General features: G+C 45.6%; 2 protein-coding genes and 2 pseudogenes across 4 annotated transcripts; all 4 read right to left on the bottom strand.

The window, feature by feature from the left end:
• Nucleotides 1–27,543: 27,543 nt before the first annotated feature.
• On the bottom strand, nt 27,544–33,109 carry LOC146634366 (programmed cell death 1 ligand 1-like). The gene is made up of 4 exons (XM_085377140.1): nt 33,040–33,109; nt 31,026–31,367; nt 28,041–28,097; nt 27,544–27,813 (listed from the first exon to the last, which is right to left on the bottom strand). The coding sequence occupies exons 1-4, from the start codon at nt 33,107–33,109 to the stop codon at nt 27,728–27,730; spliced, it is 555 nt and encodes a 184-aa protein (XP_085233266.1). The 3' UTR covers nt 27,544–27,727.
• Nucleotides 33,110–48,307: 15,198 nt separating this feature from the next.
• On the bottom strand, nt 48,308–67,370 carry LOC146634365 (kinesin-like protein KIF1C; annotated as a pseudogene). The gene is made up of 27 exons (XR_014907044.1): nt 67,203–67,370; nt 66,147–66,223; nt 65,960–66,038; nt 65,497–65,597; nt 65,324–65,389; nt 65,079–65,257; nt 64,606–64,726; nt 64,438–64,515; nt 64,265–64,330; nt 64,080–64,158; nt 61,385–61,463; nt 61,106–61,254; nt 60,192–60,308; nt 57,268–57,395; nt 56,819–56,898; nt 56,169–56,244; nt 55,048–55,127; nt 54,419–54,513; nt 52,319–52,402; nt 51,907–52,087; nt 51,701–51,777; nt 51,532–51,632; nt 51,203–51,364; nt 49,817–50,111; nt 49,648–49,737; nt 49,300–49,573; nt 48,308–49,147 (listed from the first exon to the last, which is right to left on the bottom strand). The product of XR_014907044.1 is annotated as a kinesin-like protein KIF1C (transcript).
• A 10,624-nt stretch (nt 67,371–77,994) lies between these two features.
• LOC146634364 (rab3 GTPase-activating protein catalytic subunit-like) lies at nt 77,995–94,148 on the bottom strand (annotated as a pseudogene). Its single transcript, XR_014907045.1, has 14 exons — nt 94,001–94,148; nt 93,221–93,312; nt 92,914–93,086; nt 92,223–92,345; nt 91,880–92,045; nt 87,027–87,081; nt 86,389–86,717; nt 85,718–85,724; nt 85,461–85,598; nt 83,634–83,861; nt 82,408–82,504; nt 79,515–79,618; nt 78,570–78,685; nt 77,995–78,272 (listed from the first exon to the last, which is right to left on the bottom strand). The product of XR_014907045.1 is annotated as a rab3 GTPase-activating protein catalytic subunit-like (transcript).
• Nucleotides 94,149–95,163: 1,015 nt separating this feature from the next.
• LOC146634363 (uncharacterized) lies at nt 95,164–96,948 on the bottom strand. The gene is made up of 4 exons (XM_085350433.1): nt 96,926–96,948; nt 96,070–96,197; nt 95,703–95,767; nt 95,164–95,283 (listed from the first exon to the last, which is right to left on the bottom strand). The coding sequence occupies exons 1-4, from the start codon at nt 96,946–96,948 to the stop codon at nt 95,194–95,196; spliced, it is 306 nt and encodes a 101-aa protein (XP_085206559.1). The 3' UTR covers nt 95,164–95,193.
• Nucleotides 96,949–143,241: the final 46,293 nt, after the last annotated feature.

Genomic DNA, 143,241 nt, shown 5'->3' with positions numbered 1-143,241 from the left:
GCAGAATGGTGAAGACACCCTGGAGACATTTGCAATATTAGATGATGGATCAGAGAGGATGATTCTTCGGTAACAGACAGTTAAGGTGGGCAGCCAAACATCAAAGACCATCTTAGTGAGCACAGGCTCTCCTCAGGGGTGTGTCCTGAGCCAGCTGCTGTTTAGCCTGCTCACACATGACTGTACGGCCAGATTCAGCACTAACCACATTGTGAAGTTTGCAGACGACACAACTGTGGTTGGTCTCATCACTGACAATGACGAGTCTGCCTATAGAATGGACGTGGAGCAGCTTGGAGTGTGGTGCAGATCCCACAATCTCACCATCAATGTGGACAAAACAAAAGAGATGGTGATCGATTTCAGGAAGGCTGGTAGAGATCACCACACAGACCTCACCATAGATGGTGCTGCTGTGGAGAGGGTCAGCAGTGTTAAGTTTCTTGGTGTGCACCTTGCTGATGACCTGTGATTCTCCATTAACACCACAGCAGTTATCAAAAAAGCACAAAAGCGTCTCCACTCCCTCAGGAGTCTCAGGAAAGCAGGACTCTCCACACTTCATCTCACAACTTTCTACAGAAGCACAACTGAAAACATCCTGACGCAAAGTTTTACAGCTTGGTTTGGCAGCTGCAAGTCTTACGAGAATCGTCGACTTAATAGGATTGTTAAGACTGCCAACAGGTTTGTTGGTGCCCCTCTCTCATCAATGGAGGAGATCTACAAACAGCGCTGCACACGCAGAGCTATCTCCATCACCAGAGACTCCCACCACCCCTCTTATGGCCTGTTCTCACTCCTGCCGTCTGGCAAGAGGTACAGGAGCATCAGCTGCAGAACCACCAGGAGGGTGGAAGGGTTCTTTGCACAAGCTGTGAGACTGATAAATGGACTGTGCCCCCTCCCCACCCACACAGCCACACAGCCATCCACACAGCTACACTCTAAGATCAACAAGCAGACGGTGTTGCCCCTATCTACACACACACTCACACACACATACAATGCACTCCCCAGATACACACACTACCTAATTTTTCCATCCCCTTCTGTGAAAGGACCGCTGCTATGTACCTGAACGAATGTGACTGGAGTTTGTTTTAGAACTTAGATTTTATGCTATCTATGCCTTTTTCAAACTCAATCGTTTAAACTGTTATTAAGTGTGCCTATGCGAAGGCACACTTATTACTATTGCTCGGATTTATTGTTATTATTATTAAGTGTGCCTATGCGAAGGCACACTTATTACTATTGCTCGGATTTATTATTATTATTATTATTATTATTATTCTTTTTCCGCCTGAAATTTTGGACCTTAACTCGCCCCACAGTTTTGAGACAAGGTTCACATATGATATATCATTGTGTGCGGCTGGAGCTGGAATGAGTTGCTATGACTTTTGGTGTTTATTACTTCTATAGTTTTTTAAATATGAATATTTTAATGCAAGTTTTTTCCCATTGAAATGAATGGAGAACAAGAAAACTTCATTTGTGGTGTGCTGGCTCACTCTAGTGGTATGTCGGGAGTAATGTGAGGCGGCCGCTGTGTCCCTGTGGACGCTTTTATTTTGTATAACTACCGGAAGTAGTTCCTGTGTACTGACGCTAGCTGGGTAGCTAGCGCCGCGTCGCTTAAAAAGCAGCCGGGCTTGTCTTAAACTTAAGAGGCTGACACTCGCTAAACCACCCGGTCGCTCGCCAAGCGACTGTTTCACACTGGACTTATTTTTCGTTTATATGGGCCGATGATGCTGGTCGATGAGGAAAAACTAACTGAGTTGTTTGGTGGTGGCTAACGCGGAGCTAGCTAGCCACCGGTATGTGTCTCTTTCCCCTCATATGTGGGGAAAGAAACATGTGAGGCGGCCGCCGATCGACCGGTTTTCAGGTGAGAATGTAGGTGTGTAAACGTCAAATATCTGCTCGTTTTGTCAAAACATCCCATATTAGCAACAGATTTCTCACGATGTTACTGCTAGCCGGCTAGCTAGTTTGGCCGGCCGGCTAGCCGGCTAGCTAGCTCGGCTAGCTAGCGCCGCTTCGCTCAAAAGCACCCAGGCTTGGCTTTCAGTGAGGCGTCTCTAACTCCTTTCACCCCCGATCGCTCCGCAAACAGTCTTTGTCTTAGCTGGACTTATTTTTCGTTTATATGGGCCGATGATGCTGGTCGATGTGGAAAAAATAACTGAGTTGTTCATATACCGGTGGCTAGCTAGCTCCGCGTTAGCCACCGGTATATGTCTCTTCCCCTCGTATGCGGGGAAAGAAACACCGATCGACCGGTGGTGGCTAACGCGGCGCTCAATCGTGGATAAGGGAAACCCAATGCAGGAGAAGCAGGCGGCTGGTGAACTGAATTTCAGGTAAGACGTTATTAACTGCACTCTATTTGGGTCAGATATAAATCGAGTTTAGGTGTAGTTTATTTTCGTTGTGCTGACAGTTACAATAACTGTACTGCGTGCTAGCTAGCACGACGGAGTTTCTATACAGCTGTGCGCGCTAAGTTACTGATTTTGAACTTTATGACAGCCTCCCCTATTTTCAGGCGAGAATGTAGGGGTGTAAACTTCAAATATCTGCTCGTTTTATCAAGAAGTCCCATATTTTATCAAGAAGTCCCATATCTCTCACGATGTTACTGCTAGCGCCGCATGGCAGCTAGCTGGCTAGGGCGGCTTGGCTGACACCTAGGCCGGGCTGACTGATACCCAGGCCGGCTCACGCTCTCGTTTCACCGCCGCATGGCGGCTAGCTGGCTAGCGCGGCTTGGCTGCCACCCAGGTCGGGCTGGCTGCCACCCAGGTCGGGCTGGCTGCCACCCAGGCTGGGCTGGCTGACACCCAGGCCCGCTCACGCTGTCGTGTCACCCCTAGTCTTTCGTGATGACTCTTGGTTGGCTGCTGGACTTATTTTTCATTTATATGGGCTGGTGATTCAGTATGAGTGTCCGGTGAACTGAATGTCAGGTAAGACGTTATGTATATGTAAGGTAGTGACTGGAATAAGTCACAAGGTGTCGCTGTTGAGCTGCATATATGTTGTAAATTTTAGCAATTTTGACCATTTGTCCTCTGCAGGACACCGTAGTTCAGATTTCTCGTTCGCGTGGGCGCCATCTTGGTTCAGTGTTTACTGTGATGTGCAAAGGTAAGCACTGTCAGTGGCGAACTGCATTGGTTTTGTTTAAAAATAAGTGTTCCACTGTGTAAAATAGCGGTTTGTCATTTAAGCCGAGCAAATATTTTGTTTATTGAGAGGTTCATGTATTGTCTGATGAGAGTATGAGACAAAGATATACTTTTCTTTCTTACTCTCATATAAAATATTTAGCTTTTATTAAATAGTTATCTGAATCTTACAACCAAAGTTTGTATAATAATACACAAGATTGGCTGTAGACCATTGTTAATCATTCAGAACACTGTGTAAAAATAACAAAAAACAAAAAGTGAATGAAAAGTGCATAAATATTTATTTTACGTGTTTGATGTGTGTGGCAGGGCGTGGTCTGCAGTGCCGCTGCAGGGGAGGTGGACCCACCTCAGCGGCATCTGCAATCACGCCTCTCAGGTGTAAAGTCTGTGCTCTCTCTGCTTTTTTTTTTTTTTTTTTTTTTGTGTATGTGTCGGGCTATGAGATGAAAAGCTACAGCCGGCTGTGTGGGTACAGCAACTATGTGTGAAAAGTGGTCCATAACGTAATGCTTCAAAGTGTGTTCATGCAAACATTGTCGGGTCTGCTTATGAACCTCCGCGCACAGCGTCTACAAATTGGGGCTGTACGAAGTCACCTCATCTTTACACAAAACTGTAAGCTGTCATCTGTGAGGCGCGAGCGGTGTTTGGTTTTACCATAGTTCATGGTGGAGAATGGCTGCTCCGGTGAGTTTTGCTCTCTGTAGCCGTTTGAATGGCAAACTATACTGATTAGCGGCGGCATAGGCACACTTAAAATTTCTTCAGAAATTTTCGCTTTCTAGTTATTATTATTCTTTTTCCGCCTGAAATTTTGGACCTTAACTCGCCCCACAGTTTTGAGACAAGGTTCACATATGATATATCATTGTGTGCGGCTGGAGCTGGAATGAGTTGCTATGACTTTTGGTGTTTATTACTTCTATAGTTTTTTAAATATGAATATTTTAATGCAAGTTTTTTCCCATTGAAATGAATGGAGAACAAGAAAACTTCATTTGTGGTGTGCTGGCTCACTCTAGTGGTATGTCGGGAGTAATGCGAGGCGGCCGCTGTGTCCCTGTGATTGGCCTACTTGTCAGATATCGACAAATCCTACACTACAGACCAGTTGACAGCGTGCAATAACCCAGCCGATTCATTCGTCTTTACACTACCTCACAATCGACTCAACGGTGAGTTATTTGTTTGTTTTGTTTTCTCACAATTAATGTAAAGCCAAGGTATATATCAACGGCGCGCACAGCGGAAGTATGGCGTCCCGCTTGCCCTTCACAATAAGAGCATTATAGCGGATTATAATGGGGGACGCTTTTATTTTGTATAACTACCGGAAGTAGTTCCTGTGTACTGACGCTAGCTGGGTAGCTAGCGCCGCGTCGCTTAAAAAGCTTAAACTTAAGAGGCTGACACTCGCTAAACCACCCGATCGCTCGCCAAGCGACTGTTTCACACTGGACTTATATTTCGTTTATATGGGCCGATGATGCTGGTCGATGAGGAAAAACTAACTGAGTTGTTTGGTGGTGGCTAACGCGGAGCTAGCTAGCCACCGGTATGTGTCTCTTTCCCCTCATATGTGGGGAAAGAAACATGTGAGGCGGCCGCCGATCGACCGGTTTTCAGGTGAGAATGTAGGTGTGTAAACGTCAAATATCTGCTCGTTTTGTCAAAACATCCCATATTAGCAACAGATTTCTCACGATGTTGCTGCTAGCCGGCTAGCTAGCTCGGCTAGCTAGCGCCGCTTCGCTCAAAAGCACCCAGGCTTGGCTTTCAGTGAGGCGTCTCTAACTCCTTTCACCCCCGATCGCTCCGCAAACAGTCTTTGTCTTAGCTGGACTTATTTTTCGTTTATATGGGCCGATGATGCTGGTCGATGTGGAAAAAATAACTGAGTTGTTCATATACCGGTGGCTAGCTAGCTCCGCGTTAGCCACCGGTATATGTCTCTTCCCCTCGTATGCGGGGAAAGAAACACCGATCGACCGGTGGTGGCTAACGCGGAGCTCAATCGTGGATAAGGGAAACCCAATGCAGGAGAAGCAGGCGGCTGGTGAACTGAATTTCAGGTAAGACGTTATTAACTGCACTCTATTTGGGTCAGATATAAACCGAGTTTAGGTGTAGTTTATTTTCGTTGTGCTGACAGTTACAATAACTGTACTGCGTGCTAGCTAGCACGACGGAGTTTCTATACAGCTGTGCGCGCTAAGTTACTGATTTTGAACTTTATGACAGCCTCCCCTATTTTCAGGCGAGAATGTAGGGGTGTAAACTTCAAATATCTGCTCGTTTTATCAAGAAGTCCCATATTTTATCAAGAAGTCCCATATCTCTCACGATGTTACTGCTAGCGCCGCATGGCAGCTAGCTGGCTAGGGCGGCTTGGCTGACACCTAGGCCGGGCTGACTGATACCCAGGCCGGCTCACGCTCTCGTTTCACCGCCGCATGGCGGCTAGCTGGCTAGCGCGGCTTGGCTGCCACCCAGGTCGGGCTGGCTGACACCCAGGCCCGCTCACGCTGTCGTGTCACCCCTAGTCTTTCGTGATGACTCTTGGTTGGCTGCTGGACTTATTTTTCATTTATATGGGCTGGTGATTCAGTATGAGTGTCCGGTGAACTGAATGTCAGGTAAGACGTTATGTATATGTAAGGTAGTGACTGGAATAAGTCACAAGGTGTCGCTGTTGAGCTGCATATATGTTGTAAATTTTAGCAATTTTGACCATTTGTCCTCTGCAGGACACCGTAGTTCAGATTTCTCGTTCGCGTGGGCGCCATCTTGGTTCAGTGTTTACTGTGATGTGCAAAGGTAAGCACTGTCAGTGGCGAACTGCATTGGTTTTGTTTAAAAATAAGTGTTCCACTGTGTAAAATAGCGGTTTGTCATTTAAGCCGAGCAAATATTTTGTTTATTGAGAGGTTCATGTATTGTCTGATGAGAGTATGAGACAAAGATATACTTTTCTTTCTTACTCTCATATAAAATATTTAGCTTTTATTAAATAGTTATCTGAATCTTACAACCAAAGTTTGTATAATAATACACAAGATTGGCTGTAGACCATTGTTAATCATTCAGAACACTGTGTAAAAATAACAAAAAACAAAAAGTGAATGAAAAGTGCATAAATATTTATTTTACGTGTTTGATGTGTGTGGCAGGGCGTGGTCTGCAGTGCCGCTGCAGGGGAGGTGGACCCACCTCAGCGGCATCTGCAATCACGCCTCTCAGGTGTAAAGTCTGTGCTCTCTCTGCTTTTTTTTTTTTTTTTTTTTTTGTGTATGTGTCGGGCTATGAGATGAAAAGCTACAGCCGGCTGTGTGGGTACAGCAACTATGTGTGAAAAGTGGTCCATAACGTAATGCTTCAAAGTGTGTTCATGCAAACATTGTCGGGTCTGCTTATGAACCTCTGCGCACAGCGTCTACAAATTGGGGCTGTACGAAGTCACCTCATCTTTACACAAAACTGTAAGCTGTCATCTGTGAGGCGCGAGCGGTGTTTGGTTTTACCATAGTTCATGGTGGAGAATGGCTGCTCTGCTGAGTTTTGCTCTCTGTAGCCGTTTGAATGGCAAACTATATTGATTAGCGGCGGCATAGGCACACTTAAAATTTCTTCAGAAATTTTCGCTTTCTAGTTCTATTTAAACTGTATTTATTCTTTTTAAACTGCATTGTTTATTGTACTGTAGAGGCTGGTGAGAAACAATATTTCATTTCAGGCTGGGTACGAAATGACAATAAACTTCTTGAGTTTTGATTCTTCTCCCTTAGGCCACTCAAAAACTGCAGCTACAGGACACCGGAGAGAGTCTTTCTTTATGTATGGTGAGACAAGGACTGAGAACATTGCCTGGTGCCTCAGTGACAGTCAAAGTCTCCCCTGCCAGCCAACCATCCAGAGCATTCACCATTGAGAGAGACTTCACCGCTGATGATCAAGGTTTGGCTGAACATTCATACCCTGCGAACGCACTTCAGCAGAAATACAGACACTTAAGAACGCTTCCCTTACAGCCCTTCAAAAATGCCCAGCCACTCCTGATCGGCTCTGACTGTCCTCACCTAGTAACGCCCATCAAACGTTTGCACTTAGGCCTACCTGGAGGACCAGCTGCAGTCAAGACTAGACTTGGTTGGGCACAACAAGGATCAGTCCACTCCCTTAAGCTCTCTGCTAAACCGCAACAATGCCTCTTCCTTTCAACTGCCTCTCCTCAATCAGAGCTTCATAGTCAAGTAGAAAGGCTTTGGCAACTCAACACTGCCATATCTAAGTGAGAAACTAGTGACACGGTCTCGGAGGGAAGAGAAAGCTATGGGACAACAAGACTGCATATCGAAGGAGTAAACAGAAATTCAACCCCCCTTCTGCGCATCAGTGATATACCTACACTCAGGGTGCTGCCTGAAGCAGTGCTCCCCACCTGGTGACACACAACAGAAAGAACCATGTAATGTTTAATTGCTCATTCACCTACAGGGATCAGAACCTCAATGAGCTGCTGTTACCAGGCCCAAACCTGGGGACCTCTCTTCTTGGTGTGCTCCTAGGCTTCAGAGAATGATCCATCGCAGTTAGCAGTGACATCAAGGAGATGTTCCACCTGGTGAGACTACTGCCCTAAGACTGGCCACTACTTTTTTTTTCTTTTGCCTGTCCTGTTTGGGTTTTTTTTAGCCACCAGAATTGATGTCTGAAAGCCAACAAAGATACCCAACGGATTTACTTTGCCAAGTGGATCAGCACAGCCTTGCCGTTTTGGTCCATTTGATCAACCTTTGTTGTTACTATTTATTTCATTTCATTTGTTTCGAACAAGACAGACATGGCTGGGGGATAGGACAGGAAGGAAGAAAGAGGAAGGAACAGAAAAAACAGAGGGGAAGAGGGACAGTGAAAAAGGACACTTTTAAAAGTAAAAATCTCCTGGATCGCCTGTTGAGAGAAAAGGAAAAAGAGAAAACAAGCAAAAAAAAAAAAAGAGAGAGAGCAACATAATAAACACAGCACCATTGCATTAATCTAGCTAACTGTAAGTTATGGGACAAAAGCTGTGAGTGGGATGATCCACTGTTACCGAGTGACCTGCTCCCTCATAGAACGAATGGGAAGGTGAGCTGCAGCATCTGGACAACATCAGTCTACAACGTTGTCATGTAAGCCCAGAGCTGGACAAATCCGACAGCAGGCACATCTTTTGCGATGCATCTCAACAGGAATATGGGAGTGTTGCATACCCAAGGACAGAAAATGCTCCTGGAATGGTGGAAGTTGCTTTCCTGACTGCCTGCTCTAGGGTGGCTCTGAAACAAAAGTTGTCCATGTCACATCTGGAACTATGTGCGGCCTTGACTGGAGCTCAACTTACTAGCCTCCTGACCAAAGAGCTCACCTTGCCACTATGTAGAGTGGTGTTATGGACAGACTCTGCCACTGTCCTAACATGGATTCAGTCAGATTCCTTTCATTTCAAGGTGTTCGTGGGAACTTGGATAGCTGAGAACCAGGAACTAACGAACAACCAGCCTTGGCGTTATTTGACAAAATCTGAAAATCCAGCAGATGATCTAACTAGGGGTAAAAGGCTACAAGACCTCACGGTCCAGTCCCAGTGGGCATGTGGACCCCTGTTTTTGCAGCTACATCAAGACCAGTGGCTCTATTGGTCACACAATATGCAGACTTTGCTGAGGAGCAGCTTTCACATCTCCCTCTCTGCCTGGGCAGAGCTCCGACTGAGCTCCCGTAGGCTCCCTTGGCCTACGCACCTGTTGGCGTTTTGCTGCTAATCATGGGACCTCCTTAAGGCTAAGATGCTAACTTACTCGCTGCTGGAATATTGAGTAACTCATTCATACATTCATTTATTTTGTCTTGAGTGACCCCACATTATATTTTCATTCTTTCAGATGAATTACCTAAATACTGCACATACTGAAACCTATTGTCAGAGATATATTCCTCAAACTGCAGGATAAACAGACACTCACTCAAGAACGAGATCGCACAGCGCTCTTTGCTGCACTTGCCGCAAGAGAAGTAGCTGCCTCTGAACATCTTCAACTAGCTTCCCTCTGCAAGCTGCTTTTATTGGTTACACTAATGAATATGCATTTTACAACTACACAGGACATTCTTAAGCAGGCATATCTAAACAACATCAGTGTCTGTTTTCTGTGTTTGTGTGTGTGTGTGGGGGGGGGGGGGTGCACACGTGAGTGTGGGTGTTTCTGCGTGACTTCCTGCTCCACAAGGGTCAACTCCCCTCACCCAGTTTATGGCTTAATTCCTGTAGCGGTCCACTATACACAAGCACAGTCGAGGTCATAAAGGGCAGGAAGTTAAACATCCTCACTATACCATTCGACGAGCTGGGGAGGGGAACAGAAACAAAGGAATGTCTCTGATAGTGCTGTTTAGGACAAGGCTTACAACTTGAAGCACAACTATGACAACATTTAATGAAATCACTCTAACACCTATTATCTAAGTAACTGCTTAACCAGTTCAAGATGGAAATCTTGAAAGTCAAGACTGAACATTGCAGTGTCAAAAGCTTTTTTTTTTTAAAAAATCAATGAATACCCCATAGCACATTTATTGTTATGTGCTGCTAATGAAATGTCTTCAGTAGTACTCATTAATGCTATAGCTTTTGACCTGTTTCGTCGAAATCCATACTGACTGTTAAGTCTAATTGTTGAATGTTGTCATTGTGGTTCTTAAATTTGTAAAGTCTTAGTTCAAACTGTTGGATCAAGACATTCCTTTGTCCCCCTCTCCAGCCTCTCGGGGTTCTGGGGGGAGGCTGAAGTGTTTTATCACAGACACATCCCTTGTGAAGATTCTGTTTGATGTTTGGTAACCTCCCTGCCCTTTTTATGGCTCTACTGTGTTGTGTATGGTGAACCAATATAGGAATTGAACTATATATTGGGTGTGGGGGAGATTACCCCCTTTATGACCAAGGATGTTGTGATCAGAGACACACACACACACACGTTCTTGCACATTGTCATGAAATCAATATCCTTAGTATCCTTATTTTCCTATTATATTGTTTTATGTACTTTAATAATGAAGATTTGTAGAGCAAGGCCACTTATGACTCACAAACTAAGTGCTCAGCCAGACTGAAAAACAGGAAGTTTTAGTGCACAGGCATATTAATAGATAAGACACAGAAAAATTGAGCAGTTTTGTAGGAATGGGGTCTAAAAGACACGTTGATGGTTTGGAGGAAGTAATTATTGAAGTTAACTCAAAAAGATCAATTGGAGAAAAAGAGTCTAACTTAACATCAATGGTACTAAAAGTAGCTGTAGATGATATTACATCTGTGGGATGATTATTGGTAATTTTTTCTCTAATGATAAAAATTGTATTTTTGAAGAAGTTCATGAAGTCATTACTAGTTAACGTTAAAGGGATTGTTGGCTCAGTAGAGCTCTGACTGTTTGTCAGCCTGGCTACAGTGCTGAAGAGAAACCTGGGGTTGTTCTTATTTTCTTCAATCAGTGATGAATAGTAAGATGTTCTGGCTTTCCGGAGGGCTTTCTTATAAAGCAGCAAACTATTTCTCCAGGCTAAATGATGATCCTCTAAATTTGTGACACGCCATTTCCTCTCCAGCTTTCGAGTCATCTGCTTTAGGGTACGTGTTTGAGAATTATACCACGGAGTCAGGTACTTCTGATTAGAGACCTTAGTTTTCACAGGAGCTACAGTATCCAGAGTCGTACGTAGTGAGGAGGTGAAATTATTAACAAGATAATCGACCTCTGGTGGTGGGTGGGTTCTTTTACATTTTGAGAGAAGCCAATTGAGTCTAATAACAGATTAAATGCCATGTTGAGGCTGTCATTTTTAGCATCTACATGGATGTTAAAATCACCCACAATAATTATTTTATCTGAGCTGAGCACTAAATCAGATAAAAAGTCTGAGAAATCAGAGAGAAACTCTGTGTAAGGCCCAGGTGGACGATAGATAATAACAAGTACGACTGGTTTCTGAGTTTTACAGCTGGGGTGGACAAGGCAAAGCATCAGGCTATCAAATGAATTAAAAGTCTGTCTTAGTCTTTCGTTAATTAATAGGCTGGTGTGAAAAATTGCTGCCACACCGCACCCTCGGCCTGTGCTTCGAGGTTTCTGGTAGTTAGTTTCTGGTAGACTCGGGGGTGTTGATTCATTTAAACTAACATACTCATCCTGCTGCAACCAGGTTTCTGTAAGGCAGAGTAAATCAATTTGTTGATCAATTATTAAGTCATGTACTAACAGAGACTTGGAGGAGAGAGACCTAATATTTAATAATCCACATTTCACTGTTTTACTCTTTGGTTCAGATGTGGATACTGTATTGTTCTTTCTTTGTGATTTATGTTTAAGTTGTTTAAGTTGCTGGTTTTTAGCTTGTTTTTTGTCTGTTTGGAAGCTGACACAGTCTCTATGGAGATGGGTTTTTGGGGGGGTAGCAGGAGGAGAGAAGCTGCAGAGAGGCGTGTAAGACTGCAACTCTGCTTCCTGGTCCCAACTCTGGATAGTCATATTTTGGGGGTTTTTGGCTTATTCGCTTTAATGCTGATTTTAACTGTTGTCAAGCTCACATCTGCAGGAGCTTTCCTCTCTTCAGGGACTCTCTCTGCAGGAGGGGGAGATACAGGAGAGGTGGAGGAAGATCTCAGCCTGGGCGTTTACTGTCTTATGTAGTCTGGAAGATGAGTGGATGGTGGGGTGGGTGCAGTTTTCTCTGTGGTGGGGTTGGGTCAACTGTCCCGGGCTCTGTGGGGCCGGGAGGCGCTGCTGCACTGGGCCCCGGTCTGGATGGGCCTGGGCCCCCTTTCCCTGGTGGGTCGCGGAGTGTGGGAGTGCCTACTGGGGTCAGCGGGGGAGCTGGCCCCAGGGAGGGGTTACCTGCCCCTCCCTTCCTTCCCTCCCCATCTCCAGCTGCCTCCCTCTTCCCGCTCCACCACAACCACCCACACATGCAGGGCCTTGGAGTAGGGGTATGTCACCAGGGTGCAGAGGAGGCTACACCCCCCCCCCCCCCCCCCCCCCTCTGTCCCCTTCCAGCTGCCTCTGCCTCAATTTTATCCCACAACTTAGACATTCACATTACTCACACTCTCATTACACATACATATAGGATCTTGGGGGTGGGCACAATCACGGAGTCCAAATTACCATCAGGGTGTACACCTCACCCCTGGCGTCGTTGCCCACCTCTCAATTTTAAATACACTTAGACATTGAGGGCTATCAGGAGGGACCATGCGCTTACCTGCTGCTCTCTGGCAGGTAGCTCCATGCCCTCCTGGGTTTTAATTGCACCTTAGAACACACATGCATCAACACTACAATGAGCGGGTGGAGGGAGGTTTGGAGTCTTCTCTCACCCCCATTCTCTGCGGCCTGCTGGAGCGGGGGGGCTAGGAGGAGGAGTTGGCCGTCCGACTGCGGTCTGGAGTGTGGGGCCTCCCTGCTGCTACGAAGTCGGGGTGGTCTGCCTCTCCCCACCGCAGGGAAAAGGGTAACACCACCTGGGTCTGGGTGCAGTTCCCCCCTCCAGGGGCAAGGGCACCTAGACCCGGTTTGTAGAGTACGCTTGGGGAGTGTGATCGTGTGTACAGCGTCTCTTTATGTCTGTCTCCACGTTGGTTGAGTGTGGAGTGAGTGCATATGAGAGCATGAGGGTGGGAATGGATGTTTGTGTCTGTGTGTGCCTGTATGTCTGTGTCTATATGTCAGGTTGGGTATCAGACACCACCTCTCTGGGGACATCTCAGGCCCTCCAAGGTTTGGAGGCCTATCTCCACCCACCACCACTTCCCCTGCCAGTGGCGGACTCCCTCAGGTGTCGGTGCGTTGGTGGTTCTTTGTGTCCGGGGATGGGCGTCCAGGCACACACCGGCTCACTCCTTGGCGGCCGCTTGTCGGGGCCTGGAACCTGGGGCTCGCTCGGGCCACTTCGGAGGTGGGGTGCCCCCGGCCTCTCGGCCTGGGGCTCGGTCACTCAGGCACAGCTGGCTGCCGGCGGAGCTCACGGGCGCGTCACTGCAACTCCCCCTGGCTTCTGCTCCGCGGCTGCTGGGTGAACCCTCATCTGGGACTCTCCTCAGCTCTTACTGGGACAGTGGCGCGGCTGCCCCTCTGTTGGTCTTCCTTGGTCTCTTGTGTTCTGGGGGCCTCCGGATGTCTGGAGTTTTGATCTCCTCCATACCTGCTTCATACCCTGGAGGACGGGGCTGTGGCCCCCCCACACCCTCTAGCAGATCATTACATGGAGAAACCTTTGGAATACAAGCACGCTGATCCACACAGGTATGCACACGGGTGTTCACTGCTCGTAGACCCAAATTACACCTTTCTTGGCTACTACTTCGAAGCACATCTGTCCTGCGTGCTGCACAACAACATTGAATATTTAGTATTTACTGCTGTTTACACTTAGCTAGATTAATGCGATGGTGTTGTGTTTAGTATGTTGCTTTGTTTTTTTTGTTTTTTTGCTTGTTTTCTATTCTTCTCTCAACAGGTGATCCAGGAGATTTTTATTTTTTTTCTCCCCCCCTTTCTCACTGTCCCTCTCCCCTTCTGTTTTTCCTTTCCTTCCTCTTTCTTTCTCCCTTTCCTACCCCTCACTCATGTCTGTCCCGTCTGTAACATCTGAAAATAAAATATAATAAATAATAAAAACAAAGATCGACCAAATGGACCAATACGGCAATGCCACGATGATCCATTTGGCTAAGTAAATCCATTGGGTATCCTTGTTGGTCTTCAGACAACAATTCTGATGGCTAAAGAACCAAATGGGACAGGCAAAAATAAAAAAAATAAAAAAAAATAAAAAATAACTGTTGTCAAGCTCTGTTTTGTAATTTTAACTTATTTTATGTATTTTATGACTACAGTTCCTTTTATTAATTGTGTTTTTTGTAAGGTGACCTTGGGTTTCTGAAAGGCGCCCTCAAATAAAATGTATTATTATTATTAATATTATTATTATTATTATTATTATTATTGTTAATAAAATTGTCCATATTTCTAGAAATGAGAGCTGCTCCATCCAAAGTGGGATGGATGCCGTCTCTCCTAACAAGACCAGGTTTCCTCCAGAAGGTTTGCCAATTATCTATGAAGCCCACATCGTTTCTGGGACACCACTCAGACAGCCAGCAATTTAAGGAGAACATGCGGCTGAACATGTCACTCCTGGTCTAAGTCCAGGACCCTGGGCCTAAGCAAACGGCCCGAACAACTGAACCTGGGAGGGAGAGAACAGGCAGAGGAAGCTCCATCCTGTGAACGAGGCTGGTGAAGGCAAGCAGGAAGGCAGGAGGAAGCTCAAACGGCAGTGGTCGGGGGGTAGTCCTGGGGGGAAAACCAGAGTCTGTTAAACCCATCGAAAGAGGGCGGCCATGGCGAGGGGCCTAGGCTGGCACTACATGACTGTCCGGAAGAACATGTGCAGGTTTAAATCTGTCAACCTACACAGTCTCCCTACGACCCCCAAAATCCAAAAAAAAAAATGTTTCTGGCCCGGTTCAATAACCCTAAATGGGCCGTCATACAGCGGCCGCAGCGGTGTCCTGTGGGCATCGTGTCTGACAAAAACAAACTTATCAGTCTCTAAAGTCTTTGGAACAAAAGTGTCAGGCAGGCAATGGTGCACCGGACCAGGAACCCAAAGCGAGTGCAATAGCGGGTTGAGGGATAGCACCGATGGATCGAAGCAGGGGGGAGGGTTCTCGGGCATGAATTCTCCAGGCATGCGGAGGGGTCAACCAAACACTAGTTCCAATAAAAGTCACGGTCATGAAAGCAAACAGTCGCTAACCTTTCACCGAAGGTTTTGATGGGGGAGCCATTAGCCGCAGTTAGCAGTGACCCACAGCCCTCAGCTAGCCTGTCCGAGCCAGCCAGGGGAAGAAGGCTCTTCTGTGAGCCAGAGTCCACCAGGAAACGCCTCCCTGAGCATGAGACCTTTATGAAAAGCAGCCTTTCCTTTTCACCAGCGGTCGCGGCTTCTACAGAGCACTGGTGGGCCTGTTTCCGTGGGTCTGGAAACTGCAAGGCGGCAGAAAGCGCCGTGCCTTCGCTCCAAAATGCTGGTGATAAAAACAAAGCCCTTTTCCGCGGTGCCACGGTGCAGCGATTCCAGCCACCGTGGACGAGTCGGAGGGCCCCTGGAGCATCGGTGAGGGGGCGGGGGAAAACGCTGGTGAGTCCGGGACAATCGCCTGGATGCCGAAACTCCTGGTAGCCAGGAGGATGCGATCCGGCTCTTCCGCAAGGGAGCGGTAATCCTTCGTGGCCAATAGCGGGGAGTTGGCAAGTCCAACCCGCACCGGAGCTGGCAGCTGTTGGAGGAAGAGGTGGGTGAAGAGGAATCCTCCATCATCCGCGGCCATTAAGGACAGCATGCTCTCCATGACCTCGAAAGGAGTTGCTCAGCCCGCTCAGCATCAGAGAGGGAGTAACGCTGCAGCAACAGCGCCTTGAGGGCGGTGTATTTGCCTTGGGCTGGGGGGTCCTGGAGGAGAGTCATCAAGCGGTGGGTGGACAGAGGATCAAGTGAAGCCACCACATGGTGGTATTTGGTATCATCGGCTGAAACTCCATGAAGAGCAAACTAAGCTTCTACGTGCATGAACCATGAAGGAGGGTCATGAAGCCAAAAATCCAGCAATTTAAGTGCCACAGCAAACGCAGCCATTGGCAGAGGTGGAAGTCCGGCAGCAGCCGATGCTTCCAATCCGGAGCTGGCTTTGTCTTCGAACCTTAGCATGTTCGCCACAGGGGTCTATGTAAAAACGACAGGAGAGGTCTCAGTGTCTCACTCCAACTTTATTAACTGAACCAGCAGAACTTCACATACAGAAAGCACCAAAATCTCCACCCCAGCACTTCCCTTCAACTTGGGTGTGAGTGGAGCCACCTGGTGGTCCACCAAAATATGAAATATTCCTTTATTGGGTGAGTGTCAATGGAAAATTGTACTTAGTAGTCAGTATAAGCTTTTAATGATATAAGTTTGCATATGATAGAATACTGTATGTTGACCTTTTGATGACTTAGACTGCTGTCCACTACAAGACTGTGTTATAAATTCTTTTCTACAGCTGAACAAGCTGTTATTATTTCACTCCTGCCAGGAAGAGGAGAGCTGGACACTCTTATCTTCACTCCCTACGCACTAACATTCCTCTGCCTATGAATAGGCGTATTCACTGCTGTATGGGCACCAGTGACTATAAATGCACAAATAAAGAAGTACACCGTGTGATTCTCATTTGAGACTTCACCCATGTACATGTGTTTAAGTATTTTGTCTCACTGTGTTTCTGTTTACAATTGGCAGATTTCTGTTTGGGATTTTTCCCTTAACAGTGAGAAAATCAGACCATGTCATAACTGCTTTAAGTCATACAGAATAGATATCAGAGCCTTAAACAGGCTGACTTCTGCTAAATGGGCAGAAAGTATACAAGAAGAAGAATCCTGCTTCTGCCGTGATATTCAGGACTGCAAACCGAACAGCATCACTGACTTTCAGCTTGTTGTGTTTGTGGATATATGACTGACTTTAATTATCCATAAAATCATCACATTCTCTGTAAGATTAATGTCAACTATTGAACTGCTATTGAACTAGCCAGAGTCAACCCACAGACCAGCACCAAAGACATACAGCATCATCTTGCAGCAGATTGAGTCACTGTGCATCGTTCAACCATTCGGTTCACTTTACACAAGGAGATGCTGTATGCGAGAGTGATGCAGAGGAAGCCTTTTCTCCGCCCACAGCACAAACAGAGCTTGAGGTTTGCTAAAGCACATTTGGACAAGCCAGCTTCATTCTGGAATAAGGTGCTGTGGACTGATGAAACTAAAATTAAGTTATTTGGGCATAACAAGGGGCGTTATGCATGGAGGAAAAAGAACACAGCATTCCAAGAAAAACAGCTGCTACCTACAGTAAAATATGGTGGTGGTTCCATCATGCTGTGGGGCTGTGTGGCCAGTGCAGGGACTGGGAATCTTGTCGAGGGACACATGGATTCCACTCAGTATCAGCAGATTCTGGAGACCAATGTCCAGGAATCAGTGACAAAGCTGAAGCTGCGCCTGGGCTGGATCTTTCACCAAGACAATGACCTGAAACACTGCTCAAAATCCACTAAGGCATTCATGCAGAGGAACAAGTACAATGTTCTGGAATGGTCATCTCAGTCCCCAGACCTGAATATTGTTGAAAATCTGTGGTGTGAGTTAAAGAGAGCTATCCATGCTCGGAAGCCATCAAACCTGAATGAACTAGAGATGTTTTGTAAAGAGGAATGGTCCAAAATACCTTCAACCACAATCCAGACTCTCATTGGAACCTACAGGAAGTGTTTAGAGGCTATAATTAAACGGTGGATCTACTAAATACACAAACACACACACACACACACACACACACACACACACACACACACATACATACATACATATCTATTAGGGCTGTCAGTCGATTAAAAATATTTAGTCGCGATTAATCGCATATTTATCAATAGTTAACTCAAGATTAATCACAAATTAATCACAGATTTTCTTAAGATCTGTTCGAAAGAAACTAACAGGATACTCTTCGTGTTTCTAATACCCTTAACAGTATGGGAGTGAACAAATACACTTGCTTTATGCAAATATGTTTATTTTTATTGAAACAATTCAAAACAATGAAAAATCACGATGTAACTATTTAATTTACCATTAGACACTTAAGGCTTACAAAACATATTCTCATCTAAGTGGGATGAAAACAGGGAGACGCGATACACATTAAAAATAAAAATACAATAAATAAAATGCATATGTAACTGTGGGGAATGTAATACATAACCCTATAAAGTGCAGTTAGGCTATACCTTAATACTTCCAGTGTCTTTGAAAAAAAGAGTTTGGCTATACAGTGGGGCAAAAAAGTATTTAGTCAGCCACCGATTGTGCAAGTTCCCCCACTTAAAATGATGACAGAGGTCAGTAATTTGCACCAGAGGTACACTTCAACTGTGAGAGACAGAATGTGAAAAAAAAATCCATGAATTCACATGGTAGGATTTGTAAAGAATTTATCCGTAAATCAGGGTGGCAAATAAGTATTTGGTCACCTCAAACATGGAAGATCTCTGGCTCTCACAGACCTGTAACGTCTTCTGTAAGACGCTTTTCTGTCCCCCACTCGTTACCTGTATGAATGGCACCTGTTTGAACTCATCATCTGTATAAAAGACACCTGTCCACAGCCTCAAACAGTCAGACTCCAAACTCCGCCATGGCCAAGACCAAAGAGCTCTCGAAGGACACCAGGAAAAGTATTGTAGACCTGCACCAGACTGGGAAGAGTGAATCTACAATAGGCAAGCAGCTTGGTGTGAAAAAATCAACTGTGGGAGCAATCATCAGAAAATGGAAGAAATACAAGACCACTGATAATCTCCCACGATCTGGGGCTCCACGCAAGATCTCATCCCGTGGGGTCAAAATGATCATGAGAACGGTGAGCAAAGATCCCAGAACCACACGGGGGGACCTGGTGAATGACCTGCAGAGAGCTGGGACCAAAGTAACAAAGGTCACCATCAGTAACACACTACAACGGCAGGGAATCAAATCCCGCAGTGCCAGACGTGTTCCGCTGCTGAAGCCAGTGCATGTCCAGGCCCGTCTGAAGTTTGCCAGAGAGCACATGGATGATACAGCAGAGGATTGGGAGAATGTCATGTGGTCAGATGAAACCAAAGTAGAACTTTTTGGTATAAACTCAACTCGTCGTGTTTGGAGGAAGAAGAATACTGAGTTGCATCCCAAGAACACCATACCTACTGTGAAGCATGGGGGTGGAAACATCATGCTATGGGACTGTTTTTCTGCCAAGGGGACAGGACGACTGATCCGTGTTAAGGACAGAATGAATGGGGCCATGTATCGTGAGATTTTGAGCCAAAACCTCCTTCCATCAGTGAGAACTTTGAAGATGAAACGAGGCTGGGTCTTCCAACATGACAATGATCCAAAACACACCGCCCGGGCAACAAAGGAGTGGCTCCGTAAGAAGCATTTGAAAGTCCTGGAGTGGCCTAGCCAGTCTCCAGACCTCAACCCCATAGAAAATCTGTGGCGGGAGTTGAAAGTCCGTGTTGCTCGGCGACAGCCCCAAAACATCACTGCTCTCGAGAAGATCTGCATGGAGGAATGGGCCAAAATACCAGCTACTGTGTGTGCAAACCTGGTAAAGACCTATAGTAACGTTTGACCTCTGTTATTGCCAACAAAGGTTATGTTACAAAGTATTCTTTACAAATCCTACCATGTGAATTCATGGATTTTTTTTTCACATTCTGTCTCTCACATTTGACGTGTACCTCTGGTGCAAATTACTGACCTCTGTCATCATTTTAGGTGTGGGCACTTGCACAATCGGTGGCTGACTAAATACTTTTTTGCCCCACTGTACTTCTTGTTGCTCTCCAGTTGTATTTAGCAGAGGCTGAGCAACGCAACCTCCTTCCTTTGTCTGTTTTCTTAACAAAACATGAACATGGAAACACCACAAAGGAGAAAGGGGGAAAAAAAGAACTAAAAACATACAGAGCATGGGTTGTCCCTATTACTTTTGTTTCTTTGCACTGAACCAGTTGCTCAAACAGACAAGCATTTTGACATTTTCAGATTACAGGGCAGCTCGCTCCTTCTGAACAACATGCCCAGAAAGTGAAAATAACCTCTCACATGGTATGGATGTGTCAGGTGCTGCCAAGTACTTGCATGCAAGGTAGGCCATCTCAGTTTGTGCCTCTTATTGCTAGGACCACCATTTCTGGGGACAGTCCTCAATGTCAATAGTCGGCTCTGCCCTGTATCGTTCCACACATTTCTCATTACAGTCCTCCTCTTCATCAGATGACGAGTCTGAGGCAAGCATGAGAGCTGATCTTTTCTTAGATGGCTCATATGTTGCTAGTTGTTCAGGCTGTGAAGGCCTCTCCCTCAGCAACGCACTGATCAAGCGCCACACCTCAGCCCTGTCAGGTCTGCTCAGACACTTAAGATCCTTAAACCTAGGATCCAGTGCTGTTGCAACCCTGAGCCACACGATTTTAGTTTTTTCCTTTTGCTTCTCCATTTCTGCTTTCAAGGTCTCCTTGAACTTAACCATGTAAGCTGGGTCATCCTCGGAGACCTCCATCACTCGCGACTGGTGACACAAAGCTGGCAGCACCACTGAGCAGGAAACAAACTTCTCCCCTCAGAGAAATACACTTTATTAAGAATTTGTTACATTCACTCACATAAGGTTGAAATCCAGGGTACTGTTCCATCTTGTTGATACGTCCTGCATAAGTGACTCTTTCCTATGAAAATGTGCAATTTGCTGTTGTTCGCGCTCCAGTGCGTTTGGTGAGCTATGCTTGAAATGGCCTATGACCTTTCTGCATTTTGCCAATGCGCTGTTAAATGGACTGTTCTGTACAGAAACAGTGATGGCTCGATGGAGGCTGTATGGAGGCTGCAAGGCATGTGCTAAAATGGCAGCTGCCTGGCTGCTGCAACCATGTTGCGTGCACTGTCAGTGGTCAGCGTGCTGACTTTATGTTCAATTCCCCACTGTCTTACCTGCATAAAGTGCTCGGCGCACATGTCAGCGATCTGCCTCTCCTCCGTCTTCATAACTGTCAAAGCATGCGACTGAAGTTCCCACTCTGGTGAAAAATAATGCGCTTGTAACAGTCACAATGGTGTGGTGTCTCTTTAAGACAACTCAAGTCGAGGGTTAATGTTGTCATCAGTATGCGCCACTGCCCTCTCTCTGCTAAGCACTTCTGGATGGATGCAAACTGCATTTCGTTGCCCTGTACCTGTGCATGTGCAATGACAATAAAGTTGAATTCTAATTCTAATTCTGATTGTGTGGACATGTGCTTGCACGCTAGAGCATGAGGAGGGACGGATTTTATGTTTTACCTCCCCAGACACCTTTCTTTTGCAACGTTATGGGTTGTACAAACACTCTGCGCTATGTTTGTTAAGCTGCAGTCGTTCAACCGGGCTTATATGGTTGACAAAGAGAACGTGTATTAAAGAACACACTGTGGAATTTCCGATGCCAGCGTGAGTGTGTATTCTTTTGACTAGCCTGCTAAGTGTTTTTCCGCCTCCTCTCAACCACTAAACGCAACCCGACGTTACATGCTGTTACCCCAAGGTAACTGTGATTACTTAGAGAAGTCCAATAGTCTCCGGTGAGTGCAACTGTGTTGGTCTGCTCCAAAGCCTCGACTTTGGATTTCTCATATTCATACAAGTTGTGTATGTTGGTTACAGTGGTGACTCTCGAAGGCAATTCATATGTGCAGTTATTGGATGCTATGCGAATTATTTCAAGTAGCCCCTCATCCTCCACAATGTTAATTGCCATGCAAGCTGCAGCCACCCATTTTGCTATGGCTGTTGAAAGTTTGTTGGTTGTAGAATTGTCCAGACGTCTCTGTCACTACCCGATCCGTACCGGAAACCCGATCGGTACCCCACATGCGCGAACGGTGTCTACTTCCGGTCGAAGCGTTTTACGATAGTTACGGGTCAGAGTATCTGTTAAGATGTTAAGAATAATAAGTGTCTCTTAAAACGTTTCCGATAATGAAACATTTAATATAATGTAGAGAAAAATAAAAAAAATAAAAAGATAGTTACGGATCAGGACTCCCCGATCCTTACTGCGCATGTGCAAAGTCAGACCGTACAAATCGGGTCTACCCGATCCGTACCGCGCATGTGCAAGGGTTTTCTTCTTCTTCTGTTCGTTTAATGGCAGTTTACTCCCCAGTGTACGAGGATACCGCCCCCTGCTGACCGAGCGAACGAACCGTATTGTAAACTGAATTAGCATCATTACAAACGTGTGTTAATTTTGATTTAGTGGTAGTCGAGTGTCTTTATGCTTGTCTGTGTGGAGAGGATTGATTGGAATAGTGATGATCAGAATCAGAATCAGAATCAGAATACTTTATTGATCCCTGGGGGAAATTATTTTTTGTTACAGTGCTCCATTTTAAACCAACATTAAGACAAGACAGACAATACGCTAACTAAGAATAGTACAATAATATACATATATATACATACATACATACATAAGTCACTTATAAATAAATATTTGGAAAAGAAACATGTGTAGTTGTAGCAGCAAACAGTGTGTTAAGTGGATGCGTTGTACAGGGAGATGGCCACAGGCAGGAATGATTTCCTGTGTCGTTCAGTGGTGCTTTTCGGTAATCTCAGTCTCTCACTGAACGTGCTCCTGTGACTGACCAGCATGTCATGGAGTGGGTGGGAGGTGTTATCCAACATTGTCTTTATCTTGGACAGCATCCGCCTCTCCGACACCACCTTGAGGGAGTCCAGCTCCATCCCCACAACATTGCTGGCCTTACGGATCAGTTTATTAAGTCTGTTGGCATCTGCGACCCTCAGCCTGCTCCCCCAGCATGCAACAGCATAGAGGATCGCACTGGCCACAACAGACTCATAGAAAATCCTCAGCATTTTCTGGCAGATGTTGAAGGACCTCAGTCGCCTCAAAAAATAGAGACGACTCTGGCCCTTCCTGTAAAGTGCTGTGGTGTTTTTAGCCCAGTCCAGTTTATTGTCAATGTGTACTCCAAGGTATTTATAGTCCTCCACAATGTCAACACTGACCCCCTGGATTGAAACAGGGGTCAAGTGTTTCCTGGTCTTCCTGAAGTCCACGATCAGTTCCTTGGTCTTTGCCACGTTGAGCTGCAGATGATTCTGCTCACACCACGTGACAAAGGAGTCGACCACAGCCCGGTACTCTGTCTCATCATCCCTGCTGATGCATCCAACCACCGCAGAGTCATCAGAAAACTTCTGAAGATGGCAGGTCTCTGTGCAGTGGCTGAAGTCTGTGGTGTAGAGGGTGAAGAGGAAGGGGGAGAGGACAGTCCCCTGTGGTGCCCCTGTGTTGCTAATCACCTTGTCAGACACACACTGTGGGAGACGTACATATTGTGGTCTTCCTGTCAGGTAATCAACAATCCAGGACACCAGAGAAGCATCCACCTGCATCGCTGCTAACTTATCACCCAGGAGGGTCGGCCTGATGGTGTTGAAAGCACTGGAAAAGTCAAAAAACATGACCCTCACAGTGCTCGCCGGCTGGTCCAGATGGGTGTAGACACGATTGAGCAGGTAGATGATGGCGTCCTCTGTTCCGAGACGAGGCTGATAAGCGAACTGAAGGGGATCCAGATGTGGTCTTACTATGGGTCGCAGCTGGTCCAGGATGAGCCTTTCCAGGGTCTTCATGATGTGGGAGGTCAGTGCCACGGGCCTGTAATCCTGGGGGCCACTGGGACGAGGCGTCTTTGGTACAGGGACGAGGCATGATGTCTTCCACATCACCGGGACCCTCTGCAGACTCAGACTCAGCATAAACAGTTTATGAAAGACTCCACACAGCTGGGGGGCACAGGCCTTGAGGACAAGGGGACTCACTCCGTCTGGTCCAGCAGACTTGCCTGAGTGAAGTCTCCTCATTTGCATCTCAACCTGGTATTGAGTGAAGGTGATGGGTGGGGGAGGGGTGTCAGGAATCTCACAGGAGGCAACATGTGAAGAGAGAGGCTGGCACAGTGGTGTGGCTCTGGATTCCAGGCTGACTGCAGGTGAGGTTGTGGGGGTAGGAGCAGACACTGTGGTGTCGAATCTATTGAAAAACAGATTCAACTCGTCGGCTCTATTCTCACCTCCCTCAGCTCCCCTGCTGTTGGTTGGCCTGAATCCAGTGATGGTCTTCATGCCCCTCCACACCTCTCTCATGCTGTTCTGCTGGAGTTTCCACTCCAGCTTCCTCCTGTAATTGTCCTTAGCCTCTCTGATCTTGTCCTTTAGTAACACCTGGACCTTCCTCACCTCCTCTTTGTTGCCCCCTCTGAAAGCCCTCTTCTTGTTGTTGAGGAGGGCTTTGATGTCCTTAGTCACCCACGGCTTGTTATTTGGGTAACAATGAACAGTCTGAGCTGGAACAATGGAGTCGGTGCAGAAAGTTATGTAGTCTGTGATACACTCAGTAAGCCCATTGATGTCCTCGGCGTGAGGCTCACAGAGTGTTTCCCAGTCGGTCACCTCGAAACAGCCCTGTAGTTCCGCTATTGCCTCCTCTGACCACCTCCTAACAGTCCTGGTGGTCACAGGTTCCCTCCTCACAATTGGCACATAGCGGGGGGTGAGGTGAATCAGGTTATGATCTGACCTACCAAGTGGGGGGAGGGAGGAGGAGCTGTATGCATCCTTGACGTTAGCATACAGTAAGTCTAAAGTTTTCTCTCCCCTGGTGGGACAGTCCACATATTGTTTGAATGTTGGTAGTGTATTGTCCAGTGATACATGGTTGAAGTCACCCGAGATCACAATAAAGGCACTCGGGTGCTGAGTCTGTAGCCGAGCTATGGCAGAGTGGATAGTGTCACATGCAGCTGTGGGGTTAGCAGAGGGGGGAACATAAACAGCCACCAAGATGACGTGAGAGAATTCTCTGGGTAAATGATGTCCACTATCACTGTCAATTGTCAGTAAACACTTAATCTGGCTGATGAATCTTCACTTGACACATTGCTAAGTCAATATTATTAAGTCTGTAATTAGGCGCCATTCTTATTATTTTACGGAGCTTTTGTTCAATCGGGGGACGCTCTCTGTTGAGGAGAAAAGCATGAATTTGTTTGTATACGGATTATCCATTGTTTAAATGTCCCGGGCAGTCGAAAAGGAGGCAGAGCTGTTGAGAAATGCTAGGAGCTAACTGGGCGCTAACCGTATCATTCAAATATATTGAATGTCGCAATGTTGGCAAAGAGAGGAAGTGACGTAAGATTTGCGCATGCGGGGTACCTATCGAGTTTCCGGTACGGATCGGGTAGTGACAGTCTCCTTTGAAAACTATCCAGCGTGAACTCCCTTTAGCGAGAGGGATGAGGGCTCTCTGCGTTAGCTGTGTGCTTGGCTAGCAAGTGGTATTTGAGACTGGACGTACTACAGTGATAACTCAGTTCACATTGACAGTAAATACAAATTACTTTGGCCTTGTCAAGAGAACCATCTGGCATTGCTTGGAACTTAAAACTTGCCGTTCAAAAGAACCTTTTTTTATCCATTTCTGCTCACATCTATAACTGCCGCGTTGCTTCCTATTTTCTGAAAAAACGGTGCGGGCCTAAGGTCACAGGCCGGTGTGTGTGAGTGCGTTAATTCTGTGTTAAAATATTTTTGTTGCATTAACGCATTATTGCGTTAACTTTGACAGCCCTAATATATATATGTACTACGGGTGCAACAATACACAAAATTCACCGTTCGGTTCGGTTCGATAGTTTGGTGTCACGGTTCAATATTTTTTCGATGCAAAAAAATGTTCGTGCCTTCTTAATTTGTCATTTATTAAGATTATAAATATATACAGTATTTTAACTCAAAAGTACAGTTTTTAAATTTAATGTTGCTGAAACAAGAAAATAATTTAAAAAAAAAAAATCTATCTGATCGAGAAATCACTCATCTTTGGAAAAGAGAGTTTATTACAGAGAAATGTCTCTTTCCAAAATAAAAGCTATACTATACGCTTCTTCTGGGCTGACTCAGGTAAGGAGAATCATGTGCTAACAGCTGTCTACATGACTCGGGTAAAGTTTGCAGCATGCGTGCTTGTTGTTTTTGTCTGCTTCCACTTGTCTTTGCACTAGGATGATGTCGGCGTAAATGTGCAGTCATAATCGTTGTGTTCCCACTAGTGCTGTCAGCATTAATCTCGTTAAAATTACGTTAACGCCATAATGCGGTAAATCTCCCTTAACAAGTTATCGCGGATCGCCCCGTGCGTGGGGCTGGACGGCATCAACACGTTAACAAGCTAACTGCGCTAACGCACTAGTTCCCACAAATTGAGCATTGCGTGGCACATCCGACATACTGTTTTACTTTTGTCCATGATGCGCTTAATATCAGGGTCATGCTTCACATGAAAACCAAGATAGTTCCAAACGCCAGATCTGAATGAGGGTGGGGGAGGTTAAATTTCGTGTCACGTTGAGGCAGTTGCCATGTTGCAACGAGCTTAGCTTCTGTCTCGCTAGCCCCCCCCCCCCCCCCCCACACACACACACACACACCCCACACACACACACACACACACACACACACACACACACACACACACACACACACAAGAGACAGCATCGTCAGAAGAAAAGTTGATAAAATCAATTAAAAATTTTGTAATGTTCGATACATATGCGTACCGAACCGAAAGCACTGTATCGAACGGTTCAATATCGATACGAATATTGTTGCACCCCTAATATATACATATACATACATACACACACACACACACACACGTATGTATGTATGTATGTATGTAGGGTGAGGGAGGGCCTTCTCTCATCCCAACTGGCCAAAGAAGGAAAAACAAAAAGAACAAAAGACATGCTGTTGAAGAAAGCCAGAGATTAACAATAGCTAATGATTTTAAATGCAGAGAGCTGTATAAACACATAGACGAATACGATGACCTAGAAATAGTTTAGTTTTCCACATGACACTGATGAGAGAAACAAACTGAAAATATAAAAAGAGGTTTAAACTGATTACATATTTAGAAGTTTCTAATTGATGATAAGTTTGTAACAAAATAATAAACAGAAATTAAATCAAAACCTTCAAATGACAGAAACACTGGAAAACCTTGAGCAGGTATAAATGTAAATCTTTATTAACATAGATGAAGAAATTTGGATTTACAAAGATTCACTGGAGGAAATGTTAAATGAAAGGGGTTAGAAAGGTTCAGGATCAGAGAAGAAATATGAGTCTGTAACTACACAAATTTTTACTTTTACACAATTTTGCTCCGTAAGCTGTAAAATTCAACATTTTATACAAAAAGAGAATAATAAGTAATGTCAACCAAAGTGGTTGTAGCTGAACAATGAGCCAGATTATTAATAGTCTATAATTCACAGAACAACAATTATACTGTAACAGCTGATCTTTAGTTTTTCTTACAACCAGCCGCTGAACATGAAGCTAAAAAACAAAACGTGCATATATTCTGAGATAATATCATATAAATTCATTTATGTTTGTAACACAGTTTGACTTTGTGTCAGTAAATCTCATGAACAACATGAAGATGAATAAACTGTAGTTCAGGTTCACTGACAGACAGCACAGACACACACTGTTGGTCTGAGTCTGAACATGATGATCATCAGAGAAATGAGAAAGAAATCCAAACTCTGAGTGTTTGACGTCTATGATGTTTATTGGTTGATGATCTTAAGTCTGAAGAGGTTGTCCGCTCTGTTGTTCAGCAGAACGCTCATTTGAACCTTGAGACTGTTTTCTTCTTGTTGCTGCTGTTGTTGGTGTTTCTTTTCAAAAACCAACAACAGTAGCAGCAACAAGAAGCACAGCAGGAACTACCAGACCAGCTTTCAGTCCACCAGATCCTCCTTTCTGAGCTGCAGGTGAGAAACAGGTGTGAGGTGTCAGGTAGGTGATGAGTGAAGAACAGAACAGAATCCATTTCCTCTTCAAACTGCTGTCAGACATTATCTACTGCACTCTGATCACATCACTCAGACCAGCTGCTTTCTACAAAGTCTCATCAACAACATCTTTAGAAACAAACATCAACAACCAGGAAGCAGCTTCACCTCTGATCACACACTCAACTCTACTCACTCACCTGGAGGAACAACACGTGGAGGGTCAATTTTAACAGGTTTATTGTCTTTGTGTGCTCCTGATGAGAAAAAGGCATGAAAAAAAATTATTTTCAATGATCCCAAGTAAGCCATCACAAGATTGGTTCAGATCTCTAGACTCGTATATTTCTAAATTCCTTTGGAAAGATAAACCCCCGCATATCAGCTTAAAAACCAAAAGGACCAAGGATAAAGGAGGACTAGATCGGACTAACTTTAATCACTACTTTTTAGCCAACAGGCTTCAGTTCATCTCTAGATGGTTAAAACACACCTACTTAGATGAACCCCGGATAGATGTACACGGTGGGCCATTTATATGGATACACCGTAATAACATGGGAATGGTTGGTGATATTAAAGTCCTGTTTGTGGCACATTAGTATATGTAAGGGGGCAAACTCCTCAAGATGGGTGGTGACCATGGTAGCCATTACGGTGTTTCCATATAAATAGCCCAGCCTGTAGAACAGGCACTATGTAATAATCTAGAAATTTCAGACCTAACATTTATCAGCTCAAACATCAAACGACATGAATGCTTTAAAAGCATCAACATCAGCTCTTCTCTAACAGCATGGTGGGAGTTTTTAAAAATAACAGTCTTGGCCCTTGCCCTGGTGGGTTCCAGAGTGTGGGGATGCCTACTGGGGTCAGCTGAGTCCCTCTTCCTGCTCCACCACACCCACACATACGCAGGGCTTGGGGTGCAGGTGTGTCACCAGGGTGCAGGGGAGGCACTCCCCCTCTGTCCCCTTCTGGCTGCCTGTGCCTCAATTTTATTCCGTAACCTAGACATCCACATTACTCATACTCTCATAACACATACAAATAGGGCCTTGGGGCATGGGTACGTTACACAGTGTCCAGAGGATGGTCTGTGTATTCAAACCCACCTCTGGTGCTGGTGCCCTACCCTCAATTTTAAATGCATATAGACACTGATGGAGGAGCCGTGCTGCTCTCTGGCAAGAAGCACCATGCCCTCCTGTGTTTTAAATGCACTTTAGAACAGCACGCAGCAACACTACATATGAACGGGCGGAGGAAGGTTTGGGGTCTTCACTCACCCCCGTTTTGTTCACCGTTGGGGCTGGGAGGAGGTGCTGGCCGTCAGATTGGGGTCTGGGATGCGGGGCCTCCCTGCTACTGCTGATAAGGAGGCGGTCTGCTTTCCTCCACCCCAGACAGAAGGGTTACATCTCCTGGGTCCGGGTACAGTTTGCCCCAGGGGGGCAAACTGTACCCGGACCTGGGATATAGGGTATGTTTGCGGAGTGTGAATGTGTGTAAAGTGTCTATTTGTGTCTGTCTCCATTGGGTGAGTGCCGAGTATTTGGTTTTGTATATTCGGGTGGGAATGCATGTTTGTGTCTCCGTGCACCTGTTCGTCTATGTCAGCTTGGGTCTTAGACTTCACTGGGAACATCTCAGGCTCTCCGAGGTATGGAGGCCTATCTTCCCTCACCACACTCCCTGCCAGTGGCTGATGCCCTCAGACGTTGGTGTGTTGGTGGTTCTTGGTGTCTGGGGCTGGGCACTCATGTATGTACCGACTCACTCCAGGTGACCGATTGGCTGTCCCTGGCGCCTGTGGCCCGTCTGAGCCCCTTCAGGGGGGTGGGGTGCCCTCAGGCCTCTGGGCCTGAGGCCCGGTCCTCTGGTAGAGCTGGCTGCTGGCAGAGCCCGCGGACACGTCACTGCAACCCCCTCTCGCCTCCTCTCCTTTGCATGCTGGGTGACGTCTCGTTTGGGGCTCTCCGCAGCTCTTCCCAGGAGGGTGGCATGGTTGCCACCCTGGTGGTCCTCCTTGGGTCCTCGTATTCTGGGGTCTCTGGATGTCCATGGCCTGGATCTCCTCCATAAGTGCTTCATGCCCTCAGGGGATGGGGCTATGGCTCCCCACACTCCCTAGCAGATCGGGGTGGCTGTAGCTCAGGTGGCAGAGCCACTAACCAGAGGGTCAGTGGTTCAATCCCAGGCTGCTCTAGTCTGCATGCCAAGATACTAACCCCATGTTGCTCTCCGATGCATCCATTGGAGTGTGAATGTGTATGGATGGTAGACTACTTAGCACTTAAAAACTCAGAAAAAAGTGCTTGTGTGATTGGGTGAATGAATTAGATGTATAAAGTGCTTTGAGTGCTCAGACAGAGTAGAAAAGCACTATTTAAGAGCCAGTCATGGACATGGAGAAACCTTTTGAATACAAGCGTGCTGATCCACACAGGTGTGCACACGGGTGTTCACAGACACAAGCTACACCGTTTTTGGCTGCTACCTCAAAGCACATTGTGCGCTGTCGACCTCTGTCTATTGTGTACTGCATAATAACATGTAATATTTAGTATCTACTGTTATCTACTGTTAGGTAGTATATTGTGATGGTGTTGTATTTATTATCTTGCTCTTTTCTCTTCTTTTTTTTCTTATCCCCATACAGGTGATCTAAGTGTTTTGGGGGTTTTCTTTTTCTTTCTCTCCCTCTCTTTCTTTCATTCTTTCTCCCTGTTCTATCCCCCAGTCATGTCTGTCCCGTCTGTAACAACCGAAAATAAAATAAAATAAATACATAATTATAATAAAGGTCAATCAAATGGACCAATATGGCAAGGCCATGATGATCCACTTGGCAAAGTAAATCCGCTTGGCATCTTTCTTGGCCTTCAGACAACAATTCTGATGGCTATAGATCCAAACGGGACAAGCAAAAAAAAAACAAAACCCAAAAATCCAACAACAACAACAGGTGTGAGGTGTCAGCTGTCAGGTAGGTGATGAGTGAAGAACAGAACAGAATCCATTTCCTCTTCAAACTGCTGTCAGACATTATCTACTGCACTCTGATCACATCACTCAGACCAGCTGCTTTCTACAAAGTCTCATCAACAACATCTTTAGAAACAAACATCAACAACCAGGAAGCAGCTTCACCTCTGATCACACACTCAACTCTACTCACTCACCTGGAGGATCAACATGGAGGTAGAAGACACTGACGGGTTTAGCGTCCTTGCGGTTTTTTCCTTCCATGTTGACACGACACTCGTATGTTCCAGTGTCACCAATTGTCACATCCTTCAGAATCAAAGACGCGTCTCCATCCATCATCTGTCTGTTCTGCAGATCCACCCGGTTCCTAACAGATGGATGCTGGTGATCTGGTTCGAATTGGCCATTCTGGTACAAATAGACATTCTTATCTCCCAGGTCAGGTTTGCTCCATTCTAAAGTATTGATGTTGTTGTCTGGAGCTCGACATGTCAGAGTGACGTCCTGTCCAGATTCAGCTGTGATCAATTTCAGGTCTGAAAGAGGAAACAACACAGAGCAGAGAGGTTAAAGGTTAAAGGTCAAAGTGTCGCGGTCAGTGGGGGCAGACTGTGTGGAGGGTGTTTGAAGTACCCAGGTGCGGACACAGACGAAGGAGGCAAAACTTTAACTAAACTCAAAGTGAGCCAAACATAAACTAAGGCAATGACCTAAACAAAGAGCCTAAACTGGGAAACAACTAAAGACTAAGACAAACTAAGACTCGGACTATAACTGTAACTATGAGCTATGAACATGACATGAAAAAGCTATGAAAACATGAAAGGATCAGATTATTATGAACATGACCAGTAAAAGAATCTGAAATCATGACTTGTAGCTAGAGTGACAGGAATGGTAACAGATGATGCAACACAGACTGAATGAAACACAGAGACTAAATACCCACAGGGATGAGCAGGGGAAGTGGAAACACATGAGCAAGAACAGCTGACACACATGAACCTAATGACAGGACAGGGGCAGTGAAACTAAATACAATGAACAAAGAACACCAGACTCTTTCGAAATAAAACAGGAAACATGGAGACATAGACATGACACAAACTTGACAATAAGGACCACACAGACATAGACGCATGGACCAGGGAGACAGTACAGGGGGAGATGACAGAAACAACTAAGAAAAAAAGGACTAAACTGCAACCTAGAAATTAACTAGATGAGCTAAACTAGAACACAAATGAATACAAAAGATACATAAAAACTCAAACACTGGGTCGCACGACCCAGTACCGTGACACAAAGTACAATTATGATCAGAATGATTTAGTTTAAATATTTTGTTTATTTCCTTTAACATTTGAGTTTTTAGTCATGTTGGATTTAATGAACCTCTGAACATCCACCAAGTTACCTGTGACCGACTGAGGGGGAATTTTAGCCTCATGATAAACATGCAAAGTGTCAGAAACTACAAGATGTTAGCTTCCACACAACAAAAACATGTGCTGATAATAAGTGAACATAATGTGTGAGAGAAAGAAGCCTCACGTCATGTTTACACACACTGAAACAATGTACAAGAAATTAATAATAATATTAATAATAATATTTTGGTTAGTAACATGTAAACCACCTTTTGTTTATTCGTCTTTATCTCAGAGACAGACAGATTTGTGCCTTACAATTAAAGCTTACAGCAAACACGAAGATGCTGACAAACATCAAAGTGGAGCAGAGTGACGCAGTTAGCAGAGATGCTGCTGATCTGACTCTTAAGCTATAGAAACCTCTTTTTTTTCCATTTAAACTCGACTCAATTCATGGTTTAACTTGAGGTTTAAATAAAGGTGAAAATCACAGATTACGGTAACAGATATATCAACTGGCTCTGATCCCCCGACTTTGTCCTAAGGGACAGCAGGCTGATTAAAAAAAAGGGCGCAGCACCATAAAGAGACGATTAAAAGTGTTTCTACACGCTGCTGTTCTTTAACCAGCTGCACAGAATAAAATCACGTTCTGACAACTGAATGTAATATTCAGAAAATACAAGAGAAAGTCTCATTAGACTCTTAATGACTCCACCCAGTCTCTGCACACACGGACAAACTGAACCAGTATGAAAATAACTCTACTGAACACTGTTTATCTCACAGGAAAATATCGTTTAATTTTATAACAATTTAAATTATAAAACCTCACCTGCAGATACAAACACAAAGACGCTGAAACACAGCAGAGTCCCGCAGAGTGTCGCAGTTACAGGAGACATGTCTGTGTTCTCGAGTTCTGCTGATCTGACTCTTTGTTTTTTCTAGATGTCTGAGTCTTCTGGAATTTTCACTGTATAAACGTGCTCATAAAAAAATTAAGTGAAAAATGATACTGATCTGAGAACCGTCATAAAGGCGGTCTCAACTACACTTTGAGCAGTGTTTCAAAATCACTGCACTTTAGAAGTGTTGAAACATCCTAACCCAGATCGCAAAATCACATTAAATTAATGTTGATTCTTTAACAGGATTATCATTATGGTCAAGATTTAAATCTCAGTCTTCAAATAAATGTTGATTCATTGTTAAAATACTTATTAAAGCTGACAGTGTAATGGTAATGACATTGTTAACATTAATTTAAAGTTATCCTGTTGTGAGTGAAGTAGCGGTTTTTGATACGGACGACGCGGACGGGGGCGGCATCACGGGCATCAGCAAAAGATTTTTTATTTTTTTTTTTTACTGGTACTCATGCTGCCCCGACGTCAAGCCAGCGCATATTGGGAATGGCACAGGCGCCGATCGGTTTTCTATCGCCCAATTGCTGGGAGTAAGGGCGCCCTCCGTTTGCGAGGTGCGCAAGGGCTGGGCAGCGGAGGATTCACTGGCTGGCTGAAGCGGCATCTAATAACCAACTCGCTAAATTAAAAAACTTAAAACAAACCAACAAACACGAAAACAACAGACATTATGATACGGACTTATAATTTGCACCGATGCAAGGGCGTAGATTTGGTTTTGGCATTGGTGGGGACGGATGATTCAACCACTGAACCCTGCCCTGTTTCTTTTTTTTTCCCTTTTTGTCTTTGCTTCTTGATAAAAAAAAAAAAAAAGGGGGGAGAAATATACTTGCTTACATAGCTGGACTGGCATACCGGGCTTTTTCCCGGTATGCCCGATACCGGCCCGATGGGCCGCTCGTGATTTTTCGTTTTTATGGGCCGATGGGGTTTTATTTCTTTTATTTTTTCAACGGTAAATGTCATTTGGCATTTTGTACAAATGTAGGCTGATAATAAATACATGATATCATTTCATTCATTTCAAAGGTTTATTTGCATGACGCACAAACAGACACAATTGAAAGGTACAAATGTGCATGACACGAATTCAAACGTGGTGCAGATGTGTCACAGGTTGATCTGGCTGTAGGCTGTGGCACTTGGCCAGAGGTGGCGCTGGTTGACTCGACTCCATGTTAGTGCACAAAGTAAACAGCACGCTGTAGTTGTGAAGCAAAAACGCTGAATTCGGAGAAATAAACCGTGCGAGGGGAACGATGACGACGACAAGAGTCTCCCGATCGTTTACTCTTGCTGTCCTGTGAACAACATCGGCGTGGTGTTACTTGTTTGCTGTTTTCGCGATCGCGTCGCGCATGAGGATATCACCAGGTAAACTCGCCACATTTGTAAACATTTTGTTGTTCAACAGCATCAAGACTGACGGAGTGTGTTTGAGACAACCTCACAAGTGTCACAGATGACACATTTGGCATTTTTTTGCTGGTTTGTCGGTAGCAGCTACTGAAACGCAAGACTGCCACACATCTGTTCGACCAACGCCAGTTGATCTAAACGCCAGTAGATCTGGAACACCGGCTCAGATATTTGAAGTTTACACAGCTACATTCTCGCCTGAAAATATGTTAAACGTCTATTTTGCGACCCAGAAACAGTAATGAGAGTAATATTAAAACTAAGTAGCTGCAGTAGTAGCAGCTATTGTTGGAAACTGGAATTGGCTGCGCCAATCTGAGATATGGGTTTTCAATTTTGTTGTCCGGGTGGAAAAACGGGGGAAATTGGGGAGAATGGTGGCTCCGGGAGATTTTCGGGAGCGGCACTGAAATTCGGGATTCTCCTGGAAAAATCGGGAGGGTTAGCATGTACGGCCTAGCATAGCCTGTAACGTTATTATGACGGACACATTTTATGAGTGAACTTGGCTTTAAGTGACTTACAGGTTTCTTTGAAAAATACTTTGTTATATCCAGGTTCTTCCTTTGTGCTGCCATCCTCCTCTCCTCCTCGCAGCGCAGGCTTGCCGCTGCTACAACTAAACAGAGCTCCCTGATAGGCACAGCCAATCACATTGGCCATATAGAGAACGTCCAGTAGAGAACGTAATTTAACTCTTTCTGCACCGCTGGGCGAATGAGACGTTGACAGATAGATTTTTTTCTTTCTATCGGTTTTGTTTTTCTTTACTCGAAGAGATCAAATTATTGGTGGGGACATGTGCCTTCCGTCCATGCCAAATCTACGCCCTTGGCCAGCAGTTTATCTCAGCTAACGAGAGGAGAAGGCATGTGTTTGGCTCCTTCACATAGTGGACATTGAGTTGTTGTGTGGGGCACCAGTAGTCCATGTCTGTTGCTGTAACAGTAGTTCATGTTTAGAATAAAAAATCCCAGCTCACTGATTTGATCGGGGCTATAGTGCCTAAAATGTTGCATAGTTTTGCTGAGAGATCTTTTACTTTGTGGTGATCTTAGATGAGTAGTTTTATGGAAAAAAACCAGCAGGTCATTCAGTGTTCCCTTAGTGCTAATGTATCAGATATGTTGGTGTACTATAACTGAAGTAATGTTGTTAAGTCCTTAAAGTCATATTCTTTTATTCTCATGACTGTATTTGAAGCGGTTTTTATTTTTGTATGATACCTGATTTATATGGAATATGGCTGAAGTAAACTAAAGCCTAAAATACTTCGTCATTTGTTTAATAGTAATTTAACATTATATAATTCACATATAAAACTATGAATTGTAATTTTAAATGGTTTAAAAGCATGTAGAATAACATATGTAAGCAAGTATATTTCTCCCTTTTTTTTTTATCAAGAAGCAAAGACAAAAAGGGGAAAAAAAGAAACAGGGCAGGGTTCAGTGGTTGAATCATCTGTCCCCACCAATGCCAAAACCAAATCTACGCCCTTGCGCACACACACACACACACACACACACAAAATGCATAAATGAACAGCTCTTTTTGCTTGTGATCTTTGCAACGAAAAATACTTTCTGTTTTGTCCTTTCTATTCTATCTCAGTTATCATTATTCTATTCTTCTATTCTAGGACTCATTTAAAGCAACTCTTATATGGGGAAACTTGTTTGCACCCTGGAAAAACACATTGTTTTTAAATTAGACTTCTGGGTTATTACTTCACAATTTTCCGTTACTACCACAAACTAATACGAAAAGTTATTTTCTCAAACAGGCAGTGGATCTGGACCAGTAAACAGCAGGCTCATTTTAGTCATGGAAATCATTTAACAACCAGGAGATGCCCCCTGCTGGCCACTAGAAATTATGCAGTTTTAAGACAATGTTTGAGTGCCCTGACACCTCTCAGCTTCCATAGCCATCCTTTGTGGATGAAGACCCAATAAAAACACAAGAAGTGAGCCTTATTTTGAATCTTGGAGACAGTTTATTGCCATCATGTTGTCTGCAGGTAGAGCCTGAGATTGGTTCCTGATACAAACAAAACAACAACAAAAGACAACCCAACACATACAGAGAGAAAAAACAACAATAACAAAAAAGCAACTGAGGGGGTCTGGGCCAACAGGAAGAGGGCTACACTATGATGTCATCATATCCATATCCGTGTTTCGAGTTCTGAAGCGACACTGCGCCGTAATGTCACAGATTCTGAGGTCATGATTAGAGCAGAGGTGCAGGGAATGGGCACAGCCTGTCAGTGAGGGGAGTTCTAGAATGTTCTGGAATTCTGCCGAGTCATGGCTGCCATGGCAACACCCCACCCCCTCTAAGTCCCTCCCCCATTCCACCTCAAAAAACAACAAAACTAACCAAAGAAAAAGAATAATGACTAAAATCAGCTTTATGAAGTAAAACAAACTTTACTGTTTGATTCTAAATTAACCCACAAACACACACAAACAGACGCTCAACACACACACACACACTAACTCAACGGTTTGTGTGAGGGCAAAGAAACTCCCTTTAGCAGCATCCACAATAACCAAATATTAATGACACGTATAACTTTAGGATAATTATATTAATAAGTGAAGATGACTGATGACATCATAAACCAAAGGTCAAACATGGAGGTTGGTTAAAATACGCAGTACATGATGATAGGTTTGTAGCTTGAACCCATCCGCTGGAACGTTGAAGACAATATAATTACACTGCAAAGCAAGACACAAGTAGGCAAGCTTCTTCATGTTTCTCGTGCACGGGAGAGAACCGGACAACCGCTTGACTCCAGTTGGTCTCGTCCGTTCTCCCATATCACTGTCCTTTTATTGAGGTTACATGAATATGCATAAGTTCATTAACATATGACGTCTACATACACAAAGAGTACCTTGCCTGTGTGTGTGTGTGTGTGTGTGTGTGTGTGTGTGTGTGGACTGCTGATCAAAGGGTCAAACATCCTTGGTCAGGAAGAGGGTAGCCTCCCCCTCACCCTAGATGGTTCATCCTAAATAACACGGTGAGGAAGTCCTGCAGTTCATCTAAACAAAGAGCACTTAGACTAGAACAGACGCAACTACGTTAATCCTACCATAAAACAATAAGACACGGTATGACCTCTCATGCTCCCAAAGTGCTGTCTAATACACACAAAGTTTGCAGACTATCAAGGATCAAAACCTCTACCAATCTACAACTAATTACAAAACTCTAAGCATATATAAGTAAATATTTCTAAGCATAAATGACAATCAACAATACAAATCTAACATTTCCCCCCTTTTTGACCTTTATGCCTGAAAAGTTCCCAGGTATGAATACCTCATGTCTGACAGTTTCAATGCAAACATTTTTATACTCAGCATATGTCAAATCACCCTAAATTACTGTAAAGATACACAGTTCAACAAATGTATTAGCAGTTATCCCATTCATTGAGCTCATCTCATGGCAAACTGCATCTTACGAGCAAACAAAGAAATTGTTAATTTAATAGTGAAAATAAAAAAGTAACATTTTCAAAAACATCTCAGCTTGGTAATGCTTCCTCCAGGTGTGCACATCACATGTCTCTCTGCAGAGTTGTTTGAGTTCTGCAGGGCGTCATGAATGTCTCTTCCAGTTGTTTCCATCATTGTCCATAGGACCAGAGTCCAAATGTATGTAGAATAAACATTCAAACATACCAGTTGGTTTTGTTGTTTGTCAACATGGTTCTCAGCTATTTCCAAAGCTGCAGACCTCTCAGCACTCTAGTTTTATGGCCTCCCATTACCTCACTTCAGGCCTTCGTCCTGTGAGGGGGATATTTATGACTCCTTCATTGTCCATACTCTGCAGAAAACACCTCTGTGGAAAGGGTGCAGGGTTGTCTTACTGCTATTATGATCCCAGCAGCCTTCAGAGTGTCATCGTATGCACAGTACAGTGGCACAGCGTTAGGTGATGTTCATAGGAAACTGCTGTTATCACCACCATAGCTTCTGGTTCCTGTGCTTTTCACAGAATCATGATGTCATCCTCGAACTCCTTCTACGCTGTCGATGGAGCTTGGCACGCTCCTCATCCCCTGAGTGTTTATGTTCCAACGCTGCTGAAGGTTTAAGGCAGAGCACGTCGTACACCTTAGTCGTCTTCCTCAGCGTCAATATTGAATCTTTCATTGTATTTAAAATCTTGCTGTGGGAAGTCTCCTCTTGATTCCCTGGAAGCTTAGTAGCACAGCTCTCTGTGTGATGTCTGCTGTGCTGAAGATTATCTCTGATCCTCCTGAAGCCTCTCTCCCATCTTGTGGACGATCCTCTCCTCTATTTTGCAGGCAGTTTCATGGTCCTTGCTGTGGCTCCAAGGTCTGATTTCATGATGGGCCCCAACCAGCTTGATCTTTGACCTCAACCACTGCCTGGTCCTGTCAGCTATGCGCTTCTCACTGGGCCTCTGAAGATTTCTCAGGAGATTACTGCTGCACCTGTATTTCCTTGCTAGGAAGACAAACTATTTGGAGAGTATGTCAACAATCATCAAACCACATTCTTTAGTTCAGTGAACTTCACTTATAGGCCATCAAAGCCTCATCTGAACATGGGTGCACCACTTGCATAGGTTTAATATTTGTAAATAAAACGGCTAATCACACAAATCACTGCAACAATAATAAAAAACATTGTTTAATGTTAATCCTTGGACCCCTCCTCTTGACGCACGGACACACCCATGCGTCAACTCACCAAACCTGGATTCCTGTCTTAAAGAAAAAGATTAGCTAGATCATATCCCAGGCAACATCAGGGCATCTCCTCCCCTGGAGCAGCACCACCCTGGACCTATAATCCTGCAATGAAAATGTTAGTGTGCTTTGCATATTAAGTTTGCTTAACACCTGGCTCTCCCAGGAGCCTGCATACACACCATCATGGCCTGGAAAACAAAATCTGGAAGTAAAATCAAACTCCATACCTGTAAACAATTGTATCATAAGGACAAGAAGCATTCAACATCAGCAAGACAAGTGTCATGTGCAGGTTTTCTCAAATCAGTAAACTACAATTATTTTCATAAGTCGCCTCAGACATGGATCATCCCATGTACTCAGGCAACATTAATGTAATCGGTGACTGCTCTTAAGCAAAGTCACTCCACTTATATATTACTATGGGCTCAAAAGTGGCCAGCTAATGAGCCCATATCAAACTATCCCAGAAACACTGTATCTCTTATTTGTTTTACTCATGTCACTTGTCCGTTTCAGCTGAATCTTCCACAGCATTCTCAAAGAAACTAACATTAGCAATACACATTGACTGTAGTCAGACAGAGGTCAGACACAGGTCAACAGGTTCCAGAGGTGCCATAAAAACACCATAAAGTCAACCCTAGCTGTGGAAAGAAGTAACACCAGTTCTCAACACAGGAAATTTCACACATGTTATTCACATTATCAAAGTAACCTTCACATTTTCCCATCAACACAATGCAACAGCATCACCACTCATAACCTGTAAACACAGTTTTCCTCACACATAAACCCAGAAATCCTGTAGTAGGAAAAAACATCAACCAGTTGTCCTGGTATAAATCGCATCATCAATTCACATGAAGAACTGGCATGCTGTAAGAAAAGAAAATGCAAATATTAGCGCTTGCGCAGGCGTATGCATACTTTGTCACAGTTATCTCTGTGAGCAACACAAGCCTATGAATAACACACCTGATAAATGCACAGACACAGAAAATGGCATTTAAAAGGTTAAATCATCATGCAACCTCGAGTGTTGCTGTCATCTTTCTGCTCCTGTAAAAGGAAACACATGGGTTCATCTGCACCTTTGTCAGGTGGGGGTTAGCTTCACACAATCATGTTCAGTCAGTCAGTTATTTTAAAATTCTTACTCATTCACTCAGTGGTTCCTTCTTTTGCTAATTGTGGAAATTATCATCGCATTCGTTTCCACGCTCAGCAAAACGACGTTATTTCAAAAAGAAAAATAATTTAGACTGGATTTCCTCGTTGAATCCTTTTTGGGGGGGGACTCTCATTTCCTAATTGTCCCAAATAAGTGGCTTCCTCCTGAACCCATTTTAAATGTGGAGAAACTCACTTGCAACAATTTTCTTGACGACGTGTAACGCTTTTAATTCCCGACTTGCAGATCTGCTCAAAGAAAAGAAATTCACAAGCAAAAATCAGTGCTTGTTCAAAAATGAAAAATAAAAAATAACAGAGATTATCAAACCAAACTCTCAGTGCACTGTGAAAGTATCAAAATAAAAAGGCCTTGTTAAGTCATGACACAAACTCCTCATCAACTTCACAACAGGAGAAGAATCATCAGCTAGATTCACTCCAAACCAACCATCAACTGCACAACACACAACATAACCCTAATGTCATATTAGCTATGAGTTTAATCACCCGGTCTGTGCTCTTCACTCATTTAAGCCACAGATCTATTTTATTCAATTTTTCCTTTTTCCCTTCATCATAAAACATGTGACATGCTGTCATGCACTTCACAAAAGACGTTTGTTCTGATGTATTCAGAGTTGTGTATCTAAATACAGGATTCACTCGCACATCAAAACAGGAAACTCAGTGTTTTAGAGTCTCCACTCAACACACAACAACTCCAACACATCTCATTCACTCATACTAGAATTCAGTCACCTTTCATTAATCTAAAACCGATCAACTAATTTGCATATCAGCTATTAACCCACTAAGTTGACAGGACGACAGAAAAGCATGTTCAAAATAGTATCACAAAAGACAATTTCCCTCATACAGTAAATTACATGTGCTGCCTCAATCAAGCAGGAAGCTTCTCCCAATTTACCATTTTAACAACTAAATTTATTGTCTGATCACTGGTTGGTCAAACCAGGATCTTTTTTTCCCACAAAAGTTAAACTGTTGTCCTGCAACCTGGAGAGTCAATTTTTTGCATTGGATAAATTCAGTATTTAATAACAAGTGTCTGCTAAATTGACACTATTTTAACACTGATGAAAGATAACAAGCTAATTTTCATTGCATGGGTTTGTGTTATTAGGCAGGTCTAATGCATGTCTGTGGAGCTGCATCTCCAGCAGAGCATGTTCTTAAAGCTGCCTTTCCTACACACTTCTCTACTATTGTTTAATCATTTCTTAACTAATGTGCTATGAGTCTTCATGAGTCATTTTGTGTTTGGAATTGTTAGTAGGGTTAATGCATGTTCTGCTTGTGTGTGTGTGATTTTGTATATGTTTCTATTTTCGCAATGTTTCAGACTCCGTCTCAATTTTCCAACTTAAGCAGTCAGTTTTCTTTTCCCCAGGTTTGCTAACCCAAATTTTGATTTCCCACATTAAATAATTCCTATGTGTTCTCACCTAGTCTTCTCACTCTGTTGTCCTCTCACTCTTTTGTCCTCTCCCACTTCAACAGTCCCGGCAGTTCTCCTTCAGCTTTGTCCTGTCTAGTAGCTGAAGTGCTGCTGCTGCCTTCTTGGGCGACTTCTTAGCAGCTGCTGCCGGTTTCTTGGCTTTGGCCGCGGCGGGCTTCTTGGCTTTGCTCTCAGTAGCCTTGTTCATCTTGAAGGATCCGGAGGTCCTGGTGCCCTTGGTCTGCACCAGAGTGCCCTTCGCCACCAGGCTCTTGATGGCGGTCTTGACACGGGCCTTGTTCTTGTCCACATCGTAGCCTCCGGCAGCCAGAGCCTTCTTGAGAGCGGCCACAGACAGGCCGTTGCGCTCCTTGGAAGCGACCACGGCTTTCACAATCAGCTCGCCCACGCTGAGGCCGACCTTCTTGGGCTTGGAAGTCATCGTCTTCTTCTTCTTGGCCTGAACCTCGGCGCAGGGCGCAGGGCGTGTTTATGATGGAGCCTTTCCCACCACAGCGCTGGCACGTTGAACGCATCATGAAGGGTCCATTTCTTTCATGTCGCTAGCCGCATGTGGCTTGCCCGAGTCACTCAGTCCTTTTTGAGCATTTCAACATGCTGCCGCCGCAGACCCTGGCCTCAGATCCAGCAAGTTTAGCGCGCTGATCTCCAAAAAAGTCCCGAAGGCCAGAAAGACGTCAAATAAGTGTCTCGTGCTGAGAACTCAAACAAAAACTCCTCTTCACGCTGCCATCTTGCTCGCCCCTCCGTGAAATTCAACCAATCAGACAGGAAGATGGGTTTGCTTTCTTCTTCTGCTGCTGTTTATCCACATTGCTGCTGCTTTGCTGGGACTTTTTGTGCTCAGGACTTGCTGCTGTCTCTTTATCATGTTATTGCTTTGGAGCCGCATTCCTTATCTTCAGGGAGGAGTGAGCTCGCTTGTGAGGTTGAGAAACACATGGCACTGTAAATAAGTCAGCCAGAAACTTGGCCTGCATGTTTCCAATGATGTTAAACTATAACTTTCTTCCGACTGTTGCATGTGGAAAATTGATACAGGTCTGCTTTTCACCTGAAAGTGACAAACTAAAACATGTTCATTATTATCATCACTGCTTAATCAACACACATCTCTCTCTCTCTCTCTCTCTGTGTTTGTGTGAACAATCCTTTCTTAAAAGCAGAAAATGACATTGTAGTTGTTTTTCGGCTGATCAACACAAAACCTTTTTCCTATGATTATTTCTCTTCGTCTACAATGTAGTAATTTGTCTCTTTTTCACTCTTTTTTTTTCTTCACAATAGCTGGTGGTCTGCAAAATCACCGCTCTCACTCACAATCAGAGGCAATCACTTTTGCACAGTGCACAAAAACACTGTGATGTCAGACACATTCACACTCACTTTTTCATCTGCATAAATAAACCATATGGCTGGAGATATGTGCCATGGTGATCCATAAGCATGATCACCAGTTTATTTAATTATTTTTAATCCAACAAAACAAATAAACAAAAACATGATGCTGATGCTACACACACACACGAGTCAAAGTGCAGAAAAACTGCTCATGGAAACGCTGCACACTCTCTGTTTCCCTCTCTTTGAGTAGTTCTCAGACAGCTCTTGATCTGATAATGTGTAGCTTGCTCATCAGCTCAAAAAACAAAAACAAAACTGCAACGCGACATCACACAGTAGTTGCATGCTCTGCCCACAGTGGCAAAGTCTTACACTTACATATTCAACACAGCTTCTCCATCATGTATTTTTAGATGTTTCATACAGGGTTGAGCATATTAGTTGTTTTCACAGATGTGCTCTATATCTCAACAATGGCTCATAACAAGACGACAGTCTTTCACACAGGTCAAGTGCCTCTATGCACTTCATGAGTTTAAATATTTACCTATATCACTTCACCTCACATGTCATTGTACTGAATTTAAGCAACCACAAGCTTAATGTAGATTACTTTTAACAACTATCCACCTCAATTAAATCTATGGTCTGGCACACAGGCTGCTGTCGATCAGGGCAAGCTAAAGAATAAACATTGTGTCAGCAAGGGGTGGGGGGAAAGCCATTCACCAGAGCATATCTTAAGTGCTGCTGATGTGGGCTGGCCTTCTCCACAGCTCTCCAAGGCTGGTGTGTTTTCTGAAAACTTCTAACATTTTAATCTCTTCCATTTTTAAGCCTGCGATTAACCGCACGGCTCAGGTCCGCGCGAAACCCGCGTGACCGCGCTCGCGTGAACCCGCGCAGCTGTGGAGCCGTCGCTCCCTCTCTTTTTTACATAAATACTTTGTGCTGCCAGGAGCAAAGTCCAGCACAAACGTCTGTCTCCCTCCGACTCACTCTTGGTTGCTTAGAAACCCATGATAACAACAACAGTCGGTGTCACAGACCACATGTTCTGCTCCGCACACACAACAACAACAACAACAACGACGACAATGACAACAACACAAAATAGGCCTACTGTCCAGCACAATCTGGACCCCGCGGAACTTCTCAACACCCCACTGAGCGGTGGAGAACTCACTACAGTACCCCACACAGCGGTCTGTATTTCGCCCCACTAAGACGGCGAACCAAAAAAAGTTCGAACTGCGCAACTCTGCGACTTAATGCTTCTGTACAAAAAACCCCACTGAGCGGCCTTGTACATCGCCCCACTTAGACGGCGAATTTTAGCCCCACTGAGCGGCCACGGACAACGCCCCACTGAGCGGCGAAGACGTACAGTTATAGAGTTGGACTCTAAACTTACTCGGTGTTGCTTAGCGTGTAATATCAGCCTCGAATCCCGCCAATCGCCATTCATCGAGGAGAAAAGACATACAGCGAATCCACAGGAACTTCCTGGCTGACGTCAGACTTTCAGCGTGCCTCTCCTCCCCTCGGTGAATGCGATTCCAGGGCTCCGGCATCGAAGGACCAATTAATGATAGGTTTGTAGCTTGAACCCATCCGCTGGAACGTTGAAGACAATATAATTACACTGCAAAGCAAGACACAAGTAGGCAAGCTTCTTCATGTTTCTCGTGCACGGGAGAGAACCGGACAACCGCTTGACTCCAGTTGGTCTCGTCCGTTCTCCCATATCACTGTCCTTTTATTGAGGTTACATGAATATGCATAAGTTCATTAACATATGACGTCTACATACACAAAGAGTACCTTGCCTGTGTGTGTGTGTGTGTGTGTGTGTGTGTGTGTGTGTGTGTGTGTGTGTGTGTGTGTGTGTGTGTGGACTGCTGATCAAAGGGTCAAACATCCTTGGTCAGGAAGAGGGTAGCCTCCCCCTCACCCTAGATGGTTCATCCTAGATAACACGGTGAGGAAGTCCTGCAGTTCATCTAAACAAAGAGCACTTAGACTAGAACAGACGCAACTACGTTAATCCTACCATAAAACAATAAGACACGGTATGACCTCTCATGCTCCCAAAGTGCTGTCTAATACACACAAAGTTTGCAGACTATCAAGGATCAAAACCTCTACCAATCTACAACTAATTACAAAACTCTAAGCATATATAAGTAAATATTTCTAAGCATAAATGACAATCAACAATACAAATCTAACACATGATGTAATACACAAAGGAAAAACAAACAGCCAATCAGAGGCCCAAGCTGGAAATGAAAAAAACAAATCTAAAAAATAAAAATAAAAAAAACATATTTTCCCATCAGGCCCGGCAGTGGCAGCAGGATTAGCGATTGTCCTGTGATTGACCAATTCCAGAGATTCTGCTGACATCATGCTTCTCAGGCCAATTGCAATCACTTCTTTTGTTTTCATCACAATTATTGTCATCGTCATGGCGCTGACTCCCTCCTGCAGCGGGAAGGAGCACTGCCATTGGTTGGATCTAACCTTTTTATGAAAAAGCCTTAAAAGTCACAGAGCTCATAGTTGCTCCACTTGTTAACTCCCACAATCCTCTGCTTTGAGTGGGTGGAGTGTGCGCAGTATCGCCAACTCTCCCAGCTCCTCCTGGCAGTAAACTTGTCTTCATTAATTCAGTGCGAATAAAACGCACATAGGGTGCTGCGTTCGCTGGGACGCAGGAAGCTGGAAATTTGTTTCCTGTCTTACACATGTGAAGTGAACACAACACCAGCAAAAGTATGTGTGTGCAAATGTCATGTTTGAAAAACAAGAAGAAATTAAAAGCAACCTGAAACAGGTGGAGGCCACAATTTCCAGGATCCTGACGTGCCAGGAAGGCAGCAGTGAATTTTCCCATCCTTTTTGAATTGGACATAAAGTAAAAAGTGTCGCGTCCTTACAGCACGAATCTCGTATCACACCCGACATGCTGTAGTGTCTGTTACTTCTTCAAAAAAAAAAAAAAAAGCTTACTGTATATCAGCTTCTTCTTCTCTTCCTCAAAACCTTCTGCTTCTCAATACATCTCCCAGAATTCCTTCCTTATCCAGCCCTACATAAACTAATCCATCCCTTCAGGATTCTGTCTCAAAGCTCCCACATTTCCCACCTTGGGGCATCATCATGTGTTACGCATCACTTGCATTTCCCACGATTGCCAGAGACGGTGAACTTACCGTCAGCACGTTTCATGTGTTTAAAATCAGATTTAACACTTCAAATATACACACACAGCTCTTAAAAACAAACATCTGACAGATAAGACAAGCGCACCACCTACTCCTCTTCCTCTCTGCACCTCCGCTTCCTCAGGGGGGCATCTGCACTCGCCTTTCTCGCCTGCTTCTCCATTTTTGGAACTCTGCGTGTTTTAGCGTTTTTACAAAAGCCACATTGGCACTTATTGTTCCTGCACTGATGCTTTTACCCTGACTAGGAGGCGCCACACAGCCGCTTTCTTTGGTTTGTAGCACTCAGCGATGCTGCATTCAAATCACATGGGAGAAGATGTAAATACAAGTTTCAAGCTTCAATCAAAAACAGATCACAGGTGGTAAATATGACAGGAAAAAAAGGCAACATTATCAGTGTGTTTTTCAAAGAATTAAATATTGAGAAAATGTACTCACATGTAATATATATATGTTTCTGCATATTTTTTTCTCAAATTTAAATCAATATTTAAGTTGTTGAACTGTATACATTTTTTTTTGGTTTGCAGCAGATGCTAAATACAAGCACAGTGGGCTCTATTGTATTTATGATTAAATAAACGAGTAAAAATAAACTTCATTTTAATATTAATCACCATTTGGGAACTGCTCCAGATTAAACTCTTAATCATCAGTTTGAGGGTTGAAGTGAGTTAAACAAGCTGTACAATCTGTAATTCCCATGGAACTTGAATGCAGCGTAGGCTAGGCTAAGCTCACAATTTCACCTACTCTTCACTTGCTAACACTAAAAAAAAAAAAAAAACTCTTCTAACCCAGAAACACCACCCTACTAACAAACATACTTGATCTTTAAAAAGAAAATTAGCTTCACCAGCAGACACGTTGGCTTTAAGGCACCTTGTTAACACGATGATCGACACCCGAACACCAGCCATCGGTGAAATTTAAAAAATAAAAAAAGGCTAAATTACTACGTGATCAAAGTCTGACAGAACAACATAACAGATAAAATAAAATAAAACAAATTCAAAATCACTTTTTGCACGTCAGTGTCGCTAACAGCTCACCTTTGCTAATTCAAGCTTCACACACACACACACAAGCACAAACACACGCAGCAGGACAGAGGATACAGGGTGTGTAAAAGTGCTCAATTGCACACACGCGCGCACACTCTCAGCCGATTCTCTACAGCAGGGGTGCTCACACTTTTTCCGCATGTGAGCTACTTATAAAATGACCAAGTCAAAATGATCTACCCACTACAAAAATCCAAAACATATACTTATTTATAAATATATTGAGGATTCTTTATATCTACAATGTATATACATGCATAACCGCAATATCCAATATTTCACAACACAATTAACTATGTAAATTTTTTGTCATTACCTGAGTTTACTCTGATGACTTGCACTGAATTGAATCAGCCAGGGATGCATAGTCCGGACAGTAGCTGCTAACGGCCAGGTTTAAGAGAAAAAACCGAGAGCTAAAAATTGGAGTTAACTCGCTGACTAGCTTGTCAGTTTTACTACACTTCGCGCCGCTGTTTGCGCATGCGCAGCGACCTAAGCGTCAGAAAAAATCTGATGTCATCTGACTGGCTTCCCTGTATCAATCAAGTGACGGGATGGATGATAGGCTGGCATCTATTTTTTTAATGCCATGCGATCTACCAATACTACCTTTGCGATCGACTGGTCGATCGCGATCGACGTATTGAGCACCCCTGCTCTACAGCATCAGGATCGCCCTGTGTCCCGCAGCCAATCAGGAGTCTCCGTATTCAGGAGGTCAGAGGTCAGATCGGCGTCTCCTTGTTGTTGTTTTTGAGGTCCGGTGCGCTGAACTGCCGCCTCATCCTGGGCGGAGTGTTGAAGCTCCACGCCCCCGGCGGTGGCATAATGCCAAGTAGCATGTCAGCAGGAAGGGGTGGAGCCCCTGAGCGCGGCAGGCTGTGGTAATGGGGGTGAGGGTGAGGTCCAGGCTGGAATGGTGCATTGTGGGGGTTGTAGTAGGGATGGTGGTGGTGGAACTGATGGTGCTGGCGTTGATTATAATGGAAGCCTCCATCTCTGTCTCTGTCCCTGTCTCTGCTTCCTCCTCTGCCTCCTCCTCCTCTCTCCCCACCTGGCCCAGGTCAAAATCCCCTCCTCTGTCTTGGTCACCCCTGGTGGCCACCATTGCCACCACTGCTGAAGTGCTGGTCATTGTCGTAGCTCCCGTTCCCCTGTGGCGAGCTGTCCAGGGAGTTGCGGCGGTAACGACGCTGCTGGTTTTGGTTGGCCTGGTTGTTGTAGTGATAGCCACCCTGGTTGCCCTGGTTACGCTGCTGCCAGGCGCGATGAGGACTTGGGGTGCGCATGCGAGGGGGCTGAGCTGGGAAGGGGAGGGGCAAGAGACCAGGCAGTTGACCTTGTGGGGGAGGTGGAGGTGAGGGAGAACCTTTAGCTTCTCCTCCTCCATTCTCCTTCTGCTCAACACCATCACCTCCTCCTCCCTCCCCCAGACCGAGAGCTTGCAGAGCGGCACTGGCGGGTCCCCATGACAGCCGATGGGCAGGGTTACTCTTAAAGGGAAACTTGAGCTTGCATTCCTGCGGAGGGATGAAGCGTTCTGACCTGGAGCTGGGGGAGGAGTAAAGTTAGGGACAGAGCACAGACTGTAAATTAAAGATGGTCACAGCATAAGCAACCGACTCGACTAAGTACAGATAAACAATCATTTGAAGGGTTTATTGATGACGATCGTTTGCAGTGACTTCTATTGGAACCCTCGCCATCACGGTATGGCCACACCCCCGAGCTCACCTTGGCTTTGGTTCTGTCCTCGCAGCTTCTTGGTGATGTTCTGCTGCTGCAGGTTCAGGAGGCGCTGCTGCTCCTTTTTCATCCAGCGGAGGCGTCCTCTCCTGAACGCCGGGTCCTCCTCCATCAGCCGCTGAACTCTGACCTCTGGGTGGCTAGGGCATTCATCATCCCCGTCCCTATCTCCATCTCTCTCTCTCTCTGAGGGGACTCGCCTCCCTCGCCGTTCAAGTCGTCGTCCTGGAAACAAGTCAAACAACGGTTAACTCTGGTGGTGATGGGTTGAAGGGGCGGGACAGGAGGTGCGAACATACCTGAAGAGGTATGACGCTCTCCATCTTGATCATTCTGTCTCTCAGAGCTTTGATCTCCTCGTCCTTCATGTTGTTCTGCAGCTTCACCTCCTGCAGGAGTCGCACACATTTAGCTCTGCTCCTCTAGCGCCTCTCAGGTCGTGAAGAAAACAAGATTAGCATAACTCACCTCCAAAATATCTGTCAGCTTATCGATGTGAGCCTTCAAGTCGTACACGCCTGCCTTTTCTCCACCTTCCCCTGTCTCTCCTCCTCCACTACCACCACTTCCTCCTCCTCCTCCCCCCTCTTCAGCGGGAGGGCTCCTCTCCTCTCCGATGCCCACAGTGTCGCAGACGTCCTGGGCCACAGCCCTCCCTCTCGTTGGTGTCCTTCTTGGCGTACATGCGGCACAGCTCCTTCATCTTGACAATGGAGAGCGCCTCGATCTCCTGACGGGAGTGACGGAAGTCTCCCAGAGCCACCTGAGGGGGGCGCCACATACAGAGGAACAGGTTTAAAAAAAGAAAAAAAAGCTCCTCCTCTAATGTCCTCTGGACTGTTTGTGCTGGTTAATTTTACTGTTCTCCAAATCTCTCCACAGACTGCTAAACAATCAGGAGTGGAGCAACCAAACTTGGCACGCAGGTACATATTAGGGTCCCGAGGTTCTTATCTACATCAGACACTATGACATAATCATGTGGCCTAGGAACCTCATATCGACTGGTTACAATAACCCATTTTTAGCATCTATGCACCTGTCCACTGTAAGGTTGCGTGACCACAACCTAGCAATGGACTTCAGTGGCATCTACACCGTAGAGCAGGGCCTGAGTGCACAGAACCCACAAAAATGGGCAAATCTGAACCCACTCAGGTTTATAATTTGCCTCTGTATGTTCTGGTGCGATATCTTAAGACGATCACATATTTTACCTCACACAGGCTGAACAGACCAATCAACACTGTGCCATGGGTACTAGCTCTACTACCAACCCTCCGAGAACTCTGTGCTCCAGTTTTAGTGAGTGGACTTATTTCTTTACACTTAATCGCAGGCACCAGTGTCAGTGTGACACTCCCGTACAGTCCACGGATGCATGTTTTTAACTCTTAAATGCTACAGTCCAGGCTTCAAAATTTGGAAAGGAAAAGGTAATGTGGCTTTACTATGACTACCTTTTTTAAAGAGTTTATGGTTACACAGCAAGGTCTGTAACAATCTAGTGATCCTGGTTTTATTGGAAAATGCATCATGTATGATTTTCACAATTTACCACTTATTTGTTGCGTTTGACTGGAGCTATGGAGTCTAACTAACAGAGTCTGTCTGACTTAGTCATGGACCAAATTGGTCCAACACTACAGACCAGTGTAAAGTGTCCACCTGGAGCCATCTCCAGGAGGGTTTGGGTTTTGAAAGGTCCAGTGTATTTTTCGAGGTAAAGTTTTAACCCTTTGCCCCTGAATGTAGAGATATAAGAGTATTTATGAGAATAACTTCTAAAATGTTTATCTGTCCCTCTGAAACCAGTCAGAGAACACTCTGATATCACGTGTGTGTTTGTGAGACCTCGTAGCAGATCTCTTTGACGGCCTGCATGCGGAGGTCCTCCATGGTCACCCGTTTGGGGTCTTTGCTGATCCTCCTCCTCTGAGGGATCTGATACACTCGCAGAGGCTCCCTCCTCTTCCCGCTGCTGGGCAGACCACAGCGTTTCACTATGGACTGCACCTGGACACAGACATACAGGTGAGACAGGTCAGCTCACAGGTACATTAATCTGCTCCAATGACTGTCCCTGTCAGCAGAAAAGCTTGCTTCACGATCCTATCAGGTCTCTATGGGATGTCACAGCTACATGAGGAGCTATGAACGAGGAGATTATGAGGAGCTGATACCTTGTTGGCTGGCAGCTTCTCTCTCAGGGAGGAGATGAGCCTCCAGCTCTCCTCACAGGATCGTTTGTCCGAGTCGTCCCCGCTGTCGCTGTCTGCGTAGGCTACTGCACACACAGAGAAGGTAAAACACCTGAAGCAGTCACCACACGAGCTCACCTGAAGGAGAAACTCACCAGTCTGTGCTGCTCCAGCAGCAGGTCAGCCTCCTCCTTCTCTTTACGGTACTGAGTCTCCACGTCCTGCAGTCTGCAGCACCAACCAACCAATCAGACGATCAATAATCAGGAAACAGCTCTGATATCTGACGTGGTTTACAGTGTGTCTACAGATGCTATCTGAAAACCACACTTCAGGGTCTAGTAAAGGTGCATCTACCTCTTCTCCATCTCCAGCTTGATGTCGATGCCTTGTTTCTCCAGCAGCTCTTTCTGCGCGTAGTTCCAGTCCTCCGGCTCCCCCTGCTGCTCCATCGTGGCGCTGCGCTCCCTGTCCAGCCTCGCCTGCTCCGGGTGGTTGAACCGAAACACGTGGTTCTTCCCCATCACAATGCGGTTACCTAGAGACGGAAACAGACAGGAAACGGAGTCTGAGGTCTCCTGCAGGTTTTGGGTGGTGTGTTTACTCCATCGATCAAACCTGCTTTGTTTTTCATGTTCGTGTGTAATAAGCTGTAAACTAAAGTGAAACCTGATGTAACAGCTGCAGGAGCAGTGTAATGGCAGGTGCTTCCTGTTTGTTTAAAGCCGCAGTGAACTCGTAAGAAAAGCTGCCGGGTGTGTTTCTGTACCTTGTTTTAATACGACAGCATCGGCGATCTGCTTCCCGTTAACGTAGGTCTCTGCTCCAACTAACGGCTCCAGAGTGACCACCACTGCAGAGGGAGACACAGACAGTCCAAGCAAAGCAAGAAAAACTCATCAGGAGAACTGAAACACAGCTCTGTGAAACACAAGGAGACCGGCTCTGTCTGATATGACACATGAGCATGAAACAGTCTGATGGGAGGACTCGCAGCAGTGACGGAGGCTTTATCATGGACCTTAATATCTGGGCTTGTATCCTGTAACATTACTAGAAAGGTTGATCCACAATCCAGAGACAGAGACCTGGATCTGAAAGGGGTATGTCCACAACTACAGAGGCCTCTCGGTCTCACATACAGACATGCACTGAAACCAGGGATCGTGCTACAGCGCACAGGGTAACAGCAGCAGACACACACACACAGATATACAGACAGAGGGTGAGGAAGGGGTGTCTGGGACAGGAGGAGGGAGGCGGGGAAGGCACAGGAAACATGGGTGTGAACATGAGGATGATGTCACCATGACGAGTAGCAATGACTAATACCTGACAGATTTCCTGGCAGCTTTCACAGAAAGAGAAGAAGAAAGAGTCACTCACTGAGCGCGCGCGCACACACACACACACACGCACACGCACGCACACGCACACACACACACACACCTGTTTATAACTTTTAATGAAAACAGGAAGAGAGCTGCAGCTTCAGACTCTACACACAGTCCGAGAACAAAGAACTACAGCCTGGACACAGACCAGACCTCTAAGGTGAGACGCTCATGGAAAAAAACAAAAAAAACAAAACAGGAATTTTTTGCCCCATAATCTAGTGTACATTTATGCAAATTAGCACAGGTTTCATGACATATGTATATATAATACCACATTTGTATATTTAAAATGAAATTGCAATAGCAATCAAAACAATATTTTTAGTGTTAGTAACTAATTGAATCTATATATACATATATAAGTGCTCAAACTTTTCTTATCAGCATGTTCTGGCTGCAAAGTTTCGAATCCACACATCATGCGGAGCCATCATGTGGTACATAAAAGCACTGCAGGACCTTCTTTGTCCTTCTGGTCTCAAACTCTTCAGAAACCTTCTCAGAGAGGCTCGAGTGTGCTTTCAATATTTAAAGATGATTATAAGCCAGTGGAATCAGGAGGTGTAATGTGACAGAAGTCAAGAGCACATTTGTCTGCCACTGTGACTCATTCCAGACTTACACATGTTAATGATCAACTCAGCTGCCTGCAGGTCTGACTTTAACCCCGGCTGCTGCTGAAACATGTCAGAAACGTTACTTTGAGGAGTGATGCAAATCAAATCTGATTAAAAATGCATTTCCAGAACCATGTTTTTATTTCTGTTAGTCTCACACTGCCACAGCAGCTCAGCATGACTCACAGTTTAAAATCATTTTTATTTATGTCACACTGGCCCCTCTGTCTGAAACAAGCTGCTGTAGCTCCTTTCTTTGACGGCAGACTCCCCCAAACAGACCGCAGGTGTGCTCACAGGTATACTATTGATATGACCTCTTTATGACATCATATAGATCCTATAATAGAAACAAAAAGTGTGCGCTGTGCTTTGTGTGTAGGGCAGACTGCTCACAAGGATTACTGACAGCTATGCTCACTACATCATTAGAAACTCACACCACATTTAATAAAAAGAAAAACTTCCAGCACTGGAACAGGAGATCTATGGCAGCAGATTGTAGAAGAGGCCAACTATGATGCAGCAGGTAGTAACGATGATAAGTAAGTAATTTGTACAAATGTAGTTTGTATTTTTATTCTTTTATAACTTCAGATGTTAAACAGCTTCAGGTAACGTGTAGAACATGTTTCTCTGGTGTGTATAAAGTACTGAAGGACCCATGGTTCATAATGAGGTTATTGCACAGTGAACTACAGGAGCTGATCAAACCACAGGACTGAGGCTGCTTAAACTCCGCACAATGAAGCTGTGTGACCACAAAACAGCAGTGCAGCAGAGCAGAGACAGCCAATCAGGCATCAGAGTGTCAGACATGTGAGCAAAGGTTTATGCAAGGAGTAAACATCTCACCTTCTCCCTGCTCGTTGGTCTCACTGACAAAAACGCAGTGAATCTCCTTTATGAACTGACCCGACAGTTTAATGTCCACGTCCTGCTGCCCGACCCTGGCGCGCGCACACACACACACACAGACAGATGAAAAAACTAATGTAAACACCTGCCAAGCTAGTTATACAACTCCACCAGGAATAAAGATGAAGGTGCAACTTCTCCTGCAATAAAACTAACGGAGGAGCTTCTGATGTCCAAGATCATAAAGTAGTTGTTAGATAACAGCGAGTGTCGTGTCTGATAAGATACGTAATGAAACTCATTGTTCTCCACGATGACTCTGTGGATCATTATCGGTGTGGTAACCTCTGCACGAGCAGATTTCTGCATGCACTACATGTAAACAGTGTCATTACTTTTTCTACTAATGAAGTAAAGCAGCTAAACTAGTGATGGACTTGTGTCTGTGTGTAATTTGTTGCTTTCACATGGAGATGAGCTGAGGCGTCTCTGACGTTTGGTCTCTGCACAGGATGGCTAAAACGTTTCACACTTTAGACTCAATTTATCAGATTTTCTGAGCAAAGACCAACAAAATGATCAAATAACTGATGAACTAAATGACCGATGATGAAATCACTGCTGACCTGGTCACTCCCTCCTTGATGTAATAGAGGAGGCACTCGGACATCAGAGGGTCTTCATTCAGGTTGACCAGGTGAGGCGTCTGTAACACACACAGACATTACATTAACTTTAGTTTTACATGATGGGGTCATCTTTTTCCCCCTTTAAAAGTGAGGCGGATCCACACAGTGAGAGTGGAAGATAGAAAACACTAAACACGATTGGATGCTGTTAACTTTTAACTAGTACTAAACATGTGACTGGAGCCAGGACTGCATTCAGTCAGATCCTTTTATAAGCACTTTTATAAACAGCATCATTTACCAAAGTGAACAACACACCATGAATGAAGACAACACTACTAAAGTGAATGTTGACACTGAGTCGAAGTTCACCTGAAGTCATTAAAGGTTGTCAGATGTCGTCTTTATGAGGGAAAGAGTTAAAGATGTTCGGTGTTGGTGAGGTGGTGGTACGGAGAGAAAAGCTGCTGCACGATTTATCGTCTCTGAGTTTTAATCTGGATTTCAAACATCTGCTCAGCAGACTGCAGCGATTTTACTGCAAAGACCAGAGAGACTTAAAATCAAACAGTGACATCATCACTTCTAAAGCTGAGTGCGCGTCGACACAGGTGCTTATGAGCAGCAGACACTCGGCTCTGACTGGACGAACACTCCCAGGCATGAAGTAAATTACATCTGGCTCTGTATTTAGATTATGTAATCATCTTATATTTTATATATTTGTAATTTATATTTTATTGTGATTTTACTGGAAAGCACTTTGGTGTACTTCGGTCTTAAAAATGTGCTATATGATTGATTGATTGTAAAATCAATTTATCGGCTGTTCTAACAAAACACACCAACTCAAAGAGTAGCTTTAACCTGACATAAAGGTGAATCCAAAAATTAAATACACTGTTTTAAAATACCAGCAGGAGTTACAGCTCCTAACAAATACCTGCATATCGTGTGTCAGCAGCCAGGGATCACACAATCCTAAAGTTAAAGTATTACTAAACCAGTCCCACAGACTGTCAGAGCTTACATAATAACATTTTCTGCAAAGATGTCTGCAGACACAGAACAGACTGACAACAGTATATATAGAGAGAAAGGGTTAAATATACACTCACTCCTTTAGGAGAGAAGACGCCCAGCGTTCCTCCATCTTCCTTTATGGACACGCCCATCTCTGCCAGCAGGGGCTCTCTGAGGGAGCGAGCGAGAGACAGAGACATCAATCATCATCCATTTTTGTTCTCCCTCTGTGTTCGTGTTTCCAAATGTTTTCATCTGTGAGTTAGTGAACAAACACACTCAGCTTTTCCACCTGTGCTGTAAACACTACAGTTCCCATGAGCCTCGTCTGCCACAGTGGATAAAGGGTCGTTAAACCTTTTTTTGCCTTCATGAACAGTGGGAAATGCCAAAAGATGTGTCACTCTGCTGACACAAAACTTCGCATGGTAGCTGTTGCCGGGTCACAGACATGAGTTGTTGTTTTTTATCAGTGTCAGTGCAGAAGCGCCAAGATTTCAAGCTAATACAGAGGACGATCCAGCAGCTTGAAAAGATGAGACTTTTTCCACTTCTACACCTGCCCTGAGGTTTTGTCTGAGTGGCTCAGGAGAAAAAGAGCTGCCCTCAGCAGCGGTATAAATGCTGATGTTCATGATATCGTCGTTACGTTTAAGAAAGTAACAGGTGACACCAAAACATGTTCACTATATTAACTACGGACAGAGGCAAACATGTAAAAAGCTCAGATTCAAATAAAACTAACCTCTCCAAACGAATAGATTCTGTTTTTCTCAGTTTCTCCTCCCACGTCTCGTTCAGCTCAGCGATGATTTTCTCTGTTTCCTACATGCAAAAACACACACATGTATTGTAAACATATACCAATAAAACTTCTTCATTCTCATTCAAAGAAGGTGAAATAGTGCTCAGCAACTCCTGTTTGCAGTGTAATCACAGATGTACAGAAAACTTTTGCTGAATTTCTCTTAAACTGAGAAAAACTAAAAATATGAGGATTCCCAGACACGTTCTGAAGTTTTAAGTCTGTTTTTTCTCATTCTTTTCAATCGATTTCCAGAAAACTATCAAAGAAGTAATAGATTTCTCTGACAGTGGAAGTCACACTGGATCTAAGAGTATATGTTTCTCAAATTTAGATATGATGGAATTATGACCCGGAAAAGTGCGAGGTGATAAAACGTCTCGCCCTACCATCAGTCTCTCAGCTGCTTCCTCTTTGCTGATGTTCTCTGTGGACTCTCCCTCCACCCTTTCCTCTCCATCCTCAATCAGCTGATCACGGTCAGCAGGCGTGTCACCTTCAGATACCGGCTCAGCGCCTGCACAGGAAATAAAACATTTCAGTTCAGTTCAGTTCATTTTTATTTCAAACATTTCAAACATGTGCCTTCACAATCATTACAAAATATCATTCCATTATTTGTTTGAAAAGGAGTAGGCTGAAGTATTTACTTATTTGTCCCTACCCCCTCAAGTTTTACCTCTCATTCATTTAATTTTTTTTTTTGTCTTAAATTAAACAAACAACATATGAAACATATAAACATATGAAGTAAAACAAAACATAACATACATAAATCAAAAACAAGAAATTAGCAAGCCCCACCACAGTATAGTTTCTTTCATATGAAAAATACAGAATGTGTATATTTGCAGATACACAAGTTATGGAAAAACAACAAACCAAAACAAAACAAAAAAACAAAAAAACAACCAAAAAAGAACCGCAACACCATTACCAGCAACATTACCATCCTGGGTTAACCCCGTCTTCTTCATTCTTATACTTATTTAAAATTAGGTTTTTATATTTTACTTTAAACTGTTTTATGTTTTGACTGTCTTTTATTTCTTCTGTTAGACTGTTCCATAATTTAACTCCTGCAATTGAGATTGACATAGTTCTTAAAGTTGTTCTAGCACTTTGTATTTTTAAATTCCATTTCCCTCTTAAGTTATACCCACCTTCTCTTTCTATGAACAATTTACAGATTTCTTTGGGAAGCAATTTATTTCTGACTTTATACATTATTTGCGCTGTTTTAAGCTTCACCAAGTCTTGGAATTTAATAGCTTGCATTTTGACAAAGAGTGCATTTGTATGGTCCCTGTACCCTACATTATTTATTAATCTAATGGCCCTTTTCTGTATTATAGTTATTGTTTGTGTGTTACTTTTGTATGTGTTTCCCCAGACCTCTACACAGTAGCTCATATATGGCAGTAGTAAAGCACAGTATAAAATGTGCAGTGCTTTCTGATCCAACATATGCTTTGCTTTTCCCAGGACGGCAATGCCCCGTGCCAATTTCCCCCGAACATAAGTAATGTGTGGCTTCCAACAGAGCTTGTGGTCAATGATCACCCCAAGAAATTTTATTTCATTTACTCTTTCTAAATATACATTGTCAACACATATTTCTACTTCGATGTTTTTCTTTTGGTTTCCAAACAACATAAATTTGGTTTTATCGAGATTCAATGATAATTTATTTATATCAAACCACTTCTTTAATATCGTTAATTCCTGTGTGATCATTTCCAAAACCTGTGGCAATTCCCCACCTGAACACAGTATATTTGTGTCATCTGCAAATATTACAAACTTTAAAATCTCCGATACTCTGCAGATATCATTTAAGTACATAATAAACATTTTTGGACCCAGTACTGAACCTTGAGGTACTCCACAAGCTATATCCATCAAATTAGATTTATATTCATTTATTTGTACATATTGTTGCCTATTCCCTACATAGCTTTTTAACCATTCCAAAACCACTCCCCTAAACCCGTACTTTTCCAGTTTTTTTAATAGAATTTCATGATTAACAGTATCAAACGCCTTCTTTAGATCTAAGAAAACTCCGAGCGCATACCTCTTATTATCCATACATTCCGTTATCTTTTCCATTAAATCTATCAGTGCCAAAGCTGTTGATCTGTTGTTTCTGAACCCATACTGACTATCTGTCATTAATTCATATTTTTCCACAAAACTGTCAAATCTTTTTATGAAGAGTTTTTCCAGTATCTTAGAGAACTGGGAGAGTATTGACACTGGTCTATAGTTTGTAAAATGATGTCTTTCACCGGTTTTGTAAATGGGAATAACTTTAGCAACTTTCATTTTTTGTGGAAAAACTCCTTTTTGAAACGACAAGTTGAATATATATTTTAATGGTTTTACGATACCATCAATAACTGTCTTTACCGTTACCATATCAATATCATTCCAGTCTGTACTGGTTTTGTTCTTAAGTCCTCTAACCATGTCATAAATCTCTTTCTCTTCCACTGCTCTTAAAAACATTGAGCTACTATTCCTTTCAATATTTTCACCAGTGTCCCTTTCTATTCCATCAACCTTTATTTCTTCTGCCAGTTTTGGCCCTATGTTTACGAAGAATTCATTAAAGCCATTTACTATCTCCTCCATGTTATTAATACTTCTTGTCCCTTCTATAAAGTACCCAGGGTAATCATTATTCCTTGATTCATTTTTGATTATTCTGTTTAATACATTCCATATATCTCTTGTGTTATCTTTATTGTGTTCTAACCTTTTAATGTAATACTCTCTTTTACAGGATCTCATTATATTAGTTAATTTATTTTTGTAAGTTTTATACTTCATTTCAGTTTCTATTGTTCTCTTTTTTATGAATTCTCGATATAGGGTATTCTTTTTTTTGCTGGCATTTTGTAGTCCTTTTGTCATCCATGGTCTTCCTGCATAGTTGTGTTTCCTATTGATTTCAATTACTGGGCAGTTTTTATCAAGTAATGTGTTAAATGTTCTTAAAAATCCTTCGTAAGCTTTATTAACTTCTGTTTGTTCATATACAATATTCCAATCTTGCTTTAAAAGTTCATTTCTAAGACAATTTAAGGTCTTCTCTGTTCTTATTCGTTTGTAAATAATCTTATGTCCATCGTTGTTCACTTTATAATGGCAATTATACGATGCAAAGACTGGTAAATGGTCACTTATATCGTTAATTTAATTATGAAAACATGATGAACCACTTCTGTATTTTTTAAATTTAAACTAGTAAAGACAAAGGCACAGTCTTTTTGGATTCCCAATAATCCACATAAACATATAGAGTGACCTGGAGGGGCGGAGCCATTCTCAGGCGTGATCCCATTGGATGTGAGAGCCAGCTGGAGAGGGGAGGGGGACGCACCTGCGACACCACCGGGGCCGTTGATGTTGTTGTTGTTGTTGACTTTAAGAGACACAGAAAGAGAGCAGAGAAGAAGAAGTGAAGAGGAGGAGATTTAATTTCTAACATGCTGGAATCTCAGCAATCCTGGTTATGTAACGACAGCTTGTAAATATCTTCTCACACACACACAGTTGCTGTTGTCTGTAAATAACCGTCTCTACAGCATACTGCACATAGACGTGCTGTTCATACCAGGTCCAAATGAAAGAACAACAGCATGTGATGTGTACAGTTTATTAGGCCGTAAACAGACTGCATTCCATGTTTATATGAAGCACAGTCTGAGTATCACATCCACAGCGTTTGCGTGTTTAGCAATGCATAAGGTTCACAATAGAAATGAACTCTGCTGTCTGAGAGGAGCTTCTCTGCTTCTCCAGCTTTTTATGAGCAGTGTTGATGCGCAGCACATTTCTAAGCTTTTTCTTATAAATAATCATGATGGATTCACAGCATCGCAGACACCAGATATTTAAATGCTTCAGAAAAGAATCAATGTGCATGTGACACTTAGGAACGGGACTTTTTCATACCAAGAAATCAAAACCACACAGCAGCAAGTTAATGATTAACCTCATGTTGTGGATGTATTTAGAGTATTTAGAAATACTTCAGTCAGAGCATCATCTCATTAATGGTTTTTTCATTTTTGTTTTGACGTTAAACTTTATTGTAAGACCTGCAAGAACAGACGCACTGATCCTGTTTTTGAAGCTGAAAGAATCTGAAAGAGAATTTGAACCCGAACGTCAGACTGAACAAGCAGATAAGGTTCATTATTCTGTATGTGTGCATACCGGCATTGTCCAGCAGCTCCTGCAGGCCCTGAGAGAACAGCAGGTTTCTCAGTCGCTCCACTTCGGCCTTCAGCTCTCTGATCAGTTTGGCATTTGGATCTTCATTGATCACAGCGTTACAGCGAATCTGTTTGGCACGGTCAGCATATCTGGAACCGAACCGGACCGAATTAGATTATATTAATCTGACTATGCCAGCTTTGCAACATACCCGCTGCCTGAAAACACATTAACTGATCCATAAAAAGCCTCATAGACAGATTACACCAAGTAACTGACCTCAGAGTGCTCAGTGTTTCTTCGTAGTTGATGTCAGCAGGACTTAGCGCAGCAATCATTGCTGTGCGAGAGTTTCCTCCTGAAAGAAGCACACATCAAACCTTTAAGGTACTTAAACTTTGCCTGATATTAACTCTGCAACTCTATACATGTCTGTGGGGTTAAAGTGTACTATTAGTCCTGACAGGTTAAAGTGTACTATTGGTCCTGACAGGTTAAGGTGTAGTTTTAGTCCTGACAGGTTAAAGTGTAGTTTTAGTCCTGACAGGTTAAAGTGTACTATTGGTCCTGACAGGTTAAGGTGTAGTTTTAGTCCTGACAGGTTAAAGTGTAGTTTTAGTCCTGACAGGTTAAAGTGTACTATTGGTCCTGACAGGTTAAAGTGTAGTTTTAGTCCTGACAGGTTAAAGTGTACTATTGGTCCTGACAGGTTAAAGTGTACTATTGGTCCTGACAGGTTAAAGTGTAGTTTTAGTCCTGACAGGTTAAAGTGTACTATTGGTCCTGACAGGTTAAAGTGTAGTTTTAGTCCTGACAGGTTAAAGTGTAGTTTTAGTTCTGACAGGTTAAAGTGTAGTTTTAGTTCTGACAGGTTAAAGTGTACTATTAGTCCTGACAGGTTAAAGTGTACTATTGGTCCTGACAGGTTAAAGTGTACTATTAGTCCTGACAGGTTAAAGTGTACTATTGGTCCTGACAGGTTAAAGTGTAGTTTTAGTCCTGACAGGTTAAAGTGTAGTTTTAGTTCTGACAGGTTAAAGTGTAGTTTTAGTTCTGACAGGTTAAAGTGTACTATTAGTCCTGACAGGTTAAAGTGTACTATTGGTCCTGACAGGTTAAAGTGTAGTTTTAGTCCTGACAGGTTAAAGTGTAGTTTTAGTCCTGACAGGTTAAAGTGTACTATTGGTCCTGACAGGTTAAGGTGTAGTTTTAGTTCTGACAGGTTAAAGTGTACTATTAGTCCTGACAGGTTAAAGTGTAGTTTTAGTCCTGACAGGTTAAAGTGTACTATTGGTCCTGACAGGTTAAAGTGTACTATTGGTCCTGACAGGTTAAAGTGTAGTTTTAGTCCTGACAGGTTAAAGTGTACTATTAGTCCTGACAGGTTAAAGTGTACTATTGGTCCTGACAGGTTAAAGTGTACTATTGGTCCTGACAGGTTAAAGTGTAGTTTTAGTTCTGACAGGTTAAAGTGTACTATTGGTCCTGACAGGTTAAAGTGTACTATTGGTCCTGACAGGTTAAAGTGTAGTTTTAGTCCTGACAGGTTAAAGTGTAGTTTTAGTTCTGACAGGTTAAAGTGTAGTTTTAGTCCTGACAGGTTAAAGTGTAGTTTTAGTTCTGACAGGTTAAGGTGTAGTTTTAGTTCTGACAGGTTAAAGTGTACTATTGGTCCTGACAGGTTAAAGTGTAGTTTTAGTTCTGACAGGTTAAAGTGTAGTTTTAGTTCTGACAGGTTAAAGTGTACTATTAGTCCTGACAGGTTAAAGTGTAGTTTTAGTTCTGACAGGTTAAAGTGTAGTTTTAGTCCTGACAGGTTAAAGTGTACTATTAGTCCTGACAGGTTAAAGTGTAGTTTTAGTCCTGACAGGTTAAAGTGTAGTTTTAGTCCTGACAGGTTAAAGTGTACTATTGGTCCTGACAGGTTAAAGTGTAGTTTTAGTCCTGACAGGTTAAAGTGTAGTTTTAGTCCTGACAGGTTAAAGTGTACTATTGGTCCTGACAGGTTAAAGTGTACTATTAGTCCTGACAGGTTAAAGTGTAGTTTTAGTCCTGACAGGTTAAAGTGTAGTTTTAGTCCTGACAGGTTAAAGTGTACTATTGGTCCTGACAGGTTAAAGTGTAGTTTTAGTCCTGACAGGTTAAAGTGTAGTTTTAGTTCTGACAGGTTAAAGTGTACTATTAGTCCTGACAGGTTAAAGTGTACTATTGGTCCTGACAGGTTAAAGTGTAGTTTTAGTTCTGACAGGTTAAAGTGTAGTTTTAGTCCTGACAGGTTAAAGTGTACTATTGGTCCTGACAGGTTAAAGTGTAGTTTTAGTTCTGACAGGTTAAAGTGTAGTTTTAGTCCTGACAGGTTAAAGTGTACTATTGGTCCTGACAGGTTAAAGTGTACTATTAGTCCTGACAGGTTAAAGTGTAGTTTTAGTCCTGACAGGTTAAAGTGTAGTTTTAGTCCTGACAGGTTAAAGTGTACTATTGGTCCTGACAGGTTAAAGTGTAGTTTTAGTCCTGACAGGTTAAAGTGTACTATTGGTCCTGACAGGTTAAAGTGTAGTTTTAGTCCTGACAGGTTAAAGTGTACTATTGGTCCTGACAGGTTAAAGTGTAGTTTTAGTTCTGACAGGTTAAAGTGTAGTTTTAGTCCTGACAGGTTAAAGTGTAGTTTTAGTTCTGACAGGTTAAAGTGTAGTTTTAGTCCTGACAGGTTAAAGTGTACTATTGGTCCTGACAGGTTAAAGTGTAGTTTTAGTTCTGACAGGTTAAGGTGTACTATTAGTCCTGACAGGTTAAGGTGTATTGTAAGTGCAGACACAACAAGTCTTGTTAATTGTTTGATCAAAGAAACATGCTGTTAGTCCTAGTATTGACGTTATTATTAATAGCTGTTAGCCTTTAATGACTCCTTGTACTGTTTATTTATGCTCAATCTGACATTGTGAATACTCCTTTAACCTACCAATGCTCTACTTACCCAGGTTCTCCTTCAGTAGCCAGGTGAGAACAGAGTCTCTGTAGGGAATAAAATCACTTTTCCTCTTTTTACTGCTCTGCTGCAGATCAGAGACAAGAAGCAGTCAGTTTTCCCATGTACCAGAACCATCTCCCACATTGCACATGACTGTATTTGACTTGTAAATATGAAGAGTGTAGAATTACCATTTCAGCCAAAGCTGAAATCACTTTTCCTAATGTGGTCAGAGATTTGTTGATGTTTGCTCCTTCCTGCATGCAAACATACAATGAATACATGATGAATGTGGCAGTGGATGCATGACAATGAGCAGCACATGAGTAGATACATAATCTGATTGCGCCACATTATCTCTGACCTTGAGCCGTGTGCCCTTTGCCCCAGAGGAGTCTGATTGTTCACTTCCAGCCAGGTCGACCAGACTGATCTTACTGACCTGAAGAGAAAAGTGCGAGAATCAAAATAAAAACCTGACATTTGGGGAGAAAAAAAAGTCCTTTGGGACAAAACAGAGAAGCAGACACACTTTCTGGTTTCTGCTTTTGTCCAGGCTGGTCATCTGATCTCGTCGTTTTTGGGTGAAGACGATGGTGAAGACAGCGTGGGACCTGGACGACGTCTCATTCATGTTTGTAGCTGCGACCGTCCTGCAATCAGAAATAAACTTGATTAGTTTAATGTTACTGCAATTCATTCTTTACAATAATACAGATGTTACACATTTATAGCACAAGTGTAGAATAAGTAACATTGGCTAATGGGCGATTAATGAACTGATTGGGTATCAATCTGATCATGGCTCAAAAGATAGACAAGTCCATCTACTGTGCCGATCTACATAATTCTGCTGTATTATATGATGGATTGGTTACCAGTAGAATAAGATTTATGTTTTTCAAAAATTTAGATCATTTGCCTTCCAAACTTCCTCAGACAGCTGCAGCCTTTTACACTTTGTTTTAAACTTCAACCTCTGAAATTATCCGGAAGAAAACTGACCGAGCTTTGTTGCCGGCGTCCATCAGGTCCCGGATGTCCGTGAATCCAGTCACAGCCAGTTTGGACAGATCCTCCACGTAGGGCCCCAGGATGGGATGCTCCCGGACCCGCAGCGTGCCCTGGGATTTTGGGTTCAACAGGTCCCGAACCCGCTCACAGTAGATCTCCATGTAGGACACCTGTGATGGATGTTTAATCGGGTAAATCAGTTTAAATAAAACTGATCAGGTTAGATGAGGGCTCACCTCTACGGAGTAGGTCAGGTCAGGATCTGTGTTTTCTCCTGTTCTCTGAAACAAGTCCTCACATAGCTGAACACACAGACAGACAGACATTTATATAATTCTTCATCAGTTATGCCTTTGAATCAGTAAACATTAATGCAACAGCAGTAATGACGTGACATGACTGCGTTTACCTGTGGTATGATCCCTTCCTGTCCAGGCTCCTGTTTGCCCATCATAGTGTAGCTCTTTCCTGCACCCGTCTGTCCATACGCAAAAATACACACATTGTATCCTGGAAAACAACAACAACAACAATATTACAAGTTATTCTAAAATTATAAATAAAGTCCTCTTTAGCTTATTCCTGTATTAGACATTAAGACTATCAGCCTGCCTATGTAGAATATAATTGTGCTGTCATGATCAGCATCATCATCACCATCAACAGTCTCATTTTACACATCAGTATCACTATAGTAACAAGTATCAGCATTGTTACCGGTCACCATTAGTCTCATTAGCTACATAGTCGGAGTTGGACTATGGAGGACCGATACTGCCAAATTTAATTAGAGTTAAAAAAAATTTAAAATTGTATTTTAGCAGACAGAGGTCGGGCTATTCTTTGACATCTGAGAGGACGTTCAGACGCACCTTCGAAGGCGTGCAGCAGCATCTCCTCTCTGATGTCCTTATACACCTGTGTCTGAGAGGTGAAGCCGGGGTCATCGGGCTGCAGGGACACAAACACATGGCACTGTTATCACTGATTCTGGGTTATAATATTGATGTTTTCTGTGTGTGTGTGTGTGAGAGTGAGAGAGAGAGAGAGTGTTTTCACCGTTGTGTGTGACCAGTAGGAGTAGTCAAAGGTGAAGTTCTTGGCTCCATCTTTGGGCTGTTTGGGATTGGAGATGCCTGGAAAGAATCATAAAGAAACAACCTTCAGTGCATGACCAGAAGTGTGTGGACACACTCCAGTTTTATTTCTTTTCTCCTCACTTTCAAATATGGAGGCAACAAAATGTGACTGTTGAAGTGGGGACATCTGCATGTGACCACTCCCAGCATTCACAGCATATATGACGGGCTCTGCATATAAATATTAGTCAGATGGACACACAGCTGCCAATAACAGCCCTGCTGCAGTGAAGTCTATTAATAACCAGGCTGTGTGTGCCTGTCAGTTTATGCAGCAGTAGGATCAGACGTCACATGACAGCCCAGGAGGACGTTGGGATCGCTGAAGCCATAAAAACCCCTAACCCGCACAGGGACAGGAGAGTGTTAGCATTCTTTGTTAATTAAAATCAATAGTGACTGTTAGCCTAAAGCTAAATGCTGTTACAGTCCAGGGACTGTTATATTCTTCAGCCACATTAAAGTGATGCCACAGCTGCTTTCATGGCTAACTCTGCGACGAGCAGGTTCACAGCGTTTAAGCTGAAGGTCAGTTTTAACTTTATTAATGCTCGTGACAGAGGATTAACCTCCAAAACACCAACATGGCCGCTGCCACAATGCTACACCTGAGGCTTTAATATGCATAGAGGCTATATCCATGTTATACCCACAGTTTATGATTCAAGGTCACAATAAAAATCCTCCTTACATCATAATGAGATGGTGATCATAAAACTCTGTCAACAACAACCTGTTCTCTTAGCCAGTGGTGTGTCCTCATTATGCCGTGTCTTATTATGAGGACAGTGACCGGCCTCTCATTATCTAAAAACCTTTGTAATCTGTTTCCATGGTTTCTCATTTATTTGTTCTCCTTTCTTTATCTTTGTCAGGACATCTGAATGTTTCAGATCCTGTGAGGACATCTTCAGGTTAGTGTCTCAGTAAGGGGCCCCATAAAGCCTAAAGGACAGAACATGTGTGTTGTTCTCACAGGTGGTGTTTCCCTGCATCTGGATCACACACTTGGCGTTGCGTCCGATCTCTCTGGAGTTGAATGGGCGGACTCGCACCGCCACCTTCACTGATGCACCCGCCATTTTTCAGCTCCGCCCACCACCTGAGCACAGCAAATGAGAAAGCACGGTTAAAAAAAGCAGTCATAAACATACAGAAAAAAATCCAAATCACACAGCACACAGAGGGTTTCTTCACTACTTTGGTCAATTTTAGTGTCTTTCTGTTGATCCTTTAGTCGTGTTTTTTTAATATCCATTTTTCCCTGTGCTTCCAGGCTGCTCAGACCACTTTTCCTCCTCTTTCCCAGCACTCCTCCCTTCATTTTACGAGCCGGGTTTTTCTCATTCCCGCTCTTTTCTTTCTCTCCTCCTCTTTTTCCAGTCCTCAGTTTTCCATCCCCCTATCATCCTTTTTTCCTTCACACATTTTCCTTTCCTCTTCTTCTCTCCTCTGTCCTCTTCCATAGTCTTCCTATAATCCTCAACTCTTATTTTTCCCCTCATCCTTAAGTTTTCCTCGACTCTCTAAACTGCCTTCTCCTTTCTTTCTTCATTTTTCCATCTTACCGTTTCTGCCTTTCGTTCTTATCCTCTCCCATTCATCTCATCTTTCCTTTTCTTCCTCCTCTTCTTGTTAATGCTTTTTCTTACTTCCTCTATTCATCTTTCTGCTTTCCTCCTCTTCCCTTTCTCATCATCTACATTTCTTATGCTTTTGTTTCCCAGCTTCTCTCGTGCTTTTATTCTCCTTTCTTACCTCCAACTCATCTGAAGCATTCAAACAATGTTTCCTCCTCTCTCCCCCTTTCATTAGCGTCTCCTGAGTTCCTCCCTTCATTCTTTCCTCCCTCTTGACATTCCCGTTCTTCCTCGTCTCAACGAGGCTCTTTTTCACCCCAGTTTCCCTACTTTTTTCCCTTTTATTGTTCCTCTCGTTCCCAAACCTTTCTCTCTTTGTGTGTCAGTCTATGCCGATCGCCCTCGCCTCGGGCCCATCTACACTCCAGTCGGTTCTCATGGGAAGGAACCTCGTCAGATACTGTTGCAGTCAGCGAGTGTGTGTGTGTGAGGTCTGTTAAACAGTGAGCAGGTTATTGATCTGACAGTCAATCATCTATCAGAGTGGGATGATCATCGGCCTGCTTGCGATCAGCTCAGTGGTGTTGATGTGTTAGCATGTCAGAATCAGAATCAGAAAGGGTTTATTGCCAAATGTTGAGCAGGTTTACAACATTAGGAAATTGCTGCGGTGCTTCAGTGCAAACATACTGTCATAGAAAATAAAAATAAGAATTAAAAGTGCTAAGTAGATAGATATATACATGATATATACATGAGTGCAGGTGGTGATCAGTGCCAAACATGGAATGATGCAGTGAACACAGCGTAGGGTCATGTGTTAGTGGTGGGAACAGTCGTACGTTTATTGTTCATGTGTCCAACAGCAGAGGGGAAGAAACTGTTCTTATGGCGAGAGGTTCTGGTGCGAATGGACCGGAGCCTCCTGCCTGAGGGGAGCAGGTCAAACAGACTGTGTCCAGGGTGAGAAGGGTCAGCTGAGATCCGAGCTGCACGCCGCAGTGTCCTGGAGGTGTACAGGTCCTGCAGAGATGGGAGTCTGCAGCCAATCACCTTCTCAGCAGAGCGCACAACACGCTGCAGTCTCTGTTTGTCCCTGATAGTGGCTCCAGCGTACCACACGGTGATGGAGGAGGTGAGGATGGACTCGATGATTGCGGTGTAGAACTGCATCATCGTCCGTGTTGGCAGGTTGAATTTCTTCAGCTGCCTCAGGAAGTACCATCCTCTGCTGGGCTTTCTTGATGACGGAGGTGATGGTGGGCTCCCACTTCAGGTCCTGGGTGATGGTGGTACCCAGGAAGCGGAATGAGTCCTCAGAGGTGATGGGGGTGTCAGACAGGATGATGGGGGGGAGTGGGGCTGTGTGCTTCCTGAAGTCCACAATAATCTCCACTGTCTTCTGGGCATTCAGCACCAGGTTGTTGTGGCTGCACCAGGACACCAGACGTTCAACCTCCCTCCTGTAGGCAGACTCATCCCCGTCCGAGATGAGTCCAATAATGGTGGTGTCATCTGCAAACTTGATTAGCTTGACAGACTGGTGGGTGGAGGTGCAGCAGTTGGTGTACAGGGAGAAGAGCAGAGGAGAAAGAACACAGCCCTGAGGGGAGCCGGTGCTGATGGTCCGGGAGTCCGAGACATTCTTTCCCAGCCTCACATGCTGCTTCCTGTCCGACAGGAAGTCAGTGATCCACCGGCAGATGGGATCAGGCATCATGTGTGTGCGGCTGCTCCATAATTTCGTCCTCGGCGGTCTGTAATCATCACATGACTGACATTCCAACAAAAGCTCACTAAGCGGTGGCTCGGGGAAGTCCTGAGTACTCCGTTTCCATCACTTCACTGTTTTATAGATAAAATGATCTGACGTGGATGAAAAGTATGCGATCCTCTGGTGGAGTCGTCGTCTCGCTCTGATTAACCACAGAAACGCGACAGGACTACACCGTGATGCTACAGCGTGGGCATCTCGCAAAAAACGACCTTGGATTCAGGTCAGAGTTCACACGAATCCACAGCGAGCACAGAGTTTGTTCTGAGGTTTAAGGAGAGTGTCAAAAGAAAAATGTTCGGTTTCTCTGAGTAAATGTTTTCTATAGTGCTTTCCAATCCAGCTAAGGATCTTGTAGTAACAAAGAACCTCGAGTGCTTATATGTAGTTGAAAAGCGCTCTATATAAACATCAGTCCATTTATTCCCTGTTTGGAGATTCTTGTGTGTAAACAAATCCCTGATTTTACTGAACAATTTATTCAAATAAAAAAACTAAACCACCTGCAGAGGCACACATAACTACAACTGAGTACAATCCTGACCTTATTAGTTAGTAAACCAAGCTGTGTTTGTATCTTCTTCCCTTTTTAATTCAATAAAATAATAAAACGTAACAATACGGCCTCTTTTACAGGTTTAAAAACCACAATTAATCCGCCACTAAAACTAGTCCCTGATTAATGCACCTTTCCCCTGCTCGTGCGTAAACTGCTCAACGTTAAATAATAAAACCATAAGACAGACATTAATGATAGTAAGATTCTGTGGGAGTGTGAATGTGTAGCGCAGGAAGAATCAGATGATAGATTAGCTTCCTGTAAGGTCTTTGTGACGTCCTGTCTCAGACCAGATTGGTTTGTTTCCTCTGTGATTGAGCTGGACAACAAGAAGAGAGACAGACATCACTATGGGACGCTCATGCAAAGAGAAACAAATGACGATGACAAATGATCTTGGGGGTGGGCACAATCACGGAGTCCAAGTTACCATCAGGGTGTACACCTCACCCCTGGCGTCGTTGCCCACCTCTCAATTTTAAATACACTTAGACATTGAGGGCTAACAGGAGGGACTATGCGCTTACCTGCTGCTCTCTGGCAGGTAGCTCCATGCCCTCCTGGGTTTTAATTGCACCTTAGAACACACATGCATCAACACTACAATGAGCGGGTGGAGGGAGGTTTGGAGTCTTCTCTCACCCCCGTTCTCTGCGGCCTGCTGGAGCGGGGGGGCTAGGAGGAGGAGTTGGCCGTCCGACTGCGGTCTGGGGTGTGGGGCCTCCCTGCTGCTGCGGAGTCGGGGCGGTCTGCCTCTCCCCACCGCAGGGAAAAGGGTAACACCACCTGGGTCTGGGTGCAGTTCCCCCCTCCAGGGGCAAGGGTACCTAGACCCGGTTCGTAGAGTACGCTTGGGGAGTGTGATCGTGTATACAGCGTCTCTTTATGTCTGTCTCCACGTTGGTTGAGTGTGGAGTGAGTGCATATGAGAGCATGAGGGTGGGAATGGATGTTTGTATCTGTGTGTGCCTGTATGTCTGTGTCTATATGTCAGGTTGGGTATCAGACACCACCTCTCTGGGGACACCTCAGGCCCTCCAAGGTTTGGAGGCCTATCTCCCCCCACCACCACTTCCCCTGCCAGTGGCGGACTCCCTCAGACATCGGTGCGTTGGTGGTTCTTTGTGTCCGGGGATGGGCGTCCAGGCACACACCGGCTCACTCCTTGGCGGCCGCTTATCGGGGCCTGGAGCCTGGGGCTCGCTCGGGCCACTTCGGAGGTGGGGTGCCCCCGGCCTCTCGGTCTGGGGCTCGGTCACTCAGGCACAGCTGGCTGCCGGCGGAGCTCACGGGCGCGTCACTGCAACTCCCCCTGGCTTCTGCTCCGCGGCTGCTGAATGAGCCCTCATCTGGGACTCTCCTCAGCTCTTGCTGGGACAGTGGCGCGGCTGCCCCTCTGTTGGTCTTCCTTGGTCTCTTGTGTTCTGGGGGCCTCTGGATGTCTGGAGTTTTGATCTCCTCCATACCTGCTTCATACCCTGGAGGACGGGGCTGTGGCCCCCCCACACTCCCTAGCAGATCGTTACATGGAGAAACCTTTGGAATACAAGCATGCTGATCCACACAGGTATGCACACGGGTGTTCACTGCTCGTAGACTTAAATTACACCTTTCTTGGCTGCTACTTGGAAGCACATCTGTCCTGCGTGCTGCACAACAACATTGAATATTTAGTATTTACTGCTGTTTACACTAAACTAGACTAATGCGATGGTGTTGTGTTTAGTATGTTGCTTTGTTTTTTTTGTTTTTTTGCTTGTCTTCTATTCTTCTCTCAACAGGTGATCCAGGAGATTTTTTTTTCTCCCCCCCTTTCTCACTGTCCCTCTCCCCTTCTGTTTTTCCTTTCCTTCCTCTTTCTTTCTCCCTTTCCTATCCCTCACTCATGTCTGTCCCGTCTGTAACATCTGAAAATAAAATATAATAAATAATAAAAACAAAGATCGACCAAATGGACCAATACGGCAATGCCACGATGATCCATTTGGCAAAGTAAATCCATTGGGTATCCTTGTTGGTCTTCAGACAACAATTCTGATGGCTAAAGAACCAAATGGGACAGGCAACAAAAAGAAAAAAAAGAAATACACCAGGTCATTATTTAAGCAAAGCGAAGCCAAACTGCTCCTGTGTGACAGATGAAGTCCACCTTTAAACAGCATTTAGATGCTGCTAATGAAACTCGATTAGTGGCAGCACTGGTCTGTGGGCTGGGGACACTGGTGCCACCAGTACAGCGCGCACTTTTCACAGCGCCACCATGTGGATCAAACTGTATTCTGGGTCAAACCTGATGTTTTATCGTTTACACTGAACAAAAATATAAACGCAACACTTTTGTTTTTGCTCCTGTTTTCCATGAGCTGAACTCAAAGATATGAAACATTTTCTACAAACACAAAAGACCCGACACTCGCAAGCAATGTTCCCTCTAAGCTGCGCGCGTGCACAATTGTGCACTGCTGGCACAGTCTCTGCACAGAAAATCTGCGTTGCGCACAAAAAAAAAAAAAAAAAAAAATCACCTGAATTGAAATTAAAATGAAAACTTTAACAATTGTTCTGCAGTGTTAGTCAGTGACTGGCTGCTCCCGTATGGGATCAGAACGAGGCCACCTTATCCCATAGTCCAGCCAATCACGCGATTCACATTCGTATATACGCAGCTAATCAACGTGGTTGACAGGCTATGACAGCGTCCTTATGTGCGACACCGGTGTTTTAGCAAAGCGGCTGATGTGGCGTGAAGCCACGTTAATGACAACGTGTACAACCATTGGAGATGTGAGCAGGACAGACGGAACAACTGACGGACAAAGTGTGGACTTTATACCAGTTTTTAAATTGTGTTGATCGGCCGCGTAAAACCAGAGTTATGATAAAATATCTGCAATGTTTGGTTTTCTTCCTGAATACTGTCGTTGTTTATATTTACTGCGGGAAGAAACGGTAAAAACGCCGTTTTATAAGGAAAACGCTCGAAAGCCTGTGAGCAAAAACAACACCAAAACAAACCCCCACCAGCCTTTCCTATTGGTGGAAAAATGCACCATTTGGACCAATCAAAAAATGATATGGCAACATGACATTTAGTTGTTTAGGAAGGGGGAAGTTTTAGGAGTGACGGCGTGTTTGAGATGTGATTGCCAAGTTTAGCACAAATCTTGTGTAGTTAGTGTGTAGTCAGTGTGTAGTCAGTGTGTAGTCAGTGTGTAGTCAGTGTGTAGTTAGTGTGTAGTCAGTGTGTAGTCAGTGTGTAGTCAGTGTGTAGTTAGTGTGTAGTGTAGTCAATAGTTTTGTTGTGTGTGTCAGAACAATGGTTTACAGGTGTTACAGCAGTGATACATCTGCTGCTGTCAGGCCTGCAGGTATCAGGCTGTTGTTCTCCTTCATCTCATAGTGGACAGAAATTATTTTTTGGAGTGACACAAATAATTTGTGTGGCATCAGATTTGATGCAGAACAGCTGATTGTTCTGTAAATAGTTTGAAATGTTTATTTAAAAAACACCTTGGCTGCATTTTTAGATAAACAGCTGCAAAAAACTTTGTTTGCAAAACTCAGTTACTTTTTTGAAGAAGTAACTATATAATTAACTGCCCAACATTGGTCATTATTTACTGTATTTTGCAGACAGAGTTACAGACTCTCTCCCAGACCACAGACTCATAATACAAGTCAGAGCTTTACAAAAAAAAAAGAAAGAAAGTTGTGTTTTCAAAATTGAAGTTCAAGTTATTTTTACTTCCAATAGTGTTAACATGCTACAGGTCATGAAGAAGATTGTTTTAATTTTCATTGTAAGTGGGCTAAAGCAGTTAATTAAGAGTAGTCTAACATAAATGCTGTAATTTGATTATTTTAATAAACATGTAACTTGGGTGCTGGCGTGACCACAGTGCACACGTCTGCTGTTGCTCACAGTGGTCCAAGGGACGCTCAGGGAGTTTGTGTGTTCGCTCAGACACGTGAAACATTACAGGGAACATTGCTCGCAAACACTGTTCACAAATCTGTCTAAATGTGTGTTAGTGAGAACTTCTCGTTAGCTGAGATAATCCATCCCACCTCACAGGTGTGGCATGTCAAGGTGCTGATTAGACAGCATGAATATTGCACAGGTGTGTCTGAGACTGCCCACAATAAAAGGCCACTCTGAAATATGCCGTACATGTGTAGCACAATGACACACATGTCGCAAAACCAGTCAGGATCCGGTTCAGCTCATGGAAACAAAAGTGTTGTGTTTATATTTGTGTTCAGTGTAACAAATACTGAGACGTGTAATAATGTCGTGTGTCGTTCATCTGAGGACGCTGCAAAGAACCAGATTATTTTTATTATCCTGTTTGTCTGTTATGTGAACCTTTAGAGCAGGGGTGCTCACACTTTTTCCGCATGTGAGCTACTTATAAAATGACCAAGTCAAAATGATCTACCCACTACAAAAATCCAAAACATATACTTATTTATAAATATATTGAGGATTCTTTATATCTACAATGTATATACATGCATAACCGCAATATCCAATATTTCACAACACAATTAACTATGTAAATTTTTTGTCATTACCTGAGTTTACTCTGATGACTTGCACTGAATTGAATCAGCCAGGGATGCATAGTCCGGACAGTAGCTGCTGACGGCCAGGTTTAAGAGAAAAAACCGAGAGCTAAAAATTGGAGTTAACTCGCTGACTAGCTTGTCAGTTTTACTACACTTCGCGCCGCTGTTTGCGCATGCGCAGCGACCTAAGCGTCAGAAAAAATCTGATGTCATCTGACTGGCTTCCCTGTATCAATCAAGTGACGGGATGGATGATAGGCTGGCATCTATTTTTTTAATGCCATGCGATCTACCAATACTACCTTTGCGATCGACTGGTCGATCGCGATCGACGTATTGAGCACCCCTGCTTTAGAGGATGTACCTTATAATGACTGAGTGTGTTTATCGCACTATGTTAAATGTAACTGTGAGCGACACGAGGCTTACTGCTCATGGTTACCTCATCAGTGGTGAAGTCAGCCAGCTTGATGCAAGAAACAGGAAGAAGAAAAGGATGAAAGAGCAACACACAGATGAAAAACAAAAACAGACTTTCTAACCGACAGAGCTGAAATCTGAACATGTCACCAGCTGCAGGAGGCAACGCTCTGAACCACGTCGTTCCTCCTCCAGATGGAGCTTTCACTGTCTATAGTCTCTTGACATACAATGGTTGGATTCTCCTATGATACTGTAAGGCTGAGCCTCAAATTCTTATGATCTCGAGCTTCTTCAGTCTCAGTGAATCCTTAGTTGGCTCAGATGCATCATCTGGTGTTTGAGTGTAACAAGGTGGTTGTAACACAAAAGGAGTGTAAACAGGTGAGTGTGGTTTGTAGTGTAAACTAGGGCAGCGTGTCTAACCAACCACATCTCCATCGCTCCACAGCTGCTGAGGGAGCTACAACCCTCATTCACCCTTTCACAGACATACGGCAATGAACTGTATGAACAATAAACTTTATTCATACACACAAATCCCTTTAAGGTTGTGTCAGCGAGGGCAAACGTACCACATCAAATACATGGAGCTACAAGCTGTGGTGACCCACTGTCAGCAAGGGAGCTTTATTACACACACACAGCATCACAACAACAGTTACCTCAAGCTGCTTCTATGTTATAAGGCAAAGACCCTGCAGTTACACAGGAAACATGAGGTGACCGTCTGTGAGCGACAGTGGGAACCAAAGCCTCTAACAAACATCCATCGATAGATGAGGGGCAGACGGACTGAATGCAGAGAGGTCTACTAACACATGTTGAGTGAAGAAGAAACACCCAGTGCATTATGGGGAACTTAGACCTATAACTTAGACCTGTGCGCCTTAGCATATGCTACTTCCGGCGCATAGCGCTTAGTTTCTGGTGTGATATTCGCTCCTTGTTCACGGTCGGGTTTTCCAACCAAATGGACGAATCAAGTGGCGATTTACATTTCTCGAGATGTCGAATGTATCTGTAGATGATGTTGATCGACTTGTCGATATTTTTCCCCCCGCGCCTCAGAGAGAGACAGGATTCAAATTTTATACTTCTCAGTATCTGTATACAGCGCTCCCTCGTTTATCGCGGGAGTTACGTTCTAAAAATAACCTGCGATTGGTGAAATCTGAAGTAGCCAACTTTATTTTTTACAATTATTATAGATGTTTTAAGGTAAAACCCGTCACTACACACTTTATACACTCAGACCGACATGAACATTTTCACACGTTTCTCTCCTGTTTAAGCTCTCAAAGCTCAAACCTTCGTAGACAAATAAGTCCAGTATTACAGAAACCAAAGATCAAACCGTGTTTTCAGGTCCAGCACATGAGAACAGAGCAGCTGAGAGATAATTCAACATCAGTGAATCATTAATGAATCAATGAATCAGTGATTCTGTACTGCACAGGAGAGACGGCACGGAGGAGATCAACAATAGTCTGCAGCCAATCAGGACGCAGAACACAAAGCGCTGTGCGCATGCAAACTTGCACAAAAAAAATGTGCGAACCAGCGAGGCCGCGTTATAGCGAGGGACCGCTGTAATTTTGAAGGTACGTCACAACATACCCTTCGTAAATACTCATGCATAGAGACCCTTACCACGGTTTGTTGACATGCTGTGTAGGTGTGTACTTGACTAGCAGGGAAACCTTTGACTGTTGTTCACCTGTAGTTTGAATGCTGTTTAAATCATAAGAACTGTCACTATACAGAGATGTGCTTCTGATTCTGTAATGCAGTTCTGCTTGTGTTGAGTGATGTAAACCACCAATCGATCTGCACGCTTCAAACGTCAAAACTGATAATTTGATTTTTTTTATGACACAGCAGTGGTGAGTGTTCCCACCTTCTGCTCTTTGTAACTTAACGCCATCTTTCTGTTCTCATATTTTGGACATGATTTTGGAGTCCATCTTTGCAGCAGCAATTGACCGCAAAGTAAAGCTACCGGAAATGTACAACCCTGCATCCGATCTTAAAACAGGAAGTTAGCATTTTCTCGTGCACAGGGTCTATTGCAGACTAATTAAGGTTGCTGATCCAACCCTAACTATGTGCTTTATCAAAGAGGAAAGTTTTGTCTGTCTCCTGAATCCAAACTGGAAGCTGGTTCCACAGAAGAGGGGCCTGAAAACTGAAGGCTCTGCCTCCCATTCTACTTTTAAACACTCTAGGAACAACAAGTAGGCCTGCAGAGCGAGAGCGAAGTGCTCTAATAGGGTGATATGGTACTACAAGGTCATTAAGATAAGATGGGGCCTGATTATTTAAGACCTTGAATGTGAGGAGCAGGATTTTGGATTCATGTTCCAGTTGATGCATCAGAGTCAATCTGGGATCCAGTGTGGAGCACATGGACACTTTTAAGGCTTAAAGAACAAACCGATGATTCGATTAGATACTCGGCTCCATCTCTGGAGTCACGGCCACCAAAGCTTTGTTTCTGCTAACACTGTAAACATATACAAATGCACATTAATAGTTGTTACTGCAGAAAGAGAAAAAGAAGCGTCAAAGACAGGAAGGAGATCTGCTCCACTGTGGAGAGAGCTGCACAACTTTGTTCCTGCAGAATTGTCACACAGTCAAACTGATAATTCTTCATTTTTCATTGATAGTTAAACAGACTGGTTCTTATAGCTCTGAACGTGCTTCACAGCACAGCAGCAGCAATTGTGTGTTTCAGGAAGAAACAACGTTACAATAGAGCAGACTCTCCTGACACTGACAGAAAACACCGCGTCTTTACATCAGTGCTGACCACGTCCTTCCAGTTTCATCCACATGAAGTATATATAAATAAAACAGCGCTGACTTCATGTCTTGTTCTAGGACCGGGACACCGACCTATTCTTGATGCTGATATTGAATAAGTGTGGTGTGTGTGTGTACCTCTAAAGATGTCTCTATAGATGACAAATACATGACTGTATACATGAAACTGACAGCAAGACGTGGGAAGGACACGGAGGCAGAGTGAGAGTTACTCTCTGAGCACTGATGAAGAGTCTGTGGATTATACTGCCAGCCAGGCCCTGGCCTGCTCCTGTCACTACCACCTCTGGTTCCTCCAGCAGGGAGCTCACAAACCTAGAGACAACACACAATGTGGAAAATGTTACAATATTCCCACAAAACAAAACACTTAAATAAGAACATGTGAAACCTGAAGACACCAAAACTATAAAATAAGACCACCAACATGAGCGAGAAAGAAACGTGTGAACTGACTGTGATCCTTCAGACGCCGTCTTTGTGAAACGTTAACAGATTCATCGTGACAACCTGTTACTGACTAACTATCTGTAGCGACGGTGAAGACGGTTACATGTTACCAACAGCACAAACAAAGCTGTCAGTGAGCGCAGCTCAAACTCTGCGACTCACTTCTTCAGTTCATCAGCAGCCTCTCCGCTGTCGTCCTCAGGAACGGAGAACTTGGCCTTGAGCGAGCGAGCTTGAGTGATGACTGTCTCCATGCTCAGCAGCTGGTTAATGAAATCCTGCACACAGGACAAGAACAACTGTCTGCTCAATCCTGACAGCATGAGACCCCAAGACTGTCACATTTATACACATACGTGGTTTTTCCTACGTGGAACGTCATAGGCTGAGTCTCGGGGTGTAAAAGGCGTGTTTGGAGTCACAGTGGATACACGGCATACTTAAATGTACTTTGAGAAAGCCAAGAATACTTTTACACAACAAGACTGTCCAATCAAGGAAAACTAACATGGTGGGGTTTAGCTGTGCAGCTGTACAGTGACATTCAAAGAAAAGGGGCTGTATGGATACTGAGTGCTAGTGAGAAGAACATTTTTATATGTGAAGAAGTGATGATTGTTCTCAGACTTTAGGACAGTATTAAAGCAGGTGTTTAATGCACCTAACATGTGATCAAACTCAATAATAACAATCTCAGTCTCTGTTTTCGATCACTGATAAACACATCCGATATCAGCAGAGTATAAAAGCTTTGAGCCCAGGTGGGAACAGCCGAAGGAATTACCTAGGTTTAGAAAAAAGTTAGCCATCACTGAGGAAGCACTGGAGTTTGTTACTCCAGCTCCCACTACAATCCCACTGCACCACACCCCTGTTTTCATGGTTCAACCATCAATGGCCATAATAATTATCAGCCAAGTTCTCAGCCATGGAGCACACTGTCCAGTCTACGTACACCTCATGTACAGCACATACTCAACTACAACAAAAACACAGTTAACAATCAATCAATAATTTATTTAAAAACAAAACTTTTTTGGGTGAATCTAATGATACTTTCTTTTAAACTGAATTATTTGTGGAAAGTCCGGTCGAGTTTTCACTGACCTCTAACTTCTTGTAGTCCTGGTTGGGGGACTGCAGGAGCTTGCTCGCTTGAACTGTAGCTTGCTGAATGGTTTTTTGCACTGATGGAATATCTTCAGCAGACTCTGAAAGAGAAGAAATGACAGTGTTTCCAGAGTGACAGAAAGCTGTGATTAAAAGAAAGACCTGCCACGTTTGTAACCTCAATTACTGTTAACATGAGAAAAAGCCTAAAATCGAGTAAACCTGCAAACTATTATCTCACTAATACAGATCCTTTTGAAATAATCAAAACCTTCACAACATTTTATAATAATCTTTACAGAGATTAAAACATATCCACAAAGTCTTGATGGATTATTATTGGAGTTAATTAATCCAGCTATTTCAGAGGATCACAGAACACATCTGCAAATAGAAACTAAGCCTTTTGTCCAGGAATATACCCACATGTGCTTTGGCACAAGGAAAAACTCCCTTTAAACAGGAAGAAGCCTTCGGCAGAGCCAGGCTCAGGGAGGGGCGGGGCCATCTGCAATAACCGAGTACAATAACCTCAGTTTGATCTGAATTAAGAAGCAGAAAGTTAGCGGCCATCCAGGTCTTTGTGTCTTTAAGACATTCCTGCAGTTTAACTCATTGGTGTGTGTTATCTGGCTTCATGGACAGATAGAGCTGGGTGTCATCTGCATAGCAGTGTAAATGTATGCTATGTCTTCTAATGATGCTGCCTAAGGGAAGCATGTATAATGTAAACAGAATTGGTCCTAGCACTGAACCCTGTGGAACTCCATAATTAACCTCAGTGTGTGAAGAGGACTCTCCATTTACATGCACAAACTGGAGTCTATTAGATAGATATGATACAAACCTTCACACATTCACGTGTTATCAGCACGGAGCGTCTCTGTCAACCTCTGGAAGTAAAGCTTTTAGTAAGTGTCATAAGATCAAAATACATTTTTTAAAGAAGTGAAACGAGGACATTATTGTTGTGTCCAAGCTATGTTTTGTATTTTGTAGTCCAGACTTAATCAGAATTAATTTGCATACAACCTGGATAGGCACCAAAGCCTTTCTGACCTGCTGAAACATTCTGGGATATTACAGAATAAATGAAAACTAGCTTTCTGGTTTAATTAGAGAAAAGGTCTGAGTATCACAGCAGGACGTTAGCTGATTGAGGTTTCTCCAAAGTACTGAAAACTCTCCTCAGTGATGTCCTTACTAGTGTCTCTCATTGGCTGTCTCTAGACTCAGAACTGGTCTTAGCAGTATACCGTCAACTTAGAGACGATCCAGAAACTAAGACCTGTTATAATTATACGTGAACTCTCATTAGCTAAATTGATGGTTGCACTGCAGGTGTCAGGGAACAACAGCAACACGACTGAAAGATCTTTAGCTTCTTCTAAAAACCAAATCAAATTATGCCCTGCTCCAGATGTGACAGTCTGAAGACGAAATCTAGACTTTTCTGTATCCTGGATTAATTATCAATTTATTGTGTGTAGAATAAAATAAAGAGTGGGTTTTATCTGATTTCTGATCATTACTGGAGAAAACTTGACTGAAAGAAATTCATGTTGGGGAAACTTTCCAGGCTCCTTTCACAGTGAGGGTTGGGTAGCTAGTTAGAGTAAACAAACTAAATCACATTTACCTGCATTTTAACACCAGGGTCATGTTCTACCCATCATGCCTACGCAGCCCTGAAAATATCACGTGTCCATCTCTGATACTTATAAGAGCTCAAAACTGGCCCAAACCCTGATGGAGTCCAAGGGCCTGCAGTGCAGAACACATCTTGAGCCCAAATCTTGGAGGGCTCAGGATTTGGGCTTTTTCTGCAGCTCATGGGCTGCATTCACTGAACCGACCACAAACTCATCTGTGCACCAAAGTACACAGTGAGACGTCCTTTACCCTCACATCACTGGACACTTCCAGGTTCTGGGTTCCAGTCACTCTATACCAGTGGTGCCCAAATCTTTTTGCATCACAGCTGTGATACAGAACGGCTGTGTGTGCAAAGCCTGTTTCGTTTCAGTGCCGAAAAAAAAGGGGTTGTATTTTGATGTAATGACTGTGTCGATGCAATCAGTCATTACATCACTCAGCTCAGGACTGAGCTGTCTAGACGCCAGCGTGTATCATACAGTGCGTCCACTTGCAGCCCTCCTCGTTTCCCAGCCATCGCGCCCCCGTCTGCACGTCCCCACACAGTCCTCACGTTTCACAGTCAGTGATTGTAAAGAGTTCCTCTGCAGTGGCTCTGCCAGGAGCCTGTCTGCAGAGAAGTCATTCCTTTGTCACTATCAGTGGCTTCATCCACCTGCAGAGGAAAGCAGCTACCATGCACCTTATCATTAAGCACTCGATAGGCAACTTGACAGGAGCAGAGCACAGATGCAGTTTTAGCAGAGACACTGTTGAGCACGACAGTTTAGAAGTGTGTGTCTGAAAAAGCCCTCTGACTTGTCTTTGTGCTCTGGATGTTTGGCGTCTTAGCTTGTTAAGCTTTAAACTGTCACAAACTTGCACTTTAAGACAGACTCGCTGCGGCCTCTCCTCATCACCCACCGCTGCGCAGGTATGCTTCATCTTATCTTCTTTGGTTTGGAAACATATTTGGTGATGCTTCATCCTCTGCTTTGTGTTTGTGTGCGAGCCCCGTCAAAAGCCTGTTCATTGTGCTGGCAGCGTCCAAGATTTCTACTTTTTTATTCATGCAGCTTCTGGGTTTTTTTGTCCATTAACAGCTCGGGTTGCATGTCATTTTCTTAGTACTTATTTTAATATCTTTAGTTTTTTGTATTTCGGTCTGACTGTAATTTACCTGCTGTGGGCTCAGAGTTATTTTCCCTGATTTTATTTCATATAAACGTTTCTCAACCAAACGGTGAGGACTTACCTTCTTCCTTCAACTTCAGAATAGTTGCATGAAGTATACAGGGCAGGAGGTGACAGGCCAGGTCTGCAGGTTTCTGCATCGCCATGTAGTGCAGAACCTAAAGACAAACCCCCAAAAAGTTTAGTTTGCCTGGCTTCTGTTTTCCTTTTGCTCTTTCAGATCAACAGAATATTTTTGCACAGCCAACAGGCTGCTTCTGAAGAAGACTCCAGATAAACGGTGACCTTTCTCTATGATGGTTATTCACAGAGGGACCAGTCATACCCAGATCTTTAAATCTGTCATAAGACTATCAGTGAGCATTATTTTTATCCATCCATCCACTGGCTTCCGCTTATCTTTTTCAGGGTCGCGGGGGGCGCTGGAACCTATCCCAGCTGTCGAAAGGCGGGGTACACCCTGGACAGGTCGCCAGTCTGTCGCAGGGCTAACACATAGGGTCAGACAACCATTCACACTCACATTCACTCGCACATTCACACCTAGTGGCAATTTGGATTATCCAATTAACCTATCCCCACAAGCTGCATGTCTTTGGACGGTGGGAGGAAGCCGGAGTACCCGGAGGGAACCCACGCAAACACGGGGAGAACATGCAAACTCCACACAGAAAGACCCCGGCCTGATGGTGGAATTGAACTCAGGACCTTCTTGCTGTGCGGCAACAGTGCTAACCACCGTGCTGCATTATTTTTAACTTTCTCTTTTTGGATAAACAATGTCTTTAAAAGACAGGCAACATTTTCAGTGATGGTGCAAACTGGAGCGCCGAGCTCTGCTTTCATATGTGCAGGAAGAACATGCAAACGCTTGGCAGGGACCTGCCCGGGTCCAAATCCAGGACCCTCTTTGGGTGAGGAAACAACTAACCCCAGTTACTGTTTGTCCCTTTCCCATAAAGCCGACCGGATCATTAATAGAAGCTGGTTTAAAGTTGTTCTTCATTTAACACCATCACACCACAGAGAGCTGCTGTGTGTCAGTTAAACATCGTGTGTGACAGCATCAGATCCTTTTTCATCAACATGTGAAAATGCTTCAACATGTCTGTGAGCACAGATCTGTGTTAAACTGACTTCTCCAACATACATGAGCCAAAACGGTCCCATGGCAGAAGCGGATCCTGAAAATCAGCAGAAACATTCATGAAAACACTTTGTGATCCACTTAGTAAACACGTTTGGCTTAAAACATGCATGTGGCAAAACGAACGACCTGCTTCAGACCTTCTCGGCCTCCTTGGTGTCATCAAAAAGTCTTTTTTGGCGTCGTGCAGGTGTGACCCTGGCAGTCTCCCAAGCCTCCACCCACATGTTGCCTGGGATCTTCATCCTGGGACTGAGTGTCCCCGTCACCATCGTGTTGCCCTTCTCATCGACCACTTCCTCTTCTACGTAATCCCGAGGTGAATACCAGCGCACAAAATCCTCCAGGACACAGCCGGGGTTGGCTGCCTGTGGACAGAGACACAAACTCGTCCTTTAAATGAAGTAATGTGTAAATATATTCACTGACACCTCATACTGGCACTGACGACTCGAACAGGGCCCACTCACAACACCACTGCATTCATGGACCCAAGCACACCAGGCTGTCACTGAACATAAAATGTCATTTAGGCATCAAAACGATTTCCTTCTGTTCAGGACTGGAAGTAAATACGTGTGATCTGGCAACAAATGTTTTACTTTTTTGTGTAAGAGTAAATCTGAAAATCTATGAATAACAAATCAATTGTATTTTAGTATTAAAACCAGTTCAGACTGAATAAAGAGCTCGTCCACACTGGATCAGAAACAGAGAGACATGGTGGGAATAACCAACACTGTAGATTCAGGGCAGCTGCAGCATGACTTACACTGTGTGCTGGTCATTATCACTGCATTACTGCCTCAGATCTGAAGGTCTCTGCAAAGACAAGGTTCAAATAACCTCTGAAGATGATTTATAAAACTGCAATGAGCTGTTTGAAAACTGACGACCACGTGATCGTCTGGTGATCAGAGGTTTCTGCACTCACGTAGCTTCTCCCAGCATGACTGCATCCATCATGCCACACGTGTCAGTGACAGAGTCACAGCTTTCCACAGCGTAGGCTGATCAACAGTCCTCTTATTTCACACTAGTTTACTTGTAAAAGCCTACGTGACATTTTTTATTAATTCATCATTAACTGCACAGAGAAGACGTCGTTTTCTTTAAGCTAACAGTATTATTAAAGTTCTTCATGACTGGGCCCAGTGTCCTCTTTATGGTCACCCTACCACAGCGGTACTCTCTGTGACTACTGTGTGTGTGTGTGTGTCTGCACAGTTATGTTCACTGCAGGCAGTTCACACACACACACAAAACATCCTGAACAGTAAAACTAGCAGACATGTAGCAACTCGAGGGCACACTGACGCTAATGTGTGTATAAGAATTTATTTTATTTATGTATTATTCATATTATGTTATTGTATGATGCCTTGGTGCCACTGGATTTTAGCATGTCTCACACTCATGCAGTTAGACAGATGGTGGGAGTCTAGTAAGGAAGTTGGGGGGAAGCAGAACTCCACAGGAAGAATCTTTTGTCTCTTCGAGGACTCTGGGAGGCAGCGAGGGAGTGTGAACCTTAAGGTGTGAAACAGCTGTGCACTGCCTTTTGTTCCTGAAGAAGGTTTTTAACTGAGAGCCATGCTAGGCTCAGGGAGACTCTGCTGACCGTCTGCCCCGCGATCATGCAGGCTCTCCACCAAGCTTGGTTTTCTGTTCTTTGTTTTGATTAAAGAATGTTAGCTGCCGCTCGTCTGCAGGCTTTATTTAATGGAAAACCTCCACAACATGTGGCTAATGCTGAAGGCTAACGGGTGGCTGTAGCTCATTAGCAGGTCATCTACTGATCAGAAGGTCGTGGTTCAATCCCTGGTTCCTCCAGTCTGCAGGCCAAGTATCTTTAGCCAAGATACTAACCCCAAGCTGCTCTCCGATGTGTCCGCCTAAGTGTGGATGTTAGACAGGAAGCACTAAGAAACTTAGGAGACAGCTGACCCAGAGTGTGTCCGACTCACTTTGAAGGACTCCATGTCAGATAGCAGACAGGCACTCTGCATCCGAGCACGCAGGTGGGTACCTTCAGCTGATGTGCCCAGTTTGGTCAGTACCTCTGACTGCTCTGCTAACAGGTCCTCTGTCATTGGAGCAGGTTCCTGAAAATGAAACATGATGCACAGATATCAGACTCAGTCAGCTTCAGCTGAGCTTAATGACATTTCTGTGAACCACTTATATGAGATCTGCTTTCATGGTTTTGTCACACAAAGGTCGCCTCTGTACTGTTACAACCGCTTTCTTTTAGTTCTAATTATTAACTGCAGGTCTTTGAACATGGAGCGAGTGGGGTTGGGTTAACTCTGACTCTGAACTGCCCACAGGTGTGAATGAGAGCATAAATCAGAGGTGTCCAACTCCAGGCCTCGAGGGCCGGTGTCCTGCAGGTTTTAGATGCGTCCTTGATCCAACACAGCTGATTTAAATGGCTAAACGACCTCCTCAACGTGTCTTGGGTTAGGGCTATCCTTTGTTGCTAGTTAGCCTGACCTGTATCCCCAATGTTAAGTTTGTACATTGTATGTATGGTCGATTAGGTCATCTCAGTTGCAGGCAACCAACAAATAAAGCTTATCCTTATCGTGGAAGTTCTCCAGAGGCTGAACTAACCATCTGATTCAGGTGTGTTGACACAGGGTGAGATCTGCAGGACGCCGGCCCTCGAGGCCTGGAGTTGCCCACCCCTGGGTTAAATGTTTGGCTGTCTCTCTGTGTTCGCCCTGCGACTGGCGACCTGTCCAGGGTGAACCCCGCCTCTCGCCCTATGGTATGGGATAGGCTCCACCCCGTGTGACCCCGACTATTATTTTCAACATGCTGTATTTGGAATAAATAACAGCATATGATGTGTTTGCACAGTGAGGCAGTGACTCTGACCTGTGTGGTGACCTGTGAACATAGAGAGGCTCTGCAGAGTTGAGCAGAGTCATGTTGTTGTAGGGGTGCAGCCTGCCCTCAGCTCTGCCCTCAGCTTGTGTCGCCTCAGTCTCGCCCTGGTCACTCAGGCACTCGAAGAATTCCTCCTCGCTGTCACTCCACGACTCCCAGGATTTTCCTTGAGACATCTCTCTTGTTGAACTGGAAGCACTGGTTGCACACTCTGGTCCTTGGCGGCTCTTCTGGCAGGTACCTGAGACCCTGTGTTCCTGTTCTTTCCCCTCGGGTACCTTGTGAGATTCATCTCTGGCCTTCTTCCTTTCGATACAACAATTCAGCATCTGTCCAGGAACAAAAACTCTTTTCACACATGGAAACATAACACTGCTACTTGTGTTCAACAGACAACACGACATAAACAGGTGTTTGGGAGTTTGAAGATGCTGTATCACACTGAGCATCAGCTCTCAGAATTCATTTTTCTCTTTATCACCTAAACATCGTTCCAATTATCAAAGTTAACACAACACTTTTGATAAACCACTGGAATTAAAGCTGCAAGTCTACAAATGTGCATGATGTTGTTTTTTGTCTTTTAAATCGTTCGATTAGTCCTTGCACTTTGTGCACTTTGTGCACTGTGTGGCTACCTGGAACTTCTGATGCAAAAGACAACAGCGAAGATCAGGAGCTCCACCTGCCAGCCTGCAGATTAGGAAGCACAGAGATGGATATGAGTGAACACCAGTGTGTTAACAGAGAAACAAATACTGCTTAAACAATTTCAAGCAAAGTTTTAGTTAGAGCACGGCACAAACACTGCAGGGGCTTTTGTGCCTGGTATTATGTACTTGGAGTTGGATTTTTACATTTTGGTCATTTGTCTGTTATTAGAGATGGACGGAGATCCAACATGACTGACAACAAGACCAAAGCCTGATTGTAAAGTGTCTGCTCAGCTGGACAGCGTACAGACATCCAGCATTTGACTTTATTTATATGGCACAGGATAAGAACCACAGAGTGCTTCACAATAATATGAAACAGCACAAATCTAGTTCAAAGCCAGGCTAAATAAATGAGTCTCAAGCTGCTGTTTATAAAAATAAATGCAATCAAGGCAACATAATGATGGAGGCAAAGCACTCCACAGCCTGGGGGCCCCCGCTCTGACAGATCCATCTCCTCTGGTCTCAAAATGTGTTTCTGTCTTCTGTCTGTGTCCAAGTCAACAGTCTAACGAGGTCCCACAAATGTCTGCAAATAGGTTCTGCTCTTCCATGAAGTCCTTTGAGATCCCGACTGAAATCGGCTGGTGCCAATATCTGCTGAGTGTTGGCCACGAATAAAGCAGCAATAACAGAGTTCAACGAGAACAACAACTTTTCATTATCACGGACCAACAGCAGCACACAGAGGACAGTGGTACCAGATACTTTGTATGCCGTCACCATCTGACAGAGGAGCTCCAGGGCTGAAAATATATCCTCAACCTCAGGTTCAACTAACGAACTGACCCAGTCACAGACTTCCAGGGAGGCTTTGGAGTATCATTCCCAAGTTCAAGCACAGCCCCTAGTCCCACTTCTTAGAAAGGGAAACCGCTACTGTAGTCTGCTTATCCCGAGGTGGGAAACCAGGACAGTCCAACAACATCCACAGACTCAGTGGGACTCGCACCTCCAGCCCAGGAGTCCTGCCACCAAAGAGTCATGTAACTCGTCACAGACCTCGCCAATTAATATCAAATCAAATATCAGCTGGTTCAGTCCCAACTGATGGTCTCATTATTCAGGTTTCACACAAGAAACGTCTCATGACGGGTAAAAACAACGAGCTCTCTCAAGACTTTTGCAAAACATGCTGGTGGCAGTGGTCACAGTAGAACTACTGAAGGTTCCAGCGCACTTTTGGTAAAGTGGAAAGAATATTATTTCACCATAAACGGGCCACGACCAGGTGCTTCCCACAAGATTTCACACAGACCAGTGAAAAGAATTATCAGAAGAATCAAGGCCCAGTTATGAAGAGCCACAGAAAGGCCTGAATCAGCAGGTACGACTGTTTCAAAGAAAACTATATGTGCGCAAGAGCCACAGAAAAAAAGAGAAGCGTGAAGTGTGTTTAAAGTTTGCTGAACAAGTCTGTGAAACGCTGGCAGAATATTATCATCTGCATTCATAAAGTATCCACAGGCGTCTTTGCCTGCTCTCCTGTACACTCATGAGTTCACACCTACCTGCCCCTCTAACACCATCGTTACATTTGCTGATGATGCGACAATCATCAGTGGAGAAGACGGCGAACAGGCAGGAGGTTAAAAACCTGACAGGCTGCTGCAATGAACACAACCGTCTGCTCGGCGCCATCAAAACTAAGGAGATGTGACCTCAGCAGAGGGAAACACGTTCCTCTCCACATCAAGCAGACTGTGTTCAGCGAGTGTCCTCGTTCCTGGGGACTCACGTAGCTGAGGACCTCTCATGGTCCAAAGTCAAAGACTCCACCTCAGGATGCTGAGGAGGAGGAACCATCTGGAGAAGAAAGTCTTGGTGGCTTTTTTACCACAGCACCATAGTGTGTCCCCACCTACTGCTAACAGCTTGGTATGCTAACTGCTCGGTGGCTCATTAAGACAGCACAGAAGAATAGTGCCTGTCCCTTTCCTTCCCTGGAGGACATGGTCAGCACTCGCTGTCTCAGGAGAGCCAATCAAATCTCATCTCATCCTGGACAGCACCTGTTCAAGAAACAGGACAGCCAGGCTAAGAAAACAGCTTTTCCCCTGGACCATCGATCACTGAACACTAAGCTCAGTGGATGGAGCGAGTGAGCCTCCCTCCTACCTGAGACACTCCTGTGTAACATTCAGTATAATGTTCACTAATGCTGCCAAATGTAAGCTTACATCTAATACAAAACACCAGCATAACACGGGACAATTACACCCTCCCTCCATGGCTGCTGCCATCCAACCAGTGCAATACTCCTCTGGTTAAATGGTAAATGGACTGGTTCTTATAAAGCGCTTTTCTACTCTTCTGAGCACTCAAAGCGCTTTACACAACTTGTGCATTCACCCATTCACACAAGCACATTTTTCTAGGTGCTTTCTAAGTAACATTCTCTCTCACACACACACACACACACACACACACACACACGCACACTCCGATGAACGCATCGGAGAGCAATTTTGGGGTTAGTATCTTGCCCAAGGATATTTGGCATGCAGCCTGGGGGAAGCCAGGAATTGAACCACCAACCTTCCGATCAGTAGACGACCCGCTCTAACGCCTGAGCTGCAGCCACCCTATTTTATTGCTATTTTATTCAGTTTGACGAATGAATGATGATACGCTTTAACTTTAATATAGTTTGGTCATTTAATTCAATTCAATAAAACTTTATTGATCCTGAAGGCTGACCCCGATGGAAATTGGGTTAAGGCTGCCGACCTTTGCCAGCGCCATCTTACCCTTCTGACCATACATACATGACACAAACATCACATGGGGAAGACAGGTCAGAGAGGTATAACAATGGAAAATGCACCACATGAGGAAAGGAGAAAAAAATAACTCCCCCCAGACTGAGCTCCAACAGGGAGATCAGTTTGAGAACAGAAAAAAACACCTCTGCACATGAAAAAACTCTTAATACACGAAAGAAACACATGACAAACAACAGGGGGGGTAAAGGGTGAGAGACAGCCAGTGTAGACAGCACATCCAGGGCTGCGTGCGCTGGTCTCCTTGATCCACCGTCAGCATCGGAGGGGAATAAGCGTCGAAGGCGTTTGGAGGGGGAGGAGTGTACATCTGCATGTGTATATATGTCTGTGTCTGTATGTGTGTGTGTCCAGAGTTCAGCTGAGACAGTGTCCTCCTCCCTGCCAGGCTAAGTAAACAGTCTTCCAGCCAACCCAGGTGGCCTTGCATGGAACGGGAAGAACAGTCTAAACACAGTCGTTATCAGGGAGTTGTTATTCGGCCCCAGCCTTGAGCCCACGGCTGGGGCCAAAGGGGTATCCGCGTAAGTGATGGAGGTTTTTACTTTAGTGCGAACAGCTCATATGAATTTCAAAGCTGTTCTAACACTCCGACACTGGTCTCTCAATCTCCCGTTGGAGAGCCGTGAGCTTCTCCATGATGTTATCAAACTTGCGCTCCGTGATGTTGTCATTCTTGTGCTCAGAGAGCCGATTCTGAGAACTCAAAGACACGACGTCGTAGTCTCACTCCAAGCGCTTTATTTGTTACGCCATTTTTCTCCACACCAACAACAACCCTTCGCGGGCAACAGTACTCTCGCAGTATAACAGAAAATAACAAGTTAACAACGACCGCAGTGAGCTTCTCCAAGATCTTATCCATGCTGCGTTCAATGAGCCCATTTTGAGAAACTCACGCCTCTTCCCATCGTTTGAATCCCAGCGGGCAGCCTTGTGGGGGTTTGAACAGCCGGTTCCGCTTTCTTAATTCTTCGATAAGTCAGGGCCAAGCCAGCTCCGATCAGCCAGAACCCTGTTATCATGGCTCCAAATAGGTAGATATCTTCAGCACTCAGGCTCACCCGAGCCCAGACTTCTCATTGAGAAAGGGGTGTCAATTGCATTCAGGGAGCAGTTGATCCAACCCATAATTCCTATTTTAGGTTTTAGAGAACAGACTGTGAGAGAGTGTTCCAGGGAAAAGTAATACAAAAAACACGAGACTAGACAAGGACACAAGAGGCTAAGCAGGGAAGCTAAGGGGGAGGAGAAAAGTGCGACTGCCTTTGTTAAGAGCAAAACTCTCTGAATGCTGTAAACACACCGTGTTTGGGTGGCTGCATCCCAAAAACACCACAGCAACACTGAAGTCTGGAGGTGGGAGCATTATGATTTTGATGTTCCCAAAAAATGTGTGATTGCTTAGAAAAGTTATGCATAAAAACTTTATAACAAGCTGCAAAAGGGACTGAGCCATTAAATCTAACTCCAGGAAGGATGAATGGAGACATTGTTGATTAAAATCTGCTGCCATCTACCAGGATGATGACGATGAAACAAGGATGGATGTTTCAGCAAGACCATGATCACAAACACAGCCGATGGAAACTGTTGGTTTCAGAGGAATCAAGTAAAGCTGCTGGAACGGCCCAGCCAATCACCTGAGCTGAATCTGTGGGAAGGATCCACGGAGCATTCGGGATTTATAGACTGTTTGTGTGGTGAGTGGGTCAAAGTCATGAGCAATGATGGGACTGGTTTCTCCATACAGACGCTGCCATGAACTGTCATCACCAACATTTGTATAAAGTAATAAATAAATGTCTGTGTGTTTAATGTTCCCGTGTTACCGACATCTGGTGATAATTTCACATCAAAGCACCTTTAGAAATATATTTGCTTAGAGAACTGCTGACGTGTTCAATACTTATTTTACCTGCTATAGAATGAAAATGTTAATATGTGTGACATCTTTAAAATCAAAGCAGCACGAGCCTGTGAGGTACCCACCCACAAATAAGATGGTTATTTTCCCACTGGTAACGCAACTCAAGGACAAACTCCTGCCAGAGGTGTCCAACAGCCCACCGTAGTAATAGTTGACCAGACACACACACAGAGCCAGACGGTAGGTCAGACTGTCACTGGGGGCTGACTTCAGCTGGTGGAAAAGGTTCTACAACGAGGGAAAAGACCAGCATGAAATCAAACAGCAGGACACCAAATTTAATACATTCTAATAAAAATCCTGACAAAGTACTGACAGCACTGAGCCCGTCTTCACTCTGAAACTTATATTGGACCTGACCTGAGTGTAACCTTGAGTGTGCGAGTGGTGAAGAGGCAAACATACATAATCAGAGGTTTTCTCTTGCTCCGATGTCCCACTGGAGTTGGACAGCTGAGTGTTATTCTTACAGTCAGACTTCTCCACAGCAGCATCTGGAAACAGAGACACAAACACAAATAAATAAGTCTGTCATTTAGAAACTCTGTTGTTTTATAGATGTTAGAAGAATTAAACAAGTGCAGCTCACGTAGTCAGCACTTCATGATAAAACACAGGATGCTGATCGCTCAGTGGCAAAAGCAGGATGTGACCAGAAGTAGACAATAAAAATAAGAACGCTGCCTGATATCCTGTTTAAGACGACGCTCTTGTGCTTTACTGAGCTGCTGTCAGATGGGATCAATATCTGTGGCCAGCACTCTAAGACATAAATGCAATTACGGCTGTAGTTTTAAGATTCAAGGCTGTCTTAGCTCGAGCTTCTGAGTGTGACGGGCTCAACAGTGACCAGGAAGGAAAAACTGTTTGTGAAAAGAAGCAGAGGAGCCACATCAGTACGAGTCAAACTACCACACGCTGCGAGGTCTCTGCTGCTCTGAATATCACGCTCACCGTCTCCTAACACGGGATCCACACCTCTTCTGTCAGAATCTGTTTCCTCATAAAATGAGCTGAAACCATTAAAACTCAGTCAAGTATCAGTCAAGTCCGACTAGTTAATGCCTTTTAAACAGGTTACATGATTAACTCTTACCAGAAGGACAGAATTGAGTATCTCGGTGTTAAGGGGCGACTCATCGATGCGTCGATGGCGGCGAATGTGCTTCCGGGCACTGTGCACCATGTTGGAGACAGACAGTTTGGAAATGGGCACAGTTGCTGCTGGCTCGGTCAGCTTGGACAAAGCAGAGCTGATATCACTGTTTTCTACAGACGACAAACACATCCAAGAGTTTCTGTTCAATTGCTGAGGTCAGCACAGATGCCCAGATCTCCCAGTAAGCTACGCACGTTTCCAGAATGCAGTATGGTCACTCAACAAGTAAAGCCAGGAACCTGACCTTTGCCCTCATCTTCAGCGTCTCCTCTTCAGGAATCTCCTCTGTAGACTCAGTCCTACAGCAGAGTTTAAAGAGCTCTGTCACAGCCTCACCTACAGGGAGCAAAAACAGTTACTGACCTGATATTTTCTTATTCAAACTTTTCATGAAGCACACGCTTCAGCACAGCGAAGCAGGACAACATCTGTGTAACATTTTCTAAATCATGGACGTGGCAACAAAAGAAAAGTCCACTTTACATCACATGTAAAGTGCTTGGGGCTGTCATGAGAGGCGGGGCACACCCTGGACAGGTCGCCAGTCTGTCGCAGGGCAAACACAGAGACAGACATTCACACCGTGGGAAATTTAGAGCCCCAATGAACCTGTCCCCACTAACTGCATGACTTTGGACTGTGGGAGGAAGTAGGAGGCCCACACAGAGAACAATGAGGAAAAAAGACACTTTATTTGTCCTTCACTATGTTCTTTCTATTGGAAGCTTGATTACATCCGTCTTATCTGCTGCGCATCATTTGATGCATGAATTTTAGCCTCTTGGCTTAGAAATAGTTTCCTCTGTGCTGTTTGGACAAAAAACAAAGCCATAAAAAGTCTTCACACATCACACAACAATGTGTATGTTTGTAATGGATCCAAGTGTATTAGCAACCAGAAAAATACAACATGTAGTATGTAGCGGTGTGTTTGAAATCTGTACTGACTAGTAAAACCTCTGTGGTCTGCCCCAAAGCATCATGGTCTCTGTCCCCGAGTGTCCCACTGATCAGTTTAACTTACCCAGTAAACACTGAGGATTTTCAGCCGTCCTGACTCGAACTGAGCAGTGAGGAGCTTGAAGAGGGTCGAGGTCACTGTTGGGTGATAAACAGAGTAAACAGTAGAGGAGAGTTTCTGATACACTTTTAGTTAAAGGGTTTTTATAAGTAATGAGTCATGTTTGATTACATGTGACGTAGTCCTTCACCAGTAATCAAGATAATTACACATGTAAGCATTTCCTTATGTCACACTCAGTTTGTCCCTTCATGCTTGTTAGACCTGTGCCAGCTCTGTTTGGGCCGTACAATCAAACCCATGTACGTTTACCCTTTTAATAAACTGCTCCACCCATTTCCTACTTTACGAGTGAAATATGAAGCAATGCAGTGTGTACACGGATGCAACACTCAGTGCTCAGCGCAGCGTTTTGTGTGCTATAGTGCAAGTGAACAGCTCACTCCCATCAAAGCTTTTCCATTGGATCGTTAACACAAACACCAAATGTCAGGAGGACATGCGCCTCAAACTGAAGTTGTCGTTCTAGCCCGGGTATTGTGTTATCCTTGTCTGTATACCGAGCTTCTTATTAATAAGCAGCTCTGCACAGGAGCAGAAGCAGAGTCCAGCCTGTTGCTCTTACAGTATAATACTCATAATAAAAGCACAGTAACCGTGGTTAGTCACTGAGCAGCCCGGTGCGTTTCTCTTGATTTCTTTAGTCAGGGTAAATTCATTCACCTGCACGGGTTAGCTAAACGAACTTTACAAAACAAGTTTCCCCTACAGCCGAGTGCTTACCTAAGGACCTAAGTTACGGATTAGCTTACACACACATTTAACTTACCGAAAATAATACGGTGGGGCCTCAGGTCCTCCTGTCTGGTAGTCCAATTTACTGAAGAACACCTCAGGCTGTCACTTTGAAATAGTCGGTAATGTAAACGCTGGACCTCTCAGCATCTGCCATTCCCGAACAGACACATGCAAGTCTGTCCGTGACTGCAGCCGCGCTGTACATTTATTTCAGTTTCAATATTTTTTTCGGTTTCATTTCAAGGTGGCATCGTTCTGATCCCATACACACACACAAATCCTGATTTACAAGTACACAATATTTATGACCACAATTTGAGCCCATATCCTCTCTCTACCACAGCTGCCTTTGAACTTGCCTGGCCAGGTCTGAGTCCAGCTTTGCTACTCCTGCCAGGTCACATGACACAGGGGTGTGCTCTGATGTCAGCAGGCAGGTCAGTGGAGCCCTCTGGTGGTGGATATATGGCAGTGAAACAGGAGGAGGCCTGAGAACAGACAGCAGGCTTAACTAGCAGGACAAAGTAGCATGTAGTACTTGAAGGAGTCGTCACAGCCAATCAGCTCTCAGGAAAATGGAACATCACATAAATATTTCTCTTCTTTGATTTTCATCAATTATTTCCTTTGATAGATTTTCCGTCAACACTTCTGCTTGATTAGAAGCTCATAGGCAGTTCCTGTCACTCTACAATAACACAATGTAAAGGCTGCGCTCTCTGCCCTCCATAATTTGACATATTTTGTTGTTTTGTGTGTGTTTGTCTGTGTGAAGTTTTGATGTGTATGTGAAAAACAATTTTGAAAACACTGGAAAAAGACCTCAAGACATGTTTTCCTTTACTTTCTATGAAACAACAATTCCCACCAAGGCTTTTCAGGGTGAAATTTAGTGTATAGAAAATACCTGTGCCAGGTTGTCTCCATCTAGTGGTGAACATGGCCTCACCACTACATCAGGTGAGCTTTTCACTGTGTAGTGACTCAAAAGTCATTTAACAATTTTAAAAAAAGCAATGTTACAGATTCAGTAAGAACTGAAGTTTATCATAATCCTTCAAGTTTCACTCAGTAACAGCAGCTTTTTAATATTATTGGCTATATTTTAGAGTCACATTTATATGAAATGTCAAACAATCACAGAGTGACACTGAACTAAACAATCAATGCCATGTGAGTTGTTCTTGTTTGTTCTTTATCTTGGATTTATTGTAAGCAGCGGGAGTAGAAGCTAAAGAAAAATAGTAAAGATATGAATGAATCTCTGCTCCTACAGCTTTTATTGTGCCATAATGTCTGCTTTGAAACCGTCCTCTTGCTCGTCTCTTGGATGCTCACCTCTTCTTCACCTGTTCCTTTCACCAAACTGCTGCACTCTCGTTCTCTGCTCTCGCCTCCTCTTCTGGTTAGGATGCAGTCAGCATGTGCCAAACAAACTCCCCCCAAATCGATCATGTTTGATATGATGATGACGTTTTTAACATCTTATTTATGCACTTGTTGGGTGGGAAAGAGTAAACAAAGATGGGGCATAGAAGCAGAACTGATACGTGTGGAGGGACAGTAACTGTGTGTGTATATGTAAGCATTTAAACACTGCAGAGAGTCAAATTAACAGTAACACTATTTTGTCTAAGTCCGCCATTGTAGAAATTCATTTCACCGAAACAATAACATGGCGCACAATGTGACAATAAACGTATAAAACACAAATTCTTACCTAGCAGGAGAATAAATAATCAGTATTTTAAGGCTACTGCATGTATAGATGTCACTGCTGGCTCACATAAGCTAGCTCTGAGACCCGCCAGAGTTTACGCCACAGTTGACTGTCGCGAAAGAGTCGTAAATCACCGGCATTGTAAAACTTAAACTGATTCCAGGGCATGTTATAAAACACCCAATAGATGTGCTGGATATTAAACGGTATCAAACGACTAAATGAACACAGGGTTACAATTACATGCTCACATCGTCACATCGAGAGTTTATTCATTAATCATCAGAGTTCAACAATGTTACATCCAGTTGGAAACAGCTTCACTAACGCCAGCAAAACAGGCTAACAGTATATAAGAGCACAGAAACAGCCGTGCTTATCAACAGCTCGACATATCCTCAACAACTCACCTCAGTATGTGTAACCCGTTCATGTGTTACGCCTGCTGTTCTTGCGTTGTGTTCTGGCGTGAAAGTAAGAGGCAGGAGACAGTACTGGGTCTCTGGCTCTTTACTGCACATCTGCAACACAGAAACATGTGTCTGATCTGTGTGTGTCACGCGACTGCCAGTACACCTCTCCTCCGGCCATGCTGAAAGCAGCTGTGTCTGCAGCTTCATTAACACTACAATAATATAATGAATCAAATACAACAAATTGTTTTAAAACATTAACTTAAGCTCTCAAAAACAAAAAGCACAAAATAAATAATATGTCACTGAAAAAACATCAAAAACAACTTATAAGAACAATAAACAAAATAATTCAAAAACAAATAAACAGTCAGATAAATACAATTCAATAACCAGGACCCAATATTCTGGTACTTATAGTTCAAACATTATACTTCAGTACAATTATATTAATAACCGCCATCTAACAGGCAATACAACACTGTACTTATAAAAACAATGACTGAAAGACTGCATCTCCAAAACATAAGAACATCTCCATACCTGCAACACAGAAATAAGTGTCTGATCTGTGTGTGTCACGCGACTGCCAGTACACCTCTCCTGACGAAGGAAAAAAGAGTGCATGCTGTTAAAAAAGACTGCCGCGAGTAGCCGCTAGCAATCAGGCTAACTTAGCATGCTAGCATTTTAGCTGCGTTCTCGGCTCAAACTCATAAGCGTATATTAGTGAACTCTGCCCTCCACAAAACTTATCCCGAATGAGTCTCTTAATGACAAACAAAAACGCGGCGGTTTGGCTGTATTCACATTGCAGCTTGGGATCTGAACAAACTTTAATTAGCTGAGAGCAACGTGGCAGTGACTTACCTCCGGCCATGCTGAAAGGAGCTGTGACCGGGGCACACATGCACGCGCCTACGTCACCACGCAGCGCACACACACACATGAACGCACTATACACATATGCAGCATATTTATTTTACTTGGTTTTAGAGTTGGAGTATTTACATATTGATCTGAAATATTTTGCTGCTGAGCAGCAGAGCTCCAAAGCGTCCCCCTGTAACCATGGTTACGCAGATGCGTTCCGACTGTCACGTCACCGAGGAGAACCTGTTTCAAATGTATACCTGGATCAACCTGGAATCAGTTTGAAAAGTTTTCTGCTGAGAACCGCGGCTCGACTTCCTGGCACCCCGGGATAAGATGAGTTGCTGTGTTTTTCACGGAGAAAAAATAATTAACATGGAATAACGTCAGTGTTAGATGAAAAAAAAGATGCAAGCAGAAAAGGACAGCAGATTGAGAAGAGATTTCGTCAAACGGTATCCTTACCGTATAAAGAAATCTCTTTTTTTTATGTTTATTTTATTCTATTTGATCTCAAAAAGCTCCTAAAACAGTCAGTGATCACTGTTGACCTCCCTCGGCTTTTATTACCGCTAATCATTTATTTAAGCTCAGTTTTTAAAACCTTAGGATGTAACTACAGCCCAGCCCATGCAGCAGTATATGAATGACTAACCTCGTATTGTGGATGGATTATCTCAGTTGTTCTCCTGGCTGAAGTTTGGTCCTTTTACAGCATCCTGCCATGCGATTACATTTGTTCCTGACCACCGACAACACTCACTTTAACTTTTATCTAGTGGAAAAAAAGTTAGCTTGTTTATATTATGCTAACATAGCTGTGTCGCTAGCGGTCACGTAGCACATCATTATATACCAGCTAGCCCAACTTCAGTAACCCTACAAACGTCACTGCTGTTTAGCTTTCTGTCTTCATTTATGCTGGAAGTGATAGCAGAGCTGTACGTTTTAATTTGTTTCCAAAACCCCGCAGTCAGGACATGCTATATTGTATTTAGATAGAAGCTAGCGAGCTAACTCCCTGCTAACTTCTAACTCCGTTAAATGTCATAAATTCCGTTTTCGTGGATGCCTGGATGTTAAACTCAATTGTTACACCTGGTAGAGCAGAACGCTGATCATTTTATTAAAGATGAAAGACTTTAGACAGTTTTTCAACTCTCAGCAATGCCATAGTGATCGTTTGATATATGGACCTGCAGCAGAGTTTAGACCCAGACACGGCTAGTGAAGTCAGACTGAACAACCGGATAGTGATATGAATTAATTTAGAACTCACCGGAGAGAAAATGCCGCGAGCAAATCAACAAAAAGCTGGGGATTGCACAGAACTCGATATCCGCTCGTCTCACCACTGCAATCCATGCCTGGCGTCTTTGTTTGGTGATATCGGATACATGGGATCCCTCACGTTGCCGCCAGGATGGAAAACGATGAAAACATAGCCCATTATCCAGTGTCTTGCCTTCACGATCGTGAGATCTAACGTTGCAACCAACTACACAACACGTAGGAACCATAGCTGAAGCTGTATCCTTTGTCTGGCCTACTGTCATGGCGGCGGGGGGCGTGGCCCGCCTCCTGTGACATCACGCTCCAAAGCCCTATTCGGCTTACAGAATGATGATGTCACATATATTTAGAATCTCACAACAAATTTGGTCCTATGACGCTTTAATCCGTTGATCCGCAAAAGTCTATAAATAGGGGTGAAGAGCACTGACTTTTAGTTCATTAATTGCAGCATTTATGTTAGCAGAATTGAAACGTTCACCAAAGAGGTATTTTGAAACACCTGGATCCTTTTTGGAGTAGCTGTTTACAGATTCGAACATGTCTCGGAGGAAACAACCCTACAGATTTCTAAGGTAAGTTTGGTGCCGGTGCCGGTCCTCACCTCTGCAGTGCTGCCGTCTCCTGTAGCGCTGCATGGTTCTAAGCTAAGTTTCCTTTCCTTTTTCTGTTCTCCTAGTTTTTGTCCTCAGGTTTGAAGTGTCTGTGTTGTGCAGCTGGTCTGGTCTGTCTCTAGACAGTTCAGGCTGCACCCACCAGTAAATGGTGGAGGCTCACAGCGACATACTCAACACACAAGTTTCTGAACTCTGCATGAGGGTTTCTCCGACGAAGTGAGGGCCGTGAGGCACAGCTCCCCGTCCCCCGGTGACCCTGCTAGGTCCACCTTCTTAGGGAAACCCTCTGCAGAGGAGCTGACAGAGCCAGGAACTTGTGAGTTGTGTGTGTCCACTCAGGCATCATTCATACTTGTTCTGTAGGCAGTTCCTGTCAGAAGGAGGAGGCACAGCAGGAGCGTCGGGGGGCGGAAGACGGTGCCTCAGTGCGTCTCTCCTTCTGACATTGTTAAAGAAAACCCAACAAATTTATAATTATTTATATATTTACATGTAGGTAATGTCCTCAAGTTCTGTATAACCGCTCTTTCCTCTCTCTGTGTTTGTTTCTCGTCTGTTGTTGTGTGTGTTTGTGTGTATTTGTCTCTTTCAAACAGGTGCCGGTCCTCACCTCTGCAGTGCTGCCGTCTCCTGTAGCGCTGCATGGTTCTAAGCTAAGTTTCCTTTCCTTTTTCTGTTCTCCTAGTTTTTGTCCTCAGGTTTGAAGTGTCTGTGTTGTGCAGCTGGTCTGGTCTGTCTCTAGACAGTTCAGGCTGCACCCACCAGTAAATGGTGGAGGCTCACAGCGACATACTCAACACACAAGTTTCTGAACTCGCATGAGGGTTTCTCCGACGAAGTGAGGGCCGTGAGGCACAGCTCCCCGTCCCCCGGTGACCCTGCTAGGTCCACCTTCTTAGGGAAACCCTCTGCAGAGGAGCTGACAGAGCCAGGAACTTGTGAGTTGTGTGTGTCCACTCAGGCATCATTCATACTTGTTCTGTAGGCAGTTCCTGTCAGAAGGAGGAGGCACAGCAGGAGCGTCGGGGGGCGGAAGACGGTGCCTCAGTGCCTCTCTCCTTCTGACATTGTTAAAGAAAACCCAACAAATTTATAATTATTTATATATTTACATGTAGGTAATGTCCTCAAGTTCTGTATAACCACTCTTTCCTCTCTCTGTGTTTGTTTCTCGTCTGTTGTTGTGTGTGTTTGTGTGTATTTGTCTCTTTCAAACAGGTGCCGGTCCTCACCTCTGCAGTGCTGCCGTCTCCTGTAGCGCTGCATGGTTCTAAGCTAAGTTTCCTTTCCTTTTTCTGTTCTCCTAGTTTTTGTCCTCAGGTTTGAAGTGTCTGTGTTGTGCAGCTGGTCTGGTCTGTCTCTAGACAGTTCAGGCTGCACCCACCAGTAAATGGTGGAGGCTCACAGCGACATACTCAACACACAAGTTTCTGAACTCGCATGAGGGTTTCTCCGACGAAGTGAGGGCCGTGAGGCACAGCTCCCCGTCCCCCGGTGACCCTGCTAGGTCCACCTTCTTAGGGAAACCCTCTGCAGAGGAGCTGACAGAGCCAGGAACTTGTGAGTTGTGTGTGTCCACTCAGGCATCATTCATACTTGTTCTGTAGGCAGTTCCTGTCAGAAGGAGGAGGCACAGCAGGAGCGTCGGGGGGCGGAAGACGGTGCCTCAGTGCGTCTCTCCTTCTGACATTGTTAAAGAAAACCCAACAAATTTATAATTACAGTATTTATATATTTACATGTAGGTAATGTCCTCAAGTTCTGTATAACCACTCTTTCCTCTCTCTGTGTTTGTTTCTCGTCTGTTGTTGTGTGTGTTTGTGTGTATTTGTCTCTTTCAAACAGGTGCCGGTCCTCACCTCTGCAGTGCTGCCGTCTCCTGTAGCGCTGCATGGTTCTAAGCTAAGTTTCCTTTCCTTTTTCTGTTCTCCTAGTTTTTGTCCTCAGGTTTGAAGTGTCTGTGTTGTGCAGCTGGTCTGGTCTGTCTCTAGACAGTTCAGGCTGCACCCACCAGTAAATGGTGGAGGCTCACAGCGACATACTCAACACACAAGTTTCTGAACTCTGCATGAGGGTTTCTCTGACGAAGTGAGGGCCGTGAGGCACAGCTCCCCATCCCCCGGTGACCCTGCTAGGTCCACCTTCTTAGGGAAACCCTCTGCAGAGGAGCTGACAGAGCCAGGAACTTGTGAGTTGTGTGTGTCCACTCAGGCATCATTCATACTTGTTCTGTAGGCAGTTCCTGTCAGAAGGAGGAGGCACAGCAGGAGCGTCGGGGGGCGGAAGACGGTGCCTCAGTGCGTCTCTCCTTCTGACATTGTTAAAGAAAACCCAACAAATGTATAATTATTTATATATTTACATGTAGGTAATGTCCTCAAGTTCTGTATAACCACTCTTTCCTCTCTCTGTGTTTGTTTCTCGTCTGTTGTTGTGTGTATTTGTGTGTATTTGTCTCTTTCAAACAGGTGCCGGTCCTCACCTCTGCAGTGCTGCCGTCTCCTGTAGCGCTGCGTGGTTCTAAGCTAAGTTTCCTTTCCTTTTTCTGTTCTCCTAGTTTTTGTCCTCAGGTTTGAAGTGTCTGTGTTGTGCAGCTGGTCTGGTCTGTCTCTAGACAGTTCAGGCTGCACCCACCAGTAAATGGTGGAGGCTCACAGCGACATACTCAACACACAAGTTTCTGAACTCGCATGAGGGTTTCTCCGACGAAGTGAGGGCCGTGAGGCACAGCTCCCCGTCCCCCGGTGACCCTGCTAGGTCCACCTTCTTAGGGAAACCCTCTGCAGAGGAGCTGACAGAGCCAGGAACTTGTGAGTTGTGTGTGTCCATTCAGGCATCATTCATACTTGTTCTGTAGGCAGTTCCTGTCAGAAGGAGGAGGCACAGCAGGAGCGTCGGGGGGCGGAAGACGGTGCCTCAGTGCGTCTCTCCTTCTGACATTGTTAAAGAAAACCCAACAAATTTATAATTATTTATATATTTACATGTAGGTAATGTCCTCAAGTTCTGTATAACCGCTCTTTCCTCTCTCTGTGTTTGTTTCTCGTCTGTTGTTGTGTGTGTTTGTGTGTATTTGTCTCTTTCAAACAGGTGCCGGTCCTCACCTCTGCAGTGCTGCCGTCTCCTGTAGCGCTGCATGGTTCTAAGCTAAGTTTCCTTTCCTTTTTCTGTTCTCCTAGTTTTTGTCCTCAGGTTTGAAGTGTCTGTGTTGTGCAGCTGGTCTGGTCTGTCTCTAGACAGTTCAGGCTGCACCCACCAGTAAATGGTGGAGGCTCACAGCGACATACTCAACACACAAGTTTCTGAACTCTGCATGAGGGTTTCTCCGACGAAGTGAGGGCCGTGAGGCACAGCTCCCCGTCCCCCGGTGACCCTGCTAGGTCCACCTTCTTAGGGAAACCCTCTGCAGAGGAGCTGACAGAGCCAGGAACTTGTGAGTTGTGTGTGTCCACTCAGGCATCATTCATACTTGTTCTGTAGGCAGTTCCTGTCAGAAGGAGGAGGCACAGCAGGAGCGTCGGGGGGCGGAAGACGGTGCCTCAGTGCGTCTCTCCTTCTGACATTGTTAAAGATAACCCAACAAATTTATAATTACAGTATTTATATATTTACATGTAGGTAATGTCCTCAAGTTCTGTATAACCACTCTTTCCTCTCTCTGTGTTTGTTTCTCGTCTGTTGTTGTGTGTGTTTGTGTGTATTTGTCTCTTTCAAACAGGTGCCGGTCCTCACCTCTGCAGTGCTGCCGTCTCCTGTAGCGCTGCATGGTTCTAAGCTAAGTTTCCTTTCCTTTTTCTGTTCTCCTAGTTTTTGTCCTCAGGTTTGAAGTGTCTGTGTTGTGCAGCTGGTCTGGTCTGTCTCTAGACAGTTCAGGCTGCACCCACCAGTAAATGGTGGAGGCTCACAGCGACATACTCAACACACAAGTTTCTGAACTCGCATGAGGGTTTCTCTGACGAAGTGAGGGCCGTGAGGCACAGCTCCCCGTCCCCCGGTGACCCTGCTAGGTCCACCTTCTTAGGGAAACCCTCTGCAGAGGAGCTGACAGAGCCAGGAACTTGTGAGTTGTGTGTGTCCACTCAGGCATCATTCATACTTGTTCTGTAGGCAGTTCCTGTCAGAAGGAGGAGGCACAGCAGGAGCGTCGGGGGGCGGAAGACGGTGCCTCAGTGCCTCTCTCCTTCTGACATTGTTAAAGAAAACCCAACAAATTTATAATTACAGTATTTATATATTTACATGTAGGTAATGTCCTCAAGTTCTGTATAACCACTCTTTCCTCTCTCTGTGTTTGTTTCTCGTCTGTTGTTGTGTGTGTTTGTGTGTATTTGTCTCTTTCAAACAGGTGCCGGTCCTCACCTCTGCAGTGCTGCCGTCTCCTGTAGCGCTGCATGGTTCTAAGCTAAGTTTCCTTTCCTTTTTCTGTTCTCCTAGTTTTTGTCCTCAGGTTTGAAGTGTCTGTGTTGTGCAGCTGGTCTGGTCTGTCTCTAGACAGTTCAGGCTGCACCCACCAGTAAATGGTGGAGGCTCACAGCGACATACTCAACACACAAGTTTCTGAACTCTGCATGAGGGTTTCTCCGACGAAGTGAGGGCCGTGAGGCACAGCTCCCCGTCCCCCGGTGACCCTGCTAGGTCCACCTTCTTAGGGAAACCCTCTGCAGAGGAGCTGACAGAGCCAGGAACTTGTGAGTTGTGTGTGTCCACTCAGGCATCATTCATACTTGTTCTGTAGGCAGTTCCTGTCAGAAGGAGGAGGCACAGCAGGAGCGTCGGGGGGCGGAAGACGGTGCCTCAGTGCGTCTCTCCTTCTGACATTGTTAAAGAAAACCCAACAAATTTATAATTACAGTATTTATATATTTACATGTAGGTAATGTCCTCAAGTTCTGTATAACCACTCTTTCCTCTCTCTGTGTTTGTTTCTCGTCTGTTGTTGTGTGTGTTTGTGTGTATTTGTCTCTTTCAAACAGGTGCCGGTCCTCACCTCTGCAGTGCTGCCGTCTCCTGTAGCGCTGCATAGTTCTAAGCTAAGTTTCCTTTCCTTTTTCTGTTCTCCTAGTTTTTGTCCTCAGGTTTGAAGTGTCTGTGTTGTGCAGCTGGTCTGGTCTGTCTCTAGACAGTTCAGGCTGCACCCACCAGTAAATGGTGGAGGCTCACAGCGACATATTCAACACACAAGTTTCTGAACTCTGCATGAGGGTTTCTCTGACGAAGTGAGGGCCGTGAGGCACAGCTCCCCGTCCCCCGGTGACCCTGCTAGGTCCACCTTCTTAGGGAAACCCTCTGCAGAGGAGCTGACAGAGCCAGGAACTTGTGAGTTGTGTGTGTCCACTCAGGCATCATTCATACTTGTTCTGTAGGCAGTTCCTGTCAGAAGGAGGAGGCACAGCAGGAGCGTCGGGGGGCGGAAGACGGTGCCTCAGTGCCTCTCTCCTTCTGACATTGTTAAAGAAAACCCAACAAATTTATAATTATTTATATATTTACATGTAGGTAATGTCCTCAAGTTCTGTATAACCGCTCTTTCCTCTCTCTGTGTTTGTTTCTCGTCTGTTGTTGTGTGTGTTTGTGTGTATTTGTCTCTTTCAAACAGGTGCCGGTCCTCACCTCTGCAGTGCTGCCGTCTCCTGTAGCGCTGCATGGTTCTAAGCTAAGTTTCCTTTCCTTTTTCTGTTCTCCTAGTTTTTGTCCTCAGGTTTGAAGTGTCTGTGTTGTGCAGCTGGTCTGGTCTGTCTCTAGACAGTTCAGGCTGCACCCACCAGTAAATGGTGGAGGCTCACAGCGACATACTCAACACACAAGTTTCTGAACTCGCATGAGGGTTTCTCCGACGAAGTGAGGGCCGTGAGGCACAGCTCCCCGTCCCCCGGTGACCCTGCTAGGTCCACCTTCTTAGGGAAACCCTCTGCAGAGGAGCTGACAGAGCCAGGAACTTGTGAGTTGTGTGTGTCCACTCAGGCATCATTCATACTTGTTCTGTAGGCAGTTCCTGTCAGAAGGAGGAGGCACAGCAGGAGCGTCGGGGGGCGGAAGACGGTGCCTCAGTGCCTCTCTCCTTCTGACATTGTTAAAGAAAACCCAACAAATGTATAATTATTTATATATTTACATGTAGGTAATGTCCTCAAGTTCTGTATAACCACTCTTTCCTCTCTCTGTGTTTGTTTCTCGTCTGTTGTTGTGTGTGTTTGTGTGTATTTGTCTCTTTCAAACAGGTGCCGGTCCTCACCTCTGCAGTGCTGCCGTCTCCTGTAGCGCTGCATGGTTCTAAGCTAAGTTTCCTTTCCTTTTTCTGTTCTCCTAGTTTTTGTCCTCAGGTTTGAAGTGTCTGTGTTGTGCAGCTGGTCTGGTCTGTCTCTAGACAGTTCAGGCTGCACCCACCAGTAAATGGTGGAGGCTCACAGCGACATACTCAACACACAAGTTTCTGAACTCTGCATGAGGGTTTCTCCGACGAAGTGAGGGCCGTGAGGCACAGCTCCCCGTCCCCCGGTGACCCTGCTAGGTCCACCTTCTTAGGGAAACCCTCTGCAGAGGAGCTGACAGAGCCAGGAACTTGTGAGTTGTGTGTGTCCACTCAGGCATCATTCATACTTGTTCTGTAGGCAGTTCCTGTCAGAAGGAGGAGGCACAGCAGGAGCGTCGGGGGGCGGAAGACGGTGCCTCAGTGCGTCTCTCCTTCTGACATTGTTAAAGAAAACCCAACAAATTTATAATTATTTATATATTTACATGTAGGTAATGTCCTCAAGTTCTGTATAACCGCTCTTTCCTCTCTCTGTGTTTGTTTCTCGTCTGTTGTTGTGTGTGTTTGTGTGTATTTGTCTCTTTCAAACAGGTGCCGGTCCTCACCTCTGCAGTGCTGCCGTCTCCTGTAGCGCTGCGTGGTTCTAAGCTAAGTTTCCTTTCCTTTTTCTGTTCTCCTAGTTTTTGTCCTCAGGTTTGAAGTGTCTGTGTTGTGCAGCTGGTCTGGTCTGTCTCTAGACAGTTCAGGCTGCACCCACCAGTAAATGGTGGAGGCTCACAGCGACATACTCAACACACAAGTTTCTGAACTCTGCATGAGGGTTTCTCCGACGAAGTGAGGGCCGTGAGGCACAGCTCCCCGTCCCCCGGTGACCCTGCTAGGTCCACCTTCTTAGGGAAACCCTCTGCAGAGGAGCTGACAGAGCCAGGAACTTGTGAGTTGTGTGTGTCCACTCAGGCATCATTCATACTTGTTCTGTAGGCAGTTCCTGTCAGAAGGAGGAGGCACAGCAGGAGCGTCGGGGGGCGGAAGACGGTGCCTCAGTGCGTCTCTCCTTCTGACATTGTTAAAGAAAACCCAACAAATTTATAATTACAGTATTTATATATTTACATGTAGGTAATGTCCTCAAGTTCTGTATAACCACTCTTTCCTCTCTCTGTGTTTGTTTCTCGTCTGTTGTTGTGTGTGTTTGTGTGTATTTGTCTCTTTCAAACAGGTGCCGGTCCTCACCTCTGCAGTGCTGCCGTCTCCTGTAGCGCTGCGTGGTTCTAAGCTAAGTTTCCTTTCCTTTTTCTGTTCTCCTAGTTTTTGTCCTCAGGTTTGAAGTGTCTGTGTTGTGCAGCTGGTCTGGTCTGTCTCTAGACAGTTCAGGCTGCACCCACCAGTAAATGGTGGAGGCTCACAGCGACATACTCAACACACAAGTTTCTGAACTCTGCATGAGGGTTTCTCCGACGAAGTGAGGGCCGTGAGGCACAGCTCCCCGTCCCCCGGTGACCCTGCTAGGTCCACCTTCTTAGGGAAACCCTCTGCAGAGGAGCTGACAGAGCCAGGAACTTGTGAGTTGTGTGTGTCCACTCAGGCATCATTCATACTTGTTCTGTAGGCAGTTCCTGTCAGAAGGAGGAGGCACAGCAGGAGCGTCGGGGGGCGGAAGACGGTGCCTCAGTGCGTCTCTCCTTCTGACATTGTTAAAGAAAACCCAACAAATTTATAATTACAGTATTTATATATTTACATGTAGGTAATGTCCTCAAGTTCTGTATAACCACTCTTTCCTCTCTCTGTGTTTGTTTCTCGTCTGTTGTTGTGTGTGTTTGTGTGTATTTGTCTCTTTCAAACAGGTGCCGGTCCTCACCTCTGCAGTGCTGCCGTCTCCTGTAGCGCTGCATGGTTCTAAGCTAAGTTTCCTTTCCTTTTTCTGTTCTCCTAGTTTTTGTCTTCAGGTTTGAAGTGTCTGTGTTGTGCAGCTGGTCTGGTCTGTCTCTAGACAGTTCAGGCTGCACCCACCAGTAAATGGTGGAGGCTCACAGCGACATACTCAACACACAAGTTTCTGAACTCTGCATGAGGGTTTCTCTGACGAAGTGAGGGCCGTGAGGCACAGCTCCCCATCCCCCGGTGACCCTGCTAGGTCCACCTTCTTAGGGAAACCCTCTGCAGAGGAGCTGACAGAGCCAGGAACTTGTGAGTTGTGTGTGTCCACTCAGGCATCATTCATACTTGTTCTGTAGGCAGTTCCTGTCAGAAGGAGGAGGCACAGCAGGAGCGTCGGGGGGCGGAAGACGGTGCCTCAGTGCGTCTCTCCTTCTGACATTGTTAAAGAAAACCCAACAAATTTATAATTATTTATATATTTACATGTAGGTAATGTCCTCAAGTTCTGTATAACCGCTCTTTCCTCTCTCTGTGTTTGTTTCTCGTCTGTTGTTGTGTGTATTTGTGTGTATTTGTCTCTTTCAAACAGGTGCCGGTCCTCACCTCTGCAGTGCTGCCGTCTCCTGTAGCGCTGCGTGGTTCTAAGCTAAGTTTCCTTTCCTTTTTCTGTTCTCCTAGTTTTTGTCCTCAGGTTTGAAGTGTCTGTGTTGTGCAGCTGGTCTGGTCTGTCTCTAGACAGTTCAGGCTGCACCCACCAGTAAATGGTGGAGGCTCACAGCGACATACTCAACACACAAGTTTCTGAACTCGCATGAGGGTTTCTCCGACGAAGTGAGGGCCGTGAGGCACAGCTCCCCGTCCCCCGGTGACCCTGCTAGGTCCACCTTCTTAGGGAAACCCTCTGCAGAGGAGCTGACAGAGCCAGGAACTTGTGAGTTGTGTGTGTCCATTCAGGCATCATTCATACTTGTTCTGTAGGCAGTTCCTGTCAGAAGGAGGAGGCACAGCAGGAGCGTCGGGGGGCGGAAGACGGTGCCTCAGTGCGTCTCTCCTTCTGACATTGTTAAAGAAAACCCAACAAATTTATAATTATTTATATATTTACATGTAGGTAATGTCCTCAAGTTCTGTATAACCGCTCTTTCCTCTCTCTGTGTTTGTTTCTCGTCTGTTGTTGTGTGTGTTTGTGTGTATTTGTCTCTTTCAAACAGGTGCCGGTCCTCACCTCTGCAGTGCTGCCGTCTCCTGTAGCGCTGCATGGTTCTAAGCTAAGTTTCCTTTCCTTTTTCTGTTCTCCTAGTTTTTGTCCTCAGGTTTGAAGTGTCTGTGTTGTGCAGCTGGTCTGGTCTGTCTCTAGACAGTTCAGGCTGCACCCACCAGTAAATGGTGGAGGCTCACAGCGACATACTCAACACACAAGTTTCTGAACTCTGCATGAGGGTTTCTCCGACGAAGTGAGGGCCGTGAGGCACAGCTCCCCGTCCCCCGGTGACCCTGCTAGGTCCACCTTCTTAGGGAAACCCTCTGCAGAGGAGCTGACAGAGCCAGGAACTTGTGAGTTGTGTGTGTCCACTCAGGCATCATTCATACTTGTTCTGTAGGCAGTTCCTGTCAGAAGGAGGAGGCACAGCAGGAGCGTCGGGGGGCGGAAGACGGTGCCTCAGTGCGTCTCTCCTTCTGACATTGTTAAAGAAAACCCAACAAATTTATAATTACAGTATTTATATATTTACATGTAGGTAATGTCCTCAAGTTCTGTATAACCACTCTTTCCTCTCTCTGTGTTTGTTTCTCGTCTGTTGTTGTGTGTGTTTGTGTGTATTTGTCTCTTTCAAACAGGTGCCGGTCCTCACCTCTGCAGTGCTGCCGTCTCCTGTAGCGCTGCATGGTTCTAAGCTAAGTTTCCTTTCCTTTTTCTGTTCTCCTAGTTTTTGTCCTCAGGTTTGAAGTGTCTGTGTTGTGCAGCTGGTCTGGTCTGTCTCTAGACAGTTCAGGCTGCACCCACCAGTAAATGGTGGAGGCTCACAGCGACATACTCAACACACAAGTTTCTGAACTCGCATGAGGGTTTCTCTGACGAAGTGAGGGCCGTGAGGCACAGCTCCCCGTCCCCCGGTGACCCTGCTAGGTCCACCTTCTTAGGGAAACCCTCTGCAGAGGAGCTGACAGAGCCAGGAACTTGTGAGTTGTGTGTGTCCACTCAGGCATCATTCATACTTGTTCTGTAGGCAGTTCCTGTCAGAAGGAGGAGGCACAGCAGGAGCGTCGGGGGGCGGAAGACGGTGCCTCAGTGCCTCTCTCCTTCTGACATTGTTAAAGAAAACCCAACAAATTTATAATTACAGTATTTATATATTTACATGTAGGTAATGTCCTCAAGTTCTGTATAACCACTCTTTCCTCTCTCTGTGTTTGTTTCTCGTCTGTTGTTGTGTGTGTTTGTGTGTATTTGTCTCTTTCAAACAGGTGCCGGTCCTCACCTCTGCAGTGCTGCCGTCTCCTGTAGCGCTGCATGGTTCTAAGCTAAGTTTCCTTTCCTTTTTCTGTTCTCCTAGTTTTTGTCCTCAGGTTTGAAGTGTCTGTGTTGTGCAGCTGGTCTGGTCTGTCTCTAGACAGTTCAGGCTGCACCCACCAGTAAATGGTGGAGGCTCACAGCGACATACTCAACACACAAGTTTCTGAACTCTGCATGAGGGTTTCTCCGACGAAGTGAGGGCCGTGAGGCACAGCTCCCCGTCCCCCGGTGACCCTGCTAGGTCCACCTTCTTAGGGAAACCCTCTGCAGAGGAGCTGACAGAGCCAGGAACTTGTGAGTTGTGTGTGTCCACTCAGGCATCATTCATACTTGTTCTGTAGGCAGTTCCTGTCAGAAGGAGGAGGCACAGCAGGAGCGTCGGGGGGCGGAAGACGGTGCCTCAGTGCGTCTCTCCTTCTGACATTGTTAAAGAAAACCCAACAAATTTATAATTACAGTATTTATATATTTACATGTAGGTAATGTCCTCAAGTTCTGTATAACCACTCTTTCCTCTCTCTGTGTTTGTTTCTCGTCTGTTGTTGTGTGTGTTTGTGTGTATTTGTCTCTTTCAAACAGGTGCCGGTCCTCACCTCTGCAGTGCTGCCGTCTCCTGTAGCGCTGCATAGTTCTAAGCTAAGTTTCCTTTCCTTTTTCTGTTCTCCTAGTTTTTGTCCTCAGGTTTGAAGTGTCTGTGTTGTGCAGCTGGTCTGGTCTGTCTCTAGACAGTTCAGGCTGCACCCACCAGTAAATGGTGGAGGCTCACAGCGACATACTCAACACACAAGTTTCTGAACTCTGCATGAGGGTTTCTCTGACGAAGTGAGGGCCGTGAGGCACAGCTCCCCGTCCCCCGGTGACCCTGCTAGGTCCACCTTCTTAGGGAAACCCTCTGCAGAGGAGCTGACAGAGCCAGGAACTTGTGAGTTGTGTGTGTCCACTCAGGCATCATTCATACTTGTTCTGTAGGCAGTTCCTGTCAGAAGGAGGAGGCACAGCAGGAGCGTCGGGGGGCGGAAGACGGTGCCTCAGTGCCTCTCTCCTTCTGACATTGTTAAAGAAAACCCAACAAATTTATAATTATTTATATATTTACATGTAGGTAATGTCCTCAAGTTCTGTATAACCGCTCTTTCCTCTCTCTGTGTTTGTTTCTCGTCTGTTGTTGTGTGTGTTTGTGTGTATTTGTCTCTTTCAAACAGGTGCCGGTCCTCACCTCTGCAGTGCTGCCGTCTCCTGTAGCGCTGCATGGTTCTAAGCTAAGTTTCCTTTCCTTTTTCTGTTCTCCTAGTTTTTGTCCTCAGGTTTGAAGTGTCTGTGTTGTGCAGCTGGTCTGGTCTGTCTCTAGACAGTTCAGGCTGCACCCACCAGTAAATGGTGGAGGCTCACAGCGACATACTCAACACACAAGTTTCTGAACTCGCATGAGGGTTTCTCCGACGAAGTGAGGGCCGTGAGGCACAGCTCCCCGTCCCCCGGTGACCCTGCTAGGTCCACCTTCTTAGGGAAACCCTCTGCAGAGGAGCTGACAGAGCCAGGAACTTGTGAGTTGTGTGTGTCCACTCAGGCATCATTCATACTTGTTCTGTAGGCAGTTCCTGTCAGAAGGAGGAGGCACAGCAGGAGCGTCGGGGGGCGGAAGACGGTGCCTCAGTGCCTCTCTCCTTCTGACATTGTTAAAGAAAACCCAACAAATGTATAATTATTTATATATTTACATGTAGGTAATGTCCTCAAGTTCTGTATAACCACTCTTTCCTCTCTCTGTGTTTGTTTCTCGTCTGTTGTTGTGTGTGTTTGTGTGTATTTGTCTCTTTCAAACAGGTGCCGGTCCTCACCTCTGCAGTGCTGCCGTCTCCTGTAGCGCTGCATGGTTCTAAGCTAAGTTTCCTTTCCTTTTTCTGTTCTCCTAGTTTTTGTCCTCAGGTTTGAAGTGTCTGTGTTGTGCAGCTGGTCTGGTCTGTCTCTAGACAGTTCAGGCTGCACCCACCAGTAAATGGTGGAGGCTCACAGCGACATACTCAACACACAAGTTTCTGAACTCGCATGAGGGTTTCTCCGACGAAGTGAGGGCCGTGAGGCACAGCTCCCCGTCCCCCGGTGACCCTGCTAGGTCCACCTTCTTAGGGAAACCCTCTGCAGAGGAGCTGACAGAGCCAGGAACTTGTGAGTTGTGTGTGTCCACTCAGGCATCATTCATACTTGTTCTGTAGGCAGTTCCTGTCAGAAGGAGGAGGCACAGCAGGAGCGTCGGGGGGCGGAAGACGGTGCCTCAGTGCGTCTCTCCTTCTGACATTGTTAAAGAAAACCCAACAAATTTATAATTATTTATATATTTACATGTAGGTAATGTCCTCAAGTTCTGTATAACCACTCTTTCCTCTCTCTGTGTTTGTTTCTCGTCTGTTGTTGTGTGTGTTTGTGTGTATTTGTCTCTTTCAAACAGGTGCCGGTCCTCACCTCTGCAGTGCTGCCGTCTCCTGTAGCGCTGCGTGGTTCTAAGCTAAGTTTCCTTTCCTTTTTCTGTTCTCCTAGTTTTTGTCCTCAGGTTTGAAGTGTCTGTGTTGTGCAGCTGGTCTGGTCTGTCTCTAGACAGTTCAGGCTGCACCCACCAGTAAATGGTGGAGGCTCACAGCGACATACTCAACACACAAGTTTCTGAACTCTGCATGAGGGTTTCTCCGACGAAGTGAGGGCCGTGAGGCACAGCTCCCCGTCCCCCGGTGACCCTGCTAGGTCCACCTTCTTAGGGAAACCCTCTGCAGAGGAGCTGACAGAGCCAGGAACTTGTGAGTTGTGTGTGTCCACTCAGGCATCATTCATACTTGTTCTGTAGGCAGTTCCTGTCAGAAGGAGGAGGCACAGCAGGAGCGTCGGGGGGCGGAAGACGGTGCCTCAGTGCGTCTCTCCTTCTGACATTGTTAAAGAAAACCCAACAAATTTATAATTACAGTATTTATATATTTACATGTAGGTAATGTCCTCAAGTTCTGTATAACCACTCTTTCCTCTCTCTGTGTTTGTTTCTCGTCTGTTGTTGTGTGTGTTTGTGTGTATTTGTCTCTTTCAAACAGGTGCCGGTCCTCACCTCTGCAGTGCTGCCGTCTCCTGTAGCGCTGCATGGTTCTAAGCTAAGTTTCCTTTCCTTTTTCTGTTCTCCTAGTTTTTGTCTTCAGGTTTGAAGTGTCTGTGTTGTGCAGCTGGTCTGGTCTGTCTCTAGACAGTTCAGGCTGCACCCACCAGTAAATGGTGGAGGCTCACAGCGACATACTCAACACACAAGTTTCTGAACTCTGCATGAGGGTTTCTCTGACGAAGTGAGGGCCGTGAGGCACAGCTCCCCATCCCCCGGTGACCCTGCTAGGTCCACCTTCTTAGGGAAACCCTCTGCAGAGGAGCTGACAGAGCCAGGAACTTGTGAGTTGTGTGTGTCCACTCAGGCATCATTCATACTTGTTCTGTAGGCAGTTCCTGTCAGAAGGAGGAGGCACAGCAGGAGCGTCGGGGGGCGGAAGACGGTGCCTCAGTGCGTCTCTCCTTCTGACATTGTTAAAGAAAACCCAACAAATTTATAATTATTTATATATTTACATGTAGGTAATGTCCTCAAGTTCTGTATAACCGCTCTTTCCTCTCTCTGTGTTTGTTTCTCGTCTGTTGTTGTGTGTATTTGTGTGTATTTGTCTCTTTCAAACAGGTGCCGGTCCTCACCTCTGCAGTGCTGCCGTCTCCTGTAGCGCTGCGTGGTTCTAAGCTAAGTTTCCTTTCCTTTTTCTGTTCTCCTAGTTTTTGTCCTCAGGTTTGAAGTGTCTGTGTTGTGCAGCTGGTCTGGTCTGTCTCTAGACAGTTCAGGCTGCACCCACCAGTAAATGGTGGAGGCTCACAGCGACATACTCAACACACAAGTTTCTGAACTCGCATGAGGGTTTCTCCGACGAAGTGAGGGCCGTGAGGCACAGCTCCCCGTCCCCCGGTGACCCTGCTAGGTCCACCTTCTTAGGGAAACCCTCTGCAGAGGAGCTGACAGAGCCAGGAACTTGTGAGTTGTGTGTGTCCATTCAGGCATCATTCATACTTGTTCTGTAGGCAGTTCCTGTCAGAAGGAGGAGGCACAGCAGGAGCGTCGGGGGGCGGAAGACGGTGCCTCAGTGCGTCTCTCCTTCTGACATTGTTAAAGAAAACCCAACAAATTTATAATTATTTATATATTTACATGTAGGTAATGTCCTCAAGTTCTGTATAACCGCTCTTTCCTCTCTCTGTGTTTGTTTCTCGTCTGTTGTTGTGTGTGTTTGTGTGTATTTGTCTCTTTCAAACAGGTGCCGGTCCTCACCTCTGCAGTGCTGCCGTCTCCTGTAGCGCTGCATGGTTCTAAGCTAAGTTTCCTTTCCTTTTTCTGTTCTCCTAGTTTTTGTCCTCAGGTTTGAAGTGTCTGTGTTGTGCAGCTGGTCTGGTCTGTCTCTAGACAGTTCAGGCTGCACCCACCAGTAAATGGTGGAGGCTCACAGCGACATACTCAACACACAAGTTTCTGAACTCTGCATGAGGGTTTCTCCGACGAAGTGAGGGCCGTGAGGCACAGCTCCCCGTCCCCCGGTGACCCTGCTAGGTCCACCTTCTTAGGGAAACCCTCTGCAGAGGAGCTGACAGAGCCAGGAACTTGTGAGTTGTGTGTGTCCACTCAGGCATCATTCATACTTGTTCTGTAGGCAGTTCCTGTCAGAAGGAGGAGGCACAGCAGGAGCGTCGGGGGGCGGAAGACGGTGCCTCAGTGCGTCTCTCCTTCTGACATTGTTAAAGAAAACCCAACAAATTTATAATTACAGTATTTATATATTTACATGTAGGTAATGTCCTCAAGTTCTGTATAACCACTCTTTCCTCTCTCTGTGTTTGTTTCTCGTCTGTTGTTGTGTGTGTTTGTGTGTATTTGTCTCTTTCAAACAGGTGCCGGTCCTCACCTCTGCAGTGCTGCCGTCTCCTGTAGCGCTGCATGGTTCTAAGCTAAGTTTCCTTTCCTTTTTCTGTTCTCCTAGTTTTTGTCCTCAGGTTTGAAGTGTCTGTGTTGTGCAGCTGGTCTGGTCTGTCTCTAGACAGTTCAGGCTGCACCCACCAGTAAATGGTGGAGGCTCACAGCGACATACTCAACACACAAGTTTCTGAACTCGCATGAGGGTTTCTCTGACGAAGTGAGGGCCGTGAGGCACAGCTCCCCGTCCCCCGGTGACCCTGCTAGGTCCACCTTCTTAGGGAAACCCTCTGCAGAGGAGCTGACAGAGCCAGGAACTTGTGAGTTGTGTGTGTCCACTCAGGCATCATTCATACTTGTTCTGTAGGCAGTTCCTGTCAGAAGGAGGAGGCACAGCAGGAGCGTCGGGGGGCGGAAGACGGTGCCTCAGTGCCTCTCTCCTTCTGACATTGTTAAAGAAAACCCAACAAATTTATAATTACAGTATTTATATATTTACATGTAGGTAATGTCCTCAAGTTCTGTATAACCACTCTTTCCTCTCTCTGTGTTTGTTTCTCGTCTGTTGTTGTGTGTGTTTGTGTGTATTTGTCTCTTTCAAACAGGTGCCGGTCCTCACCTCTGCAGTGCTGCCGTCTCCTGTAGCGCTGCATGGTTCTAAGCTAAGTTTCCTTTCCTTTTTCTGTTCTCCTAGTTTTTGTCCTCAGGTTTGAAGTGTCTGTGTTGTGCAGCTGGTCTGGTCTGTCTCTAGACAGTTCAGGCTGCACCCACCAGTAAATGGTGGAGGCTCACAGCGACATACTCAACACACAAGTTTCTGAACTCTGCATGAGGGTTTCTCCGACGAAGTGAGGGCCGTGAGGCACAGCTCCCCGTCCCCCGGTGACCCTGCTAGGTCCACCTTCTTAGGGAAACCCTCTGCAGAGGAGCTGACAGAGCCAGGAACTTGTGAGTTGTGTGTGTCCACTCAGGCATCATTCATACTTGTTCTGTAGGCAGTTCCTGTCAGAAGGAGGAGGCACAGCAGGAGCGTCGGGGGGCGGAAGACGGTGCCTCAGTGCGTCTCTCCTTCTGACATTGTTAAAGAAAACCCAACAAATTTATAATTACAGTATTTATATATTTACATGTAGGTAATGTCCTCAAGTTCTGTATAACCACTCTTTCCTCTCTCTGTGTTTGTTTCTCGTCTGTTGTTGTGTGTGTTTGTGTGTATTTGTCTCTTTCAAACAGGTGCCGGTCCTCACCTCTGCAGTGCTGCCGTCTCCTGTAGCGCTGCATAGTTCTAAGCTAAGTTTCCTTTCCTTTTTCTGTTCTCCTAGTTTTTGTCCTCAGGTTTGAAGTGTCTGTGTTGTGCAGCTGGTCTGGTCTGTCTCTAGACAGTTCAGGCTGCACCCACCAGTAAATGGTGGAGGCTCACAGCGACATACTCAACACACAAGTTTCTGAACTCTGCATGAGGGTTTCTCTGACGAAGTGAGGGCCGTGAGGCACAGCTCCCCGTCCCCCGGTGACCCTGCTAGGTCCACCTTCTTAGGGAAACCCTCTGCAGAGGAGCTGACAGAGCCAGGAACTTGTGAGTTGTGTGTGTCCACTCAGGCATCATTCATACTTGTTCTGTAGGCAGTTCCTGTCAGAAGGAGGAGGCACAGCAGGAGCGTCGGGGGGCGGAAGACGGTGCCTCAGTGCCTCTCTCCTTCTGACATTGTTAAAGAAAACCCAACAAATTTATAATTATTTATATATTTACATGTAGGTAATGTCCTCAAGTTCTGTATAACCGCTCTTTCCTCTCTCTGTGTTTGTTTCTCGTCTGTTGTTGTGTGTGTTTGTGTGTATTTGTCTCTTTCAAACAGGTGCCGGTCCTCACCTCTGCAGTGCTGCCGTCTCCTGTAGCGCTGCATGGTTCTAAGCTAAGTTTCCTTTCCTTTTTCTGTTCTCCTAGTTTTTGTCCTCAGGTTTGAAGTGTCTGTGTTGTGCAGCTGGTCTGGTCTGTCTCTAGACAGTTCAGGCTGCACCCACCAGTAAATGGTGGAGGCTCACAGCGACATACTCAACACACAAGTTTCTGAACTCGCATGAGGGTTTCTCCGACGAAGTGAGGGCCGTGAGGCACAGCTCCCCGTCCCCCGGTGACCCTGCTAGGTCCACCTTCTTAGGGAAACCCTCTGCAGAGGAGCTGACAGAGCCAGGAACTTGTGAGTTGTGTGTGTCCACTCAGGCATCATTCATACTTGTTCTGTAGGCAGTTCCTGTCAGAAGGAGGAGGCACAGCAGGAGCGTCGGGGGGCGGAAGACGGTGCCTCAGTGCCTCTCTCCTTCTGACATTGTTAAAGAAAACCCAACAAATGTATAATTATTTATATATTTACATGTAGGTAATGTCCTCAAGTTCTGTATAACCACTCTTTCCTCTCTCTGTGTTTGTTTCTCGTCTGTTGTTGTGTGTGTTTGTGTGTATTTGTCTCTTTCAAACAGGTGCCGGTCCTCACCTCTGCAGTGCTGCCGTCTCCTGTAGCGCTGCATGGTTCTAAGCTAAGTTTCCTTTCCTTTTTCTGTTCTCCTAGTTTTTGTCCTCAGGTTTGAAGTGTCTGTGTTGTGCAGCTGGTCTGGTCTGTCTCTAGACAGTTCAGGCTGCACCCACCAGTAAATGGTGGAGGCTCACAGCGACATACTCAACACACAAGTTTCTGAACTCGCATGAGGGTTTCTCCGACGAAGTGAGGGCCGTGAGGCACAGCTCCCCGTCCCCCGGTGACCCTGCTAGGTCCACCTTCTTAGGGAAACCCTCTGCAGAGGAGCTGACAGAGCCAGGAACTTGTGAGTTGTGTGTGTCCACTCAGGCATCATTCATACTTGTTCTGTAGGCAGTTCCTGTCAGAAGGAGGAGGCACAGCAGGAGCGTCGGGGGGCGGAAGACGGTGCCTCAGTGCCTCTCTCCTTCTGACATTGTTAAAGAAAACCCAACAAATGTATAATTATTTATATATTTACATGTAGGTAATGTCCTCAAGTTCTGTATAACCACTCTTTCCTCTCTCTGTGTTTGTTTCTCGTCTGTTGTTGTGTGTGTTTGTGTGTATTTGTCTCTTTCAAACAGGTGCCGGTCCTCACCTCTGCAGTGCTGCCGTCTCCTGTAGCGCTGCATGGTTCTAAGCTAAGTTTCCTTTCCTTTTTCTGTTCTCCTAGTTTTTGTCCTCAGGTTTGAAGTGTCTGTGTTGTGCAGCTGGTCTGGTCTGTCTCTAGACAGTTCAGGCTGCACCCACCAGTAAATGGTGGAGGCTCACAGCGACATACTCAACACACAAGTTTCTGAACTCGCATGAGGGTTTCTCCGACGAAGTGAGGGCCGTGAGGCACAGCTCCCCGTCCCCCGGTGACCCTGCTAGGTCCACCTTCTTAGGGAAACCCTCTGCAGAGGAGCTGACAGAGCCAGGAACTTGTGAGTTGTGTGTGTCCACTCAGGCATCATTCATACTTGTTCTGTAGGCAGTTCCTGTCAGAAGGAGGAGGCACAGCAGGAGCGTCGGGGGGCGGAAGACGGTGCCTCAGTGCGTCTCTCCTTCTGACATTGTTAAAGAAAACCCAACAAATTTATAATTATTTATATATTTACATGTAGGTAATGTCCTCAAGTTCTGTATAACCGCTCTTTCCTCTCTCTGTGTTTGTTTCTCGTCTGTTGTTGTGTGTGTTTGTGTGTATTTGTCTCTTTCAAACAGGTGCCGGTCCTCACCTCTGCAGTGCTGCCGTCTCCTGTAGCGCTGCGTGGTTCTAAGCTAAGTTTCCTTTCCTTTTTCTGTTCTCCTAGTTTTTGTCCTCAGGTTTGAAGTGTCTGTGTTGTGCAGCTGGTCTGGTCTGTCTCTAGACAGTTCAGGCTGCACCCACCAGTAAATGGTGGAGGCTCACAGCGACATACTCAACACACAAGTTTCTGAACTCTGCATGAGGGTTTCTCCGACGAAGTGAGGGCCGTGAGGCACAGCTCCCCGTCCCCCGGTGACCCTGCTAGGTCCACCTTCTTAGGGAAACCCTCTGCAGAGGAGCTGACAGAGCCAGGAACTTGTGAGTTGTGTGTGTCCACTCAGGCATCATTCATACTTGTTCTGTAGGCAGTTCCTGTCAGAAGGAGGAGGCACAGCAGGAGCGTCGGGGGGCGGAAGACGGTGCCTCAGTGCGTCTCTCCTTCTGACATTGTTAAAGAAAACCCAACAAATTTATAATTACAGTATTTATATATTTACATGTAGGTAATGTCCTCAAGTTCTGTATAACCACTCTTTCCTCTCTCTGTGTTTGTTTCTCGTCTGTTGTTGTGTGTGTTTGTGTGTATTTGTCTCTTTCAAACAGGTGCCGGTCCTCACCTCTGCAGTGCTGCCGTCTCCTGTAGCGCTGCATAGTTCTAAGCTAAGTTTCCTTTCCTTTTTCTGTTCTCCTAGTTTTTGTCCTCAGGTTTGAAGTGTCTGTGTTGTGCAGCTGGTCTGGTCTGTCTCTAGACAGTTCAGGCTGCACCCACCAGTAAATGGTGGAGGCTCACAGCGACATACTCAACACACAAGTTTCTGAACTCTGCATGAGGGTTTCTCTGACGAAGTGAGGGCCGTGAGGCACAGCTCCCCGTCCCCCGGTGACCCTGCTAGGTCCACCTTCTTAGGGAAACCCTCTGCAGAGGAGCTGACAGAGCCAGGAACTTGTGAGTTGTGTGTGTCCACTCAGGCATCATTCATACTTGTTCTGTAGGCAGTTCCTGTCAGAAGGAGGAGGCACAGCAGGAGCGTCGGGGGGCGGAAGACGGTGCCTCAGTGCCTCTCTCCTTCTGACATTGTTAAAGAAAACCCAACAAATTTATAATTACAGTATTTATATATTTACATGTAGGTAATGTCCTCAAGTTCTGTATAACCACTCTTTCCTCTCTCTGTGTTTGTTTCTCGTCTGTTGTTGTGTGTGTTTGTGTGTATTTGTCTCTTTCAAACAGGTGCCGGTCCTCACCTCTGCAGTGCTGCCGTCTCCTGTAGCGCTGCATGGTTCTAAGCTAAGTTTCCTTTTCTTTTTCTGTTCTCCTAGTTTTTGTCCTCAGGTTTGAAGTGTCTGTGTTGTGCAGCTGGTCTGGTCTGTCTCTAGACAGTTCAGGCTGCACCCACCAGTAAATGGTGGAGGCTCACAGCGACATACTCAACACACAAGTTTCTGAACTCTGCATGAGGGTTTCTCCGACGAAGTGAGGGCCGTGAGGCACAGCTCCCCGTCCCCCGGTGACCCTGCTAGGTCCACCTTCTTAGGGAAACCCTCTGCAGAGGAGCTGACAGAGCCAGGAACTTGTGAGTTGTGTGTGTCCACTCAGGCATCATTCATACTTGTTCTGTAGGCAGTTCCTGTCAGAAGGAGGAGGCACAGCAGGAGCGTCGGGGGGCGGAAGACGGTGCCTCAGTGCGTCTCTCCTTCTGACATTGTTAAAGAAAACCCAACAAATTTATAATTATTTATATATTTACATGTAGGTAATGTCCTCAAGTTCTGTATAACCACTCTTTCCTCTCTCTGTGTTTGTTTCTCGTCTGTTGTTGTGTGTGTTTGTGTGTATTTGTCTCTTTCAAACAGGTGCCGGTCCTCACCTCTGCAGTGCTGCCGTCTCCTGTAGCGCTGCGTGGTTCTAAGCTAAGTTTCCTTTCCTTTTTCTGTTCTCCTAGTTTTTGTCCTCAGGTTTGAAGTGTCTGTGTTGTGCAGCTGGTCTGGTCTGTCTCTAGACAGTTCAGGCTGCACCCACCAGTAAATGGTGGAGGCTCACAGCGACATACTCAACACACAAGTTTCTGAACTCTGCATGAGGGTTTCTCCGACGAAGTGAGGGCCGTGAGGCACAGCTCCCCGTCCCCCGGTGACCCTGCTAGGTCCACCTTCTTAGGGAAACCCTCTGCAGAGGAGCTGACAGAGCCAGGAACTTGTGAGTTGTGTGTGTCCACTCAGGCATCATTCATACTTGTTCTGTAGGCAGTTCCTGTCAGAAGGAGGAGGCACAGCAGGAGCGTCGGGGGGCGGAAGACGGTGCCTCAGTGCGTCTCTCCTTCTGACATTGTTAAAGAAAACCCAACAAATTTATAATTACAGTATTTATATATTTACATGTAGGTAATGTCCTCAAGTTCTGTATAACCACTCTTTCCTCTCTCTGTGTTTGTTTCTCGTCTGTTGTTGTGTGTGTTTGTGTGTATTTGTCTCTTTCAAACAGGTGCCGGTCCTCACCTCTGCAGTGCTGCCGTCTCCTGTAGCGCTGCATGGTTCTAAGCTAAGTTTCCTTTTCTTTTTCTGTTCTCCTAGTTTTTGTCCTCAGGTTTGAAGTGTCTGTGTTGTGCAGCTGGTCTGGTCTGTCTCTAGACAGTTCAGGCTGCACCCACCAGTAAATGGTGGAGGCTCACAGCGACATACTCAACACACAAGTTTCTGAACTCTGCATGAGGGTTTCTCCGACGAAGTGAGGGCCGTGAGGCACAGCTCCCCGTCCCCCGGTGACCCTGCTAGGTCCACCTTCTTAGGGAAACCCTCTGCAGAGGAGCTGACAGAGCCAGGAACTTGTGAGTTGTGTGTGTCCACTCAGGCATCATTCATACTTGTTCTGTAGGCAGTTCCTGTCAGAAGGAGGAGGCACAGCAGGAGCGTCGGGGGGCGGAAGACGGTGCCTCAGTGCGTCTCTCCTTCTGACATTGTTAAAGAAAACCCAACAAATTTATAATTATTTATATATTTACATGTAGGTAATGTCCTCAAGTTCTGTATAACCACTCTTTCCTCTCTCTGTGTTTGTTTCTCGTCTGTTGTTGTGTGTGTTTGTGTGTATTTGTCTCTTTCAAACAGGTGCCGGTCCTCACCTCTGCAGTGCTGCCGTCTCCTGTAGCGCTGCGTGGTTCTAAGCTAAGTTTCCTTTCCTTTTTCTGTTCTCCTAGTTTTTGTCCTCAGGTTTGAAGTGTCTGTGTTGTGCAGCTGGTCTGGTCTGTCTCTAGACAGTTCAGGCTGCACCCACCAGTAAATGGTGGAGGCTCACAGCGACATACTCAACACACAAGTTTCTGAACTCTGCATGAGGGTTTCTCCGACGAAGTGAGGGCCGTGAGGCACAGCTCCCCGTCCCCCGGTGACCCTGCTAGGTCCACCTTCTTAGGGAAACCCTCTGCAGAGGAGCTGACAGAGCCAGGAACTTGTGAGTTGTGTGTGTCCACTCAGGCATCATTCATACTTGTTCTGTAGGCAGTTCCTGTCAGAAGGAGGAGGCACAGCAGGAGCGTCGGGGGGCGGAAGACGGTGCCTCAGTGCGTCTCTCCTTCTGACATTGTTAAAGAAAACCCAACAAATTTATAATTACAGTATTTATATATTTACATGTAGGTAATGTCCTCAAGTTCTGTATAACCACTCTTTCCTCTCTCTGTGTTTGTTTCTCGTCTGTTGTTGTGTGTGTTTGTGTGTATTTGTCTCTTTCAAACAGGTGCCGGTCCTCACCTCTGCAGTGCTGCCGTCTCCTGTAGCGCTGCATGGTTCTAAGCTAAGTTTCCTTTCCTTTTTCTGTTCTCCTAGTTTTTGTCTTCAGGTTTGAAGTGTCTGTGTTGTGCAGCTGGTCTGGTCTGTCTCTAGACAGTTCAGGCTGCACCCACCAGTAAATGGTGGAGGCTCACAAAGACATACTCAACACACAAGTTTCTGAACTCTGCATGAGGGTTTCTCTGACGAAGTGAGGGCCGTGAGGCACAGCTCCCCGTCCCCCGGTGACCCTGCTAGGTCCACCTTCTTAGGGAAACCCTCTGCAGAGGAGCTGACAGAGCCAGGAACTTGTGAGTTGTGTGTGTCCACTCAGGCATCATTCATACTTGTTCTGTAGGCAGTTCCTGTCAGAAGGAGGAGGCACAGCAGGAGCGTCGGGGGGCGGAAGACGGTGCCTCAGTGCCTCTCTCCTTCTGACATTGTTAAAGAAAACCCAACAAATTTATAATTACAGTATTTATATATTTACATGTAGGTAATGTCCTCAAGTTCTGTATAACCACTCTTTCCTCTCTCTGTGTTTGTTTCTCGTCTGTTGTTGTGTGTGTTTGTGTGTATTTGTCTCTTTCAAACAGGTGCCGGTCCTCACCTCTGCAGTGCTGCCGTCTCCTGTAGCGCTGCATGGTTCTAAGCTAAGTTTCCTTTCCTTTTTCTGTTCTCCTAGTTTTTGTCTTCAGGTTTGAAGTGTCTGTGTTGTGCAGCTGGTCTGGTCTGTCTCTAGACAGTTCAGGCTGCACCCACCAGTAAATGGTGGAGGCTCACAGCGACATACTCAACACACAAGTTTCTGAACTCTGCATGAGGGTTTCTCTGACGAAGTGAGGGCCGTGAGGCACAGCTCCCCGTCCCCCGGTGACCCTGCTAGGTCCACCTTCTTAGGGAAACCCTCTGCAGAGGAGCTGACAGAGCCAGGAACTTGTGAGTTGTGTGTGTCCACTCAGGCATCATTCATACTTGTTCTGTAGGCAGTTCCTGTCAGAAGGAGGAGGCACAGCAGGAGCGTCGGGGGGCGGAAGACGGTGCCTCAGTGCCTCTCTCCTTCTGACATTGTTAAAGAAAACCCAACAAATTTATAATTACAGTATTTATATATTTACATGTAGGTAATGTCCTCAAGTTCTGTATAACCACTCTTTCCTCTCTCTGTGTTTGTTTCTCGTCTGTTGTTGTGTGTGTTTGTGTGTATTTGTCTCTTTCAAACAGGTGCCGGTCCTCACCTCTGCAGTGCTGCCGTCTCCTGTAGCGCTGCATGGTTCTAAGCTAAGTTTCCTTTCCTTTTTCTGTTCTCCTAGTTTTTGTCTTCAGGTTTGAAGTGTCTGTGTTGTGCAGCTGGTCTGGTCTGTCTCTAGACAGTTCAGGCTGCACCCACCAGTAAATGGTGGAGGCTCACAGCGACATACTCAACACACAAGTTTCTGAACTCTGCATGAGGGTTTCTCCGACGAAGTGAGGGCCGTGAGGCACAGCTCCCCGTCCCCCGGTGACCCTGCTAGGTCCACCTTCTTAGGGAAACCCTCTGCAGAGGAGCTGACAGAGCCAGGAACTTGTGAGTTGTGTGTGTCCACTCAGGCATCATTCATACTTGTTCTGTAGGCAGTTCCTGTCAGAAGGAGGAGGCACAGCAGGAGCGTCGGGGGGCGGAAGACGGTGCCTCAGTGCCTCTCTCCTTCTGACATTGTTAAAGAAAACCCAACAAATTTATAATTATTTATATATTTACATGTAGGTAATGTCCTCAAGTTCTGTATAACCACTCTTTCCTCTCTCTGTGTTTGTTTCTCGTCTGTTGTTGTGTGTGTTTGTGTGTATTTGTCTCTTTCAAACAGGTGCCGGTCCTCACCTCTGCAGTGCTGCCGTCTCCTGTAGCGCTGCGTGGTTCTAAGCTAAGTTTCCTTTCCTTTTTCTGTTCTCCTAGTTTTTGTCCTCAGGTTTGAAGTGTCTGTGTTGTGCAGCTGGTCTGGTCTGTCTCTAGACAGTTCAGGCTGCACCCACCAGTAAATGGTGGAGGCTCACAGCGACATACTCAACACACAAGTTTCTGAACTCTGCATGAGGGTTTCTCCGACGAAGTGAGGGCCGTGAGGCACAGCTCCCCGTCCCCCGGTGACCCTGCTAGGTCCACCTTCTTAGGGAAACCCTCTGCAGAGGAGCTGACAGAGCCAGGAACTTGTGAGTTGTGTGTGTCCATTCAGGCATCATTCATACTTGTTCTGTAGGCAGTTCCTGTCAGAAGGAGGAGGCACAGCAGGAGCGTCGGGGGGCGGAAGACGGTGCCTCAGTGCCTCTCTCCTTCTGACATTGTTAAAGAAAACCCAACAAATTTATAATTACAGTATTTATATATTTACATGTAGGTAATGTCCTCAAGTTCTGTATAACCGCTCTTTCCTCTCTCTGTGTTTGTTTCTCGTCTGTTGTTGTGTGTGTTTGTGTGTATTTGTCTCTTTCAAACAGGTGCCGGTCCTCACCTCTGCAGTGCTGCCGTCTCCTGTAGCGCTGCATGGTTCTAAGCTAAGTTTCCTTTCCTTTTTCTGTTCTCCTAGTTTTTGTCCTCAGGTTTGAAGTGTCTGTGTTGTGCAGCTGGTCTGGTCTGTCTCTAGACAGTTCAGGCTGCACCCACCAGTAAATGGTGGAGGCTCACAGCGACATACTCAACACACAAGTTTCTGAACTCTGCATGAGGGTTTCTCCGACGAAGTGAGGGCCGTGAGGCACAGCTCCCCGTCCCCCGGTGACCCTGCTAGGTCCACCTTCTTAGGGAAACCCTCTGCAGAGGAGCTGACAGAGCCAGGAACTTGTGAGTTGTGTGTGTCCACTCAGGCATCATTCATACTTGTTCTGTAGGCAGTTCCTGTCAGAAGGAGGAGGCACAGCAGGAGCGTCGGGGGGCGGAAGACGGTGCCTCAGTGCGTCTCTCCTTCTGACATTGTTAAAGAAAACCCAACAAATGTATAATTATTTATATATTTACATGTAGGTAATGTCCTCAAGTTCTGTATAACCACTCTTTCCTCTCTCTGTGTTTGTTTCTCGTCTGTTGTTGTGTGTATTTGTGTGTATTTGTCTCTTTCAAACAGGTGCCGGTCCTCACCTCTGCAGTGCTGCCGTCTCCTGTAGCGCTGCATGGTTCTAAGCTAAGTTTCCTTTCCTTTTTCTGTTCTCCTAGTTTTTGTCCTCAGGTTTGAAGTGTCTGTGTTGTGCAGCTGGTCTGGTCTGTCTCTAGACAGTTCAGGCTGCACCCACCAGTAAATGGTGGAGGCTCACAGCGACATACTCAACACACAAGTTTCTGAACTCGCATGAGGGTTTCTCCGACGAAGTGAGGGCCGTGAGGCACAGCTCCCCGTCCCCCGGTGACCCTGCTAGGTCCACCTTCTTAGGGAAACCCTCTGCAGAGGAGCTGACAGAGCCAGGAACTTGTGAGTTGTGTGTGTCCACTCAGGCATCATTCATACTTGTTCTGTAGGCAGTTCCTGTCAGAAGGAGGAGGCACAGCAGGAGCGTCGGGGGGCGGAAGACGGTGCCTCAGTGCGTCTCTCCTTCTGACATTGTTAAAGAAAACCCAACAAATTTATAATTATTTATATATTTACATGTAGGTAATGTCCTCAAGTTCTGTATAACCACTCTTTCCTCTCTCTGTGTTTGTTTCTCGTCTGTTGTTGTGTGTGTTTGTGTGTATTTGTCTCTTTCAAACAGGTGCCGGTCCTCACCTCTGCAGTGCTGCCGTCTCCTGTAGCGCTGCATGGTTCTAAGCTAAGTTTCCTTTTCTTTTTCTGTTCTCCTAGTTTTTGTCCTCAGGTTTGAAGTGTCTGTGTTGTGCAGCTGGTCTGGTCTGTCTCTAGACAGTTCAGGCTGCACCCACCAGTAAATGGTGGAGGCTCACAGCGACATACTCAACACACAAGTTTCTGAACTCTGCATGAGGGTTTCTCCGACGAAGTGAGGGCCGTGAGGCACAGCTCCCCGTCCCCCGGTGACCCTGCTAGGTCCACCTTCTTAGGGAAACCCTCTGCAGAGGAGCTGACAGAGCCAGGAACTTGTGAGTTGTGTGTGTCCACTCAGGCATCATTCATACTTGTTCTGTAGGCAGTTCCTGTCAGAAGGAGGAGGCACAGCAGGAGCGTCGGGGGGCGGAAGACGGTGCCTCAGTGCCTCTCTCCTTCTGACATTGTTAAAGAAAACCCAACAAATTTATAATTATTTATATATTTACATGTAGGTAATGTCCTCAAGTTCTGTATAACCACTCTTTCCTCTCTCTGTGTTTGTTTCTCGTCTGTTGTTGTGTGTGTTTGTGTGTATTTGTCTCTTTCAAACAGGTGCCGGTCCTCACCTCTGCAGTGCTGCCGTCTCCTGTAGCGCTGCGTGGTTCTAAGCTAAGTTTCCTTTCCTTTTTCTGTTCTCCTAGTTTTTGTCCTCAGGTTTGAAGTGTCTGTGTTGTGCAGCTGGTCTGGTCTGTCTCTAGACAGTTCAGGCTGCACCCACCAGTAAATGGTGGAGGCTCACAGCGACATACTCAACACACAAGTTTCTGAACTCTGCATGAGGGTTTCTCCGACGAAGTGAGGGCCGTGAGGCACAGCTCCCCGTCCCCCGGTGACCCTGCTAGGTCCACCTTCTTAGGGAAACCCTCTGCAGAGGAGCTGACAGAGCCAGGAACTTGTGAGTTGTGTGTGTCCATTCAGGCATCATTCATACTTGTTCTGTAGGCAGTTCCTGTCAGAAGGAGGAGGCACAGCAGGAGCGTCGGGGGGCGGAAGACGGTGCCTCAGTGCCTCTCTCCTTCTGACATTGTTAAAGAAAACCCAACAAATTTATAATTACAGTATTTATATATTTACATGTAGGTAATGTCCTCAAGTTCTGTATAACCGCTCTTTCCTCTCTCTGTGTTTGTTTCTCGTCTGTTGTTGTGTGTGTTTGTGTGTATTTGTCTCTTTCAAACAGGTGCCGGTCCTCACCTCTGCAGTGCTGCCGTCTCCTGTAGCGCTGCATGGTTCTAAGCTAAGTTTCCTTTCCTTTTTCTGTTCTCCTAGTTTTTGTCCTCAGGTTTGAAGTGTCTGTGTTGTGCAGCTGGTCTGGTCTGTCTCTAGACAGTTCAGGCTGCACCCACCAGTAAATGGTGGAGGCTCACAGCGACATACTCAACACACAAGTTTCTGAACTCTGCATGAGGGTTTCTCCGACGAAGTGAGGGCCGTGAGGCACAGCTCCCCGTCCCCCGGTGACCCTGCTAGGTCCACCTTCTTAGGGAAACCCTCTGCAGAGGAGCTGACAGAGCCAGGAACTTGTGAGTTGTGTGTGTCCACTCAGGCATCATTCATACTTGTTCTGTAGGCAGTTCCTGTCAGAAGGAGGAGGCACAGCAGGAGCGTCGGGGGGCGGAAGACGGTGCCTCAGTGCGTCTCTCCTTCTGACATTGTTAAAGAAAACCCAACAAATGTATAATTATTTATATATTTACATGTAGGTAATGTCCTCAAGTTCTGTATAACCACTCTTTCCTCTCTCTGTGTTTGTTTCTCGTCTGTTGTTGTGTGTATTTGTGTGTATTTGTCTCTTTCAAACAGGTGCCGGTCCTCACCTCTGCAGTGCTGCCGTCTCCTGTAGCGCTGCATGGTTCTAAGCTAAGTTTCCTTTCCTTTTTCTGTTCTCCTAGTTTTTGTCCTCAGGTTTGAAGTGTCTGTGTTGTGCAGCTGGTCTGGTCTGTCTCTAGACAGTTCAGGCTGCACCCACCAGTAAATGGTGGAGGCTCACAGCGACATACTCAACACACAAGTTTCTGAACTCGCATGAGGGTTTCTCCGACGAAGTGAGGGCCGTGAGGCACAGCTCCCCGTCCCCCGGTGACCCTGCTAGGTCCACCTTCTTAGGGAAACCCTCTGCAGAGGAGCTGACAGAGCCAGGAACTTGTGAGTTGTGTGTGTCCACTCAGGCATCATTCATACTTGTTCTGTAGGCAGTTCCTGTCAGAAGGAGGAGGCACAGCAGGAGCGTCGGGGGGCGGAAGACGGTGCCTCAGTGCGTCTCTCCTTCTGACATTGTTAAAGAAAACCCAACAAATTTATAATTATTTATATATTTACATGTAGGTAATGTCCTCAAGTTCTGTATAACCACTCTTTCCTCTCTCTGTGTTTGTTTCTCGTCTGTTGTTGTGTGTGTTTGTGTGTATTTGTCTCTTTCAAACAGGTGCCGGTCCTCACCTCTGCAGTGCTGCCGTCTCCTGTAGCGCTGCATGGTTCTAAGCTAAGTTTCCTTTTCTTTTTCTGTTCTCCTAGTTTTTGTCCTCAGGTTTGAAGTGTCTGTGTTGTGCAGCTGGTCTGGTCTGTCTCTAGACAGTTCAGGCTGCACCCACCAGTAAATGGTGGAGGCTCACAGCGACATACTCAACACACAAGTTTCTGAACTCTGCATGAGGGTTTCTCCGACGAAGTGAGGGCCGTGAGGCACAGCTCCCCGTCCCCCGGTGACCCTGCTAGGTCCACCTTCTTAGGGAAACCCTCTGCAGAGGAGCTGACAGAGCCAGGAACTTGTGAGTTGTGTGTGTCCACTCAGGCATCATTCATACTTGTTCTGTAGGCAGTTCCTGTCAGAAGGAGGAGGCACAGCAGGAGCGTCGGGGGGCGGAAGACGGTGCCTCAGTGCGTCTCTCCTTCTGACATTGTTAAAGAAAACCCAACAAATTTATAATTATTTATATATTTACATGTAGGTAATGTCCTCAAGTTCTGTATAACCGCTCTTTCCTCTCTCTGTGTTTGTTTCTCGTCTGTTGTTGTGTGTGTTTGTGTGTATTTGTCTCTTTCAAACAGGTGCCGGTCCTCACCTCTGCAGTGCTGCCGTCTCCTGTAGCGCTGCATGGTTCTAAGCTAAGTTTCCTTTCCTTTTTCTGTTCTCCTAGTTTTTGTCCTCAGGTTTGAAGTGTCTGTGTTGTGCAGCTGGTCTGGTCTGTCTCTAGACAGTTCAGGCTGCACCCACCAGTAAATGGTGGAGGCTCACAAAGACATACTCAACACACAAGTTTCTGAACTCTGCATGAGGGTTTCTCTGACGAAGTGAGGGCCGTGAGGCACAGCTCCCCGTCCCCCGGTGACCCTGCTAGGTCCACCTTCTTAGGGAAACCCTCTGCAGAGGAGCTGACAGAGCCAGGAACTTGTGAGTTGTGTGTGTCCACTCAGGCATCATTCATACTTGTTCTGTAGGCAGTTCCTGTCAGAAGGAGGAGGCACAGCAGGAGCGTCGGGGGGCGGAAGACGGTGCCTCAGTGCGTCTCTCCTTCTGACATTGTTAAAGAAAACCCAACAAATTTATAATTACAGTATTTATATATTTACATGTAGGTAATGTCCTCAAGTTCTGTATAACCACTCTTTCCTCTCTCTGTGTTTGTTTCTCGTCTGTTGTTGTGTGTGTTTGTGTGTATTTGTCTCTTTCAAACAGGTGCCGGTCCTCACCTCTGCAGTGCTGCCGTCTCCTGTAGCGCTGCATGGTTCTAAGCTAAGTTTCCTTTCCTTTTTCTGTTCTCCTAGTTTTTGTCCTCAGGTTTGAAGTGTCTGTGTTGTGCAGCTGGTCTGGTCTGTCTCTAGACAGTTCAGGCTGCACCCACCAGTAAATGGTGGAGGCTCACAGCGACATACTCAACACACAAGTTTCTGAACTCTGCATGAGGGTTTCTCCGACGAAGTGAGGGCCGTGAGGCACAGCTCCCCGTCCCCCGGTGACCCTGCTAGGTCCACCTTCTTAGGGAAACCCTCTGCAGAGGAGCTGACAGAGCCAGGAACTTGTGAGTTGTGTGTGTCCACTCAGGCATCATTCATACTTGTTCTGTAGGCAGTTCCTGTCAGAAGGAGGAGGCACAGCAGGAGCGTCGGGGGGCGGAAGACGGTGCCTCAGTGCGTCTCTCCTTCTGACATTGTTAAAGAAAACCCAACAAATTTATAATTATTTATATATTTACATGTAGGTAATGTCCTCAAGTTCTGTATAACCACTCTTTCCTCTCTCTGTGTTTGTTTCTCGTCTGTTGTTGTGTGTGTTTGTGTGTATTTGTCTCTTTCAAACAGGTGCCGGTCCTCACCTCTGCAGTGCTGCCGTCTCCTGTAGCGCTGCATGGTTCTAAGCTAAGTTTCCTTTCCTTTTTCTGTTCTCCTAGTTTTTGTCCTCAGGTTTGAAGTGTCTGTGTTGTGCAGCTGGTCTGGTCTGTCTCTAGACAGTTCAGGCTGCACCCACCAGTAAATGGTGGAGGCTCACAGCGACATACTCAACACACAAGTTTCTGAACTCTGCATGAGGGTTTCTCCGACGAAGTGAGGGCCGTGAGGCACAGCTCCCCGTCCCCCGGTGACCCTGCTAGGTCCACCTTCTTAGGGAAACCCTCTGCAGAGGAGCTGACAGAGCCAGGAACTTGTGAGTTGTGTGTGTCCACTCAGGCATCATTCATACTTGTTCTGTAGGCAGTTCCTGTCAGAAGGAGGAGGCACAGCAGGAGCGTCGGGGGGCGGAAGACGGTGCCTCAGTGCGTCTCTCCTTCTGACATTGTTAAAGAAAACCCAACAAATTTATAATTATTTATATATTTACATGTAGGTAATGTCCTCAAGTTCTGTATAACCGCTCTTTCCTCTCTCTGTGTTTGTTTCTCGTCTGTTGTTGTGTGTGTTTGTGTGTATTTGTCTCTTTCAAACAGGTGCCGGTCCTCACCTCTGCAGTGCTGCCGTCTCCTGTAGCGCTGCATGGTTCTAAGCTAAGTTTCCTTTCCTTTTTCTGTTCTCCTAGTTTTTGTCTTCAGGTTTGAAGTGTCTGTGTTGTGCAGCTGGTCTGGTCTGTCTCTAGACAGTTCAGGCTGCACCCACCAGTAAATGGTGGAGGCTCACAGCGACATACTCAACACACAAGTTTCTGAACTCTGCATGAGGGTTTCTCTGACGAAGTGAGGGCCGTGAGGCACAGCTCCCCGTCCCCCGGTGACCCTGCTAGGTCCACCTTCTTAGGGAAACCCTCTGCAGAGGAGCTGACAGAGCCAGGAACTTGTGAGTTGTGTGTGTCCACTCAGGCATCATTCATACTTGTTCTGTAGGCAGTTCCTGTCAGAAGGAGGAGGCACAGCAGGAGCGTCGGGGGGCGGAAGACGGTGCCTCAGTGCCTCTCTCCTTCTGACATTGTTAAAGAAAACCCAACAAATTTATAATTACAGTATTTATATATTTACATGTAGGTAATGTCCTCAAGTTCTGTATAACCACTCTTTCCTCTCTCTGTGTTTGTTTCTCGTCTGTTGTTGTGTGTGTTTGTGTGTATTTGTCTCTTTCAAACAGGTGCCGGTCCTCACCTCTGCAGTGCTGCCGTCTCCTGTAGCGCTGCATGGTTCTAAGCTAAGTTTCCTTTCCTTTTTCTGTTCTCCTAGTTTTTGTCTTCAGGTTTGAAGTGTCTGTGTTGTGCAGCTGGTCTGGTCTGTCTCTAGACAGTTCAGGCTGCACCCACCAGTAAATGGTGGAGGCTCACAGCGACATACTCAACACACAAGTTTCTGAACTCTGCATGAGGGTTTCTCCGACGAAGTGAGGGCCGTGAGGCACAGCTCCCCGTCCCCCGGTGACCCTGCTAGGTCCACCTTCTTAGGGAAACCCTCTGCAGAGGAGCTGACAGAGCCAGGAACTTGTGAGTTGTGTGTGTCCACTCAGGCATCATTCATACTTGTTCTGTAGGCAGTTCCTGTCAGAAGGAGGAGGCACAGCAGGAGCGTCGGGGGGCGGAAGACGGTGCCTCAGTGCCTCTCTCCTTCTGACATTGTTAAAGAAAACCCAACAAATTTATAATTATTTATATATTTACATGTAGGTAATGTCCTCAAGTTCTGTATAACCACTCTTTCCTCTCTCTGTGTTTGTTTCTCGTCTGTTGTTGTGTGTGTTTGTGTGTATTTGTCTCTTTCAAACAGGTGCCGGTCCTCACCTCTGCAGTGCTGCCGTCTCCTGTAGCGCTGCGTGGTTCTAAGCTAAGTTTCCTTTCCTTTTTCTGTTCTCCTAGTTTTTGTCCTCAGGTTTGAAGTGTCTGTGTTGTGCAGCTGGTCTGGTCTGTCTCTAGACAGTTCAGGCTGCACCCACCAGTAAATGGTGGAGGCTCACAGCGACATACTCAACACACAAGTTTCTGAACTCTGCATGAGGGTTTCTCCGACGAAGTGAGGGCCGTGAGGCACAGCTCCCCGTCCCCCGGTGACCCTGCTAGGTCCACCTTCTTAGGGAAACCCTCTGCAGAGGAGCTGACAGAGCCAGGAACTTGTGAGTTGTGTGTGTCCATTCAGGCATCATTCATACTTGTTCTGTAGGCAGTTCCTGTCAGAAGGAGGAGGCACAGCAGGAGCGTCGGGGGGCGGAAGACGGTGCCTCAGTGCCTCTCTCCTTCTGACATTGTTAAAGAAAACCCAACAAATTTATAATTACAGTATTTATATATTTACATGTAGGTAATGTCCTCAAGTTCTGTATAACCGCTCTTTCCTCTCTCTGTGTTTGTTTCTCGTCTGTTGTTGTGTGTGTTTGTGTGTATTTGTCTCTTTCAAACAGGTGCCGGTCCTCACCTCTGCAGTGCTGCCGTCTCCTGTAGCGCTGCATGGTTCTAAGCTAAGTTTCCTTTCCTTTTTCTGTTCTCCTAGTTTTTGTCCTCAGGTTTGAAGTGTCTGTGTTGTGCAGCTGGTCTGGTCTGTCTCTAGACAGTTCAGGCTGCACCCACCAGTAAATGGTGGAGGCTCACAGCGACATACTCAACACACAAGTTTCTGAACTCTGCATGAGGGTTTCTCCGACGAAGTGAGGGCCGTGAGGCACAGCTCCCCGTCCCCCGGTGACCCTGCTAGGTCCACCTTCTTAGGGAAACCCTCTGCAGAGGAGCTGACAGAGCCAGGAACTTGTGAGTTGTGTGTGTCCACTCAGGCATCATTCATACTTGTTCTGTAGGCAGTTCCTGTCAGAAGGAGGAGGCACAGCAGGAGCGTCGGGGGGCGGAAGACGGTGCCTCAGTGCGTCTCTCCTTCTGACATTGTTAAAGAAAACCCAACAAATGTATAATTATTTATATATTTACATGTAGGTAATGTCCTCAAGTTCTGTATAACCACTCTTTCCTCTCTCTGTGTTTGTTTCTCGTCTGTTGTTGTGTGTATTTGTGTGTATTTGTCTCTTTCAAACAGGTGCCGGTCCTCACCTCTGCAGTGCTGCCGTCTCCTGTAGCGCTGCGTGGTTCTAAGCTAAGTTTCCTTTCCTTTTTCTGTTCTCCTAGTTTTTGTCCTCAGGTTTGAAGTGTCTGTGTTGTGCAGCTGGTCTGGTCTGTCTCTAGACAGTTCAGGCTGCACCCACCAGTAAATGGTGGAGGCTCACAGCGACATACTCAACACACAAGTTTCTGAACTCGCATGAGGGTTTCTCCGACGAAGTGAGGGCCGTGAGGCACAGCTCCCCGTCCCCCGGTGACCCTGCTAGGTCCACCTTCTTAGGGAAACCCTCTGCAGAGGAGCTGACAGAGCCAGGAACTTGTGAGTTGTGTGTGTCCACTCAGGCATCATTCATACTTGTTCTGTAGGCAGTTCCTGTCAGAAGGAGGAGGCACAGCAGGAGCGTCGGGGGGCGGAAGACGGTGCCTCAGTGCGTCTCTCCTTCTGACATTGTTAAAGAAAACCCAACAAATGTATAATTATTTATATATTTACATGTAGGTAATGTCCTCAAGTTCTGTATAACCGCTCTTTCCTCTCTCTGTGTGTGTTTCTCGTCTGTTGTTGTGTGTATTTGTGTGTATTTGTCTCTTTCAAACAGGTGCCGGTCCTCACCTCTGCAGTGCTGCCGTCTCCTGTAGCGCTGCGTGGTTCTAAGCTAAGTTTCCTTTCCTTTTTCTGTTCTCCTAGTTTTTGTCCTCAGGTTTGAAGTGTCTGTGTTGTGCAGCTGGTCTGGTCTGTCTCTAGACAGTTCAGGCTGCACCCACCAGTAAATGGTGGAGGCTCACAGCGACATACTCAACACACAAGTTTCTGAACTCGCATGAGGGTTTCTCCGACGAAGTGAGGGCCGTGAGGCACAGCTCCCCGTCCCCCGGTGACCCTGCTAGGTCCACCTTCTTAGGGAAACCCTCTGCAGAGGAGCTGACAGAGCCAGGAACTTGTGAGTTGTGTGTGTCCACTCAGGCATCATTCATACTTGTTCTGTAGGCAGTTCCTGTCAGAAGGAGGAGGCACAGCAGGAGCGTCGGGGGGCGGAAGACGGTGCCTCAGTGCGTCTCTCCTTCTGACATTGTTAAAGAAAACCCAACAAATTTATAATTATTTATATATTTACATGTAGGTAATGTCCTCAAGTTCTGTATAACCACTCTTTCCTCTCTCTGTGTTTGTTTCTCGTCTGTTGTTGTGTGTGTTTGTGTGTATTTGTCTCTTTCAAACAGGTGCCGGTCCTCACCTCTGCAGTGCTGCCGTCTCCTGTAGCGCTGCATGGTTCTAAGCTAAGTTTCCTTTTCTTTTTCTGTTCTCCTAGTTTTTGTCCTCAGGTTTGAAGTGTCTGTGTTGTGCAGCTGGTCTGGTCTGTCTCTAGACAGTTCAGGCTGCACCCACCAGTAAATGGTGGAGGCTCACAGCGACATACTCAACACACAAGTTTCTGAACTCTGCATGAGGGTTTCTCCGACGAAGTGAGGGCCGTGAGGCACAGCTCCCCGTCCCCCGGTGACCCTGCTAGGTCCACCTTCTTAGGGAAACCCTCTGCAGAGGAGCTGACAGAGCCAGGAACTTGTGAGTTGTGTGTGTCCACTCAGGCATCATTCATACTTGTTCTGTAGGCAGTTCCTGTCAGAAGGAGGAGGCACAGCAGGAGCGTCGGGGGGCGGAAGACGGTGCCTCAGTGCGTCTCTCCTTCTGACATTGTTAAAGAAAACCCAACAAATTTATAATTATTTATATATTTACATGTAGGTAATGTCCTCAAGTTCTGTATAACCGCTCTTTCCTCTCTCTGTGTTTGTTTCTCGTCTGTTGTTGTGTGTGTTTGTGTGTATTTGTCTCTTTCAAACAGGTGCCGGTCCTCACCTCTGCAGTGCTGCCGTCTCCTGTAGCGCTGCATGGTTCTAAGCTAAGTTTCCTTTCCTTTTTCTGTTCTCCTAGTTTTTGTCCTCAGGTTTGAAGTGTCTGTGTTGTGCAGCTGGTCTGGTCTGTCTCTAGACAGTTCAGGCTGCACCCACCAGTAAATGGTGGAGGCTCACAAAGACATACTCAACACACAAGTTTCTGAACTCTGCATGAGGGTTTCTCTGACGAAGTGAGGGCCGTGAGGCACAGCTCCCCGTCCCCCGGTGACCCTGCTAGGTCCACCTTCTTAGGGAAACCCTCTGCAGAGGAGCTGACAGAGCCAGGAACTTGTGAGTTGTGTGTGTCCACTCAGGCATCATTCATACTTGTTCTGTAGGCAGTTCCTGTCAGAAGGAGGAGGCACAGCAGGAGCGTCGGGGGGCGGAAGACGGTGCCTCAGTGCGTCTCTCCTTCTGACATTGTTAAAGAAAACCCAACAAATTTATAATTACAGTATTTATATATTTACATGTAGGTAATGTCCTCAAGTTCTGTATAACCACTCTTTCCTCTCTCTGTGTTTGTTTCTCGTCTGTTGTTGTGTGTGTTTGTGTGTATTTGTCTCTTTCAAACAGGTGCCGGTCCTCACCTCTGCAGTGCTGCCGTCTCCTGTAGCGCTGCATAGTTCTAAGCTAAGTTTCCTTTCCTTTTTCTGTTCTCCTAGTTTTTGTCCTCAGGTTTGAAGTGTCTGTGTTGTGCAGCTGGTCTGGTCTGTCTCTAGACAGTTCAGGCTGCACCCACCAGTAAATGGTGGAGGCTCACAAAGACATACTCAACACACAAGTTTCTGAACTCTGCATGAGGGTTTCTCTGACGAAGTGAGGGCCGTGAGGCACAGCTCCCCGTCCCCCGGTGACCCTGCTAGGTCCACCTTCTTAGGGAAACCCTCTGCAGAGGAGCTGACAGAGCCAGGAACTTGTGAGTTGTGTGTGTCCACTCAGGCATCATTCATACTTGTTCTGTAGGCAGTTCCTGTCAGAAGGAGGAGGCACAGCAGGAGCGTCGGGGGGCGGAAGACGGTGCCTCAGTGCGTCTCTCCTTCTGACATTGTTAAAGAAAACCCAACAAATTTATAATTACAGTATTTATATATTTACATGTAGGTAATGTCCTCAAGTTCTGTATAACCACTCTTTCCTCTCTCTGTGTTTGTTTCTCGTCTGTTGTTGTGTGTGTTTGTGTGTATTTGTCTCTTTCAAACAGGTGCCGGTCCTCACCTCTGCAGTGCTGCCGTCTCCTGTAGCGCTGCATGGTTCTAAGCTAAGTTTCCTTTCCTTTTTCTGTTCTCCTAGTTTTTGTCTTCAGGTTTGAAGTGTCTGTGTTGTGCAGCTGGTCTGGTCTGTCTCTAGACAGTTCAGGCTGCACCCACCAGTAAATGGTGGAGGCTCACAGCGACATACTCAACACACAAGTTTCTGAACTCTGCATGAGGGTTTCTCCGACGAAGTGAGGGCCGTGAGGCACAGCTCCCCGTCCCCCGGTGACCCTGCTAGGTCCACCTTCTTAGGGAAACCCTCTGCAGAGGAGCTGACAGAGCCAGGAACTTGTGAGTTGTGTGTGTCCACTCAGGCATCATTCATACTTGTTCTGTAGGCAGTTCCTGTCAGAAGGAGGAGGCACAGCAGGAGCGTCGGGGGGCGGAAGACGGTGCCTCAGTGCGTCTCTCCTTCTGACATTGTTAAAGAAAACCCAACAAATTTATAATTATTTATATATTTACATGTAGGTAATGTCCTCAAGTTCTGTATAACCACTCTTTCCTCTCTCTGTGTTTGTTTCTCGTCTGTTGTTGTGTGTGTTTGTGTGTATTTGTCTCTTTCAAACAGGTGCCGGTCCTCACCTCTGCAGTGCTGCCGTCTCCTGTAGCGCTGCATAGTTCTAAGCTAAGTTTCCTTTCCTTTTTCTGTTCTCCTAGTTTTTGTCCTCAGGTTTGAAGTGTCTGTGTTGTGCAGCTGGTCTGGTCTGTCTCTAGACAGTTCAGGCTGCACCCACCAGTAAATGGTGGAGGCTCACAGCGACATACTCAACACACAAGTTTCTGAACTCTGCATGAGGGTTTCTCTGACGAAGTGAGGGCCGTGAGGCACAGCTCCCCGTCCCCCGGTGACCCTGCTAGGTCCACCTTCTTAGGGAAACCCTCTGCAGAGGAGCTGACAGAGCCAGGAACTTGTGAGTTGTGTGTGTCCACTCAGGCATCATTCATACTTGTTCTGTAGGCAGTTCCTGTCAGAAGGAGGAGGCACAGCAGGAGCGTCGGGGGGCGGAAGACGGTGCCTCAGTGCCTCTCTCCTTCTGACATTGTTAAAGAAAACCCAACAAATTTATAATTATTTATATATTTACATGTAGGTAATGTCCTCAAGTTCTGTATAACCACTCTTTCCTCTCTCTGTGTTTGTTTCTCGTCTGTTGTTGTGTGTGTTTGTGTGTATTTGTCTCTTTCAAACAGGTGCCGGTCCTCACCTCTGCAGTGCTGCCGTCTCCTGTAGCGCTGCATGGTTCTAAGCTAAGTTTCCTTTTCTTTTTCTGTTCTCCTAGTTTTTGTCCTCAGGTTTGAAGTGTCTGTGTTGTGCAGCTGGTCTGGTCTGTCTCTAGACAGTTCAGGCTGCACCCACCAGTAAATGGTGGAGGCTCACAGCGACATACTCAACACACAAGTTTCTGAACTCTGCATGAGGGTTTCTCCGACGAAGTGAGGGCCGTGAGGCACAGCTCCCCGTCCCCCGGTGACCCTGCTAGGTCCACCTTCTTAGGGAAACCCTCTGCAGAGGAGCTGACAGAGCCAGGAACTTGTGAGTTGTGTGTGTCCACTCAGGCATCATTCATACTTGTTCTGTAGGCAGTTCCTGTCAGAAGGAGGAGGCACAGCAGGAGCGTCGGGGGGCGGAAGACGGTGCCTCAGTGCGTCTCTCCTTCTGACATTGTTAAAGAAAACCCAACAAATTTATAATTATTTATATATTTACATGTAGGTAATGTCCTCAAGTTCTGTATAACCACTCTTTCCTCTCTCTGTGTTTGTTTCTCGTCTGTTGTTGTGTGTGTTTGTGTGTATTTGTCTCTTTCAAACAGGTGCCGGTCCTCACCTCTGCAGTGCTGCCGTCTCCTGTAGCGCTGCGTGGTTCTAAGCTAAGTTTCCTTTCCTTTTTCTGTTCTCCTAGTTTTTGTCCTCAGGTTTGAAGTGTCTGTGTTGTGCAGCTGGTCTGGTCTGTCTCTAGACAGTTCAGGCTGCACCCACCAGTAAATGGTGGAGGCTCACAGCGACATACTCAACACACAAGTTTCTGAACTCTGCATGAGGGTTTCTCCGACGAAGTGAGGGCCGTGAGGCACAGCTCCCCGTCCCCCGGTGACCCTGCTAGGTCCACCTTCTTAGGGAAACCCTCTGCAGAGGAGCTGACAGAGCCAGGAACTTGTGAGTTGTGTGTGTCCACTCAGGCATCATTCATACTTGTTCTGTAGGCAGTTCCTGTCAGAAGGAGGAGGCACAGCAGGAGCGTCGGGGGGCGGAAGACGGTGCCTCAGTGCGTCTCTCCTTCTGACATTGTTAAAGAAAACCCAACAAATTTATAATTACAGTATTTATATATTTACATGTAGGTAATGTCCTCAAGTTCTGTATAACCACTCTTTCCTCTCTCTGTGTTTGTTTCTCGTCTGTTGTTGTGTGTGTTTGTGTGTATTTGTCTCTTTCAAACAGGTGCCGGTCCTCACCTCTGCAGTGCTGCCGTCTCCTGTAGCGCTGCGTGGTTCTAAGCTAAGTTTCCTTTCCTTTTTCTGTTCTCCTAGTTTTTGTCTTCAGGTTTGAAGTGTCTGTGTTGTGCAGCTGGTCTGGTCTGTCTCTAGACAGTTCAGGCTGCACCCACCAGTAAATGGTGGAGGCTCACAGCGACATACTCAACACACAAGTTTCTGAACTCTGCATGAGGGTTTCTCTGACGAAGTGAGGGCCGTGAGGCACAGCTCCCCGTCCCCCGGTGACCCTGCTAGGTCCACCTTCTTAGGGAAACCCTCTGCAGAGGAGCTGACAGAGCCAGGAACTTGTGAGTTGTGTGTGTCCACTCAGGCATCATTCATACTTGTTCTGTAGGCAGTTCCTGTCAGAAGGAGGAGGCACAGCAGGAGCGTCGGGGGGCGGAAGACGGTGCCTCAGTGCGTCTCTCCTTCTGACATTGTTAAAGAAAACCCAACAAATTTATAATTATTTATATATTTACATGTAGGTAATGTCCTCAAGTTCTGTATAACCGCTCTTTCCTCTCTCTGTGTTTGTTTCTCGTCTGTTGTTGTGTGTGTTTGTGTGTATTTGTCTCTTTCAAACAGGTGCCGGTCCTCACCTCTGCAGTGCTGCCGTCTCCTGTAGCGCTGCATGGTTCTAAGCTAAGTTTCCTTTTCTTTTTCTGTTCTCCTAGTTTTTGTCCTCAGGTTTGAAGTGTCTGTGTTGTGCAGCTGGTCTGGTCTGTCTCTAGACAGTTCAGGCTGCACCCACCAGTAAATGGTGGAGGCTCACAGCGACATACTCAACACACAAGTTTCTGAACTCTGCATGAGGGTTTCTCCGACGAAGTGAGGGCCGTGAGGCACAGCTCCCCGTCCCCCGGTGACCCTGCTAGGTCCACCTTCTTAGGGAAACCCTCTGCAGAGGAGCTGACAGAGCCAGGAACTTGTGAGTTGTGTGTGTCCACTCAGGCATCATTCATACTTGTTCTGTAGGCAGTTCCTGTCAGAAGGAGGAGGCACAGCAGGAGCGTCGGGGGGCGGAAGACGGTGCCTCAGTGCCTCTCTTCTTCTGACATTGTTAAAGAAAACCCAACAAATTTATAATTACAGTATTTATATATTTACATGTAGGTAATGTCCTCAAGTTCTGTATAACCACTCTTTCCTCTCTCTGTGTTTGTTTCTCGTCTGTTGTTGTGTGTGTTTGTGTGTATTTGTCTCTTTCAAACAGGTGCCGGTCCTCACCTCTGCAGTGCTGCCGTCTCCTGTAGCGCTGCATGGTTCTAAGCTAAGTTTCCTTTCCTTTTTCTGTTCTCCTAGTTTTTGTCTTCAGGTTTGAAGTGTCTGTGTTGTGCAGCTGGTCTGGTCTGTCTCTAGACAGTTCAGGCTGCACCCACCAGTAAATGGTGGAGGCTCACAAAGACATACTCAACACACAAGTTTCTGAACTCTGCATGAGGGTTTCTCTGACGAAGTGAGGGCCGTGAGGCACAGCTCCCCGTCCCCCGGTGACCCTGCTAGGTCCACCTTCTTAGGGAAACCCTCTGCAGAGGAGCTGACAGAGCCAGGAACTTGTGAGTTGTGTGTGTCCACTCAGGCATCATTCATACTTGTTCTGTAGGCAGTTCCTGTCAGAAGGAGGAGGCACAGCAGGAGCGTCGGGGGGCGGAAGACGGTGCCTCAGTGCGTCTCTCCTTCTGACATTGTTAAAGAAAACCCAACAAATTTATAATTACAGTATTTATATATTTACATGTAGGTAATGTCCTCAAGTTCTGTATAACCACTCTTTCCTCTCTCTGTGTTTGTTTCTCGTCTGTTGTTGTGTGTGTTTGTGTGTATTTGTCTCTTTCAAACAGGTGCCGGTCCTCACCTCTGCAGTGCTGCCGTCTCCTGTAGCGCTGCGTGGTTCTAAGCTAAGTTTCCTTTCCTTTTTCTGTTCTCCTAGTTTTTGTCTTCAGGTTTGAAGTGTCTGTGTTGTGCAGCTGGTCTGGTCTGTCTCTAGACAGTTCAGGCTGCACCCACCAGTAAATGGTGGAGGCTCACAGCGACATACTCAACACACAAGTTTCTGAACTCTGCATGAGGGTTTCTCTGACGAAGTGAGGGCCGTGAGGCACAGCTCCCCATCCCCCGGTGACCCTGCTAGGTCCACCTTCTTAGGGAAACCCTCTGCAGAGGAGCTGACAGAGCCAGGAACTTGTGAGTTGTGTGTGTCCACTCAGGCATCATTCATACTTGTTCTGTAGGCAGTTCCTGTCAGAAGGAGGAGGCACAGCAGGAGCGTCGGGGGGCGGAAGACGGTGCCTCAGTGCGTCTCTCCTTCTGACATTGTTAAAGAAAACCCAACAAATTTATAATTATTTATATATTTACATGTAGGTAATGTCCTCAAGTTCTGTATAACCGCTCTTTCCTCTCTCTGTGTTTGTTTCTCGTCTGTTGTTGTGTGTGTTTGTGTGTATTTGTCTCTTTCAAACAGGTGCCGGTCCTCACCTCTGCAGTGCTGCCGTCTCCTGTAGCGCTGCATGGTTCTAAGCTAAGTTTCCTTTTCTTTTTCTGTTCTCCTAGTTTTTGTCCTCAGGTTTGAAGTGTCTGTGTTGTGCAGCTGGTCTGGTCTGTCTCTAGACAGTTCAGGCTGCACCCACCAGTAAATGGTGGAGGCTCACAGCGACATACTCAACACACAAGTTTCTGAACTCTGCATGAGGGTTTCTCCGACGAAGTGAGGGCCGTGAGGCACAGCTCCCCGTCCCCCGGTGACCCTGCTAGGTCCACCTTCTTAGGGAAACCCTCTGCAGAGGAGCTGACAGAGCCAGGAACTTGTGAGTTGTGTGTGTCCACTCAGGCATCATTCATACTTGTTCTGTAGGCAGTTCCTGTCAGAAGGAGGAGGCACAGCAGGAGCGTCGGGGGGCGGAAGACGGTGCCTCAGTGCCTCTCTTCTTCTGACATTGTTAAAGAAAACCCAACAAATTTATAATTACAGTATTTATATATTTACATGTAGGTAATGTCCTCAAGTTCTGTATAACCACTCTTTCCTCTCTCTGTGTTTGTTTCTCGTCTGTTGTTGTGTGTGTTTGTGTGTATTTGTCTCTTTCAAACAGGTGCCGGTCCTCACCTCTGCAGTGCTGCCGTCTCCTGTAGCGCTGCATGGTTCTAAGCTAAGTTTCCTTTCCTTTTTCTGTTCTCCTAGTTTTTGTCTTCAGGTTTGAAGTGTCTGTGTTGTGCAGCTGGTCTGGTCTGTCTCTAGACAGTTCAGGCTGCACCCACCAGTAAATGGTGGAGGCTCACAAAGACATACTCAACACACAAGTTTCTGAACTCTGCATGAGGGTTTCTCTGACGAAGTGAGGGCCGTGAGGCACAGCTCCCCGTCCCCCGGTGACCCTGCTAGGTCCACCTTCTTAGGGAAACCCTCTGCAGAGGAGCTGACAGAGCCAGGAACTTGTGAGTTGTGTGTGTCCACTCAGGCATCATTCATACTTGTTCTGTAGGCAGTTCCTGTCAGAAGGAGGAGGCACAGCAGGAGCGTCGGGGGGCGG

The sequence above is a fragment of the Diplotaxodon limnothrissa genome, linkage group LG3 (assembly GCF_057381915.1).
Source record: "Diplotaxodon limnothrissa isolate DT_005_m linkage group LG3, D_limnothrissa_male_GT1.1, whole genome shotgun sequence".
NCBI classification, from domain to species: domain Eukaryota; kingdom Metazoa; phylum Chordata; class Actinopteri; order Cichliformes; family Cichlidae; genus Diplotaxodon; species Diplotaxodon limnothrissa.
The sequence above is the reverse complement of the archived record's forward strand: the minus strand, read 5'-3'. Positions and strand labels throughout refer to the sequence as shown.

Excerpts from the sequence above, each read along its gene's own strand:
- LOC146634366 (XM_085377140.1), bottom strand. The coding sequence starts at position 33,109 with ATGTCTCCTGTAACTGCGACACTCTGCGGGACTCTGCTGTGTTTCAGC. Across the intron at positions 31,368-33,039 it reads CTTTGTGTTTGTATCTGCAG|ACCTGAAATTGATCACAGCT; the intron begins GTGAGGTTTTAT and ends TTCCTCTTTCAG. Across the intron at positions 28,098-31,025 it reads CCTCCATGTTGATCCTCCAG|GAGCACACAAAGACAATAAA; the intron begins GTGAGTGAGTAG and ends TTTTCTCATCAG.
- LOC146634363 (XM_085350433.1), bottom strand. The coding sequence starts at position 96,948 with ATGAACGGGTTACACATACTGAG. Across the intron at positions 95,768-96,069 it reads ATTATGGCACAATAAAAGCT|TGAAAAGCTCACCTGATGTA; the intron begins GTAGGAGCAGAG and ends GTCACTACACAG. Across the intron at positions 95,284-95,702 it reads ATGGAGACAACCTGGCACAG|GCCTCCTCCTGTTTCACTGC; the intron begins GTATTTTCTATA and ends GTCTGTTCTCAG.